Consider the following 122,432-nt stretch of genomic DNA (forward strand, 5'->3'; position numbering starts at 1 on the left):
AGACAAGTGGGGGAGGCCCCTGCCCCATACATGGGGGAGCACTCCAACCCCCCTGGCACCAGCTGCAGGAGGGAAGAACACTGGTGCTTTTTGGCCCCATGACCTTTGACCCCTGTCTCTGTAATGCTAAGCCCCACAACCTAGAATTCACTGCCCCACTCTGCCCCCCGGGCCTACCTGCCCTTATCTGCCCCACTGCAGGAGGGGCCCAGGGCCTAGGGGAACAACATCCCTCCCCCAATTCCTCTGGTCCAAAGTACTAACCCGCCACCTCACTCCTAGATGGTCGCCTGGGGGCCATAAGGACATTAACAAAACTCTACCCCATAGTGCCCCTCACTCCTGACCCACGGCCCCTGCTAGCCCAGCCCTGCCCCCCACCCCAGCCCTCCTGGTGCCCCTCACCCGGGCGCTGGGTTCTTTGTAGGCCAGGGCTGAAGGCGGCCAGGGACTGTATCAATTCAGCTTTCACAAACTTTCCGGGTTGTGACTCCGGGGGGCCCAGCTGGGGATAAGAGGAGTGCTGGGAGGGCTGCCAAGGGAGTTGTGTCCCCCCGCTGGGTCACCCCATCCCTGCTCCCCATAAATCTCCCCCCCACACCCCACTTAAAAATTCCACAGCTCATTAAAAACAATCACATTTTCCGGTTCCCAGCCACTGCCGAGGGCAAGTGATGCTCGCCCAGAGCTGGGAAAAGGGGGGCAGGAGGGGCAGGGCTGGGCTATCGGGAGTGAGGGGCACCGGCAGGGCTGGGGAGGTGGAGGGGGGTAGGGCTGGGCTAGCAGGGTCGGTAGTGAGGGGCACCAGCGGGGGGCCCCAGGGCTGGGCTGGCAGGGGGCTGCGGGTCGGGAGTGAGGGGCACCAGCAGGGCTGGGGGGGCAGAGGAAGACTCGGAAGGGGGTTGGGGGGTCTCTTATCTCTCCCCCGCAGCAGGCGGCTCCGGGGGCCGGAGGGAAGGAGGCGGGCGGAGGGGTGCGGGGGGGCAGGACTCAGCTCCGTCTCCGCATCCTTCGCTCGTGTCCAGGCCGCGGCTCCCGCTCCTCTCCCGTCCCCCCCGCCCCGCTTCCTGCCCTCGCTCCCCCCACCGACCCAGGGTCCCCCAGGCCCAGGTAAGTCCCTGGGGGGCGTCTGTGGGTGTTGGAGAGCGGGGACGGGGGTCCCCCCGAATCTCCTTCCCCACTTCCACATTCCCCTGGTGTCTCTTCAGCGCCGGGGGGGAACCTGCGGGAGGATTGGGGGGTCAGGGGAGCTCAGGGGCTCAGTGGGGGGATCTGGGCTGGGGGGAAAGTGGGGAGCGCGGGGAGGTAAATGCGGGAGATCGAAGTGGGGGGGCCCAGGGACTGGGGGGGAGTCAGGAGGTGGGGCCCAGTCTGGGGGGTCGGAGTCGGGGGGGGGGGGGTAGGCTGGGAGCTGTTTGTGTTTCTCCCTCCTTGTCTCTTCCTCCTTCCCTCTCTCCAACCCCCCCGATAGGGTGTCTGGGATGGGGGAACCCGGGGGGGCAACGGCTCCCCCCTTCTTTTGTCCGACGGGCGCGTCCGGAGACATTAAATATTGAGTGTGACAATCGCAATGGCGGGGGAGGGGACGCGGGGGGGGGCGCGGGGATCTTCTCCGTCTGTCTCCAGCGGCTCCGACCCTCATTAGCCATTTCGGTCACGCAGCTCCGCTGTAAATCTGCCTCCAGACCCACGGTGCCCCTCACTCCCGACCTGCAGCCCCTGCCCCCCGGCTCTGCCCCCCTGCCCCCCCAGATCTGCCGGTGCCCCTCACTCCCGACCTGCAGCCCCTGCCCCCCGGCTCTGCCCCCCTGCCCCCCCAGATCTGCCGGTGCCCCTCACTCCCGACCTGCAGCCCCTCCCCCCCGGCTCTGCCCCCCTGCCCCCCCAGATCTGCCGGTGCCCCTCACTCCCGACCTGCAGCCCCTCCCCCCCGGCTCTGCCCCCCCCCAGATCTGCCGGTGCCCCTCACTCCCGACCTGCAGCCCCTGCCCCACTCCGGCTCTACCAGTGCCCCTCACTCCCGACCTCCAGCCCCTGCCCCACTCTGGTTCTGCTGGTGCCCCTCTCTCCCGACCTGCAGCCCCTCCCCCCCGGCTCTGCCCCCCCCCCCCCGATCTGCCGGTGCCCCTCACTCCCGACTGCAGCCCCTGCCCCCCACCTAGATCTGCTGGTGCCCCTCACTCCCGACCTGCAGCCCCTGCCCCCCACCCAGATCTCCTGACCCACAGCCCCCAGCTCTGTTGAATTCTCTGCTGAGCCCTGGAAGCTCATCACACTGGACGCTGGTTTCTCTGCCCCCTTTGCTCACCCCTTGTGCCCCCCCACCTGCTCACGGTGGATTTTATGACATCTCAGTGCTTGGAGGGGGAGGGGCTCTAGGGTGTCTCCCTCCATAGCTGAGCCCCGTGTCCCTCCAGGTGCCCCCCGATGGGGTAGCTGGGCGGGGGCCCATGGGCAGTGCCCCCCTCAGGAGGCAGCGTGAGTGGGCAACATGCCCAGCATCCTGGGGCTCCTGCTGACCTGGCTGGGGGCTATGGCTGCGCCGGATGCCTGGGTCCCCCCTGGCCGGGCTCCCGGGGGGCCCCAACCCAGGGCTGGGAGCGCCCCCTGCTGAGATCTCGACGTAGCTGGGTCTGGAACCAATTCTTGGTCATCGAGGAGTATGCCGGCCCCGAGCCTGTCCTCATCGGCAGGGTGAGTGCCCGAACACCTGGGTCCTGTGGGTGGGGAGGGCCTGGAAATCTGGGTCCCGTGGGCATGGGGAGGGCCTGGACACCTGGGTATTCTGGAAGGGTCTAGGGGTTAGAGCGGGGGTGGAGCTGGAAGCCAGGATTCCTGGGTTCTCTGCCTGGATCTGGGAAGGGAGCGGGTCCTTCAGAGGGCTGCAAGCCCGGACGCCTGGGTCCATGCGCCCCTCTCCCCACAGCTGCACTCGGACGTGGACCGGGGCAAGGGGCGGATCAAGTATGTGCTCACGGGCGAAGGGGCCGGGACGGTGTTTGTGATCGACGAGCGGACGGGGAACGTGCTCGTGACCAAGACCCTGGACCGAGGAAAAGGCCCAATACACGCTCCTGGCCCAGGCCGTGGCCCAGGCCTCAAACCGGCCCCTGGAGCCGCCCTCCGAGTTCATCATCAAAGTGCAGGACATCAACGACCACCCGCCCGTCTGCCCGCGCGGCCCCTGCCATGCCACTGCGCCCGAGATGAGCAGCGTGGGTGAGTGCGCCCAGCCTGCCAGTGCCCCTCACTCCCGACCCGCAGCCCACCCCCCTCACTGCGCTCTCCCCCCAGGGACATCCGTGATCCAGGTGACGGCCCAGGACGCCCATGACCCGAGCTATGGGAATGGCTCCAAGCTGGTGCACATGGTGCTGGAGGGGCTGCCCTTCTTCTCCGTCGACCCCCAGACCGGTAGGGCAGACGCCGCCCGGAGAGGTGGGGGGAGACGGGGTGAAGCCTGCTGGGGGGCTGGGATGCAGGTGGGCCATGTAGGGTTGGTGTTGGTTGCGGGGGAGGAAGTGGGGAGGTGTGTGATGTGGGGCCCCAGTTTGTCCGTCTCCCATCCCGAGTGTCTGTGCCCTCCTGCCCCCTCCAACCCATCTGCCCCTGCTCATGGCTTCTGTGGCCTCCATCTGCGTGTCTTTGAGTGTCCTCCCTCAGAGCATACGTCCATCGCCCCATCCGTCCCTCCCTCTGTCCGTCCATCCCTCCCTCCGTCCACCCGTCCATCTGTCTGTCCACCCGTCCCTCCCTCCGTCCACCCATCCGTCTATCCGTCCACCCATCCATCGCCTCTTCCACTCATCCGTCCATCCATCCACCCGTCCCTCCGTCTATCCTTCCCTCCATCCACCCGTTCCTCCCTCCATCCGTCTGTCCGTCCACCCATCCACCCATCCGTCCACCCATCCATCGCCTCTTCCACTCATCCGTCCATCCGTCCACCCGTCCCTCCGTCTATCCTTCCCTCCATCCACCCGTTCCTCCCTCCATCCGTCTATCCGTCCACCCATCCATCGCCTCTTCCACTCATCCGTCCATCCGTCCACCCATCCGTCCACCCATCCGTCGCCTCGTCCACTCATCCGTCCATCTGTCCACCCGTCCCTCCCTCTTTCCGTCCGTCTGTCCGTCCACCCGTCCATCCCTCCATTCACTCGTCTGTCCACCCGTCCCTCCCTCTGTCCCTCCGTCCGTCTGTCCGTCCACCCATCCGTCCGTCCGTCTGTCCACCCGTCCCTCCATCTGTCCACCTGTCCCTCGGTCCGTCTATTCCATCCACCCATCCCTCCTCCATCCCTCTGTCCATCCACCTGTCTGCCCCTCCATCCGTCTGTCTGTCCATCCGTCCGTCTGTCTGTCCATCTCTACATCCGTCCACCCACCCACCCGTCCATTGCCCCCTTGGTCTCTGACTGCCCCCTCTCTCCCGTGGCAGGCGTGGTGCGCACCGCGATCCCCAACATGGACCGGGAGGCACAGGCCGAGCTGCTGGTGGTGATCCAGGCCAAGGACTTGGGGGGCCACGCCGGGGGGCTGTTGGGGAGTGTCACTGTCACCCTGAGCGACGTCAATGACCCAAGTTACCCCAGAGTGAGAGACCCACTGCCCCCCCCCCCCGGTCCTCTGCTGCCCCTGCCCCTCCTCCACCCCCCTTGACTCCCTCTCCTGCCCTGCTCATGTACTCAGCCCCCTGGCCCCCACCCCATGCCCCCTTTTCTCCCTCAGCCCCGGGACCCAGCCTCACATATCACCCCCCACCCTGTATCCCCAAGCTGCTGTGCTGCCCAACCCTCTCTATCCCCACCCCATTTCCCCAACCTCCCCACCCCGAAACCACAACTGCTGTGCCCATGCCCCTCCTTTGGCCTTTAACTCCCCCCCCATCGCCCCTCACTTCCCCTTCCCTCCCCCTTTCACCTTCCTTCTGTTTACTGGGGGGGCACTGGGTGTGTGTGGGCTCCCAGCAGAGGGGTGCTATGGGGTGCAGGGGGGTGCTGGGTATGGGGGGCTCCCAGCAGAGGGGTGCTATGGGGTGCAGGGGGTGCTGGCTATGGGGGGCTCCCAGCGGAGGGACGCTATGGGGTGCAGGGGGTGCTGGTTATGGGGGGCTCCCAGCGGAGGGGCGCTAGGGGGTGTGGGGGGTGCTGGGTATGGGGGGCTCCCAGCGGAGGGGGGCTATGGGGTGCAGGGGGGTGCTGGGTATGGGGGGCTCCCAGCGGAGGGGCGCTAGGGGGTGCAGGGGGTGCTGGCTATGGGGGGGCTCCCAGTGGGGGGCGCTGTGGGACACAAGGCTGGCTGGGGGGGCGTCTCCCTCTGGCTGACCCCCGGCCCCCCCGGCAGGTTCTTACCAGTTCTCGGTGCTGGAGACGCTGCTGCCTGGCTCCCCCGTGGGGCGGCTCCGGGCCCACCATCCGGACGAGGGGCAACGCGAGGCTGCTGGACGGGGATGGGCCCTTCGCCATCAGCACCGACCCGCTGGGCCCTGGACCCCCGGGCCGGCCTCCTCACCCTCAGCCAGGTGCCCCACCCGGACACCTGAGTCCCCGTGAGCCTCCCCTGCCCTTCCCTAGACCCTGGGGTCCCATCCAGCTACCCGCCCCCCCGCCCCAAGGTCCTGCCGTCCTACCCAGACCCATCCCGCCCGGACACCAGGGTCCCGCTGTGCCCTCCATGGCTACGTGTCTTGCTGCCCCCTTTCCCTACCCCCCTTCCTGGATGCCTGGGTCCCTTTGCCATTCAGCTTCCCAATGCCCTCTTTCCCAGGCTGGGATCCTCCCCTCAGGGCCAACTGCTAACCCTCCCGTTCCCCCCCCGAGCCCGGCTGCTGACGCCCCCTGTCACGGGGTGCCCGGGCGATGCCTGGGACTGCTCCCGACGAAGCCAGCCAGGACTCTGGGGGAGCCTCCTCTCGGGGCGCAGCCCGTCTGCAGGACACACAGCTCCCCCGGCTCCACCTTCCTGGGTCTGACCCCGGAGCATTCAGCCTCCCCTGCCCCTCGGGGCGCTTCCCACAGCCAGTCCGCCCAGGCGGGGTCCTGGGGGGCAGAGGGTCCTGCCCCCCGACTCTGCAGTCAGACGGGACTCTCAGCCAGCCGGTAACACAGAAGGTTTATTAGACGACGGGAACAGGAGCCAAAACAGAGCTTGTAGGTACAGGAAACAGGAGCCCGAAGTCAGGGCCATCTTGGTGCCAAGGAGGCCAGAGCCCCGTCTGGGCCCCGCTCCATTTCCCCAGCCAGCTCCAAACTCCATTTCTCCAGCCCCTCCTCTGGCCTTTGTCTCTTTCCCGGGCCAGGAGGCCACCTGATCTCTGTGTTCTCCAACCCCTTCAGTTGGCTCCTTGCAGGGGAGGCCCCAGGCCATCAGTGGCCAGGAGACGGGGTGTCGGCCATTCTCTGTGCAGACAGCATCACGCTGGCCCACTAGGGCTCTGCAGCAATCACACCCCCTTATCCCACCCCCGAGATACTTCAGAACTGCATAGGGGAAACTGAGGCACCTACACCGTATTCAGAGAGAACATTAAGAACAGTCCCACTTCGTCACACCCCCATCTCCCCCAGAGACCGACTGCTAACCCCCTCCTCTTCCCCCCACCCCAGCTTCCCCCAGCCGCTGGACTTCGAGCAGCGCCCAGCATACACCCTGGGGGTGGAGGCGGCCAACACGCAGGTTGACCCACTGTACATCCACCAGGGGCCCTTCAAGGACGTGGCCACCGTGCATGTGGCCATGGAGGACGCAGCCGAGCCCCCAGCCTTCGCCCGGCCCAGCTACCAGCTGGGTGTGCCCGAGGACAGCCCCCCCTGGCACCGTGGTGGGGAAGATCACAGCCTTCAACCTGGACATGCCCAGCAGCGCCATCTGGTACCAGCCACACCCTGCAGGGGGCACTGGGGGTGGTGGCCATGGGGGGAGCTCCCAGCAGGAGGCACCGTGGGGCACACGGAGGCAGTGGTTGTGGGGGGAGCTCCCAGCAGGGGGTGCCGCGGGGCACAGGGAGGCGCTGGCTGGGGGGGAGCTCCCAGCAGGAGGTGCTATGGGACTGGGGGAGGCACTGGCCGTGGGGGGAGTTCCCAGCAGGCGGCACCGTGGGGCACGGGGAGGTGCTGGCCGGGGGGAAGCTCCCAGCTGGGGATGCCGTGGGGCACGGGGAGGCGGTAGCCGTGGGGAGAGTGCCCAGCAGGGGGTGCCGTGGGGCACGGGGAGGTGCTAGCCGTGGGGAGAGTGCCCAGCAGGGGGCACCGTGGGGCACGGGGAGGTGCTGGCCGTGGGGGGAGTTCCCAGCAGGCGGCACCGTGGGGCACGGGGAGGTGCTGGCCGGGGGGAAGCTCCCAGCTGGGGATGCCGTGGGGCACGGGGAGGTGCTAGCCGTGGGGAGAGTGCCCAGCAGGGGGTGCCGTGGGGCACGGGGAGGTGCTGGGCGTTGGGAAAGCTCCCAGCAGGGGGCACCGTGGGGCACGGGGAGGCGCTAGCCGTGGGGAGAGTGCCCAGCAGGGGGTGCCGTGGGGCACGGGGAGGTGCTGGGCGTTGGGAAAGCTCCCAGCAGGGGGCACTGTGGGGCACGGGGAGGTGCTGGCCGGGGGGAAGCTCCCAGCTGGGGGCGCCGTGGGGCACGGGGAGGCGCTGCCTGTGGGGAGAGTGCCCAGCAGGGGGTGCCGTGGGGCATGGGGAGGTGGTAGCCGTGGGGAGAGTGCCCAGCAGGGGGTGCCGTGGGGCACGGGGAGGTGCTGGGCGTGGGGAGAGCTCCCAGCAGGGGGCACTGTGGGGCACGGGGAGGTGCTGGCCGTGGGAGAGCCCCCTGACCCGCCCCGATCTCTTGCTGCTCCCCCAGATACTCCATCCTGCCCCACTCAGACCCCGGGCGGTATTTCAGCATCAGCCCCCAGGACGGGACCCTCCGCACGGCCCTGCCCCTCGACAGGGAGACGCTGGCCTGGCACAACCTAACTCTGGTGGCCACTGAACTAGGTAAGGGGGGGCCCAGCCGGAGGCAGCTGCCCAGGGGGGCTGACACCACTGGGGGAGGGGGGGAGGGGGGGAGGTCTATGGGGGCCCAGTGGGGGGCAGCTGCCCTTGTAGGGGGTGCTGACAGTTCTGGTTTGCCTTAGTATGTATTCACCAGCCTTTTCTCCCCCTCTGTGTCTGCGTGTTGGTGGGATGGTGTTTGCATGTTGTTGGCGTGTTCTTTGTGTGTCGGTGGCCTGTGGGCTCCGTACTCGCCCTGGTGTTTGGCCTGTGGCAGTGTGTGGGCTGTGTGTGCGTCGTGTATCGGGCATGGCTGCCCCGTGGGCTGCGTGTTGGTTGCGTGTGGCCCCGGCTCTGGGCGTGGTTTGCGTGTGGGCTATGTGTTGGCTGGCTGGTGGCTGGCCCTGGATTGCATGTGGGCTTTGCGTGGTGGCGGCATATTGCTGATGCTCTGGGACTCGTGCACGGCTTGTGCATCGTTACCTGTTGGCCGCGTGTGGACTGACACGGGCTTTGCACATGGGCTGCATGTTCTGTGTTGGTGGCATGTGTGCTGGTGTTGCTGTGGATCATGGCACGATACCCGGCGCGTGGCGGGCGTGTCTACGTGTGGCGGGCGTGTCTACGTGTGGCGGGCGTGTCTCTGTGCGTGGCGGGCGTGTCTCTGTGCGTGGCGGGCGTGTCCACATGTGGTGGGCGTGTCCACGCGTGGCGGGCGTGTCTCTGCGCATGGTGGGCGTGTCCACGTGTGGCGGGCGTGTCCCCCCGCGTGCCCGTGCTGGCCGCGTGCCCGTGCTGGCCGCGTGCCCCTCCCCGTCTCTTGCTCCAGACAGCCCGGCGCGGGCTGCGCCCATCCCTCTGGCTGTGCACGCCCTGGACGTGAACGACAACGTGCCCCAGCTGGCACCAGGGAGCGAGCCCTTCATCTGTCACGGCACAGCGCCAGGCCAGGTGAGCGCCTGGATGCCTGGGTCCCTCCCTGCCGGGGCCGATGGGGGTGCAGTGGGGGTGGGGGCTGGGAGCCAGGACGCCTGGGTTCACGCTCTTCTCCTCCCACAGCTGATCCAGACCATCTGGGCGCGGGACCGGGACGACGGTGGGGCGGGAGTCGGGTGACAATTCGCTCCCCCCCGGGGCTGGGGCCCCCCAACATCACTGTGTGGGACAATGAGGGTGAGAGTGGCCCCCCTGCCCCCCCACTTCCCCTCCTCCCCCAGCCCCCCATGCTGTCCCCCTCCCCCTCCCCACCCCTCTGCCAGCCCCGCCTCATTCCTGCGCTCCTCACCTCTGCTAGCTGCCCCCCCTCTTTCCCCCCATGCTGTCCTCTGTCCCCGGCCTTCCCAAGGTCCCCCCACTTCCCCACTCCTCCCCTGGCCCCCCACGCTGTCCCCCTCCCCCTTCCCCTCTGCTCACCACCCCTCCCCCAGCCTCGCCACTTCCCCACCCCTCCCCCAACCCCCTCACTTACTCTCTGCGTCTCCCCCCACATGGTTCAGCCGCTCTCCTGCTCCAGGCCCTGTGGCTGCCCCCCCCCAGGTGGGCCCCCCCCTGCTGGTGCCCCTGGAGCTGGTGGATGGGGGACGTCCCCCCGATGGGCACCCCCACCCTGACGCTGAGCATCTGCCAGTCCCCCCCGCAGGCAGCCTGCGCTCCTGCCAGCCCCCCCTCGCTGCCCGTGCCCCCCCCACTGCCCGAGCCCCCCCGGGCTCAGCGCTGCTGCCCTGCTGGCCATCCTGGGCTGCGGCACCAGCCTGCTCGGTGAGGGGGGTGTGGGGTCTGGGGGGGCGGGATGGGGGAGGGGCTCTGGGGGCCCGGCACTGACCCCCCTCCCCTCAGCGCTGGCGGGGCTCCTGGCCCGGGGGGCCCCAAGGCAGGCATGGATGGAGGAGGGGAACCGGGGGGACGGGCCAGGTGGCACCCAGATGGGGGGTATGGGAGGGCTGGGGGCAGGATAGGGGAGGGATGGCTGAGGTAGGAGGGCCTCTGGGGGCCCGGCACTGACCCCCCCTCCACCCAGCGCTGGCAGGGCTCCTGGCCTGGGGGCGCCCCAAGGTGGGGGCGGGATGGGGCAGGAGCTCTGGGGGGCAGGAGGGAGAAAGGGGCTCCGGGGGCCCAGCACTGACCCCCCCCCTCCCCCCAGCGCTGGCAGGGCTCCTGGCCCGGGGGCGCCCCAAGGGGGGGGGGCGCGGGCAGCGCCGGCGGAGGAGGGCGAGGTGCGCGAAAACATCAGCAGCTACGGGGGGCGAGGCCGACACCCAGGCCTTCGACATGGCTGCCCTGCAGCGTCCACCCGCCCCGGACTCCTCCCTGGCCCCCCCGCCCGCCTTGCCGCCCGCCTGGGACGGGCCGACGCCGACCCCCGGGCCCCCCCCACGACTCGCTGCAGGTCTACGGCTACGACGGGGGGGACACGTCCTGCGGCAGCCTCAGCCCCCTGGGCTCCTCCTGGGGGGCAGCGCGGGGGAGGGGGGTGACCCTGGTGAGTGGGGGCCCCTCTTTTGCACTGTGGCCGAGCTCTATGGGGGCCAAGAGGGGCCCGCCTGAGGCCACGCCCACCTCCCAGCCACTCCTGAGAGGCCACGCCCCTCCCTCTTGGTCATGCCAGCATGGCCACGCCCACCTCCATCCATGCCCTGGGCATGCCACTTGGGCATGCCACTTGACCACGCCCACTTCCTGACCACACCTGCAAGGCCACGCCCCCTCCCTGTAGGTCATACCAGCAAGGCCATGCCCACCTCCTGGCCACACTAGTGAGGCCACGCCCACTGCCAGGCCATGGCCACGGCCACGGCCACTCCTGCAGGCCCACAACACTCTCCTAGCCACGCCCCCAAGCAGGCCACTCCCACTTCCAGCCACACCCCCTTCTCAGCCCCCAAAGCATGACCAGGGCCATGGGGGCGTGGCTACATCTGGCCATGGCACCCACCCCTCCCTTGCTCCACCCTGCCCCCTCTCAGTGCTTCGGCCCCACGGCCTCCCCCGCCCCAGCTCGGCCTCTGTCCTGTGTTCGCCCCCATGGCCACTCGCCCACTGTGACTGACTGTGACCCCCCGCCCCCGATTAATGCCATATCCAGCCCCCCCATCAGGCTGAGACCCCCACCGTCGCATCCTGCCGCCGCCCCCAGCCAGGAGAGCCCCAAGAAATCCCAGGGGATGAGGGTGTGGGCTGGACCCCACAGATCTAGGAACCTCCCTGCCCCCCCAAGCCACCAGACCCCTTGACCCCCCTTGGATTCTGCACTGGGACTTTTAATCCCACTGGATACTGCGGGGGGGAGGGTGCCATTGTGTAGGGTGGGAGGGACGTACGATTGTGTTCGAGAAGAGGGGGAAGTGTCCATGTTATAATTTCGTAATAAACACTTTATTTTTTAAACTACAAACCTCTGCCTCATTGCGGGGTCCAAATGCCTGGGGTCCCTCCCGGCTCTGGGAGGGGAGTGGGGTCTGGTGGTTCGAGCTGGGGGAGGGGTTGGGAGGCAGGACTCCTGGGTTCCCTCCCGGCTCTGGGAGGGGAGTGGGGTCTGGTGGTTCGAGCTGGGAGAAGGGGAAGGGAGAAGGGAGCTGGGGGAAGGGTTGGGAGGCAGGACTCCTGGGTTCAGGGCGGATGCTATAATGACTGATCTGCCCAAGTGTCTTTGTCTCCAATTTAATTTCTATGTAAATGAGAAGGGGAGAGGGGCCAGCAGGACCCCCCCCAACAGTAGCAAAGAAGGGTGGGGGCACTGCTCCGCTGGCCCTTCCCCCTCCCTCGCTCTGCTGGAGCATGAAGGACCTGCTAATGGGGCCCCCCGTGAACACTGGGGTCCCCCCAGACAGATGGGGAGGGGGTTCAGCAGGGGCTGGTGGGACAGAGCAGAGCAATGGGGGAAAGAGGGGAGCAAGAGATGGTGGGTCAATGTGAGAGCAAGAGGGAGAGAGTGGGGCAGGGACAGAGGGAGTGGGGCTGGACGGAAGGAGGGGGCAGGGACAGAGGGACGGAAGGAGTGGGGCTGGACGGAAGGAGTGGGGCAGGGACAGAGGAAGTGGGGCAGGGACAGAGGGACGGAGGGAGCGGGGCTGGACGGAAGGAGTGGGGCAGGGAGCGAGGGACGGAGGGAGCAGGGCTGGACGGAAGGAATGGGGCAGGGACGGAGGAAGTGGGACAGGGACAGAGGGACGGAAGGAGTGGGGCAGGGAGCGAGGGACGGAGGGAGCAGGGCTGGACGGAAGGAGTGGGGCAGGGAGTGAGGGACGGAGGGACAAAGACGGGGCGGGCAGCTGGCCGCTTGGCAGGGCCGTGGGGCAGTGCAGTCGGAGGGGGAGCGAAGCAGCCGAGCGGAAGGAGGAGTCGGGGGGAGCCCAGACCCTGCCGCCCCCGGACCCCAGTTCAGATCAGGGAGTGACATGCCCAGGGCGTGGCTGGAATAACACCCCCCAGCAGCTGGGCGCGTGGGGCTCCCAGTTACTCCAGTCCCAGCCTCGCCTGCAGGGGGCGCTGTGGGGCGGGGGATGGAGGGCTGGTGCCAGATGGGGAGATAAACATGGAAACCTCCCCCCCCCCCCATACGTCTCGGGCCCCAGATACCGCGCTGCCCGGCCACAGCCGCGTTTATTGCTCATCTGCTGCTTTATTCCAGTTCCGGCCAGAGCCGCCTGCGCCCAGGGCCCCGCTGCTTGGGCGGTCCCAGGGGGTCCAGCGGCGCCCGGGGCCTGCTGCTTCGCGGGAGGCCAGGCTGGGTTACGCCGGGCCGGCGCGGGGCTGCTGGAGCGGGGTGGGTCCAAGCCGGGTGTAGTCACGGTGCCCGGCTGTTTTGCGCTGCTCTAAGCCACGTCGTGCTGCTGAGCGCTGGGCCGCGCCGATTCATAATGCTCCAAGTCCGTTTATCCTGGTATAGACGGGCTAATGATGCTCCAGGCTGGTTCCTGCTGGTTTATACTGGTCCACACTGGTCTGTTCTGCTCCCTCCTCCTCCTCGGTGGGCCCCGGTGCCCGGGCCAGGCCCCCCAGCTCCCCCACGTCGCCGCGGGACACCCAGACCCAGCCGCTCTGGCGCACGTGGAAGACGTCGACGCAGCCCCCGGAGTAGGCGTCGCGGCGGGCGGCGTGGGCCACGGCGCGGCGGGCGAGGGCGTAGGCGGCGGCGGGCGGCATGTCAGGGCGGTAGGCCCCGTCCAGCAGCCCGTAGGCGTAGGGCGAGCCGGAGCCCACGGCCACCAGGTCCAGGGGCAGGCGGGTGCCGTCGCTGTGGACGTACCAGAGGCCGGGGCCGGCGCGGTCCCAGCCGCAAAGCGCCACGGCCACGCCCAGCCCGCGCCCCCGCCACGCCCGCAGCCCGCCCGCCAGCAGCGCCGCCGCCTCGGCCACGCCCGGCTCCCGCCCGTCCTCCTGGCGCCGCAGGGCCAGCTGGCAGCGCAGGGCCCGCAGCCACGTGGTGCAGTCGGCCGAGGTCCCCGAGGTGGTGGCCAGCAGCCGGGCGTGGACGGGCAGCACCTTGCGGGAGGCCGGGCAGGCCACGTAGGTGCCGCAGGACGAGCGGGTGTCAGCTGCTGCCACCACGCCCTGGGCCAGCCGGAAGGCCAGCGTGGTGGTGCCGTGGGGCAGGGGGCAGGGGATGTCAGCAGGCACCGGGCAGGGGGGTGGCAGGGGCCACGGGGGCGGCGGGGGGCGGGGCCGGCAGCACAGTAAGTCCTGCAGAGCCATGGGGCAGCCAGGAGAGTGGGGCGGGGAGGGAGGGTACCAGCAAATATAGGGGGGCGGGGGAGGGGAATGTCGCTGGGGGGAGGGGAGACAGTGTCATTGGGGCAGGAGAGAGTCGGGGGGGGAGCAGCGCTGGGCGGGCGGGAGGGAGCCCCCCGGTCGGTCTCTGATTCCCCCCCACCCAGACGCTGCCTTGTCAGCTCCTGTCACGCTCCATTGCTCAGCCCGGCGTCCCCCCCACCCCCACGCCGAGTCCCCTGCCCAGAGCTGGGGGCAGAGAGAGACGCACAGGGGATGTGTCAGGTAACAGCACCGGACCCCTTGCCCCACACCTACCAGGGCTGGGGGGGCCGCGGGCGAAATGGGGGTCTCCATGCTCAGGAGTGGAGTGGCAGCACACACACCCGAGGTGGGGAGGGGGTTGCACACGCACAAGGGGCTTTGCACTCGCACAAGGACTTTTGCACGGTCTCAGCGGGGCTTTGCATGCCCAAGGCGTTTGGAGGGTTGGGGGGAATTGGCACACCTGCCGTCTGCTTTCCACGTGCCCGGGTACTTGGCACACCCAAAGGCATACGGCCAGGTGCAAGGGGTTCTGTACAAATGGGGTGGGGATGCACTCAGAGGAATTGTACATGGGGCATGGCAGAGCACTTTGCACACTCAGAGGGGATTGTGCACATGCATGTGGGGGCTGGTGTGTTTTGATCCATACAAGGGGTAGCTTGCACACAGAGACGGGAGCCTGAGAGGGGGGCTGCACCTGCATAGGGAGCCACTGGCTGCCGTGCAAAGGGGGCTGGCCCAGCCCCAGGCATTTTGCACACTTGAGTTGGGGTTGTACACACACATGTTGACGGGCAAGGAGCCACCCTTACACACCAGGCATTTTCGTGCACATCAGGGGCAGCTGACTCCAGCACAGGGCTTTGTTTCACCCCCACCTCTCCAAGAAGGTTTGAGGGAGTTGCATGCTCTGGGGGGGAAGGGGGGAGTTGCACACAGAGACAGTAGCTTGCACATTCATGGGGCAATTTATAGGCTCCCAAGGGAATCTGCATATTGCAAAGGGATTTTCACGCCCAGCAAGAGATTTGCATGCACACAAAGGGGTTTGCATAAATGCAAAGGGGGAGTTGTGCACTGGCAAAGAGGGGTTGCACAGTCAAGGGGGTGTTGCACACTCACAAAGGGGGTTGCACACACCCAGGAGCTTACCAATTTGCAAAAAGGGCTTGCACACTCAAGGGGGCTTGCACATTCATGTGGCAGGTTGCACACTCCCAAATGGTTTCCACACTCCCAAAGCGGGATTTGCATGCTCCCGGGAGTTGCATGCTCACATGATGGGATGCACAAACATGCAGCAAAGAAGGGTTGCGCAGTCGAAAGGGTGTTGCGCACTCACAATGGGGGTTGCACACTCCCAGGTGGTTTGCACATTCACAAAGGGGCTTTGCACACTGGCCCCCAGAGGCTGCCAACTGACGAGTGAGTGTGCAGGGGGGGCTGCACTAGGGTTCTCAAGTGTCCAGTTTTGGACAGGAATACCTGCTGACCGGGCCATTAAGAGTCTGGTCAGTGTCATGGCAGGGCTAAGGCAGGCTCCCTGCCTGCCCTGGCCCCGTGTGGCTCCTGGAAGCAGCAGCATGTCCCCCCTCCAGCTCCAAGGGGTAGTGAGGGGGCTCCGCGCACTGCCCCCAGCCAGAGCCCTAACCCCCCACGCCAACCCTGATCCCCCTCCATCCCAGCCCCACCCCGGTGCCCGCCCCCCCAGCCAGAGCCCTCACTCCCCCAGCCCCAACCCTGATCCCCCTCCATCCCAGCCCCACCCCGGTGCCCGCCCCCCCGGCCAGAGCCCTCACTCCCCCAGCCCCAACCCTGATCCCCCTCCATCCCAGCCCCACCCCGGTGCCCGCCCCCCCAGCCAGAGCCCTCACTCCCCCAGCCCCAACCCTGATCCCCCTCCATCCCAGCCCCACCCCGGTGCCCGCCCCCCCGGCCAGAGCCCTCACTCCCCCAGCCCCAACCCTGATCCCCCTCCATCCCAGCCCCACCCCGGTGCTCGCCCCCCCGGCCAGAGCCCTCACTCCCCCAGCCCCAACCCTGATCCCCCTCCATCCCAGCCAGAGTCCTGCCCCGCCCCAACCCCACCCCAGTGAAAATGAGTGAGGGGGCGGGGCCTCGGGGAGGGGCGGGGCCAGGGTGTTCGGCTGGATGGGAGTAGAAAGGTGGCAGCCCGAGGTTGCACGGCCCTTGCACACGGACTGCAGGTGTGACCTGCCGCAGGGGGATTTGCACGCGCTGGGGGGCGGGGCCCTTTCCAGGGCCAGTCATGCCCCTAATAAAGATGGCCGCCGCTCACCATGTGTTAGACGGGAGCGAAGTGAGGCTGCTCATAACCAAGATGGCCGCTGCGGGATCTGTCACGTGATCTTCACTGACCTCGGAAAGATGGCGGACCGCCGCTTTCAGCAGGTAGTGAAGCCGCCTTGCCTGTTTCCAAGATGGCCGCCACGCACAGCTTTACGCGAGCCCATCACCCCAACCCAAGGTGGCCTCCGAATCCTGTGAGTGACCTAGGTAGTCTAGCCAGCTCGCCTTCAAGGCGCATGCGCTGCCCTCACCGAAGATGGCGCCCACGCACCATACATCTGATAGGAGGTGAAGTCAGAGAGCCCTTCCGTCCAACATGGCGGTCACAGTGCCGCCGAGTCACGCTGTGCCCTCACCCAAGATGGCGGCCGGCCTTACATATGGGACAGGGCGAGGCCACGCCCCCATCCTGCCCTCATCTAAGATGGCGCTGGCCAGCCTGCTGCCGCCGGAGCTGCCCGTCAACCGGGCCGGCTTCTTCGGGCTGGCGGGGCGCTGCGAGCTCCAGGCCCCCGGGCCCCGCCCGGCCCCAGGCCCGCCCGGCTTGGCCCCGCCCGCCTGGGGGCTCCCGGCCGCGGGGGACGCCAGGATCGAGCTGCTGCACGGGACCACCACGCTGGCCTTCAAGGTGGGCGGGGCCGGAGAGGGAGCCCAGGGGCGGGGCTAGGCTGGGAGACCCCCCCCGGGGGGGCGGGGCTAGGCTGGGAGACCCCCCCCCCAAGGGAGGAGGGGGCGGGGCACAGACTCTGCTATGTGTGTGGGGCGGGAATTAGGGGGGTGCCCCCTGTGACATGCTGCAGGGAAGGGGATTGAGGGCTGCGCCAGAGTCCATATGGGGGGCACAGTGGGGTCAGGGTCAGCCCCTCTGCCCCGGAGTGGGTTGGGCAGTGATCTGGGGTGGAGCGAGGGTGTAGGAATGGGGCTGCCATCCTCGGAGTGGGGGTGCCTTGCCCCAGCGGGGCCATACCCGGGCTTGTGCCCCTGACCCGCCCACCCCCTCCAGTGGCAGGAAAGTGGCGGTGGGGGGCACTGTGCTCCAGGGGGGCGTACCCCAGCTCGGTGCCCCTGACCCCTCCTCCCCCAGTTCCAGGAGGGCGTGGGGGGGGGCACTGTGCCCTGGGGGGGCGTACCCCAGCTCGGTGCCCCTGACCCCTCCTCCCCCAGTTCCAGGAGGGCGTGGGGGGGGCACTGTGCCCTGGGGGGGCGTACCCCAGCTTGGTGCCCTTGACCCCTCCTCCCCCAGTTCCAGGAGGGTGTGGGGGGGGCACTGTGCCCTGGGGGGGCGTACCCCAGCTTGGTGCCCCTGACCCCTCCTCCCCCAGTTCCAGGAGGGCGTGGTGGGGGGCACTGTGCTCCAGGGGGGCGTACCCCAGCTCGGTGCCCCTGACCCCTCCTCCCCCAGTTCCAGGAGGGCGTGGGGGGGGGGCACTGTGCCCTGGGGGGGCGTACCCCAGCTCGGTGCCCCTGACCCCTCCTCCCCCAGTTCCAGGAGGGTGTGGGGGGGGGGCACTGTGCTCCAGGGGGGCGTACCCCAGCTCGGTGCCCCTGACCCCTCCTCCCCCAGTTCCAGGAGGGTGTGGGGGGGCACTGTGCCGTGGGGGGGCGTACCCCAGCTCGGTGCCCCTGACCCCTCCTCCCCCAGTTCCAGGAGGGTGTGGTGGTGGGGGGCACTGTGCCCTGGGGGGGCGTACCCCAGCTCGGTGCCCCTGACCCCTCCTCCCCCAGTTCCAGGAGGGTGTGGTGGTGGGGGGCACTGTGCCGTGGGGGGGCGTACCCCAGCTTGGTGCCCCCTGATCCTCCCTCCCCCAGTTCCAGGAGGGCATGGTGGGGGGGCACTGTGCCCTGGGGGGGCGTACCCCAGCTCAGTGCCCCCTGATCCTCCCTCCCCCAGTTCCAGGAGGGCATGGTGGGGGGGCACTGTGCCCTGGGGGGGCGTACCCCAGCTCGGTGCCCCCTGATCCTCCCTCCCCCAGTTCCAGGAGGGCGTGGTGGTGGCGGTGGACTCGCGGGCCACAGCCGGCTCCTACGTGGCCTCGCAGACGGTGAAGAAGGTGATCGAGATCAACCCCTACCTGCTGGGCACCATGGCGGGCGGCGCCGCCGACTGCAGCTTCTGGGAGCGGCTGCTGGCCCGGCAGTGCCGCATCTACCAGCTGCGCAACAAGGAGCGCATCTCCGTGGCTGCCGCCTCCAAGCTGCTGGCCAACATGGTGTATCAGTACAAGGGGCTGGGCCTCCGCTTGGGGACCATGATCTGCGGCTGGGACAAGCGGGGCCCAGGTGAGGGCACCCCTGCCCCAGAGCACCCAGCCCCCTCCTGGGAATCTTCCTGCCCCCCGGGGCCCCAGAGTACCCAGCCCCCTCCCAGGGTCTCCCCTCCCTCCCCAGCTCCTCCCCCCTCCATTCATTTGTCCCTACCTTCCCCCTTGGGATGATCCCCTTATCTACACCTTCCAGGGGACCCTCATTGCCCCATCCCCTCCCCTTTGGCTTCACTTTGGGGAGAGGAGTTACATGTGCAGTGCCCCCTGTCTCTGGGAAGAGGGGGGACCCCGTAGCTGGGGAGGGGGAGCCCCCTGTCCCTGGGAAGAGGGGGGACCGCATCTCCGGGGGGAGCCTGCAGTAACCCCCCTCTTCCCTCAGGCCTGTACTATGTGGACAGTGAGGGGAACCGCCTCTCAGGCACCGCTTTCTCCGTGGGCTCGGGCTCGGTGTACGCCTACGGGGTGCTAGACCGCGGCTACGCGCCCGACATGTCAGCCGAGGAGGCCTACGACCTGGCCCGCCGTGCCATCTACCAGGCCACCTACCGCGATGCCTACTCCGGGGGCGAGGTCAACCTGTACCATGTCCGGCAGGACGGCTGGGTCCGCGTCTCCACCGACGACGTGGCCCAGCTTCACGCTCAGTACTGCGGGGACCCGCAGGGGGACGGGGCACCCTGAGTGTGGGCTGGGGCCGCGCCGGGGGGGGGGGGGCACGGATTGGCCATGGGGATTCCCTGAAGGTTACAAAGGAAGGGGCTTGGCTGGGGTAACTGCACATCGCAGGGGACATGGCCTATAGCTGGGGGTGGAGCTAGGGCCATGGGGTGGCTGCAGGGGCCCATGGTGCGAGGACCCTGCTGGCTCCCTATAAAGCTTGTTTCTGCCCCACTGCTGGAGAGTGTCGTCATTTGGGGGGGTAGGGGGTGGGCCTAGTCCTAAGCTGGGCTGCTAGTGAGCCCAGCCTGGCCCGCCTGCGCCACCCACTCCCTGGGCTCAACCTGCCCCGGATCAGGGGGAGCCTGGCTCGGGGAATCCGGTGGGGGGTGGGGAGGCAGGCTGGGGGCTGGACGCAGTGCTCTGACCCTGAGTTCTCTGGCCTCCCAGGAAGGCTGGGGGAGGCACAGGGGACATCGCCGATGGGGGCAGTCAGGATCGGCAGGGCCAGTGCCTGGCTGCTCCCGGCTTTACAGCCTGAGGGGCTACCCCTACCAGCTGTAAATCCCCAGGGACAGGGCCCGGGCAACCTCGCCTGACCCTTGCGCATTGCTGGCTTCCAGGGAGTATTGTGGCACTGCCCAGCGGGCCCCAGTTCATTAATTCCTCGAACAAAGGCTCAGAGCCAGCTGGGGGCGAGCGAGGAGGCTCTGCCAGTGCGGCCTTTCCTTGCGGTAGAAGCTGGCTGCCTGGCAGATCCCCAGAGGGGAACTCACCAGGGCATCGGCCGCCTGTCAGGTGCGGTTTGTCATTCGCCTGCCAGGGGCCGGCCAGTGGTGCTTGACCCCGCAAATGGGGGAGTGGGAAATGAGGACGAGCTGGGCGTGAGCCAGTGCTACAGCTGTGAGTAGAGCTGTGTGGGTACAGCCGGGAGCGACTGTCCCAGCCAGTGCTGCGGGGGTGAGTACAGCCCTATGGATACAGCCGGGAGCGACTGTCCCAGCCAGTGCAGCGGGGGTGAGTACAGCCGGCAGTGAGTGTCCCAGCCAGTGCTGCGGGGGTGAATACAGCCCTATAGGTACAGCCGGGAGCGACTGTCCCAGCCAGTGCTGCGGGGGTGAGTACAGCCCTATGGATACAGCCGGGAGCGACTGTCCCAGCCAGCGCTGCGGTGGGGAGTGCAGCCGGGAGCCCCTGTCCCAGCCAGCACAGACAAGACGTGGGGCTGGAAGGTGAAGCTGGCCAATGAGGGTGTCAGTGGCGACAGGTGGATTTGCTCTGTGCAGCCCACCCCAGAGCCGGCCCGGGGTCGGTGCCATCCGGCCGGATCATGTTCCATGGGCTTCGGAACCGGCCCTGTGCCCTGCCTTCGCCTGCGATGCCGAGGTGGCTGCATGTCAACAACCCACCAGGGAGCAGCAAGGAGACGGGCATAGAACCCAGGAGTCCGGCTCCCAGCCCCACTGACCAATGGACCCTACTTCCTTCCCAGAGCCAGGGAGAGAACCCAGGAGTCAGTCCTAGCACCCAGCCCCTGCCCACTCTAACCACTAGACCCCACTCCCCTCCTGGAGCTAGGGAGAAAACCCAGGAGTCCTGGGCTCCCCCCAAGTGGCCCATGCTCCTCAATCCTGCCTCACACACCCCATCTCACCCCCACTTCTCTTTGCTGGGTCACTCTGTGGGAGGTGACCCAGGGTTAACCTTGCCCGCACCCCATCTCTGCTTGACCCCACTGCCCCTTCCCCTGTATCCCCACCGTAGGGTGAGGAGTGGGAAAGGGGGGATGGAGGTGGGGGGAGAGTAAGAGAGACAAGGGTGCTCCGGAGCTGGGGCACGAAGAGAGGGAGGGTGGAGCACCGGGGGAGAGGGGGACAGGGAGCCAACCCAGGAGGGGAGAAAGGACAGAGAGAGGGTGGCTGGGGGGGGACTGGGAAGGTGGGAGCATGTTGGGGTGTCCCTGGCAGGGCCCCACTGAGGCATGCAGGAGAGGGAGATGTGTGCAGCTGGGGGTGTGCAAGCTGTGGGCCCACATGTGCAGCTGCGGAAGGGGGAGGGTGGGAGCCACCAGGGGAGCAGTGCATGCTGGGGGTGGGCATATGCAGCTGGGGGGGGGGGAAGCGGTTGGGGGATGGGAACAGCTGGGGTGCCCCTGGCAGGGACCCACCAAGGAATGCATGTGGGGGGGGAGGCAGGCGTGCGAGCAGCTGGGGGTGTGCGCGCTGTGGGTGGGTGTTTGTAGCTGGTGGGGTGGGAGCAGCCGGGGGGAGGGTTGAGGGGGTGGGAGCAGCTGGGGGGAGCAGTGTGTGCTGAGGGCGGGTGTGTGCAGCTGGGGGGGTGGGAGCAGTGGGGGGGGTTGAGGGGTGGGAACAGCCGGGGGAGCGGTGTGTGCTGAGGGCGGGTGTGTGCACCTGGGGGGGTGGGAGCAGCGGGGGGGTGTTAAGGGGTGGGAACAGCCGGGGGAGCGGTGTGTGCTGAGGGCGGGCGTGTGCAGTTGGGGGGTGGGAGCAGCGGGGGGCTGTTAAGGGGTGGGAACAGCCGGGGGAGCGGTGTGTGCTGAGGGCGGGTGTGTGCACCTGGGGGGGTGGGAGCAGCGGGGGGGTGTTAAGGGGTGGGAACAGCCGGGGGAGCGGTGTGTGCTGAGGGCGGGCGTGTGCAGTTGGGGGGTGGGAGCAGCGGGGGGCTGTTAAGGGGTGGGAACAGCCGGGGGAGCGGTGTGTGCTGAGGGCGGGCGTGTGCAGTTGGGGGGTGGGAGCAGCGGGGGGGGGTTGAGGGGTGGGAACAGCTGGGGGAGCGGTGTGTGCTGAGGGCGGGCGTGTGCAGTTGGGGGGTGGGAGCAGCGGGGGGGGGTTGAGGGGTGGGAACAGCCGGGGGAGCGGTGTGTGCTGAGGGCGGGCGTGTGCAGTTGGGGGGTGGGAGCAGCGGGGGGGGGTTGAGGGGTGGGAACAGCCGGGGGAGCGGTGTGTGCTGAGGGCGGGCGTGTGCAGTTGGGGGGTGGGAGCAGCGGGGGGGGTTGAGGGGTGGGAACAGCCGGGGGAGCGGTGTGTGCTGAGGGCGGGCGTGTGCAGTTGGGGGGTGGGAACAGCCGGGGGAGCGGTGTGTGCTGAGGGCGGGCGTGTGCAGCTGGGGGGGTGGGAGCAGCGGGGGGGTGTTAAGGGGTGGGAACAGCCGGGGGAGCGGTGTGTGCTGAGGGCGGGCGTGTGCAGTTGGGGGGTGGGAACAGCCGGGGGAGCGGTGTGTGCTGAGGGTGGGTGTGTGCAGATGGGGGGGGGGAAGCTGGGCGGGCGTGTGCAGCTGGGGGGGGTGGGGAGCAGCGGGGGGGGGGGGGTTTGAGGGGTGGGAACAGCCGGGGGAGCGGTGTGTGCTGAGGGCGGGCGTGTGCAGATGGGGGGGGAAGCTGGGCGGCGTGTGCAGTGCCCCAGCCAATCAGAGCGGGTGGGGGGGGCGGCATGTGGCCCACGTCCCCCTGGTGCACACACACGAATACAAAGAGCCGCCCGCGACCTTCCTGTATCCTTTACCCGCGGCGCTGGGGGGCCAGGCCGGGCCCCCCACCCCACCCCCCTGCGCTGCCTGGCCTGGGCACACGTGCAAAGAGGCGGCCTGGGGCAGGGCCGTGTGCAATCCAGAGGGGGCGGCTGGGGGGGGCTGGGGGGGGGGATAGGTACATGGGATGTGGCTGGCGGGGGGAGGGGTGGCTGGTTGGGAGGGAGTGGGGAATAGATAGATGCAAGGGGGGCTTGAGGGTGAGGGGGAAATAGATGCAGGGGGGCTGGGACGGGGGAGGGGCAGCTGGATGGGGGAGGGGAATACATGCGGGGGGGCTGGAGGGGGAGGAGAATAGATGCAGGGGGGATGGATGGGGAGGGGGGATGATGGGGGGGGCTGGACAGGGAGGGGCTGGAAAGGGGAGGGGGATAGATGTGGGGGTGGGCAGGGAAGGCCTGGAGGGGGGTAGATAGATATCTGTGGGGAGCAGGATTCGGTTGCACAGCTCTTGCGGGTGGGAGGACAGATGTACACGCACCCAGGGGAGAAGGCCAGGGGAGAAGGCCGGTGTGGGGAAGGAAGGGGAGGGGAGGGGTGGAGAAGGCCCGGCGTGGGGAGGGACGGATGGGGAGGGGGAGCGGTGGAGAAGTCCGGTGTGGGGAGGGGATGGCCGGGGGGGGGGGGGGAAGGGGCCGTGTGCATAGGAATGGGTGCAGGGAGTGCTCCCAGCCTCAGCGTGGGGGTGGGGTGCACAGGGCTGGCTTTCAACACCCCCACTATTAAAAATGTTCTAGCACCACTGGCCAGGCATGGGGAGGATGGATGGGAGGAGGACCACGCATGGGCGGCCATGACAGAGGGTGGCGTGACCTGACAGGAGGTGGGGGGCGTGGTTGGCATGACCCAGGCTGGGGCGGCCATGACAGAGGTTGGCGTGACCTGACAGGAGGTGGGGGGTGGTTGGCATGACCCAGGCTGGGGCGGCCATGACAGAGGTTGGCGTGACCTGACAGGAGGTGGGAGGCGTGGTTGGCATGACCCAGGCTGGGGCGGCCATGACAGAGGTTGGCGTGACCTGACAGGAGGTGGGGGGTGGTTGGCATGACCCAGGCTGGGGCGGCCATGACAGAGGTTGGCGTGACCTGACAGGAGGTGGGGGGTGGTTGGCATGACCCAGGCTGGGGGCGGCCATGACAGAGGGTGGCGCGACCTGACAGGAGGTGGGGGGTGGTGGTTGCATGACCCAGGCTGGGGCGGCCATGACAGAGGGTGGCGCGACCTGACAGGAGGTGGGGGGGTGGTTGGCATGACCCAGGCTGGGGCGGCCATGACAGAGGGTGGCGCGACCTGACAGGAGGTGGGGGCGTGGTTGGCATGACCCAGGCTGGGGGCGGCCATGACAGACGGTGGCGCGACCTGACAGGAGGTGGGGGGGTGGTTGGCATGACCCCAGGCTGGGGCGGCCATGACAGAGGGTGGCGTGACCTGACAGGAGGTGGGGGCGTGGTTGGCATGACCCAGGCTGGGGCGGCCATGACAGAGGGGTGGCGTGACCTGACAGGAGGTGGGGGGTGGTTGGCATGACCCACGCCTGGGGCGGGCCATGACAGAGGTTGGGGTGACCTGACAGGAGGTGGGGGCGTGGTTGGTGTGACCAGGTCTGGAGATCATCTGTTGAGGGGGCAGCCCCGAAATCCTAGATGGCTACGGGGTGGCCATGAAAAGGGCCCAACATCAAAGTCCCCCTTGAGGGACCCCTTCTCCCATCTTTGCTCTGAGAACCCCCCTCCCGTCTGCCCTGGCCTAGAGACAGCCGGCTCACAGCCAATCGGCTACTTCGGGCTTCTCCCGCGCTAGCCAATGAGAGCGTTGTGGCGAGGGGACGCGGCGCTTTGTACACGGCCCCGGCGCTCGCTCCCTCCTCCCATCGCCCCCGCCCCGCCCCCCGCGCTGCACACAGGGAGTGGAACGTTGCGGCAGGCCAAGATTCTAAACCGCTGGGCCCCAAGTAAACAACCAACGGCCCGGGGAGGGAGGGGCGTCATTAGCATTTATGGAAATGAGGGTCCCAGAGGACTCCTCGCCCCCACAGGACGCCAACCCCCCCAGGCCCTGCATCACGCCAGCCCCCCCCCAGACCTACGTCACGCCAACCCCCCCCCCCCCCCGGCCTGCATGAAGCCAACCGGGCCCCATGTCATCCCAACCCCCCCAGGCCCTGCATCACGCCAACCCCCCCGCAGACCTACATCACGCCACCCACCCTCGGCCCTCCATCACGCCAACCCCCCCCCCCCCCCGGGCCCTCCATCACGCCAACCCCCCCCCCCCCCCGGCCTGCATGAAGCCAACCGGGCCCCATGTCATCCCAACCCCCCCAGGCCCTGCATCACGCCAACCCCCCCGCAGACCTACATCACGCCACCCCACCCTCGGCCCTCCATCACGCCAACCACCCCCCTGGGGGCCCTCCATCACGCCAACCCCCCCCCCCGGGCCCTCCATCACGCCAACCCCCCCGGGGCCCTCCATCACGCCAACCCCCCCGGGGCCCTCCATCACACCCCCCCCCCCCGGGCCCTCCATCACGCCAACCACCCCCCCGGGCCCTCCATCACGCCAACCACCCCCCCGGGGCCCTCCATCACGCCAACCCACCCTCGGCCCTCCATCACGCCAACCACCCCCCCCGGGGCCCTCCATCACGCCAACCCCCCCCCCGGGCCCTGCATCACGCCAACCACCCCCCCCGGGGCCCTCCATCACGCCAACCCCCCCCCGAGGCACTCCATCACGCCAACCCCCCCGCAGACCTACATCACGCCAACCCCCCCGCAGACCTACATCACGCCAACCCACCCTCGGCCCTCCATCACGCCAACCCACCCCCCCCCGGGCCCTCCATCACACCAACCCCCCCCCGGCCTGCATGAAGCCAACCGGGGCCCCATGTCATGCCAACCCCCCCAGGCCCTGCATCACGCCAACCCCCCCCCAGACCTACATCACGGCAACCCACCCTCGGCCCTCCATCACGCCAACCACCCCCCCCCCCGGGGCCCTCCATCACGCCAACCCCCCCGGGGGCCCTCCATCACGCCAACCCCCCCCGCAGACCTACATCACGCCAACCCCACCCTCGGCCCTCCATCACGCCAACCCCCCCCCCCCCGGGCCTTCCATCACGCCAACCCCCCCGCAGACCTACATCACGCCAACCCACCCTCGGCCCTCCATCACGCCAACCACCCCCCCCGGGCCTTCCATCACGCCAACCCCCCCCCGGCCTGCATGAAGCCAACCGGGCCCCATGTCATGCCAACCCCACCCTCGGCCCTCCATCACGCAAGCCCCGCCCCGGCCTGCAGGAAGCCAACTGGGCCCCATGTCATGCCAACCCACCCCAGCCCACCACACCACATCCAACCACCGCCCCCAGCCCTCTATCATGCCAACCACCCCCCAGACCTACGTCACGCCAAACACTCCCGGCCAGCATGAAGCCAACCCACCCCTGACCACGTGTCACACCAACCCCCCCCCAGCCCTCTGTCATGCCAACCCTCCGCCCCAGCCCTGCCTCACTGTCAGCCTCCCCAGCCCACATCATGCCACCCACCCGCCCCAGCCCCGTGGCCAGTGGCAATGGAGCAATCTGTACAGTGGGAGGCTGAGAGCCATTGACCCAACCTGCAACCCTAGATATAATGGAAACCACTTCAAGCCTGGCCTCGTTCCAGTCCCCCAGCCTGTCTCACATCAGCTTCAAGGGTCACCCACTTCTGGGTCAGGCCAACTCCCTTCCCCCATCCCGGGTCAGGCGCCAACCCCCTTCCCCATCCCGGGTCAGGCGCCAACCCCCTTCCCCCATCCCGGGTCAGGCGCCAACCCCCTTCCCCCATCCCGGGTCAGGCGCCAACCCCCCTTCCCCCATCCCGGGTCAGGCGCCAACTCCCTTCCCCCCATCCCGGGTCAGGCGCCAACCCCCTTCCCTCATCCCGGGTCAGGCGGCCAACCCCCCTTCCCCCATCCCGGGTCAGGCGCCAACTCCCTTCCCCCATCCCGGGTCAGGCGCCAACTCCCTTCCCCCATCCCGGGTCAACGCGCTATCTCAGAGTCTTCCCTCATCCCGGGGTCAGGCGCCAACCCCCTTTCCCCATCCCGGGTCAGGCGCCAACCCCCTTCCCCCCCATCCCGGGTCAGGCGCCAACCCCCTTCCCCATCCCGGGTCAGGCGCCAACGCCCCTTCCCCCATCCCGGGTCAGGCGCCAACCCCCTTCCCCCATCCGGGTCAGGCGCCAACCCCCTTCCCTCATCCCGGGTCAGGCGCCAACCCCCTTCCCTCATCCCGGGTCAGGCGCCAACCCCCTTCCCTCATCCGGGTCAGGCGCCAACCCCCTTCCCCCATCCCGGGTCAGGCGCCAACCCCCTTCCCCCATCCCGGGTCAGGCGCCAACTCCCTGGCCCTCATGGCCACTGATGTCTAGGCTACGGCACCCACCTGCCTCACAGCCGTCAAGCTCCCCTTGCAGCCAAGGCCCCCACCTGGTCACACCAACTCCCCCCCCCGGCACCCATCCCCCTGGGTCATGCCCCACACCCCCCCTCACAGCCACTCACCCCCTTGGGTCATGCCACCCCCCCCTCACAGCCACTCATTCCCCCAGGGGCCACACCATCCCTCCCTCACAGCCACCCTCCCCCGGGATCAAGCCAACCCTGCCCTCACAGCCACCCCCCCTGTCATGCAACCCCCCCCTCGCAGCCACTAACCCCCCGACAGCTGTCCTCCCATCATGCTAACCCCACCCTTACAGCCACCCCCCTTGGGTCACCCCCCCACAGCCACTCACCCCTTGGGTCATGTCACCCCCACCACAGCCACCCACCCCTGGGTCATGCCAACCCCTTCCCACAGTCGCCCGCCCCCCCGAGGTTATATTTTCCTTGACTTTCCCTCCCCTCAGCTCCCGTAGTGCTCAGCCCCGCCCAGGGGAGCCATGGGCTCTGGGAGCCGCCCCCGGGTGCGCCCATGCCCTGGATGCCCGCACTGGGGGTGCTGAGCGAGAAGCTCCCACAAACCCTTGGGCTCGCCATGTCCTTCAGCGCCACCATCCTCTTCTCACCCCCCGGTGCCCAGGAGGCCACGGCCTGCTGCTGTGCCCTGCAAGCGGGAGCCGGGGGCAGAGGGGGGTGGTGGTACACCCCCCAGCCCCCTGTGCCCCCATCAGTGTCTCGGGCCATCGGGCTGGCAGTGCAGAGCTCCGAGCAGCTGCTGCACGTCATTTAACCAGCGCCTGGACAAGGCCGTGGGGGCTGGCCGAGGCCGCCCTGGCCCTGGCAAAGGCCAACAACCAGGCCCTGCGGCGGCTGGAGGAGGAGGTGGGGGGGGCTGCGGAGGGGGGCGCCCCCGACCGTCAAGGCCAGCCCCTGCCCGACGGTGGCCGAGGAGCCCGAGGAGCCCGAGGAGGAGGCTGAAGGCTTGGGGAGCAGCGTCCAAGGGGTGATCGAGGAGCTGAGGCAGCTAGGAGCAGCGACAGAACCTCCCGGACGCCTGGGTTTCTCACCTGTGCAGCCTGGAGACTCGGGACTGGGTGGGGTGTGTGAGCCACAGACCCCACTGCGCCCTGCCATGGTGGTAGCTTAGCCCCCCCTGGCCGGGAACAGCTGGCTCCTGTCCAAGAGCTGCTTGGCAGTGATGCATTGTGGGAGTCATGCCAACCCCCACTTGGTGCCCAGGGCACAGGCTTGAAGGGGCAATGCCAGTGCTGCGGATTGGGAGTGAGGGGCACCGTGGGGCTGTAGGGAGGGCACAGGGGGCTGTGAGCCAGGAGTGAGGGGCACCGCGGGGCTGAAGGAGTGTCCTAGGGGGCTGCGGGTCGGGAGTGAGGGGCACCACGGGGCTGTGGGGAGAGCCCAGGGGGGCTGCGGGTCGGGGGAGTGAGGGGCACCGTGGGGCTGTGGGGAGAGCCCAGGGGGCTGCGGGTCGGGAGTGAGGGGCACCGCGGGGCTGTGGGGAGATCCCAGGCGGTTGCGGGTCAGGAGTGAGGGGCACCGTCGGGCTGTGGGGAGAGCCCCAGGGGGCTGCGGGTCGGGAGTGAGGGGCACCGCGGGGCTGTGGGGAGAGCCCAGGGGGGCTGCGGGTCGGGAGTGAGGGGCACCGCGGGGCTGTGGGGAGAGCCAGGGGGCTGCGGGTCGGGAGTGAGGGGCACCGCGGGGGCCTGTGGGGAGAGCCCAGGGGGCTGCGGGTCGGGAGTGAGGGGCACCGCGGGGCTGTGGGAGAGCCCAGGGGGCTGCGGGTCGGGAGTGAGGGGCACCATCAGGGCTGATGCATTTCTCCCCCAGGTGCTGGAGGAGCAGCCCCCCCTGGAGGACCCTCTTCAGCGAGTGGTGGGTCCCGGCTTTCCCCACCACCCCCCCTCCCCTTCCCCCCAGCCCGTGGGGGAACCCTCACCCTCGGGTTCCGAGGAGCCACCCCCCTGCACGGCCCTAGAGAATGGCAGCCCAGGGGAGCCCCGGTTCTCCCTGGGGTTCACCAGCGGCCCCTGCCGCAGCCGGGGCAGTGGGCCCAAGAACTCCCGGCGCAAGAGGGACCTGGTGCTGTCGGTGAGTGGAGGCTAGCCGGGCTGGCGGAGGGGGGCGGCTGGGGACCCCTCACGGCCAGTGACTCACTGTCTGCCCCACAGAAACTCGTCCATAACGTCCACAACAACATCACCAACCAGAGGAGATTCAATGGCTCTGAAAGGTGAGTCCCTCCCCGCAATGAACCCAGGAGTCCTGGCATGCCCCTTCGCTCCGCTATAACCACTAGGCCCACCCACCTCCTAGAGCCAGGGAGAGAACCCAGGAGTCCTGGATTGCTCTCCACTCTGCTCTATCCACTAGGCCCCCTCCACTCCCAGAGCTGGATAGAACCCAGGAGTCCTGGCTCCCAGCCCCACACTCTAACCTCTAGACCTGTCTGGCAGTGGGATGGGGGGCTTTGGCATGACTCTCGCCCTCCCTTCTGCCACCTTGGCAGCATCAAGTCTTCCTGGAACATTGGGGTGGTGAAATTCCTGTTGGAGAAACTGAGGCACGAACTGGTGACGAGTCAGCATAACTACACTGACAAGGAGCTAAAGGGTGAGTGCGTGTTTACACCTTGCCCCCCCGTGCCCCTAAACATGCTTCCTGCCCGACCCCTGACCCCTCTCTGTGCCCCTTGGCGCTTCCTGCCCGACCCCTGGCCCCTCTCTGTGCCCCTAGGCGCTTCCTGACCGACCCTTGGCCCCTCTCTGTGCCCCTTGGCGCTTCCCTGCCCAACCCCTGACCCCTCTCTGTGCCCCTAGGCGCTTCCTGCCCAACCCCTGACCCCTCTCTGTGCCCCTTCGCGCTTCCTGCCCGACCCCTGACCCCTCTCTGTGCCCCTAGGCGCTTCCTGCCCAACCCCTGACCCCTCTCTGTGCCCCTTCGCGCTTCCTGCCCAACCCTGGCCCCTCTCTGTGCCCCTTGGCGCTTCCTGCCCAACCCCTGAACCCTTGGTGCCCTTGGCGCTTCCTGCCCAACCCCTGACCCCTCTCTGTGCCCCTTGGCGCTTCCTGCCCGACCCCTGGCCCCTCTCTGTGCCCTTGGCGCTTCCTGCCCAACCCCTGACCCCTCTCTGTGCCCCTAGGCGCTTCCTGCCCAACCCCTGACCCCTCTCTGTGCCCCTTGGCGCTTCCTGCCCAACCCCTGACCCCTCGGTGCCCTTGGCGCTTCCTGCCCAACCCCTGACCCCTCTCTGTGCCCCTTGGCGCTTCCTGCCCAACCCCTGACCCCTCTCTGTGCCCCTTCGCGCTTCCTGCCCAACCCCTGGCCCCTCTCTGTGCCCCCTTGGCGCTTCCTGCCCAACCCCTGACCCCTCGGTGCCCTTGGCGCTTCCTGCCCAACCCCTGACCCCTCTCTGTGCCCCTTGGCGCTACCTGCCCGACCCCTGGCCCCTCTCTGTGCCCCTAGGCGCTTCCTGACCGACCCTTGGCCCCTCTCTGTGCCCCTTGGCGCTTCCTGCCCAACCCTGACCCCTCTCTGTGCCCCTAGGCGCTCTCCTGACCGACCCTTGGCCCCTCTCTGTGCCCCTTGGCGCTTCCTGCCCAACCCCTGACCCCTCTCTGTGCCCCTAGGCGCTTCCTGCCCAACCCCTGACCCCTCTCTGTGCCCCTTCGCGCTTCCTGCCCAACCCCTGGCCCCTCTCTGTGCCCTTGGCGCTTCCTGCCCAACCCCTGACCCCTCTCGGTGCCCTTGGCGCTTCCTGCCCAACCCCTGACCCCTCTCTGTGCCCCTTGGCGCTTCCTGCCCGACCCCTGGCCCCTCTCTGTGCCCCTTGGGGCTTCCTGCCCGACCCCTGGCCCCCTCTCTGTGCCCCTAGGCGCTTCTGCCCGACCCCTGGCCCCTCTCTGTGCCCCTAGGCGCTTCCTGACCGACCCCTGGCCCCTCTCTGTGTCCCTTGGCGCTTCCTGCCCGACCCCTGACCCCTTTCTGTGCCCCTAGGCGCTTCCTGCCCGACCCCTGGCCCCTCTCTGTGCCCCTAGGCGCTTCCTGCCCAACCCCTCTCTGTGCCCCTTTGCGCTTCCTGCCCGACCCCTGGCTCCTCGGTGCCCTTGGCGCTTCCTGCCCGACCCCTTGCCCCTCTCTGTGCCCCTAGGCGCTTCCTGCCCAACCCCTGGCCCCTCTCTGTGCCCCTAGGCGCTTTCTGCCCAACCCCTGGCCCCTCTCTGTGCCCCTAGGCGCTTCCTGACCGACCCCTGACCCCTTTCTGTGCCCCTAGGCGCTTCCTGCCCGACCCCTGACCCCTTTCTGTGCCCCTAGGCGCTTCCTGCCCGACCCCTGGCCCCTCTCTGTGCCCCTAGGTGCTTCCTGCCCAACCCCTCTCTGTGCCCCTTCGCGCTTCCTGCCCGACCCCTGGCCCCTCTCTGTGCCCCTAGGCGCTTCCTGCCCGACCCCTGGCCCCTCTCTGTGCCCCTTGGTGCTTCCTGCCCGACCCCTGGCCCCTCTCTGTGCCCCTAGGCGCTTCCTGCCCGACCTCTCTGGCCCCTCTCTGTGCCCCTAGGCGCTTCCTGACCGACCCCTGGCCCCTCTCTGTGTCCCTTGGCGCTTCCTGCCCCGACCCCTGACCCCTTTCTGTGCCCCTAGGCGCTTCCTGCCCGACCCCTGGCCCCTCTCTGTGCCCCTAGGCGCTTCCTGCCCAACCCCTCTCTGTGCCCCTTCGCGCTTCCTGCCCGACCCCTGGCCCCTTTCTGTGCCCCTAGGCGCTTCCTGCCCGACCCCTGGCCCCTCTCTGTGCCCCTAGGCGCTTCCTGCCCAACCCCTGGCCCCTCGGCGCTTCCTGCCCGACCCCTGACCCCTTTCTGTGCCCCTAGGCGCTTCCTGCCCGACCCCTGACCCCTTTCTGTGCCCCTAGGCGCTTCCTGCCCGACCCCTGGCCCCTCTCTGTGCCCCTAGGCGCTTCCTGCCCGACCCCTGACCCCCTTTCTGTGCCCCTAGGCGCTTCCTGACCGACCCCTGGCCCCTCTCTGTGCCCCTTGGCGCTTCCTGCCCGACCCCTGGCCCCTCTCTGTGCCCCTAGGCGCTTCCTGACCCGACCCCTGGCCCCTCTCTGTGCCCCTAGGCGCTTCCTGCCCGACCCCTGACCCCTCTCTGTGCCCCTAGGCGCTTCCTGCCCGACCCCTGGCCCCTCTCTGTGCCCCTAGGCGCTTCCTGCCCGACCCCTGGCCCCTCTCTAAGCCCCTAGGCGCTTCCTGCCCGACCCCTGGCCCCTCTCTGGTGCCCCTAGGCGCTTCCTGCCCGACCCCTGGCCCCTCTCTGTGCCCCTAGGCGCTTCCTGCCCGACCCCTGGCCCCTCTCTAAGCCCCTAGGCGCTTCCTGCCCGACCCCTGGCCCCTCGGTGCCCTTGGCGCTTCCTGCCCGACCCCTGGCCCCTCTCTGTGCCCCTCGGCGCTTCCTGCCCGACCCCTGACCCCTTTCTGTGCCCCTAGGCGCTTCCTGCCCGACCCCTGGCCCCTCTCGGTGCCCCTAGGCGCTTCCTGCCCGACCCCTGGCCCCTCTCAGGTGCCCCTAGGCGCTTCCTGGCCCGACCCCTGGCCCCTCTCTGTGCCCCCTAGGCGCTTCCTGCCCGACCCCTGGCCCCTCTCTGTGCCCCTTGGCGCTTCCTGACCGACCCCTGGCCCCTCTCTGTGCCCATTGGCGCTTCCTGCCCGACCCCTGGCCCCTCTCTGTGCCCCTTGGCGCTTCCTGCCCGACCCCTGGCCCCGTCTCTGTGCCCCTTTGCGCTTCCTGCCCGACCCCTGGCCCCTCTCTGTGCCCCTAGGCGCTTCCTGCCCGACCCCTGGCCCCTCGGTGCCCTTGGCGCTTCCTGCCCGACCCCTGGCCCCTCGGTGCCCTTGGCTGCTGCCGACTGAGCCCTTGTCATGCCCAGGTGCCTGCGTGGCGTACTTCCTGACCAAGCGCCGCGAGTATCGCAACTCCCTAAACCCCTTCAAGGGGCTGAAGGAAAAGGAGGAAAAGAAACTGCGGAGCGGCGCTACCGGGTGAGGGGCCTGGCATGGTGGGGTATCGGATGGGGCAGGGGGGTGGGGCCATGGGGGGCGCAGGGCAAGTGCGGGGGCTACGGGGGGCGCAGGGCAGGGGGCCTGGGCCATGGGGGGGCGCAGGGCAGGTATGGGGGCTGTAGGAAGCCTAGGGCAGGGGGGTGGGGCCATGGAGGGCGCAGGGTAGGCGGGGGGGGCCGTAGGGAGCGTAGGGCAGGGGGGTGGGGCCATGGGGGGGCGCAGGGCCATGAGAGGTGCATGGCAGGAGGGGTGGGTGTTGTGCACAGCAAGGGGCCGGGCCCTGCGGGAAGCACAGCAGGCGGATCGGGGTTATGCTGGTGCCAGGCAGGGGATTGTGAATAGCAGGAGGTGGGGCCATGTGCGGGGTGTGATTGGGCAGCGGCATGGCTGTGGCAGGGGTGGGGCCGGGACCCCTCGCGGCACGGCGGGGCTGACCCCCGGCTCGCCCCCCAGCTCTTTGCCAACCGGGCGGGGCGTGGCGCGGCTGCTGGGCCCTGAGGAGCAGCGGCTGTGGCGGGGCGTGACGGAGGAGCTCATGTCAGACGAGGAGGACAGCCCGAGTGAACCGGGGGTGTGGGTGGCCCGGCCCCCCCGCTTCCGTGCCACCCCCCTCACCCAGCTCTGCTACCGCCTGGGACATCAACGCCAAGCACGGCGCCAAGGCCAACCGGGTCTATGGGCCGCCCTCTGAGCGCCTGCCCTCGGCTGAGGCCCAGCTCCTGCCCCCCCACCTCTACGACCCCCACTTCCAGGACCGCGAAGAGGGGGAGGGCTCCGGCCTTGCCCCTTTCCCCCCACCCCACAAGGCCTTCTGCCCTGACCTCCGCCCCTTCCTTGAGATCAAGGTGGAGAAGGACGAGTGAGCCAGGACAGGCGCCCCACACCCAAGATGGCCGCCACGGGGGGCCGGCGACCCTCCCGACGTGGGCTCAATGTGGAGCATGTTGAGGGACCATAGATGGCTGCTGGAGGACTCTGGGGGAATGGGGACAGGAAATGGCGCATCAAGGTAGAGAGAGATGAGCGAGCCAAGATGGCTGCTACGCATCCAAGATGGCTGCCCCACATTCAGCATGGTTGCCTCCCAACAAGATACCACCGGTGGGCTGTGAGGGGGGAGGAGCTGCAACGTCCCCCCACCTCAGTGCTGTCAAGGACCCCATGGGAGGATAAGCGAGCCAAAATGGCCACTGCTGACTGGGGGGGCACAGGTTTGGAGTGCTCCTCCCCACCCATCCCCTTCACTAACCTCAAGGTGGAGACGGATGAGAACTTGGGGGACAAAAAGGGGGAGCCAAGATGGCCGCCCTGCACACAAGATGGCCACTATGGGGAAAGGGAACAGGCCCTCCCCAGCCCCACTGGGCCTGATCTCATGGTGGAGGAGGACAAAAGGACTGGGGGGGCCCAGAAATGGGGATTTCCCCCCAGGTACTTGGCGGGCAGGAGGCTGAGGGGGCACAGTGACAAGGGGGGAGTCCCTGAAACATGAGGCCTTTTCACTCTCACACTCTGTGTCAGTGTCTCCTTTCGCTGCTTCTCTATGCCAGGATGCCTGGGTTCTCTGCCGCTGGGGGTGGGTGGTTGGGGTGGGGGTGAGGATGCCTGGGTTTTCTCCTGACAGGTTTTGGGGTTCAGGAGGGTGTTCGGGGGGGTGTCTGAGGTCAGGCCCAGCTTGGGCACCTCCAGGCTGGGCCCTTAACCTGGCAGACACTGGGCTTGTCCGTTCTGTGCCCCCTCCCTGCTCTCAGAATACCCCACCTGGGCAAAATTACCATATGCATATCAGACATTTGAATATATTACTGGTCCCAAAACAAGGCCTCCCTCTGCCCCCCATCCCCCACCATTGCAGGGATATGCCCTCACTCTGGGCTCTGGAAGGGGCAGAGCCCATGGCTGGCTGGGGGAAGGGCAGGGTGAGGGTAAGGCGGCAGCCCTGTCAGGTCCCTCAGTAGGGGTCAGAGTGAACAACTCCGGAGGGCGGAAGGGGCGGAGAGCACCACGCGCTGTGGGGCGGGAGGGGCCAGAGCTAGCCCCGCCCCGCCCCGCCCTCGACGCTACCCGCCCTCCCGCAGGCCCCGCCCCCCGGCGCTCCCATTGGCTGCCGGCCCCGCCCTCCCGCAGCTCGCCGCGCGCCAGGCCGTGGAACCCGCCCCCCGGCAGAGCGAGGACGGGAGGAAAAGGCGGGAAACGAGGCTGCACCGCGACGTACCCGCGCCCCCTCTTGAAGGGTGAGCGCGGTCCCCCCGAGCCTGTTCTCACCGCGGTCCGACCCCCGCCAGCGCAGGAGGGACGCTGTCGGGGAGCCGGAAGGGGCTGGGGGGGGTGATGCCCGGGGGGGGGGGCGAGCCCGGAAGGGGCTGGGAGGGGGGGCGATGCCCGGGGGGGGCGAGCCCGGAAGGGGCTGGGAGGGGGGGCGATGCCCGGGGGGGGGGGGGCGAGCCCGGAAGGGGCTGGGAGGGGGGGGCGATGCCCGGGAGGGGGGGCGAGCCCGGAAGGGGCTGGGGGAGGGGCGATGCCCGGGGGGGGGGGCGAGCCCGGAAGGGGCTGGGGGAGGGGCGATGCCCGGGGGGGGGGGGGGGCGAGCCCGGAAGGGGCTGGGAGGGGGGGCGATGCCCCGGGGGGGGGGCGAGCCCGGAAGGGGCTGGGGGAGGGGCGATGCCCGGGGGGGGGGGGGCGAGCCCGGAAGGGGCTGGGGGAGGGGCGATGCCCGGGGGGGGGGGCGAGCCACGCGCTATCTCAGAGTCGGGGGGGGGCGAGCCCGGAAGGGGGCTGGGGCGAGGGGCGATGCCCCGGGGGGGGGCGAGCCCGGAAGGGGCTGGGGGAGGGGGCGATGCCCGGGGGGAGGGGCGAGCCCGGAAGGGGGCTGGGGGAGGGGGCGATGCCCGGGGGGGGGGCGAGCCCGGAAGGGGCTGGGGGGAGGGCGATGCCCGGGGGGGGGCGGCGAGCCGGAAGGGGCTGGGGGAGGGGCGATGCCCGGGGGGGGCGGCGAGCCGGAAGGGGCTGGGGGAGGGGCGATGCCGGGGGGGGGGGGGGCGGCGAGCCCGGAAGGGGCTGGGGGAGGGGCGATGAGCCCGGAAGGGGCTGGGGGGAGGGGCGATGCCGGGGGGGGGGGGGCGGCGAGCCCGGAAGGGGCCTGGGGGAGGGGCGATGCCCGGGGGGAGGAGCGCTGGCCCGGGCGCTCTTTGAAGGGGGTGTCCGTGGCAGGCCCCCCCCACCATGGTGGCAGGCCTTCGGGGGTCCTACCCTACTGCAGTGGGAGCTGGGCATGGGCTGCCCCCTTCCCCTGGGGGCCCAGCTCGGCATAGGCTGGGGTGCCCCCTGGCTGACTGGTAGGTCTGGGGGCACCCAAGAGGGGGGCCGGGATGAGGCCCCACCGAGCCCACCGCCCTCCCTCCTTGCAGCGGGTGATGGCTGCGCCGACCAGGGTGTGCCGAGGACGTGGGTGCTGAGCTGCTGGGCCCACGTAAGTGCGAGGGGCGGGCCAGGCTGGGTGGGGGGTGCCCCTTGCTCCCCCCTCACTGTGTCTCCCCACAGCTGGCGGTGCCTGCCTGCCCCCATTGCCAGCTAACGGAGGAGGATGCGAGTGCCCACCCTGGCTTGACCAATCTGCTGCTCGGCCTGACCCACTATCTGGACCTCAGCGGGCTCAGCGCCCCCCTGGCCCGCCAGCTGGAGCAGGTATGTGTGGGGACGCCCCGAGGGAGGGTGGCTGCCCCGCTGCACCCCGCTCACCCTCTTCTCACCCCCTGCAGGCGGGGAAGGAGCTGCAGCTGCGTCGGGCAGCTTGGCTGCGCTGGGAGGCCCTGCACCGGCTCCTGCAGGAGGCACTGATGGAGCAGGGAGCTGGCATGGAGGACGCCAGCCCTGCCCTGCCGGACAGGAAGGTGCACTGGGGGAGAACTGGGGGGCTCGGAGACAATAGAGCAGGGATTGGGGGCTGGGCTGGGATTCAGGCTCAGGAAGAGTGGGGCTATGGGGTAGGGGGGCATGGGAGACGGGTTTGGGGGCTCAAGAATGGGGGACATGGTGGAGGGATTGGGGAGAGGGCGATGGGCTTCGGGGCTTGGGATGGGGGAGGGATTGAGGAGGGGACTTGGGGGCTCGGGATGGGGGAGGGATTGGGGAGAGGGGGAAGGGGTTTGGGGTCTCGGAATGGGGGAGGCTTGGGAGTTCAGGGGATGGGGAGGGATTGGGGAGAGGGGGAGGAGTTTGGGGGCTCAGGGGAAGGGAGGGACGAGGGGGAGAGGCTTGGGGACTCAGGGGATGGGGAGGGATTGGAGGGGGAGGGGTTTGGGGGCTCAGGGGTGTAGGGAAGGCAAAGGGGATAGGGAAGTCCCTGGGTATGAGGGGGTGGGGAAGAGCTGGGGGTCACGGGGTGGGGGAGGGGTTAGCTGGGGGTGGGGTTAGCTGGGGGTGGGCAGTGTTTGGGGAACGGGGGGCGGTGTCCCCACACTCCCTGACCCGTTTCCTTCCCCCCAGATCCTGGAGACGCTGGAGCAGCGGCTGCTGCTGGGGGAGCTGAGTCGCATCCTGGAGCCAGGCCCTTTGCTGCATGGCTCCCGGCCCCCCCTGCTGGGCCTGGGGGCCCCTGACCTGCTGGCGCTGCTGCCCCCGAGCCAGGTAACCCAGCCCTTCTGGACAGGGAGGGGAGGGACCCTGGCGCCCGGGAGCTGAGCCCTCTCTCTGTCTGCCCTCCGCGGTGCAGGACCTGGCACGGCTGCAGCAGCACCTCCCCCAGGAGATTGAGGAGCGGCTGCGGCGCAAGGGGCTAGCCCTGCTGGGCTACCACCGGCCCGAGAGTGGTGAGTGGGCGTGGGGCATGGGCGGGCCCAGGGTCAGGAGGAGGGAGCCACTCTGACCCCTGTTCCCGCAGACCGCGCGGGGGAGACGGCGCGCTGCGCCATGCTCTGCACCCTGGCCGAGGGGCTGGCCGCGGAACAGCGGCGCCGGCAGGCAGCCCGGAGCCGGCGCCGGGACCTCATGGGGCTGTTGGAGAGGCAGAGAGCCGCCTACCCGCAGGTATGGGCCGAGGTGGGGCGGGCCGGGTGGGGCGGGGGCCGCCCCTCTGAGCCGCTCAGCCCCTCTCTCCCCCCAGGTTCTCCTGCACTGCCTGGGCCTGCTGCAGCGCCTGGCCCAGGAGCACCGGCTCGGCACCCAGGCTGCGCTGGACCGCCTCAACACCCACTACCTGGAGGTGAAGTGCAGCGCCATGTTCCTCAAGATCCGGTGAGTGCGGCCGGGCACAGGTCACCCTCCGGGCGGGCTGGCGTCTGAGCTCATCGGCAGCTGGGAGGTTTGGGGCTCGGCGGGGACACGGGAGCCGGGGCCGGCTCGCTGGCTGTGGCTCGGCGGTGACTTGCCCAGCCCCAGTGGCCCCGAGGACGAAGTTGGGGGAGGGGGGAGTTGTGGGGTGCCCGGCTCAGGGCTCTCTGCCGTGCGCTGTCTCCGCAGGCTGGAGGAGCTGAGCGTGCTGGTGGACACCTACTCGCCGGAGAAGGTGGAGGTGCATCGGGCCATCAGGTACGGTGGGGTTCCGGTGGGGCAGCGGGTGGGGGGCCCCGGCTAGCACTCACCCCTCCCCTCTCCCCAGGGCCAGCCTGCAGGGCGCCGTGCAGCAGCAGGAGCAGGAGCTGGCCACGGCTCGGAAGATCCTGGCCGCCTACGAGAGCCTGGGGCCCGAGTTCGAGGGGCTGGTGCAGGAGTACGCCCAGCTGTGCGGGAGCATCGAGAACAAGCGCTGGGCCCTGCAGGAATTCAACAAGGGCTGCCACTGACGGGGGGCTCGGGCCCCACTTTCCGGGGCTCAAATAAACATGGCAATGGATCCCCTGGCTCGGTGCGCTTGGCATCCTTCCTGCGTCACGGCCCCCCCACCCGCTGTGCCTGCTAGATCCTGCTCCCCGCCCCGAGCCAACGTAGAACCCAGGAGTCCTGCCCCCACTGTCTGCTAGACCCCGCACCCCTCCCTGAGCCAGCGTGGAACCCAGGAGTCCAGGTTCCCTGGCCCCTCTGCCTGCTAGACACTGAGCCAGCGTAGAACCTAGGAGTCCAGGTTCCCTGGCCCCTCTGCCTGCTAGACACTGAGCCAGCGTAGAACCCAGGAGTCCTGCCCCCAGCTCTGACTGAGGGACCCCGCGACCCTCCCCAAGCCAGTGTGGAACCCAGGTGTCCTGGCCCCCCTGCTCTTAGCCAGTGGCTCCCAGCACCCATCACTGTAGCACACTATCCCCTGTGATGCCCGTTTGTCCTGGCAGTGCCAGGCCCGGGCTGCAGTTCAGTGCCTGGTGAAGCTCTAGCAAAGGGCCCCACGGGCTGGGAGAAGGGAAATCTGCCCCCTGGATCCATGGGAGGGGCAGGGAGCCTGGGCCACGGTCCCTCCCCAAGGGCTCCTAGCTCAGTGAGTGGGGGCGGGGGAAGGTCTCTCCTGGCCCAGTGGGTGGGGAGAAGCTAGGCCTAAAGGGGGAGAATGGGGGGTTTGGAGGGGAGAGGGGTCCCAGGGCTGGCAGGGGTCCCCCAGCTAGTTCAGTGCAGAGCCGCCAGCGAGGGAGGGACTCCGGGGGTCTCGGAGCTCGGCTGGCACCACAAAAGGCGAGGAAATTCAGCGGCGAGAAGTGCCCAGTGACGCACCCTGGGACCCCAATCCCTGCTCCGCCCCTGCGAGAGATCTCGGAGCCGCGTGCAGCTCGTTCCTGGCAAACAGCCGCTCGCTGCGCAGCCGCCCTCGGAAAAGCTCCCGGCGCCTTAGGAGAGAGAACGAGACAGGAAACCCCAGTGCCCACCCCTGGCATCCCAGTGCCCACCCCTGGCATCCCGCACGCACAGATTCAGGGCACTGGGAGAAAGGCCAGAACCAGGCTGTGGGGGCTGGAGTGGGCTCCGTGCGAGGAGAGATGGGAAAGCCGGGGCCTGCTCCGTGGGGAGAAGGGGCGACCGCGGGCCCACGGCAGAGGGCCGGGGCGGAGACTGTGACGAGGGCCTTGTTATTTGCTCCTTCACATAACACAAGAATTAGGGGTCACCCAATGAAAGGAAGAGGCGGCAGCTTTAAAACAAACCTAGGGAAGTATTTCTTCCCATGGTGCCAAGTTAACCTGTGGAACTCACTGCCAGGGGATGGGCTGAGGCCAGAAGTAGAAGGGGTTTGACACACAGTGAGTCACGTTCCTGGAGGCCGGGTCCAGCGACAGCCATTAGCCAAGCTGGTCAGGGATGCAGCCCCCTACGCCAGCTGGCCCCAAAGCTTGGGGTGGATCACTGGATAATTGCCCTGGTCTGTTGGCAGCCAGGAGCCAGGGCTGCCTGGGGGTGACCCGTTACAGCGTTCTTATAGCCCTACTCCCCACCTAGGGCTGGGCACAGAACCCAGGAGTCCTGGCACCTCACCCCACCCCCCTGTGAGGTGGGCACAGAACCCAGGCGTCCGGGCTCCCCCCGACTCTAACCCCCTCCCCCCTGCTGTGGGGTGGGCACAGAACCCAGGCGTCCGGGCTCCCCGCCCCTGCTCTAACCCCCCTCGCCCCACCATGAGGTGGGCACAGAACCCAGGCGTCCGGGCTCCCCCCGACTCTAACCCCCTCCCCCCGCTGTGGGGTGGGCACAGAACCCAGGCGTCCGGGCTCCCGGCCCTAAATGAAAAGCCTGAGTGGAACGAGCTGGGCGGGGCCCGCGGCTGGTGACGAGGGGGCCCGCCCGGGGACAAAACAGAGCCGAGCCAGCCAGGAGTCGAACCTAGAATCTTCTGATCCGTAGTCAGACGCGTTATCCATTGCGCTACTGGCCCCGCCAGGCTGAGCGCGCGGAGCCGCTCCTATAGCGCCGAGCCAGGGCTGCTGGGAGACGTAGTCCGCCGGTTGGGGACGGGGGAGAGCGACGCGCACGCACACCTGGTGCCTGCTGGGAAATCCGTCTTCCGCCATGGAGAGTGAGGCATGGTGGGAAATGTAGGCCACAAGCGAGAGACAGGCACTATCCTGTCCGCCGAAAAGGCGCCGAGCATGACGGGAAAGTGAGTGCAGGGCTCCCATGGGCGCAATGCACGGTGGGTAATAGAACCGTAGCACCCCATGAACCCCACGGCCGCAATGCATTGTGGGCAATGTGGTCTTGGCGGAGAGGCTGTTCGGTCCTGGCGCTGGACATGCAGGGAAATGTAGTCCTTGCCTCGCGAAGCGCATGAAGGGAAATGTCAGGTTTCAGAGGAACAGCCGTGTTAGTCTGTATTCGCAGAAAGAACAGGAGGACTTGTGGCACCTTAGAGACTCACCAATTTATTTGAGCATGAGCTTTCAAGAGCTACAGCTCACTTCATCGGTAGCTCACGGAAGCTCTTGCTCAAATAAATTGGTGAGTCTCTAAGGTGCCACAAGTCCTCCTGTTCTTTTTATGAAGGGAAATGGAACCGTCCTCGTGCCACCGACTCGATTGGTTCTCGCCGGCTTGGCCCGCCCCTCCGCTCCCCAATTGGCCGCCTGGACCGGAAGCGCGCTGTGGTTGGCCGGCAGGGCGCGACGCGGCTCTGTGATTGGCCGGCCGGGCTGGGGGCGCGTCTGGCAGCGATGGCGGCGGCGACGGCGGCGGCTCCGGCTCCGGGTCCGTGCGGGGCGGGGGGACCCCGCGTGTCCAGCGGCCGGGACCTGAGCTGCGTCCCGGAGGTGGCGGAGACGCTGGGGGCCGTGGCTCGGCAGGGGTGAGACCACGTGACCCGCCCCACGTGGCCACCGCCCCGCCCCCTCCAAGCCCCGCTCATGTGGCGGCGAATTGCCCGGCCTCCCCCCCCCCCCCGCAGCCTGGGGACCCCCCGCGCTGGCCTCCCCTCCCCCCCTGCCCCTGGAACCCCTCCCCCATCCCGGGCCGGCCTCCCCTCCCCCCCCTGCCCCTGGAGCCCCTCCCCCATCCCGGGCCGGCCTCCCCTCCCCCCCTGCCCCTGGAACCCCTCCCCCATCCCGGGCCGGCCTCCCCTCCCCCCCTGCCCCTGGAGCCCCTCCCCCATCCCGGGCCGGCCTCCCCTCCCGCCCTGCCCCTGGAGCCCCTCCCCCATCCCGGGCCGGCCTCCCCTCCCGCCCTGCCCCTGGAGCCCCTCCCCCATCCCGGGCCGGCCTCCCCTCCCGCCCTGCCCCTGGAGCCCCTCCCCCATCCCGGGCCGGCCTCCCCTCCCCCCTGCCACTGGAGCCCCTCCTCCATCCCGGGCCGGCCTCCCCTCCCCCCTGCCACTGGAGCCCCTCCCCCATCCCGGGCCGGCCTCCCCTCCCCCCTTGCCACTGGAACCCCTCCCCCATCCCGGGCTGGCCTCCCCCCCCGGAACCCCTCCCCCATCTCGGGCCAGCTTGGGGCTTGGCGGGATCGCACCCAGGGGGATCTGGGGCTCTGCTGGACTGGGGAACTCCCCGCCACTGGATGAAGCTCCCAGGCCCTTGTCCTCCAGCCCAGCCCTCCGTCTCTCCGCAGGTTCGATTTCCTGTGCATGCCGGTCTTCCACCCACGCTACCGCCGGGAGTTCAGCCATCAGCCGGCCAGTGGCCGCCCTGGCCCCCACACCCGCTCCGACCTGCTGCTCTCGGGGAGAGGTGAGCCCCCCTGCCCCCCTGCCCCCCACTGGACTTCCCAGTGCCATCTGCCCCCACTCCGAGCTGGCTGTGCCTCCTAATACTCCCAGGACAGCACCCCCTGCTGAGATCCCACTGCAGTCCTGGCCTTGGAGCCCCCCCTGCGTTGTCTGTGCCCCCCGCTGGGCTGCTGGGCATTATCTGGGCCCCCCAGCCTAGGGAGAGTGACCCCGCATTAGGCTGCCTGGTGGCATGTCTATTCCCCTGCACCCTAGAATCCTAGAATATCAGGGTTGGAAGGGCCCTCAGGAGATCATCTAGTCCAACCCCCTGCTCAAAGCAGGACCAATCCCCAATTTTTGCCCCAGATCCCTAAATGGCCCCCTCAAGGATTGAGCTCACAACCCTGGGTTTAGCAGGCCAATGGTCAAACCACTGAGCTATCCCTCCCCTTGCTGGGGTGCCCCCTGCGCTGTGGATCTCACCCACTCTCACCCCCCCAGACTGGAACACGCTGATTGTGGGGAAGCTGTCTCCCTGGATCCGCCCGGACGCAAAGGTGGAGGCAGTCCGCAGGAACTCAGAGGCGGTGAGTGGGGGGCTGGGAGCCCAGGGAAGGGGGGGGAGATTATAACAGCCCTGGGGGTTAGGGGAGAGGTGATAGTGGGGTGGGGAGGAGCTGTCACGGTGGGGGGAGGGTGGGATAGACCGTGGGGGGAGGGGTTACTCTGGGGGAGTGAGTGGGGGTACACAGTCTCCTCTCTCCCCAGGCAATGCTGCAGGAGCTGAACTTTGGGGCGTACCTGGGGCTCCCTGCATTCCTGCTGCCCCTGACGCAGGGCGAGAACCCCAACCTGGCCCGGGTGCTGAGCACCCACATCCACACCGGGCACCACAGCACCATGGTGAGTGCAGGGCTGGGCGGAGGGGGGAAGGGGGTGTGGCTGTGACTAACCCTTCATTTCACCCCCCACCCCACCCCAGTTCTGGATGCGGGTCCCCCTGCTGGCCCCTGAGGATCTGCGGGACGACCTGATCGAGAATGAGCCGGTGCCGGTGCCCGAGGACGGCTCGGGGGATGAGAAGACATGGATATGGTGAGGGGGCAGGGGACCTGGGGGGAAGCACGCAGCCCCAGAGCCTGCTTTTAACTGAGGCAAGCACACGTGATGTGGGGAGGCGTCCTGTTGGGGCTGAGGTTAGGGATCTGGGGGAGAGGGGGGCAATGCATAGAGGGGAACTGGGGGGGGCACCGAGGGAGGGCAGGATCTTGTTCCCTATTCACTGTCCCCCATTTCTCTGCAGGTGGCACGATTTCCGGACCCTCTGTGACTACAACAAGCGCATTGCAGTGGGTGAGTGTGGGGTGGGGGCACTGCTGCGGGGAAGCTCGCAGCACTGGGGCAGGGGATGGCAGGTTTCTTGACCCCTGTTTTCTGCCCCCTCCAGCCTTGGAGGTGGGGCCAGACCTGCCCTCCAATCACGTCATCGACCGCTGGCTGGGGGAGCCAATCAAAGCGGCCATCCTGCCCACTAGCATCTTCCTGACCAATAAGAAGGGTTTTCCCGTCCTCTCCAAGATGCACCAGCGCCTGGTCTTCCGCCTGCTGAAGGTGAGCCCTGCCCAGGCTCCGCCCACCCAGATCTCCTGGCCCCACCCTCTGAAGCCATGCCCACCCAGAGCCCTGCCCTCCTTGATCCTGTCTCTGTCACTGAGCCACGCCCCCACCTTCCCAAGATGCACCATCTCCTGCTACACACTAAGCTCTCCAGGCCCCCTCCTAGCTGGGGACACTGCTGTGGGGAAGCTCCCAGCACTGGGATGGAGGAAGGGTGTGACCCTCATTTTCCATCCCCACTTCACTGTGGAGGTTCTATGCTCTGGGGGGAGTATCCCAGGGGCTTGTCTCCCCATGCTGGGGGTCAGGGCGGGTCAGGCTGTGGGGGGCATTGTCGCTGTCTAACCCCGCCCCCACCCCCCAGCTGGAGGTGCAGTTCATCGTGTGGGGCGCTCACCACCACCCCGAGAAGGAGTTCTGCTCTTACCTGCAGTACCTGGAGTACCTGAGCCAGAACCGGCCCCCACCCTCCGCCTATGAGCTCTTCGCCAAGGGGTATGAGGACTATCTGCAGTCCCCCCTGCAGGTGAGCGACCATGGCTGTCATCGGTGTGGCTCAGGGTGAACGCCGTCATAGCACTGGGGCTAAGACCCATGGCTCACAAAATAGCTTCTTCAATGTTCACGGCTAACATTGCCAACTGACATTGTTAGGGCCCAGGGTTAACACGGCAATATTGTTACAGCTTGGACCAGCATCCTGTCCCACCATCATTAGGGTTCAGAGTTAACAGGGATTGGTCCAGCATCATATTCCCCCATCATTAAGGTCCAGGGTTAGGGCAAGTTGGGTTAGCATCATATCCACCATCCTAGGCTGCAGGGTTAACAGGGCTTGGCCAGTATTCTATCTCATCGTCATTACGGTTCAGGATGAATGCTGCCTCGTGCTGGGGTTGGGACTCATAGGTATCAGAGTGGCATAACTTGGATCCAGGGCCAACATTCTTGTGTCATCATTAGGGTTCAGAGTTAACATCAGAACTTGCCAGGATTTCAGGACAGCATTGCACCACAATGTCATTAGGGCTCAGGGTGAACTCTGCTAGAGCACTGTCATTGGGCCTTGTGGCTGCTGACTCACCTTCATTCATGCAGTATCACCTAGTGTCATTGTGACGCCTGTGGGCTATTGGGTGCCCATTGTTAGGGTTCTGAGGGGATGCCCCGTGACTATGCAATGTTGATGCATCTGTCATCTGCATTCAGAGTGAACATCTCATGTCAGAGTTCATCATTAGGGCCCAGAGTGAACACTTCTCTTGGTGGGCTTGGCGTGCATCATTAGGGTTCAGAGTGAATGTCACTGGCTCTGCAGTGCAATGGGGGGGTTCTTCCTACTCCCTGCCCTCCTCACGCTGCTCTCCCCTCCTCCCGCAGCCCCTGATGGACAACCTGGAGTCCCAGACCTATGAGGTCTTTGAGAAGGACCCCATCAAATACTCCCAGTACCAACAGGTGTGGGGGAGCTGGGCCATGAACAGGGGGAGGGGCTTTGGTGGGCAGGACCTAGCTAAGGGGGTGGGGCCAGAGGGAAGGAGGAGTGGCTGTGGGAAGGGGTGGGGCCTGTGGCGAGGGGTAATGGGAGCAAGGCCTAGTGGGTGAGGGTTCAGGGAGGGTGGGGCAATGCGGGCAGGGTGTATTTGGGGGTGGGGCCTGGGGGGAGGAGTGTGGTGTGGGGGCAGGATCTGAGGGGGGCAGTTGCAGGGGGGGCTGCAGGGCTCCCCAGAGACTACCCCCTCTCCTCTACCCCCCAGGCGATCTATAGGTGCCTGCTGGACCGGGTGCCTGAAGAGGAGAAGGAGACGAATGTGCAGTGAGTGATGCCCCGCCCCTCCATGGCAACGCCCCACCCCTCAGTTATACCCCTCCCACCTGGTGCTGCCCCAGCCCCATGGGACATGGCTCGCCTGGCAACCTGACCTGGTGATGCTCCTGAAGTCACTCGGATCCTTCCCCCCCGATGGGGAGATCCATCCCCCTGGCACCCCCTGTGTGCTGCCCTCTGACCTCCCTCTGTGCCCCTCAGGGTAGTGATGGTGCTGGGGGCCGGCCGGGGCCCCCTGGTCAATGCCACGCTGCGGGCGTCCCGCCAGGCCGGCCGGCGGGTGAAGATCTATGCCGTGGAGAAGAACCCCAACGCTGTGGTGACGTGAGTGCCCCCATGCTGGCCCTGCCCCATATTCAACCCCCCTCCCCCTCCCAAGTTAGAGCCTGCTGAGACTAGGCCCATTGTCTGTGTGTTTATCCATCCCTCACCCCCTGAGACCTGGTGTAGGAGAAGGGAGGAGATCCAGGGGCTGGCAGTTCCTTGGGTTAACCCTCACTCCCTGCAGACTGGACAGCTGGCAGTAGGAGTGGGGGGGATACAGTGACAGGCAGTTCCCCAGGTTAACCCCGTGACTCTGACAGGCTGGAGAGCTGGCAGTATGAAGGGGCGCAATCGCAGTAGGAGGAGGGGATCCAGTGGTGGGCAGTTCCCTGGGTTAGCCCCACACCAACCCGAAGGCTGGTGCACTGGCAGCAGGATGGGGGGATATAGCGGTGGGCAGTTCCCTGGTTTAATCTGGAGTGCTCGTGGTAGGAGCGGGGTGCCAGTGGCGGACAGTTCCCTGGATTAACTCTGCACTCCCCGCAGCCTGGAGAGCTGGCAGTACGAGGAGTGGGGCTCGCAGGTGACCGTGGTATCGTCTGACATGCGGGACTGGACGGCCCCTGAGCAGGCCGATCTCCTGGTGTCGGAGCTGCTGGGCTCCTTTGCTGACAACGAGCTGTCCCCCGAGTGCCTGGACGGGGCGCAGCACTGCCTGCGGGGTGAGCGGGCTCCGGGGGTGGGGGGAGCTGTGGGTCGGGCAGGGGGAGCAGTGGGAGGTGTTGGTGGGGCATGCGGGGGGGAGTTGTGGAGGGTTGCTGGGCAGGGAGGCAGGTTTGGTGTGGGGCGCTTGTTGCCCCAATGTCTGACACCCTCCTCTCCCCCCCGCCCCATTCTCCAGCGGGCGGCGTGAGCATCCCCAGCACTTACACGTCCTTCCTGGCACCCATCTCCTCCTCCAAGCTGTACAACGAGGTGCGTGCCTGTCGGGAGAAGGACCGGCACCCCGAGGTGAGCCCCCCAACCATGCCCCCCACATGCCTCCCGACCACAGCCCCCTCCAGTCCTCCTGTCCCCCGCCAGTCTGAACCCCCCCCCGCCCCTCCCAGCTCGGTCAGGGGTTGCCCAGGTGCTGTCTGGCAGGGGCTGGGGGTCATGCTCTGACCAGGTCTCTCTCTCTCTCCCCCCCACACTCCCCCAGGCGCAGTTTGAGATGCCCTATGTCGTGCGGCTCCACAACTTCCACCAACTGGCACCACCCCAGCCCTGCTTCACCTTCCACCACCCGCACCCAGGTAGGGCGCTGGGGCGGGGCCTGAGCTGACCACACCCCTGTGGGGTGGGGAGGGGCGGGGCCTGAGCTGACCACACCCTTCTAGGAGAAAGTTCTCCCCTAACCTCCCCCCTTTGGCAGACCCAGACCGGGACAAGAGCCAGTACCGGCAGCTGGAGTTCGCGGTGGAGGTGAACACTGTGCTGCACGGCTTCGCCGGCTACTTCGAGACCACGCTCTACGGCGACGTCACACTCAGTGAGTGCGGGGCCGGGGGCTGCTGGAGCATGGGGGGGGTGGGGCACTGCTGGGCCAGAAGGGGGGGCAGGGTGCAGCTGGGGGCTTGTGGGGGGCAGGGCCAGGGCACTGGGATGGGGTCAGGGTGCAGTGGGGGGATGTCAGGGGGAGTGGGGAAGCCTGGTTGAGGAGGGTGGGGCTGGAGATTTTCCTGGTTGGGCAGATCCAGAGGGGCAAGGCTCCCCAGGTGGGGGGGAGGGGGGCAGGTCTGGGGGGGAGGCTCCCTAGGTATTGGGGGGGAGGGGGGAAGGTTGCCCAGGCTGGTGGGGGGGGCAGATGAGGGGGGAGGCTGCCGAGGCTCAGGGGGGCAGGTCTGGGGGGGAGGCTCCCCCGGTGGGGGGGCTCCGTGGGGGGGAGGGGCAGAGGGTGCCGGGGGGGGTCCTGGCCCCCGTCTCACGCCCCCTCCCCCCAGGTATCCGGCCCGAGACGCACTCCCCCGGCATGTTCTCCTGGTTCCCCATCTTCTTCCCCATCAAGGTGAGCGGCCCCGCCCCAGCGGGCTCCCCGGCGGGGGGGCAGTGTCCTCACGGGGGAGGGGGAAGCCGTAGGGCGTGTCCCCGGGGAGGGGGCGGGGCTTGGCCAGGGGGCGGGGCTTGGCGCGGCCTGACGCTCCCTCTCTTCCCCACAGCAGCCGCTGGCGGTGCGCGCGGGCGAGCGCGTGCGCGTGGCCTTCTGGCGCTGCGCGGCCCCGCGCAAGGTGTGGTACGAGTGGGCGGTGACGGCGCCCGGCTGCTCCGCCCTGCACAACCCCAGCGGCCGCTCCTCCACCATCGGCCTCTGAACGGGCGCCACGTCACTGAGACCCCGCCCCCTCCGTCTCGGCCTGTGAGTGGCCCGGACGTCACCGGGGGCGGGGCCTGGACCGAGACCCCGCCCCACGCGGCCCTCCCTCCCCTCTCTGTCCACGGTCCGTGCGTTTCAATAAAGCTTTCTGTCTGGGCCCTTGTGTGTGTCTGTCTACGGCGGGAGAGGGGCGCCCTCCCGTTGTCATGGCAACCCGCCCCCTGAGCGCAGCCGTGCGAGGCGGGATAGGTTACTGACGCTGCTGTACCGCCCCTCTTCGTTCTGGGCCAATCAGCGTGGCTGTTGTGAGCCAAGCCACATCCGCTGACTCATCTTCAACCACTCAGGGTGGTCGCTGTCCGCCAAGTCCCGCCTCACCTGCCAATCACCCTGCGGCCGCGGGGAAAGCGGCGCGCCCCCCGGCTCCGGGCCAAACAGCGAGGCCACGGCGAGAAAAGGCCCGACCCCTGCTCTCTCTCGCTCAATCATCGCTGGAGCCGACGCAAAAACACCCCGTCCCCTCCAAACTCTGCGCCAATCAGCGCCGCCCTCTCTGGGAACTGACCAATCAGCAACGGCGCTGTTCCAACCCGCGTCCCCTTGCCGACCCCGGCCAATCAGCGCCGTTCCGCTCATCCAATCAGGGTCGCGCTGCCGCCCCGTTCGCGCCTGCGTGCGAAGCTCCTGGGGGAGGGGAAGGTTCTGGAGGCAGCCGCGGCCTCCGCCATCTTAGCGCCGCGTCCGGCCGCGGAGAAACCCGGAGCCCAAGGAACCGGCGCCACCCCGGAGGAGGGTGAGAGTGGGGGCAGGGTGACGTCATGGCACGGGGGGCACCCCACGGGGGGTGAAGGTGATAACGTCAGTGTCCCGTGAGGGGGGTGGGCACTAGCGCGGGGTTCTAGAATGCTGGGCGGAGGGATTCGTGGGAGGCTTAGAACGCGAAGGACGGTGCTGGGCGGGGCTTGCAAGGGGCTTTAGAACGCTGGGGGCTTAGGGGCGGGGCTAAGAGTTTGGGCGGGGCTTGGAAGAGGGCTTAGAACGCGGGGGGCTTGGGGGCGGGGCTACGGGGCGGGGTGGGGCTTGCAAGGGGCATAGAACGCGGGGGGCGGGGCTTGCTGCAGGGATAGAACAGTCGGGAGGGGTGGCATCAAAGTCTAGAATGTGGAGGCGGGGCCTAGAAGGGGGGTTCTAGAGTGGAGGGGTTCTAGAGCAGAGGTTCCTCCAACCGGGTTGGGACTTGGGGTCTTGCTAGGCCCTTGGCCAGACGAAGGGGGTGCCCTGCGCGCATCAGCATCCCGGGTCCTGGGTCTGTAGAACCGGTCTGGAATTGGGAAGGGTCGAGAGCAGGCCTGGCTCCCTGGGGATCTAGAGCAGACTCTGGCCCAGGATTTAGAGCCGTGACGCTCTCGGGGTGGCATGCTGGAGATGGGGTGCTCTAGAACAGGCCTGGCTGTGTCTCCCAAGGTGTTCCTCAGACCTAGGGGTGGTGTCTCCTCTGAATGTTTGGAATTGGGTGGGGGGGTAGAGCAGGGTGGATGCCAGGAAGGAGGTGACTTGTGGGTGGCTCTTTCTCCTCCGCTGGTTTTGGAGCCCCCAGCCTGGGACTGAGCCTGCTCTGGAATAGGGACTTTTCTGGAGCCAGGCTCAATACATGGCGGGGGAGGGGTATCTTGCAAAGTGCTCCAGACTGGTAGTGGGGCAGCAAAGGGACATGGGTCCGGAACATCTGGGACCCCTAGCCTGACATCGGGTAGGGGGGTTTGGAGCGTGCAGGCTAGAACGATTGGGGGTCCCCCCCATGCTCACCACACCCCGTCTCTCCGCAGGACTCGTCTGAGAGCCGCTCAAGCCCGGAGTCTGCCCTGCCCTTCGGGGGTGGGGCACCCCCGGCACGCTCCATGGAGCCGGGGGTCTCAAATCCGCTGCAGGAGCCCGTGAGTACCCCGCTCCCCTCGGCTGTGGCTCCCTGGATGGGGCCCCGAGGGGTCGGCCTGGGGCTAATCCCCCCTCTCCTCTCCCGCAGAGCTCGGCCGACGCCATGACGCCCGACGACTTCGACATTGTCATCGAAGCCATGCTGGAGGCGCCTTACAAGAAGGAGGAGGTGAGGGGCGGGGGGCCCTTGTGAGGGGCGTGCCTCAGTTTCCCCAGCGTCTCTGGAGCAGTGGAGGCTGGAGGGGGGTCCTTGGTGGCTGGTGGGGAGAGCGGAGCGGGGGTGCTGGTGCGGGCTGCCCCTTCTCCCACTGAGGCGTGGCTTTGTTTCCTCCAGGCCCAGGCAGGACCCTCGAAGGCGCCAGCTGAAGCCCCTGCAGCTCAGGTAACGTATGGGGGGGCCTGTGAGGGGATGGGGGGCTGCATCCTGTATTCACCTCTCTGTGCTCCTCCCACAGCCCCCGGAGGAGCAGAGCAAGGAGGTGAAGAAGGAGAGTGCCAGCAGCAGGTGAGAGGGGTGGGGGGCTGCCCCACGCTAACGGTGTCTCCCCCCCAGCAGTGGGCAGGCTGTGGGGGGCTGCCCCACGCTAACGGTGTCCCCTCCCGACACTGGGGGGAGCAGGGGGCTGTCCTATGCTAATTTTGTTTCTCCACCCCCCAAGTAGCAGCAGGAAAAAGAGGAGTCGGAGCCGTGAGCACAGACACAGGTAGGGGCGGGGGGGCTTGTGTGTTTGCCTGGGGGTACGGGGTGGCTGGGAGTGTCTGTGAGGGGAGCTGTGATTGGCCAGGGGCGCACAGGGTGTGTGAGGGGAGCTGTGATTGGCTGAGAGTGGCCCAGGGATGCTGTGATTGGCCAGGGGGCTTTGATTGGTTGGGTGAGGCCAAGGGAGTGTGTGATTGGCCGGCGGGGTCTCTGACACTCTGTCTTTCTAGCCGGGACCAGGAGCGGCGGCGGCGCAGTAGCCGGAGCCGGGAGCGCCGGAGCCGCCACAGGAGCCGGAGCCGGGAGCGCCGGCGGGGGAGCCGTTCCCGGAGCCGGGAGCGCCGGCGCGAGGAGAGAGCGCGGTACCGCAGCCCCCCACTCCCCGGGTGAGTCAGGCCCTGCCCCTGGGTGAGTGGCACCCCACTCCCAGCCAGACCCTGCCCCTGGGAGAGTGAGACTCCACCCCTGGGAGAGTGAGACTCCACCCCCAGGTGAACGAGACCCCCCCCTCCTTGGCCAACCCCTGCGCCCTGGTGAGGAAGGCCCTGGCCAGACCTACCCCCGGGCGAGGGAATCCGCTCCCCAGCCAGGCCCTGCCCTCACAACACTCCCTGCCCATCCCTACTTGGAGGGACCCCACCCCCTTCCCTCCCCTTCCCATTGCAGCCCCCTGGGGAACCCAGCCCCTGCCTTCCCTCCACTCGCTTGGCCCTGACCTGGTGTCTGCCCCCAGGCGCCGGTTTGGACACAGTAAGAGCCCCCTGTACCGGGAGAAAAGCCCCGTGCGGTGAGTGACGCCTATACCAGGAGCGGGGGGAGGCCGGGCATAGATCTGGGCCCCATGCCGGGAGCAGAGATGGGGGCTTTGGGAGTGGTGTTGGCAGGGGTCTGGCTGGGGATCTGGTTGGTTGGGCAGAGGAGAGTTGGGGGGATCTGTCCAGGGGTTGGATCATCTGGGGAGAGTGGAGCTGATGGATCTGGGTGGGAGGATCTGGCGCAAATGGGCCTGGCGGGAGAGGAGCTGGGGGGTCTGGTTGGGGGAGCGCAGTGGGGGAAGAGTCGAGGGCCTCGGCCCAGCACCCCTAACATCCTGTCCGGCAGGGAGGCACTGGGCAGCCTGAGCCCCGAGGAGCGGGACGCTCGCACCGTGTTTTGCATGCAGCTGGCCGCCCGTATCCGCCCCCGCGACCTCGAGGACTTCTTCTCCGCTGTTGGCAAGGTACTGCCCCGGCCCTGCCCCGGCCCCACCCCCAGAAGGTCGAGGGTTGCCAACCCTCCAGGATTGGCCAAGCGTCTTGGGAATTAAACAGTAATCTTGAATTAGGGGTGTCTGTGATGAAATCTCTGGGAATACATCCAACCAGAATTGGTGGCCCGAAGGAGGTCTGTCTTGCCAGAGTAGGGTGACCAGACAGCAGCTGTGAAGAACCAGGATGGGGGTGGGGGTAATAGGCACCTATATAAGAAAAAGTCCCAAAAAACAGGACTGTCCCTTTGCAAAGGGGACATCTGGACACCCTAGGCCAGGGTAACCTGGCTTTTCCACCTGCTCATTCCCAAAGCCTCACCCACGGTGCATAGGCCCCGCTCCCCTGCCATCTCCAACCCCACTCCCCATGCTGGGCCCCGCTTCTCCTCTCCGTGGCCCTTCCCCCCCCTGTGCCTGGCCCTGCCCTTCCTGCCATCTCTAACCCCGTCCTGTTCTGGGCCCTGCCCCTTGGCCGTCTCCCCCCAGGTGCGGGACGTGCGGATCATCTCGGACCGGAACTCGCGGCGCTCCAAGGGCATTGCCTACGTGGAGTTCTGTGAGATCCAGTCGGTGCCGCTGGCCATCGGGCTGACGGGGCAGCGCCTGCTGGGCGTTCCCATCATCGTCCAGGCCTCCCAGGTGGGGGACAAGGGGATGATAGAGGGGAGCTGTGGGGCAGTGTCGGGGTGGAGGGTGTCCAGGGGGGCTGCTGGGGGCAAGGGGGTCAGGGGACTAAGGGCTGTCCTGGGGGGTGGGGGGATGATGGCAGGGCGCAGGGGTCTCGGGGGACTGTAGGGTGTCCAGGAGGCAGGGGGATGACAGGAGCAAGGGGACGACCAGGGATGATGGGGGGCGGGACCATCCAGGGCAGGGCTGGGGGATGTCTCAGGGGCGGGGGACAGCCGAGGAGGGCCTGGGGGGTCCTGGCTGAGGAGGGGGGCGCCTGGGAGCGGAAGCCAGCTGGGTGGTGTGGGGGCGGGGGGGGGCGGCTGGGCCATGTCTGGGGACGGGGAGGGGACTGGGCAGCGGCGGGGGCATCAGGACCCCGGCTCACCCCACGCCTCGCCCCGCAGGCGGAGAAGAACCGGCTGGCGGCCATGGCCAGCGCCCTGCAGAAGGGCAGCGGGGGGCCCATGCGGCTCTATGTGGGCTCCCTGCACTGCAACATCACCAAGGAGATGCTGCGCGGGATCTTCGAGCCCTTCGGCAAGGTGGGGGGCGCGGCCGAGGATTCCCCCTGTGGGAAGGGGCTGGGGGTTTCCCGGAGCTGTGGGCGGGGCCTGGGGTTGTGGGAGGGGCCCTGTCTGACTCCACTCCAGCTCTGTATCGTTTGCCGCGCCCCCATGCAGATTGACAGCATCGTGCTGATGAGGGACCCAGACACCGGCCAGTCCAAGGGCTACGGATTCCTGACGGTGAGTGGGACCCCACCCCCCAGCCAGCCCCCCTCAGCTCCAACACACATCCCAGCCCTGGCTCTCCTGAACCCCCATTTTTCCATTCTGATGGCTCCTCCCCAGTACGCCCTCAATAGACCCCCTGCCAGGCTGGCCCTGCCCCACCCGTGATGGGCCGGCCTTGGCTCCCCTATCCCCCAGCCAGGCCATCCCTGCCCCTGCCCCACCAGCCGTAACCCTCTGCCCTGCAGTCAGGCCAGCTTCACCACCACCCCTTGGCCTTGACCTTCCCCCAGCCGTGCTGTGCTCCCCCCTGACCTGGCCCCCCCCTGCAGTTCGCGGAGGCAGAATGTGCCCGCCGGGCGCTGGAGCAGCTGAACGGGTTCGAGCTGGCCGGGCGCCCCATGCGCCTGGGGCACGTCACCGAGCGGCTGGACGGCACCACGGACATCTCCTTCCCCGAGGGCCCCGAGGAGACCGAGCCTGGCTCCGGTGGAGGGCTGCAGCTGCTGGCCAAGCTGGCTGAAGGTGGGGGCCTGCAGCTGGGGGAGTTTCCTAGCCTGGGGGGGGCTGTGGCGGGGGGGGGTGGGGGGCGGTTCCTGGCCTGGGAGGGCTGTGATTGGGCAGGGGGGAGACGGTGGCTGGGGGGGAGCGGTTCCTGGCCATGCTGACGAGTGGGGATTCCTGGCCAAAGAGGGAGAGTGGCCCTGTGTGGCCTGAATCCAGCTGTGACCCAGGCTGGTGGGGGAGGGCTGGGGGGGCGCATTTGCACCCCTAATGACCCCCCATTTGCTCCCTAGGCTCCGGGATCCAACTGCCGGCTGCAGCTGCGGCTCAGGCCGCCCTTCAACTGAACGGCGCCATCCCACTGAGCGCCCTGAACCCTGCCGCCCTGACAGGTAACTCGGTGCTTGGGGGGCTCTGGGAGGGGTGGCGTGTCCCCCATGTCCCCATGGACAGGGACTGGGCCCCCTCAGCGGCCCCAGGCAGCACCAGCTCCTTGCTGGCCTGTCACTCCCCACCCGCCGCCGAGGGGGGCCTGGCCTGGCCCAGCCCCCCAGGATTCGGGCTGCTGTCGGTTCTGTGTCTCCCCTGCACCCTCCCAGACCCCCTCGGCTTGGCACCAGACACCTGGCGTCCCCTCCAGGCTGCCTTGCGGGGAATGGGGCTCCATGTGGGTCCCTCTGACCGTCTCTCCTCCACCCCCTAGCTCTGAGCCCGGCTCTGAACCTGGCCTCGCAGACACTGGCATCCCAGTGCCTCCAGCTCTCGGGGCTCTTCTCCTCCCCGGGCATGTGAGTCTGGGGGCGGGGCTGGCTGGGCAGGGGCGGGGCCTGGGGTGGGGGGCTGGCAGGTTGACAGTGGGGTGGGGTGGGGCTGGCTGGGGAGGAGTGGGGCGGAGAGGGGCTGCTTGAGGTGAGGCTGGGCTGGCAGAGGTGGGGCTCAGGAATGTGGGGTGGAGCTTGGTCCTTTCCCCTCTAACACTCCCCCTCTTCGGTCTGCAGGTAGCGCCCCCCCCCCCCACGGACCCTGGGGCTGGAGTGGGGGCTGGGCTGCCAGGGCCTCCCGCGGAGTCAGAGCTCCAGGGGCAGAAATGGGGCTGGGGGGGGCACGAGCAACAAACCTCCCCACCGCCCCACGGACTTTGCCCTGACCTCGCAGGAGCCCGTCTCGGGGAGTGGGGGCTCAATGGGGGCACCTGGCTCTGCCCCCTGGCCCTACCCAGCCCCTCCCCCCTGCCAACAAGTGGGTTTTTTTCTTCTTTTTCTTTTATTTTCTTTATGGAAACAAATTAAAAACAATTACCACCAAAAAATGCATCAAAAGTTTGTGAGGGGGGGAGGGGCAGGGGCTGCGGGTCGGGAGTGAGGGGCGCCGGCAGGGCAGGGGGGGCTGCGGGTCAGGAGTGAGGGGCGGGGCTGGGGAGGCTGATGTCGCCTGTCACTCCTGACCCACAGCCCCTGGCTGGCCCAGTCCTGCCCCCCCACCCGGGGCACGGGCAGCTCCAGATTTAGCTCTGGCTGTTTCTGGGCTGTGCCCCCACAGGCAGGTGCGCGGGGGGCAGAGGGCCAGGCTATAAATAGAAGGTCCCCCCAGCACCCTTGACTGGGAGAGGCCAGATGACCCCCTGCAGCCACTGCTTGGTTGCTTTGGTAACATTACCCATCTCCATGGCAACCTCCAGGCTGCACCACCATGCAGTTTCCATGGCAACGGGATTCAGTTTCTATGGCAACAGGATGCAGTTACTTCTCTTTGTTGCTGACTCTCTCCCCCGTCCTAGTGGCGGGGGGCGGGGCTGAGCTTTGTGCCCCCCAGGTGATGGGAGGGGGGAAGAGCTGGGATGGTGCTGGGGGTGAGGGGGGGGTTGTGGGACTGGGGGGGGGTGGTAGGGGCCGGGGCTGAGAACTGGGGGGGGGAGGGCTGGGAGAGATTGGGGGGGGGAATTGGGCAGCAGCCCATGGCAGCCAGGGGATAGGGGTTGGGGGGCTCCTGGGACAAGGCTCCCCCACCATTCAGCCCATTTGCCCCCAGAGCTAATGCAAGGAGCATGACCAGGGCTCAGGAGGACCCTTGACTCCCCCCAACCCCTGTCCCTTCCCCTCCCCCAGGCCCTCTGGCTCCCCTAATAACGATGCAGCTCTCAGCTGTGGTAGAAAAGGGCTTTAATTGAGAGCAGGAGGCCATGCCCCCAAAATGGCCTCCTTTCCCCAGAGGTGGGGCGGGGGGGTCCCTGGGAGATTAAAGCAGAGACCCAGAGGGGAGAATCCACCTGTGCCTTTAAGAGTCTCTCTCTCTCAAAGGGGCAGGCTGTCTGGTGGGTGCTTTTTTGGCTGTTCTTAAAGGGGAGGTGTACATGGCCAAATCACAATGTCTGGGCAGTGGGATCCCTTAAGTTGGTGCCTTCAAGAGTCTCTTAAAGGGGAGGTTCCCAAAGTAGTCCTCTCCTTGTGTTTGAGTGAAAGGTCCCCCACTCTGTGTCTTTAAGAGCTTCTTAAAGATGCATATCGAAGACCAGCAGGGCAAATATTCATTCTTCCAGGAACAAAGCTAGGCACAGAAAATGTGACCTGAGGCGTGCCTTTAGCATGCTCTTAAAGGGGAGGTGCCCCCGTATGGCAAGCCAATAGGAAGTTTTCCATCTCTGGCCTCGGCAGCCAGCTCCCACAGAGGCGCCTTTAACAAGAGCGTCATAAAGGTGAGGGGTACAAATCTGGAGGACTGGAAGGTCAGTACCTTTAAGAGCTCGTGCAAGGAAAAGTGCACAAATCTGGAGGATAGTAAAGAAATAAAGCTTCCAGGACAAGGCGCTGAAGTAGCTGATTAATTCATTCCCCACTTGGTGACTTTAAGAGTCTCTTAAAGGTGACTTGCACAGGTGTGGAGGGTAAATACTGAGTTCAGGACAAAGCCGTCTGGTGTCTCAGTATAACATTCTCAGGTCGGTGTATTCAACAGTGAGCCACTTTAAAGGGGAGGCTCAGGAATGTGGAGGACAAATAATAAGCCTTGATCAAAGTCCATGCCTTAAAATCCTCTTAAAGGTGCAGTGCACAATTGCAGAGGTCAAATATTAAATCCCGTTTAAAGCCATCCACCAGCACCTGTTCAAAGAGTTCCAAGGTGGCATCTTTAAGCCCCTCTTAAAGGTGAAGGGCAGAAGTGTGGTGGACAAATAAAACAGCTTTTTGCTGGGAGGGGCCTTTTAATACCCCATTCATTAATGGTGAGATGTGCAAACATGGAGGGCAAATAGCAAATTCCACTTGGAGGTGGTACCTTAAAAACTCTTGCTGAGATTTAAGAGCCTCTTAAAGGTGAAAGAGACAAATAAAAAACCAGTGCAAAGGCGGCCAGGCCTCTCCAACGACATGGGGCTTCAAGGCAACATGCACAACTGCGGCAAACAAAATCTTGGTGTGTCCCATTGCCACCGCTCCTTCAACACCTTCTTAAAGGGAAAAGTGCGTGGCTATGGCAAACAAAAAAAACCTCCAGCACACAATGTCCCCGATTGTCCAACTAAACATGGTGCCTTTAATGTCCCCTTAAAGGTGATGTGTGCAACTACGGAGGACAAAAATTAAGTCTCACCCAGCTGGCAAACCAGAGGCTGGGGAGGTACGAAGCCAGGGGGATTGTGGGAGTCTCCGCCTGGGAGCGGCTCTTAAAGGGCTGGTTCACAGCACGGAGAGGTCGTTGCAGGACTTGGAGCGTTGCTTGAAGAACCGGCCATTGCGCGGGACCAGGCTGGAGAGGAAGCGCTTGGCTTTCTTGGTGAGGCTCTCGCGGCGCCCGCCTGGGCCCCCGGCTGGCCGGCGGTGGCGCAGGCGGATCTGGCGCACGGCCCCCTCGAATAGCTCCCGCGTGTTGTGGTGCAGCACAGCCGACGTCTCGATGTGTTTGCAGCTCAGCATCACAGCCAGACTGCGGCCCTCTGGGGGGCGGGGCCAAGTGGTCACATTAGTGACCTGTGCCCAGCTGCCCCCCTCCCCACCCTGGGGCTGAGCAGGGGTCAGTGGGGGTTGGGGGGGGTCCCTAGGGATTGAGGGGCAGGGGGCTCAGGTTGTTTGGGGGGTGCATAGGAGGTTTTGGGGATCAGGTAGCCAGGGGGCAGGCTGGGGGCTCAGGAGATAGTCAGTCAGGCTGGGAATAGGTGTGATGGCAGTTTGGAGGGGTCTGGGGGGGGGATCAGGGTAGTTTAGGGGCTGGGGAGGGTCATGCAGGTGTGTGGGTGGTTTGGGGGGGCTCCAGGGGCTGGGGGGCTCAGGCAGGTGGTTGGGGCCCCCCTGGGGATAAGCTCCAGGTGCTTTAGAGGGGGCCCTGGGGGCTGGGGCTCAGGGTGATTTAGGGGCCCCCCTGGGGGGTCAGGGCAGGTTTTAGGGCACTTTAGGGGACCCAGTGGGGGATGGGTGATCAGGGCAGTTTGGGCATCCTCTGGGGTCACTCACCCTCCAGCGAGACCTCTCGGGAGCGCGCCAGGTCGCTCTTGTTGCCCACCAGGATGACGGGCGGGTCGGGGTGGGGGCTCCCCTCCCGCAGGCGCAGGAGGGTCTGGGGGACGCGGCTGAAGCTGCGCCGGTCGGTCACCGAGAAGACAAGCAGGAAGGCGTCGCCTGTCTGCAGACACGACTCCTGCAGCCAGCTGCCCGCCTCGCCCTGGGGGGAGAGGTGCCCCCAGGACCCCCCGTCAGCACCTGAAGAGCCGCATAGATCTGCATGCTTTAAGTGAGGCCCCGCCTTCCCCCAGCCAGAACATTATTGGCTAGTTCATGTCATGCACCCTCCAGCCTCGTGCATTAATTCGCATACATCTGCATAAAATTTACATGCTACCCCAATTCCCTCCAATGATCTGCGTGTATTGGCCTGCATAGGCCCACGACCAACCCGGTCAAGCTTGCGTTAATTTACATATATTTGCATGCCTTCCACACCCCCCAATTGTCTGCATCATTTGCATAAATCTACATGCAGAGCCCCTCACTCCAACTCCATGCATCACGTGCACAGCTCTGCATATAATTAGCAAATTAGGCACTGGATCTGAGGCCCCGCCCCCGGTCGTGCTGGGCCCCCCAGGTCCCACCTGGTCCCAGATGTCGTAGACGATCAAGGTGGTGTGCTCCTCGTCCACCGACAGGCGGCGCTCGTACGTGTCCGCTAGGGGGGGAACCACAATTGGGGGGGGCGCCAGTTTCCCAGAGCCACGGTGGGCCTGGGGGGTGTGGGCCCCCCCTTACAGCCAGGGTCCCCCACCCCCGTGAGACAGGACAGCGCCCCTGGGGCAAGGGCCCCAACAAAGCCAGGGGACCCTAGTTCCCGCCTCTGCCCCCACCCACTCCTGCGGCACTCACCGGGGTGCTCGTCCTCACGGGGGACTCCGTCCGGCAGCCCCCCGAAGATGCCGGCCAGAGCCGTCTTCCCCACGCCGCTCTCGCCAGCCAGCACCACGCGGTAGGGCCCCCCCGGAAACCCCCCCGGCGACTCGGGGGGCGAGTCCGGCTCCTCTACCGCTGCCTCCCGCCGCAGCTGGTGCTTGGAGGGCAGGGGCAGGCTGCCCCGGCGGGGCCCCCGGAGCCCCCCCAGCGGGGGCAGCGCCATGGGGGGGCTGGGGCACAGCTGGGGGGGCACAGGCGAGAGGGGAGATTAAATAAGTACAATAACCCCCCTCTCTCAGCACCTCCCCTCCCCCCAGTACCCCATCCCCCCTCCCCAGCACCCCCAGTCCCCCATCAACGCCCCCAGCACCCCCTAAACCCCAACCCCCTCCCCCCAGCACTCCCAGGGCCCCTCGACTCCTCCAGCACCCCTAATCTCCCCTCGACTCCCCTCCCCCGAGCCCATCTCTCGATCCATCCCCCCGCCCCCCACCTGCTGCCCGGTCCGGTCCGGTCCGGTCCGGTCCGGGGGTCCCGGGGCTGGTTCCTGCCGCTGCCTCCGTCTCCCGCGCTCGCGTCTCTCCGGAGCCGGCCGGGAAGCGGCTCCCTTTAAATGCCCCCCCCGCCCAGCGGCGGGACGCCCCGCCCCCGTGAGGTCACGCGTGAGGGGGGCAGGGGACCCCCCTCAGCGACAGCCCTGGAGCTCTTGGGGGCCGCCGGACTCGGGGGCAGAGAGCTGGGAGGGGGTCGGTGGCCGGCTGATGCGGGAGGGCGGGACCGATGTTGGGGGGGTCATGGGAACTTGCTGGAGGGGGTATGCGGGGTGGGGGAGCCAAGGGGACTGGGGGGTCCGATGGGGCGGGGGGGTCCCTTGCTGGCGGTGGGGGTATGGAGGGTGGGGGGACCGATGGGGCTGGGAGTTCCCTGGCTGGAGGGGGGGGTTATGGAGGGGGGGGGGGGGTTCCCTGGCTGACGCGGGGGGGCATGGGGACTGGCTGGTGTGATTAGGTCCTGGGAAGGAAGAACTAGCCCCGTTGGTGGATTTCCTGGGACCCCCCCGCGCCAGTCTGCAGCCCCCCCTGCACCTCCCCTCCCCCCCGTACCCCAATCCCCCCCTCCACAGCCCGCGGGGGCGCTCAGGAACCAGCCCCCCTGGGAGACTCGCTCCCCGCCCGCCCGCGCAGGCGGTAATTGCAGCTCCCCGGCATTTTCCCGCTCGTGACTAATTGAATAATTTCCACCTTAGCAGCTAATGAGAGTGAGCCGCTAATGAGAGAGAGAGAGCATCCAACGTCTCCCCCTCCCCCTCCTCACCCGCTCCATCCACCCCCCCCCCATCCCCACTCACCCCTCCATCCATCCCCCCCACCCCTCTCTCAACCCACACCCACCCCTCTATCTATCTATCTATCTGGGGGCGGATGGGGCTAGATAGATGGGGGGGTAGGGGGATGGATGGGGGGGATGGGGCTAGATAGATGGGGGGTAGGGGGATGGATGGATGGATGGGGGGTAGGGGAATGGATGGGGGGATGGGGAGAGACAGATGGGGGGTAGGGGGATGGATGGATGGATGGGGGGGATGGGGAGAGACAGATGGGGGGGTAGGGGGATGGATGGATGGGGGGGATGGGGAGAGACAGATGCATGTAGAAGTAGGAGCTGAACCCAGGGCCCCCCAGAGCTGAAGTGGCCCCTCGCTCTACGGGGGGGGCTCTCCTAGGTAGCAGCAGCAGAAGGCCCTTCGCTGTCACTCCGGACAGTGCGGCTCCTGGCCTGCTCTTGCTCATTAAATGCCAGTTATTCTGCTCCTAGGGGAGGAAAAACCCTCACCAGCTTTTCTTCTTCAGGGTGTTTTTCCTTGAATTCTTAGCAATAATTTGAACGGACAATAATAGGCCAAATTCTAACAAGAAATCGGCTTGGCCTGGAGCCTCCAGGCCAAATATACCAAAATAATCAGGAACCTGCACCTGCCGTCAAACCCCCGGCCTGGCAACCCCCCGGGTCCCTCACACCCAGAGAAATCGCTGCAGGAGAGATGGCTCCAATTTTCCACCTGGCCATTACCTTTAAGGACTTTGTATTTTTTGACTGCCACACAAGTATTTTGCGTGTGAATTCTCATCTTATTTTTTACATAGGCAGATGCTCAAATTTATTGTCTCTCTTTTTACAAAACGATGGACAAACGAGCTGGTTACAATTTTGCATTTTGGCCCTTACCTTTAATATTTGATTTGTTGACTGCCTCCTCAATTCTAATTTTGCAGCTATGTAGATTTTTAATCTTATTTTTCCAGTTATTTCTCATTTTTAAATAAAACAAGTTCTTCAGAAAAACCTGGTTAAATTCCCCCACCCCAGCCATTACCTTTAACAGTATTTTATTTTTTGTCTGCCACACAAATTTTTGCACTGCCTCTCCTAGGCTGCATACACTGATGCACCCATTTATTCTGGGTTTTTTCTCTTTTTAAAAGTTCTCTACCAGAGCTGGTTACATTTTTCAGTCTCACCGTTGTATTTCGCAAGTAAGCTGTATGGTGAATCACGGCGGATTTTTATTTAATTTATGGGTACAGATAAACCCACTTGTTTCTTGCGTTTATTTTATTTGTTAATGGCCAGGCAAATACTTTACACTGACATCCCCCACCTCGATGTCCTGGGGCACAGATTTGTAACTTGATTTTCTCCCTAGTTCCTCTCTTTCAAATATAATTGCACAAAACAAACAAGCGAACACGCAAACCAAATAAAATGTCACTGCCAAAAGTTGGTGTATTTTTTTCTGATCCAAACTTTGCCTTTAAGAAGCTTATTTGAAACAACAACAACAAAAACCCAGCAACACAAAGCAGCTGGGTTGAGAATCAAGTCCAGCTTTTGTAGCCATGGAACTTGTGAAAATTCAGCTTCCGATTTTGAATTTAAAAAAGTAACTACAAAAAAAACACACCTCTCTCGCGGTAGCTGGTTAAATGCTTTTGCCATTGCCTTGAAAAATCAGTTTACAATACAAATATTTGGTGCCAAGACTCACAAGTGAATTTCCCACATCCATAGACACACACATTTCTTTTCATCTTATTCCTCACCTTCTTCACAAAAACGACACATATATATATTAAAAATCTATCAAAAATGACCGACAATCTTTCAGATTTAGTCATTGCCTTTAGGTGTGTGTATATATATATATATATATATATATAAACTGCCACATATATCTTTTGTCATCCAGAATCACTGTTCAATTTGTCAGCTGAATAGAAATGCACATTGTCTCTTCTAAGTCATATTTAAAAAACTAATGACGTCAAACAATCTTTTGAGGAGGTAAAATTGTCATTACCTTTAAGAGTTTTCTTTTTTGACAGCCATGTAAATATTTTGCGTAGAGAATCCCAGCTACATAAACTCACATATTCATTTTCTGCCCATTTCTCATTTTTTTGTTTCAATCAGAACAACATTTTAGCAAACGGGGAGTAAAATGTTGCGGATTTTGCCCTTTGCCCATTGCCTTTAAAAGACCTTTTTTTTAACCTGCACACACACAAGGTGTGCTGACCATAAAGGTTAATTTATCAGGCACTGCAAAAAGAAATGTTCAAAGGTTCATTTTTCTAACCCAGGTAGGAAAAAATGATTGATTACAGAAAATTTCAACTCATAGAAGAGGAAAATAACTGCCAGCTGAGCCATTGCCTTTAAGAGTATTTTTTGACTGCCTTTTCTTTCCTCCACTAATAGGGTTCCAGCACCTTTAAGACGTTCTGTAGAACAGCCATACAAAGACTTTGAAAGGGCACACCCCCTTCAAGAGCCTTTTGTGACTGCCAGACAAATATTTTTCCTTCTGCTCAGATGCAGCCAGATGTGGCCTCTGGGGGTGGGCGCGATTGGTTCAACCCTGACGGCTGCCCTGCTCTCCAATTAGCCACCAGGTTCTTAAAGGCAATGTCTGACAAAGCTCTTCCCTTGAAGAGCTTTTTTGACGGGCAGGCAAATATTCTTTCGCTGCTCAGTCAACATTAAGTCCTTAAAGGCAATGTGCAATGGCACCATCCTTTGTGGGCCAGTTTTTGACTGCCTCACAAATATTGCCACCCCAGTTGAACCCTGCTGGTGGCAGGGGTGGCTTAACCGCTCTCCCCGTTGGCCGCTGGGTTCTTCAGGGCGATGCGGCCCGGCGGGAGGCACTCAGGTGAGGAGGGGATCATCGTCCTCGGCAGGGGGGCGGGACTCAGCCAGGGGCAGTAGCAGCACGTCGTCCTCCCCCACGGGGGAGGGTGGGAAGCTCGGAGGCTCCCCATGGCCCTCGGAGGAGGGGAAGAGGCACCCACGGAGGGCCCCCATCACCCCTCTGGGCAGCCGCTGGGGGCCTGCAGGGGGTGGGGCCATGAGAGGCTCTGGCCCAGGGGGCGGGACTTTCTGTGGCAGGGGCGGGGCCTCATCGGGCCCGCCTGCCGCCCCCCCTTCCTCCTGGCTGGCGGTGTCCGGCGGGGGCTGGGCAGAGGGGGCAGCAGGGGGGCGGGCGGCAGGGGCGGAGCGGGGCAGCAGCCCCCAGCGGCGTAGGCGGCGCAGCAGACGGCGCAGGGGGCGGGGGGGCCGGCGGGCCCGGCGCCCCCCCACCGGCTCATGCTGGAGCAGATGGAGGAGAGAGCGTAGATTCCCCAGCAGCGACGCCTGCAACGAGACGGGGGTGGAGGGGGGTCAGCACCAGGGGGAGGGAGTCCCCCATGCTTGGGGGTCCAGGAGTGGGGCTCAGGGGGTGTCATCTGCCCCAGGGTCTCTGTGGGGAAGCCGGGGGGGCTGTGGGAGGGGGTGTGGAGACCTAGGAGGTGGTCACCACCCTGGGGCGCTCAGTGGAGGGCACAGTGTGGGCTGTGTCGCTCGGCGGGGGCCAGGGTGCGGGGCTGGAGCGGGGGCCTCTCTCTGTGGAGACAGGGTTGTGGTGGGTGCCGGGAGGGGCTCAGTGGGGTGCAGGGTGGATGCATCTCACCTGCCCGGGGCTGTCGGTGGGGAAGTCTTCGAGAGGTGGGACCAGCCCCTGTGCGATGAGCTGCCCATAGGACGGCGGCGCCTCCTGCCGGACCAGCTGGGCGTCGCTGCGGGACAGGGGGGCGAAGAGGCTGCAGGGGTGGGGGAGAGCGTGAGATGGTGACCCCGGGGCTTTCCCCCCCACTGCCCCCCTTCCTCACAACTCCCCCCAGCCCTGGGTTCATCTGCCTCTGATCCCACCCCTCCATAGCCCTGCCCCCATCCACACGAGAGCTCCACCCCATCCCATAGCCCCGCCCATCCCATGGCCCCGCCCCCACCTGTACTCCTGGCTGCGCACGGCGTACAGCCGGCAGGTGCAGCCCAGCGCGATGACCAGCAGGAGGCCGCAGACCAGGCTGCCGATGGCCGCGGCAGCCACCACCTTGCGGGGCAGGGCGTAGGGGCAGGCGGCCTCGTCGGAGGCGTCGGTGCAGTCGGGCTGCCCGTCGCAGCGCCAGGCCTCGTAGACGCAGCGCCCGTCTCCGCAGCGGAAGTTGCCGGGCTGGCAGTGCCAGCAGCCCCGCTCGTCCGCCCCGTCTGGGCACAGCGTCTGGTAGTTGCAGCGGTCGGCGGGCGCGTAGCAGGGGCCCCCAGCACCAGCCCGGCAGGGGTAGCTCCCCTCTGGGCAGCCTGGGCAGCGCTCCTCATCTGCCCCATCTGGGCAGTGCCAGATGCCATCGCAGCGCTCCGCCTCACCGTAGCACCGGGCCTCATCCCCCTGGCCGCAGGGCCGCTGCCAGGGCACGCAGAACCCACGCACGTGGTAGGTGGCGTTGAAGCCGTGGTCCCCCAGGCCCTGCCAGGCCACCCATGCCCGGCTGGAGGGCGACTCCACCACTACTGGTTGCCCGTTGCTGGCCGCATCCACGCGCCGCAGAAGCCGCGGCTCAGCCGGCAGGTCTGGGTGGCCCTCGTAGACCTCCAGGGAGTCGTTCGGAGCCAGGTCCAGTGTGGTGAAGAGCACAGTGAGGGGGCGGCTATCGTGGGGGTCCAGGGCCCAGCGGCACCGGATGAGGGCACCAGCGGGGCCCCCAGGCCAGGCAGGTGGGGAGAAGACCCCATAGAAATCATTCAGGGTCAGGTTACAAGATGGGGGTGAGGCAGAGAGGAGGGGACCTGCTGGGATGAGAGAGAGAGAGTGAAACAGGGACAGGGATGGACAGACTGCACGGGGATGGATGGGACAGTTGCATCGGGATGGGTGTATGGTTGGATAGACGGAAGGATGGGTACATGTGGGGATGGATGGTTGGGTCATGAGGGGATGGATGGTTGGATCGGTTTGTGTGGGGATGGATGGATAGACGGATGGTTCGGGGTGGGTGAGGACGGACGGATGGGTCAGGTTAGGTTGTGTGGGGATGATGGATGGTTGGGTCTGGGCGGGTGTGGTGAAATGGTTGGTTCGGGCCAGTGGAGATGGATGGATGGTCGGGTCTGGGCAGGTGGGGTTGGATGGTTGGTTGGGTCGTGTGGGGATGGATCAATGGTTGGGTTGGGTCGTGTGGGGATGGATGGATGGTCAGGTTGTGGGGGACGGATGCATGCTTGCATTGGGTTGCATGGATGGCTGGGTCGTGTGGGGATGGATGGATGGGGATGGATGGTGAGGTCGGGTGGGAATGGATGGCTGGTCGGGGCTGGTGGGGATGGGGTTGGATGGTTGGTCGGGGCTGGTGGGGATGGGGTTGGATGGTTGGTCGGGGCCAGTGGGGATGGATGGATGGTTGGGTCGGGTCGGCTAGGGATAAGTGGAAAGCGGGACATTGGGGTGGAGAGACAGACTGACGAGTTGCCCACCCCTCCCAGGTGCACCCCCTGCCCCATTCCCCAGCTGCGCCCCCACCTCTCTCGTAGCGGAGCTGGAAGCCCTCAGCCACCGTCCAGCTCCGCCAGTAGCTGAGGGTGACGTTGGTGCCCCTGTACTCCAGGGGGGCGGGGAGCCGGGAGCCGCAGAGGGCCTGGTGGGGGTAGGAGTGAGCCCAGACGTAGAGCTTGGCCTCCCCGCACGCCAGCTGGAACCGCTCGAACCTGCGGAGAGGAGGCGGGTGAGGGGTACGGGGCTTCTCCCCTCCAGGGGGCGCCAGCTCCAGGGTAGGGGGTGGGGTATGGGGCCTCTCCCCTCTGGGGCGCTGACTCCCATCTGGCCCCAGGGCCAGGGCGGGGAGGGAGGTTAATTGGGATAATTACTGGTTTTGCTCTTCTCTGGGGCAGAACAGGATGGCCGGTGGGGGGAGCGAGGAGAGGGCTGAGGGAGTGGGGGAGGAGGTGGGTGGCCGGGGGAGGACTGAGGGAGTGGGGCAGGGGGCTGAGGGGTCTCTCACCTGATGGTCACCACATCCTCCGGGCCCGCCAGGATGACCCAGGTGCACTTGCTGGGCAGGAGGCGGCCGTGCCGGGGGGGGAAGCTGCGGATCAGCCCCTGGCGCTCCCCCCGCACCTCCAGGGGTGCATGACAGGTGGCTAGGAAGGAACGGGGGGGTGCAGAGGTCAGCGATGGACCCCCCCGTGCCCCCTCCCCTACACCCAGCCCCCCCAATCACAGTGCTACCCCACCCAGTGACCCCAAATCCCCACCCTTCCCCCTCCCCTTCTCCCTCCAGCCCCTGCACCCCAATCCCTACCCTTCCCCCTCCCCCCACCAGCCCCCCAACTGCTGTCCTTCCCCCACCCAAGCCCTGCACCCCAATCCCACTCTCTGTACCCCAGAGAACCCTCCTCTCACACTCTGCCCCCCCCCACTCACCCGAGTCTTTCTCTGTGTAGGAAGCAGCTTCTAGGGGGGAAAATAAACTGGGATAAGAAGAAAAAGTGGGGGACCCAGAGCTGGGGGGCGTGCAGGGGGCTGCAGGCTGGGAGTGCGGGGCACCGGGAGGGCTGGGGGGGCAGGGTTGTAGGTCGGGAGTGCGGGGCACTGGGAGGGCTGGGGGGGAGGGGCTGCAGGTCGGGAGTGAGGGGCACCGGCAGGCCCGGGGGGGCCAGGGCTGGGGGGGGCAGGGGCTGCAGGTCGGGAGTGCGGGGCACCGGCATCTCTTACCCCAGACGAGTCCCAGCAGCAGGATGCAGGCGGTCCCCAGTGGTGACATTTTCAGGGTGGGGGGGTCCCGGTTTTCTCCTTTTGCCCCCCAGAGGATCCGGGGGTGGGGAAGGGTCGGTGGGCGGATTCCCCTCTCCCCTAACACCCGCACATCTCCCGCGCTCCCCGACTTCCCCCCACCCGGCTCTGGAGGGCCCCTACCCCGCGACTTCCGTTCGGGGAGCGGGGACAGGGATTCGTGGGGGGGCCTTCACCCCCTCTCACAGTCGGGCTGGTTCCTTCCCTGCTTCCGGTTCCCCCCGTCCCGTCCCGAGCCTAGAACCCCCCCGTCCGGTCCGGTCCGGTCCGGTCCCGAGCCTAGAACCCCCCGCCCGTCGCGCGTCTCCTTCGCTGGGAACTTTGTTTCCGTCCTTCGCTTCCTGCCTTGCAACTTTCCGGGTCACGTGACCTCCTGCTTCCCCCACCCCTTCGGGCGACTCCCCTTAACCCTCCCCTCGCCCAGGGACCCCTCATTCCGGGGGGGGGCTAGGAGTGTGTACCGCAGTTGGGGTTGGGGGGGCGTGGCGCCTATAGGTCTGGGAAGAGGCTGCCTCCCTTCCCCCATTGCCAGTGATGCTCCTGGCCCTTTAACTCGCCCCCCCCGCACGCTCCTCCCCCTCGTGGGGCTGGGTATTGGGGTTCAAAGGTCTCAGTGCCCACCCCCCGCTCTGGCAGGGCGCTGCTGCGCCTTTAAGACCCTGGGGGGGGGGTCTCAGAATTGCGGGGCTCCCCGTGTGCACAATTTCCTGTTTACACGGACTCTCAACTCCTCGCTCGGCGCCCCCTAGTGGCCACTGAACAATGGCTGGAAACGTTCATAACTAACATTGCGGGGGGCGGGAATTGCGGTACCGGCCCTTTAGGAGCCCTGGTTTGGGAGGGGTCCCAGAATTGCGGTACCGGCCCTTTAAGGGTCCTGGTTTTTTTGAGGGGGGGTCCCAGAATTGCGGTACCGGCCCCTTAAGAGTCCTGTTTTTTTTGAGGGGGGGTCCCAGAATTGCCCTTTAAGAACCTACTTCCCTCCCATCTCCATCCTACAGCCTCTGGCGCCACCTCGTGGGAGGAGGGGGAGGTGCGGAGATGGGGTTCCCCCCTCCCTCCACGCCCCCCCATTTCCCACCCCCACTGGCTCTTATTCAACACCCCCACACACTGTCTGTCCTGTCCTGCTGCTAAATAAAACAGCCAAGGTCCTTGACTTGGGGGGGGGGGGGCCGCTGGGAGCCAGCCAGGACTGGGAGGGGAGTGTGGGGTAGTGGTTGGGGGTGAGGGGGGCTGGGAGCCAGGACTCCTGGGTTCGCTGTCTGACCCCAGCTGGGGTCGAGGTCTCGCTTAGCGAAATCAGAGGAGGCTGAATCAGCAGCCACAGGATCAAAGAGCCAGAGGAACAAACCTATGGTGGGAAATGTGCTGATGAGAGAGACCCACATCCTGCCCCACAGCCCCCCCTCTCCTGCCCCAGCTCCCTCAGTCTGCCTGTCTTCAACCACCACCCACGTCTGCCTGTCTACTCCGTGAGCTCACCCCCCCGACACCCCTGCATCCACCCCCCCGACACCCCCTGATCTATCCCCCAGACACCGCTGCATCCAACCCCCCAGACACCTCCTGATCTATCCCCCCAGACACCCCCGGATCCACCCCCAGACACCCCTGCATCCACCCACCCGACACCCCCTGATCTATCCTCCAGACACCCCCGGATCCACCCCCAGACACCCCGGATCTATCCCCCTAGAAATCCCCTGATCTATCCCTCAGACATCCCTGGATCCACCCCCCAGAGACCCCCAGATCCATTCCCCCAGACCCCCCGAACTATCCCCCCCAGACACCCCGGATCTATCCCCCTAGACATCCCCGGATCTACACACCCAGATACCCCTGGATCCACCACTCCCACCCCGACATCCCCTGATCTATCTCCCCAGACGTCCCCGGATCCACCCCCAGACACCCCGGATCTATCCCCCTAGACATCCCCTGATCTATCCCCCCATACACGGATATCCCCCCATACTCGGATCTATCCACCGAGACACCCCTGGATCCAACCCCTCAGACGCCCCCAGATCCATCTACCCAGTCATTCCGGATCCACCCCTAGATCCATCCCCCAGACGTCCCCCATCTATCCCCCCAGACACCCAGATCCACCCACCCAGACATCCCAGATCCATCCCCAGGTCTATCCCCCCAGCCCCCCATCTATTCCCCCAGACACCCTCGCATCCACCCCCACACACCCCGGATCTATCCACCAGATCTATCCACCCAGAGTCCCCTGATCTGTCCCCCCAGACACCCAGATCCACTCCCAGATCCATCCACCCAGACATCCCAGATCCACCCCCCAGATACCCCCTGATCTATTACACCAGACACCCCCGGATTCACCCCCAGATTCACCCCCAGATCCATCCCCCAGGCCCCCCATCTATCCCCCCAACACCCAGATCCACCCCCAGATCCATCCGCCCAGACATCCGAGATCCAACCCCAGACACCCCCAGATCTATCCCACCAGACGCTCCATCTATTCCCCCAGACACCCTCGGATCCACCCCCACACACTCCGGATCTATCCACCAGATCTATCCCCCCAGACACCCAGATCCACCCCCAGATCCATCCACCCAGACATCCCAGATCCACCCCCCAGATACCCCCTGATCTATCCCACCAGACACCCCCGGATTCACCCCCCAGATCCATCCCCCGACTGGATCTATCCCCCAGACACCCCCTGATCTCTCTCCCCAGACACCCCCCGATGTACCCCTCCAGACACCCCCCGATCCACCTCCCCAGCCAGCCCGGCTCGAGCTCTCCCGCCGCTCTCCTCTAGGTGGCTCCATGCACCACCGGTTCGCTCCCCACTCCCCCCTCGGCCGGTCCCTTCCCAGCCCCCCGCCCCGCGCCCTCTAATTGGAGCCAGGCGCTGCCCACGTCCCCAGTCCGGCGGGGAGGCGGCGAGGCGAGGGACCGGGACAGTCGCCGCGGAGGGAGGGACGGGAAGATGAGCCCCTCGCCGAGCCTGGTGCCCTCCCTGCTCTCTGCCAGCCTGGCGCTGAGCTCCCTGCTGCAGGGCGCCGCAGGGGCCCCCAGCTTCAGCCCGGAGGTGAGTCCCGGGCGCCGGGCATCGCGCCGCGGGCCAAGCCGCTGGCGCCGGGCTCCCGCCCGCCCTTGGCCGCAGAGCTGCCCGGGCCGTCCCGCTCGCCTCCCCTCCCGCCCGGGTGCGCCGAGGGCCCGGCGCTGGGGACCGTCCCGATGCTGGGGGCCGGTCTCCCGTCCGCCCGCAAAACCGAGGGCCCCGCTTTTCACACGCGCCGCCTGGTCCCCGGCGCCCTCCGCAGCCTCGCCCGCGCCTCTCGTCTTCCTCTGGTGCCCCCCCGCCCTGCCCCCTCTTTCCTAGCCGGGGCCCCCACCTCCCCCTGCGGCGCTGGGCCGGGCGCCCCTTCCCGCCCCTCGTTTTCTCCCTCGGTTCGGCTCCGCACGCCCCCCTTTGCACCCCTCTGCCGCTTCCCCGCCCTCGCTGCCGCCCCGCTTCGTGCCGGGCTTCCCCGCCGCGCGGCGCGTCCCTCCCCCACGGCAAACTTCGGCTGCCAAAAACTTCCACATTCCTTCGCCGGGCTCCAGCCCTCGCCCCTCGGCCCTTCGCTGCGCCCTGCGCGGCCCGGTTCCTTCGCCCCCTCCTCGCGCTTTGCGCCTGGAGCGAGCCGGGCGCTTTATCTCCAAGCCTGGCTGTTGGTTTCCATTCCTCCGCTTGCCAGGTTGTCCCATTCCCTCCTTTCTTTTGTTCCTCCCCTCCGCTTCCATTCGTTTATTTACACTCTTCTCCTATCCTTTCTCCCCTCCCCGTCCCAGGGACGCCACTTCTGTAAGGGGTGACCCCCAACCAATCTCCTTTCATGCCTCTGTTTCCCCCTTCCTTCCTTCCTACTTCTCCATCTGGGGGTTTCTCCTTCTCTCCTTCCTGAACTCCTTGATCTGGGCTTTTCCGCCATCCTTTCTTCTCCCTCCAGGGCCAGCCCTGAAATGTAACTCCAGGAACCACTTCCCGCTCACTCATCTGTTCACCAGACTTTTTCATTCCCTTGCTTCCATTCCTTTCTTTGGGGATTTTCTCCTTCTACCCATTCCTTCTCTTCTTCCCCTTGTACTTATTTATTGAGCCATTTTCTCATTCTCTCATTTCACTAACGGTATTTCTCTGGCCCTCCTCTCCCACAGCTCCCTTCCCCTACCTGGGTCCCCTCACCTCCCCCTTCTCTCCTCCACTCCCTCCGTGTTTTCAGTCCTCCATTCTCGCTGGGCTGCGTGAGTCACATCTGGACCCACTCCGAAATATCTGGATGTCACCCAAGAAACTGGCATGTTCCTCTTTTGGCTGCCAGTTTCTTTCTTTCTTTCTTTCTTTCTTTCTTTCTTTCTTTCTTTCTTTCTTTCTTTCTTTCTTTCTTTCTTTCTTTCTTTCTTTCTTTCTTTCTTTCTTTCTTTCTTTCTTTCTTTCTTTCTTTCACCATGCACCTTATCTCTATCTATCTATCCCCATCCATCCCCTCTGTCATCTAATCTACATACACCCCATCTATCTATCTATCTACTCTCTCTCTCTCGTTCTCAGTCCGGAGGCTGTTCCAGTTACACAATCGTTCCTTGAAGGACCTCACCAAAGCCCTGGCCTCCCACCCCATTTCTGTGGCCAACACTTTCTTGGCTTCCACCAAACTCTCTGCCGGTTCTGCCCTCTCGCTCCTCCAAGCCAAGTCCGTCTCCTTCCTTCTCTTCCATGCTCCAGGAGGTGGGGGTGGGGGGAAGCTGGCTGGGATCCCCCGGAGGGTGGGGGGGAACTCGCCACCAAATCCCCAGCCACAAAGGCCTGCTTGTGTGGTGAAGGGAGAGGGAGTGGGGGAAGGGGGGACCGGGCCAGCGTGCCGCCTTTCCTGCCCCCGGCGTGGGAGAGAGACTGAAGACGTGAGCAAGGAGCCCGCGGGATAGGGGCCAAGGGCCGCGCACGCCTGCGGGCTCTGGAGAGCTCGGCCTAGGGGCCAAGGGCTGCGCACGCCTTTTCCCTTCCACCTTTTGGTGGGAAGAACGAACGAACCAGGCCCGGAAGAAACGAGTGCAGGGCCCCCAAATGGAAACGAGCTGAACCGAGACAAGGGCAGGGGAACTGGGTGACTGGAGCGCTGGAGGGTTGGCTGGGAAGAAGGAATGAACCAGGCCAGGGACAACCGCGTGTCGAGCTGGTGGGATCTGCCCGCCGGCGAGTGGGCGACACTTGTTTGTGTCTCGCTTGGAAGAGAAAATTTAGCCCCTGGGGGTGGGGGAGCGGAAGCAGGGGAGGTGGAGGGGCTGTATTTAGAGCTGGGGCGGGGGAGGGAAGAAAGGAAGCTGGAGGATAAATCAACTGGAGGCTTTGGGAGGTGAACAGGGTGGGGCAGGGGGGCGGCTTGGGTGAGGAATTGATCCAATAGGCACAATCCAGAGCACACTGGGCTAAGGGTCCCCCGACTTCCTGCCTCTGATGAACAGCCCTTATTCAGTGACACCCCCCCGCCTCGCCAGCACTTTGGCGCCCCTCCCTCCCGACCCACAGCCCCTGCTGGCCCAGTCCTGTCCCTGCCCAGCCCTGCCGGTGCCCCTCCCTCCCTCCCGACCCACAGCCCCTGCTGGCCCAGTCCTGTCCCTGCCCAGCCCTGCCGGTGCCCCTCCCTCCCGACCCACAGCCCCTGCTGGCCCAGTCCTGTCCCTGCCCAGCCCTGCCGGTGCCCCTCCCTCCCGACCCACAGCCCCTGCTGGCCCAGTCCTGTCCCTGCCCAGCCCTGCCGGTGCCCCTCCCTCCCGACCCACAGCCCCTGCTGGCCCAGTCCTGTCCCTGCCCAGCCCTGCCGGTGCCCCTCCCTCCCGACCCACAGCCCCTGCTGGCCCAGTCCTGTCCCTGCCCAGCCCTGCCGGTGCCCCTCCCTCCCGACCCACAGCCCCTGCTGGCCCAGTCCTGTCCCTGCCCAGCCCTGCCGGTGCCCCTCCCTCCCGACCCACAGCCCCTGCTGGCCCAGTCCTGTCCCTGCCCAGCCCTGCCGGTGCCCCTCCCTCCCGACCCACAGCCCCTGCTGGCCCAGTCCTGTCCCTGCCCAGCCCTGCCGGTGCCCCTCCCTCCCGACCCACAGCCCCTGCTGGCCCAGTCCTGTCCCTGCCCAGCCCTGCCGGTGCCCCTCCCTCCCGACCCACAGCCCCTGCTGGCCCAGTCCTGTCCCTGCCCAGCCCTGCCGGTGCCCCTCCCTCCCGACCCACAGCCCCTGCTGGCCCAGTCCTGTCCCTGCCCAGCCCTGCCGGTGCCCCTCACTCTGGACCCGCAGCCCCTGCTGGCCCAGTCCTGTCCCTGCCCAGCCCTGCCGGTGCCCCTCCCTCCCGACCCACAGCCCCTGCTGGCCCAGTCCTGTCCCTGCCCAGCCCTGCCGGTGCCCCTCCCTCCCGACCCACAGCCCCTGCTGGCCCAGCCTTGAGTCGCGAGTACATGATGCCAGGGGTTGGGGGATGGGTGGGTGAGCTCTTGCATGGATTCAGGGCTGTGGGTGTGGTGGGTTATAGGGGGACAATGTCTGGGATGGGGTGGGTGTGTGGGGCATGGGGTTTAGGCATCACTATATGGGTGAGGTGGGGGTGAGGGGACGGAGTGATCAGTGAAGGGTATGTGTGGGGGTTGGTGTGGAGCAGATGGGGTCAGTGTGGGGGCTGGGGGCATGAGGGATAAGGAGGGCAGGTGGGGGTGTTTATGGAGGATGGAGGGCAGGTGTGTGTGAGCTGGGCATTGGGGGGCTGCTCAGGGGGAGGGAGGATGGGTGGTCGGTGTTGTGGGGGTCTGTGGGCCCCCTTGACTCTCTCATTCCCCAGGCCTGGCTGCAGCAGTACGGGTACCTCCCCCCCGGCGACTTGCGGACCCACACCCAGCGCTCGCCCCAGTCGCTCTCGGCTGCCATCAGCGCCATGCAGAGCTTCTACGGCCTGCAGGTCACTGGGACTGCAGACGCCGACACCATGAGGTGAGTCTCCCCACTGCCAAGCCCCAGGAGAGTCACCCCCATTGAGCCTACTGGGCTTTGAGTTCTAGCCCCACTAGGGGTCAGTGGGGGTTGGGTGCCAAGGGACGTTGGGTTCTAGCCCCACTAGGGGTCAGTGGGGGTTGGGTGCCAAGGGACGTTGGGTTCTAGCCCCACTAGGGGTCAATGGGGGTTGGGGGCCAAGGGACGTTGGGTTCTAGCCCCACTAGGGGTCAGTGGGGGTTGGGTGCCAATGGACATTGGGTTCTAGCCCCACTAGGGGTCAATGGGGGTTGGGGGCCAAGGGATGTTGGGTTCTAGCCCCACTAGGGGTCAGTGGGGGTTGGGGGCCAAGGGATGTTGGGTTCTAGCCCCACTAGGGGTCAGTGGGGGTTGGGTGCCAAGGGACGTTGGGTTCTAGCCCCACTAGGGGTCAGTGGGGGTTGGGTGCCAAGGGACGTTGGGTTCTAGCCCCACTAGGGGTCAGTGGGGGTTGGGGGCCAATGGACATTGGGTTCTAGACCCACTAGGAGTCAGTGGGGGTTGGCTGCCAAGGGACATTGGGTTCTAGCCCCACTAGGGGTCAGTGGGGGTTGGGTGCCAATGGACATTGGGTTCTAGCCCCACTAGGGGTCAATGGGGGTTGGCTGCCAATGGACATTGGGTTCTAGCCCCACTAGGGGTCAATGGGGGTTGGGGGCCAAGGGACGTTGGGTTCTAGCCCCACTAGGGGTCAATGGGGGTTGGGGGCCAAGGGACGTTGGGTTCTAGCCCCACTAGGGGTCAGTGGGGGTTGGGTGCCAATGGACGTTGAGTTCTAGCCCCACTAGGGGTCAGTGGGGGTTGGGGGCCAAGGGACATTGGGTTCTAGCCCCACTAGGGGTCAGTGGGGGTTGGGTGCCAAGGGACATTGGGTTCTAGCCCCACTAGGGGTCAGTGGGGGTTGGGTGCCAAGGGACGTTGGGTTCTAGCCCCACTAGGGGTCAATGGGGGTTGGCTGCCAAGGGACGTTGGGTTCTAGCCCCACTAGGGGTCAATGGGGGTTGGGGGCCAAGGGACGTTGGGTTCTAGCCCCACTAGGGGTCAATGGGGGTTGGGTGCCAATGGACGTTGAGTTCTAGCCCCACTAGGGGTCAATGGGGGTTGGGTGCCAAGGGACATTGGGTTCTAGCCCCACTAGGGGTCAGTGGGGGTTGGGTGCCAAGGGATGTTGGGTTCTAGCCCCACTAGGGGTCAGTGGGGGTTGGGTGCCAAGGGATGTTGGGTTCTAGCCCCACTAGGGGTCAATGGGGGTTGGGTGCCAAGGGACGTTGAGTTCTAGCCCCACTAGGGGTCAATGGGGGTTGGGTGCCAAGGGACATTGGGTTCTAGCCTCACTAGGGGTCAGTGGGGGTTGGGTGCCAAGGGATGTTGGGTTCTAGCCCCACTAGGTGTCAGTGGGGGTTGGGTGCCAAGGGACATTGGGTTCTAGCCCCACTAGGGGTCAGTGGGGGTTGGGCACCAATGGATGTTGGGTTTTAGCCCCTTAGCGGTCAATCGGGGTTGCCTCTTTGGAAATTCCCGCCACTGAGAATCATGGGATTTTCCCAAACTGGTGCCCCCCATCCGAGCCCCAGGGCGCGTATGAAGCCAGGAACTGTGGCAGGATTTGGGAAGGGAGGAAATGGCCCGGGAGTTGGACCTTTGCTCCGTTCTGGGAGCTGGGAGTAACAGCAGGGCGACAAACCTGTGACGTCACAGGGGGAAGGGGCAGGACGCCTGGGTTCTATTCCCAACCCTACTCGTGACCTGGAATCTGCGGAGCACCAGGAGGGCCCTGAGCTCGGGCAATGGTCCCTTTGAAAGGAAATGGGCAGGGCGAGCCCGGCCACACAATGCTGAGAAGACGGGATCTCAAGCCTCATGCACACGAAAACCTGCCCCAAGTGCTGGGAGACTCTGCCCCCAGGGGCGAGGTCGAGTGGAGTCGCCTCTCCCCCTTGGCTTACCCTTGCTCTCCGCTCCCTCAGGGCCATGCAGCGGCCCCGCTGCGGTGTCCCGGACAAGTTCGGGGCCGAGATCAAGGCCAACGTTCGGCGCAGACGCTATGCCATCCAGGGCCTGAAATGGGAGCACAACGAGATTACGTTCTGGTGAGAGGCCGCGGGGGGTGGGGGGTGGGGGCTGGGGGCGTAAGGGGTTGGAGGTGGGTGTGAAGGGGCAGGGAGTTGGGGGGCCATGGGGCTGAGGGGCCCATGGGGAAATGGGTGGGCTCTGGGGCTGCGGCAGGCAGGTTGGAGAAAAAGGGGCGATTTTGGGGGAGGTCTGTGAGGTAGTGATGGGGGGGCCATGGGGCAGTGAGGGAGCTGTGGGGCAGTGACAGGGGGCTGTAGGGAACCATGGGTCTGTGGGGCAGCGACAGGGCTGTGGGGGGCAGTGGGGTGGCTGGGGGGCAGTGAGAGGAGGTTGCAGGGAAGACAGTTGGGTGGCCGAAGGGCAGTGATGGGGGGCTGTGGGTGTGGGACAGTCGGGTGGCCATGAGACCATGCCGGGGGGGGGGCACTGTGGAGCAGTGAAGGGGGCCAGGCGGCAGTTGGGGGCATGGGACAGTGACGGGGGGGGGGGCGTACAGTGACCATGGGGCAGCAATGTGAGGGAGCCAGGCAGGTCTGACCCAGGCTCTCTCCCCCCACCCCCTGCCAGCATCCAGAATTACACGCCCAAGGTGGGTGAGGCGGCCACGTTCGAAGCCATCCGTCGGGCCTTTGGAGTGTGGGGGGCGGCCACGCCGCTGCGCTTCCGCGAGGTGCCCTACTCCCACGTGCGCCAGGGCCGGGCGCCACAGGCCGACATCATGATCTTCTTCGCCGAGGGCTTCCACGGTGACAGCACCCCCTTTGACGGGGAGGGGGGCTTCCTGGCCCACGCCTACTTCCCCGGCCCCCACATCGGCGGTGACACCCACTTCGACTTGGCCGAGCCCTGGACCATCCGCAATGATGACCTCAATGGCAAGTGGGGGGCTGGGAGCGGGTGGAGGGCTCGGGGGAAGGGAGACAGACTGGGTGTTGGGGGAGCGGCGGGAGAAGTCGTGGGGGGCTGGGAAGTGGGTGGAGGGCTCGGGGGAAGGGAGAGGGCATAGGGGGTTCAGGGTAGGCAGGGGGACAGACTGGGTGTTGGGGGAGCGGCGGGAGAGGTCGTGGGGGGCTGGGAAGTGGGTGGAGGGCTCAGGGGGAAAGGAGAGGGCATAGGGGGTTCAGGGTAGGCAGGGGGACAGACTGGGTGTCAGGAGAGCAGCGGGAGAGGTCGTGGGGGGCTGGGAGCGGGTGGAGGGCTTGGGGGGAAGGGAGAGGGCATGGGGGTTCGGGGTAGGCAGGGGGACAGACAGGGTGTCGGGGGAACGGTGGGAGAGGTTATGGGGGCTGGGAGCGCGGCAAGAAGGGGGTGGGGGAGTCAACAGGACTTTCTCTTCCAGGGACGGAGGGAGGCGAGGGAGGGGAGCAGAGCAGGGAAGGAGACGCTGGGAAAGTCCCCTCCCCCAGCTCATTGACTATGGGCTGACTATGGCGTCACTTCCCCTTTCCACATCGGTGGCAACCCCCCCAAATCCTCCCCTCTGGGGCCGCATGGGAACCGCTCCTGAGCCAGGCAGTCCTCGCGGGGCGGGATCATAGTCGGCACCTCCCAGAGGGGAAAGACCCCATGTCCCATTCCCTGCCCCCTGAGCCAGACAGTCCCCTGCTTTGGGGCTGGATTGGGCCAGTGCCCCATTCCCTACCTCCAGCCAGTCCCCCGCATGTCCCATTTCCAAGGGGTTTGTGGGAATTGAACATGCGGGACAGGGGCGATGATTTCACCTGTGCAGACGTGGTGGCGTCCCCATTCCCAGTTGGCCGTGGTGACATCCCTGCTACCGGGCGGACATGGTGTGTCCCCGGTCCTGGTGACATCCCGTTCTGGGGTGAATGTGGTGACGTCCCCGTTCCCAGGTGGATACGGTGAAGTCCCCGTTCCTGGGCGGCCGTGGTGACGTCCCCATCAGGCCGTGCCACATGCTGACGCTCCTGCTCCCCCAGGGAACGACATCTTCCTGGTGGCCGTGCACGAGCTGGGCCATGCGCTGGGGCTGGAGCATTCGAACGACCCCTCAGCCATCATGGCGCCCTTCTACCAGTGGATGGACACCGAGAACTTCGTGCTGCCGGACGATGACCTGCGCGGCATCCAGCAGCTCTACGGTGCGACCGTCCCCTGCCCTGAAACTGTAAACCCTGCCCATTGGCGAGGCACGCAGGAGCGTGTGACCACCCAACTTCTAACCCACCAACAGGGCACCTGCGGCTTCACAGTGCAGGGGGCCCTGCCCTTCTCTGGGGGTGTGACCCGCATCCTCACCCCTGACCTTAACCTTTAACTCCTTTGGGTGTGACACTGCCTCGCCCTTCATGCTGACATCCCAACCCCGGCCAGCAGCCCATAACTTCACCCCCTGAACCTCACCCTGAAAGACAGGGCACCCACAGCCCCCAGCACTGGGTGCATGGGGCACAACACCTACCCCCACCCAGACTCCCTCATAGTCCCTGACCCCTCCCCTCACAGGTTGCCCCCATCCACGGGAACCCCAATCTACTCCGCTCTCCATTAACCCTTTGTGTCCCTTTGCCCAGGGAGCAAGTCGGGGGTCCCCACCAAGGCCCCCCCGGTGCCCCGCACCACGGCGAGGCCCCATGTGCCTGACGAGCCCAACAACCCCCCCTATGGTCCCAACATCTGCGACGGCAACTTTGACACCATTGCTGTCCTGCGTGGGGAGATGTTCGTCTTCAAGGTGTGTGTGGGTTCTGTGGGTCAGGAGTGAGGGGCACCAGCAGAGCTGGGAGGTGGCAGGGTCGGGCTGGCAGGGGTCTGTGGGTTGGGAGTGAGGGGCCCTGGCAGAGATGGGGAGGGCCAGGGCTGGGCTAGCAGGGGCTGCGGGTCGGGAGTTAGGGGCACCAGCAGAACTGTGAATTTCTCTGGTCCCAGGAGCGCTGGTTCTGGCGGGTCCGGAATAACCGGGTCATGGATGGGTATCCACTCCCCATTGGCCAGTTCTGGGTCGGTCTCCCGGCATCAATCAGCACGGCCTATGAGAGGAAAGACGGGAAATTTGTCTTCTTCAAAGGTACCAGAATGCGGGGCCTTCTCCTGGGGGGAGGCAAGCTGGGGGTGGGGGTGGGGGATGGGGCCTTTCCCCCCAGGGCTGACCCTGCCCTCACGGTCTGCAGGTGACAAGCACTGGGTGTTTGATGAAGCCATGCTGCAGCCTGGGTACCCCAAACCTCTCCGGGAGCTGGGCCGGGGGCTCCCCACTGATCGCATCGATGCTGCCCTCTTCTGGATGCCCAGCGGGAAAACCTACTTCTTCCGGGGCAACAAGTCAGTGCGAGTCGTCCCCCATGCAACCCCTTCACTGGGACTCCTTGGGGTCCACCTGCACTGTCAAAGCGTGCCCCGCTGAGACCCCCATCTCTGTGCCCTGGGGTCCCCCTGTGCTGTCAGTGCCCCCCAGAGCATCCCCCACTGGGAACCCCACTCCCCAATCCAGGGTCCCCCTGGGCTGTCAGTGCCCCCCCAGAGAGCCACCCTCTGGGACCCCCCACTCCTCACCCCGGGGTCCCCCGTGCTGTCAGCACCCCCCAGAGATTCCCTCCACTGGGACCCTGACCAATGGTCCCTCCAATTTTTGACGGGCTGTGTGCGCAAAAAATTTCTTCTGTGCAAATTGTGCGCGCGGTGTGTCACCGTGTGTGCGGGGTTTTGGATCTGTGTGCGCGTGCCCAGCTCAGAGGGAACAGTGACCTCCACCCTGGCATCCCCCTGTGCCGTCAGAGCCTCCCAGAGATCCCCCCGCTGGGACCCCCCACTCCCCATCCTGGGGTCCCCCTGTGCCGTCAGAGCCTCCCAGAGATCCCCCCGCTGGGACCCCCCACTCCCCATCCTGGGGTCCCCCTGTGCCGTCAGAGCCTCCCAGAGATCCCCCCGCTGGGACCCCCCACTCCCCATCCTGGGGTCCCCCTGTGCCGTCAGAGCCTCCCAGAGATCCCCCCGCTGGGACCCCCCACTCCCCATCCTGGGGTCCCCCTGTGCTGTCAGAGCCTCCCAGAGATCCCCCCGCTGGGACCCCCCCACTCCCCATCCTGGGGTCCCCCTGTGCTGTTAGCGCCCCTCCAGAGAGCCCCCCGCTGGGATCCCTCCCTTCATTGTCCCCTCCCCCGCAGATATTACCGTTTCAATGAGGAGAGCCGCTCAGTGGATGCCGAGTACCCCAAGAATGTCGCCGTCTGGGAGGGGATTCCTGAGTCACCCCGTGGGGCCTTCATGGGCAGTGATGAAGGTATGGCGGGGACGTGGGGGACAAAGTGGGGAGAGCGCTTCGGCCGAGCCCCACCTGGCTGGGAATTCTGTGGGGAGGCATGGGGAGAGCCCGGGGTGATGCGGGGAGGCGAGTGGTGGGACTTTTGGGCCGTGGGGTCCCCACCCAGGCTCTGACCTCGCCAGGAGGGTCGATAGGGCTCGGGGCAGCGGTGGGGGAGGGACTTTGAGGGACACGGCTGATTAGCCTCTGCTTTATTCCCCTCTTCCCGCCACTCCTCACCCATCCCATCCCATCCCATCCCGGTCCCCCCGTCCATCTCCTCCCCTGTCTGGTCCTGTGTCCATCTCCTCCTTGCTTGACTCTGTGTCTGTATGTCTTCTGACGCATCTGGCTGCGTATCCATCTGTCCGTCTCCTCCCTGTCTGGCCTGTGTCCGTCCGCCCCTCTCTTCCCTGTCCATCTCTCTCTCTCTGTCCTCTTCTCCCTGTGTCCGCATGTCCGTCTCCTCCCGCCTGTCTATCCCCGTTCTGACCGTCTCCTCCCGTCCGCGTGTCTCTTCGCCCCGCTCCCCCCCCGGCTACGCAGCCTTCACCTATTTCTACAAGGGCGGCCGCTACTGGAAGTTCAACAACCAGCAGCTGCGGGTGGAACCGGGCTACCCCAAGTCGGCGCTGCGGGACTGGCTAGGCTGCAGGGGCGGCCGGCGCGAGGACGAAGAACGGGAGGAGACCGAGGTCATTGTCATCGAGGTGGACGAGGCGGGAGGCGGGGCGGTGGACCTGGCTGCCGTGGTGCTCCCCGTCATGTTGCTGCTCTGCGCCCTGGCGCTGGGTGCCGCCGTCCTGGTCTTCAAACGCCGCGGGACCCCCAAGCGGCTGCTGCACTGCCAGCGCTCCCTGCTGGACAAGGTGTGAGGGGTGGGGCTCCCCAGCCCTGCCCACCTCCCTGGCCCCACCCCCTGCTGGACAAGGTGGGGGGCGGGGTTCCCCTGGCTCCTCCCCAGCTCCGCCCCCCTGCTGCACAGCCAGCGCTCCCTGCTGGACAAGGTGTGAGAGGCGGGGCTTCTCTCTGGCTCCTCCCCTTAAGCTCCTCCCCTTCCCTGCTGGACAAGATGTGAAGGGTGGGGGCTTCCCCTTGGCACCTCCTCCTTTCTGACATTCCTTTCTCCCCCACCCCCGAAGCGTGCTGAGCGCGCTCAGTAGCCTGCGGGGTGACCCCTGACCCCCTCCTCTTGTGTAACCATGTGTCCTTTGACCTCCTGGGAAAGGTCAAAGTTCAGGTCCTTCAGCTTCCCCTATGACCTCTCAACTTTCACCTCACCAGAGGGGAACCCAATGGGAGACAGCAGTGTGATTGCCTCCCCAAAGGTCATGCTGGCTCCTCCCCCAAGTCTTGGGCTCATGACCTAGCCAATCAGCTTGGCTCTATTTCCCCTGTTTGTTGGGTTGGGTTGGGCTGAATCTCCCATTGGTCTGTGTACAAAGTTGGGGGCAGGGCCATCTGTGGAATGGAGGACCTTGGTTGGCCCTCAGGTACTTTAGACAGGGCCTTGGGAACCTAAGGGTGGAGCCACAGAGGGGGAGGGGCCATAAGCACCATGGGGGTGGAGCTAGTAAAAGAGGGATGGCATTTGGCTGAAGGGGGCGGGGCTTTAGCATTAAATGGCCGGGTCTATGCAGATAAGGGGGCTTTGCATTCCAGTGGGCTGGGCTACACAGATGAGGGGGCTTTGCATTCTAGTGGGTGGGTCTATGCAAACAAGGGGACTTTACATTACAGTGGGCGGGGCTATGCAGATGACGGTTGCCATGCAGTACAATGGGCAGAGCTAGGTCAAACCAAGGTCAAACCCAGGGTGTTCTAATGGGCATGGCTAGAGGAGCAGGGGATGATGGGAAAACAGGCAGGGTGCTCATGGGGCAGCATGATGTATTTGGGGGCAGAGCCAAAGGAAGGGGGTGGGGCCTTATTTTGCCCCCACTTTCCTACAGGGCCACAAACAGGGCGGCAGGGAATCTTGCACCCCCCCCCATCCTGACTAATAGGGGACCACAGCCCAGTAGGGGTCACCGAGGTGTCAGAGACCATCCCATAGGATCTGCCGGAAAGAGTCCCTGTGGGGGGTAGGGACCATGGCTGGATCCAGTTTGGGATGAATGGGGCAGATGGGGGGCTGGTTAGGGGGTGCACTGTGGGCCCGGTTTGGGGGTATATGGGCTGGTTCAGTGGAGTAAGGGTCAGGTTTAGGGGTCCCCTCCTCTTTCCTCTGCAGTGTTGGGGAGGGGTCTCATTGGGGGATTTTTGTTTGGGTTTTTTTAAATGTATAATTTTTGTAATAAAAAACTTAATTATTGTATAGAACAAAAGGCAATTAACTAAAATCAGTGTGTAAGCGGGGGAGGGGGTGGTGGTACAGGGGGATGCCCCACAATTCCCGCTGGCCGGGACAAGGGGCCTGCTTTGCCCCGCACCCGCTTCGCAGGGATTTTCACCCGGGTGTTTTGAAACCGTCGGATTAAAGTGCTTTCTGGGGGGAGGGTTGTTTTTTGTCTCTCTGGGTATTTTTCAATGTATTATTGTTATTAATTAATATTATTTTGCTATTGAGTCAGCGCGTTTCTGGGGACATCGTCTCAGTTGAATTGTTGGGCTTTTTATTAACGTGGCCGTGGGTTTTAGCAGGTATCGCTCGGGGAACGTACGTGCCGTGAAAACGCCCAGAGATTTCGGCTGCAGATATCACTCTTTGTAATAAACCCCCCTTTCTGAGGATTTATTATGATTTTGCTCTTAATATTCACCACCGATTGCTGGGGAAAGTGTATAAATCATGCGGGTAATTTCTGTTGGGCCGGCCAGCACAGTGGTTACTCTTCCATGACAGTAAGAACCCAGGGCAACTTGAATGAAATCCCAGGAATTGGGGTTGTTTGAACTTTCGGGGTGTGTGGGGGGGTATTAGCAATTTTCCCTATTTTTAAACCTCTAGCGTCTGGGGAAATTGAATAAAACTGGCAGCTGGTTTGCAGAGGCTTTTATTAGCAATTATTGGGCCATTAATAATTAACGGCTGTTATTAAAAGCCCCAGGACATTTTAACTATCTTCAGCAGGGAACTGGAATTAACAACTCATTAACCCCCAACTGCTGCATCCAAAATGCTGGTGTGACTGTTAAAAATGTCCCAGGAAATTACTGGCATTTGTGTTGGCTCTTAAGAATCAATATCCGTCCTATCGCGCCAGCGGCGGGGCCTTTCCTGGCTATTATTTCCAGATGGTCGGTTTGATGAAACCCAAGAGCGGGCACATTTAAGAAACAATCCGCGTTTGAATGGCTAAATAAATGGGGATTTTCAGATCCGCCCTCACTCCTCAAGAGACACCCCCATTTTCTAGGGACAATTCAGGCCTTTCTGCTCCTCTCTTGGGTGTCCTGCAGTTTCTTTGAGATATTTGTTATTAGTTGCAAAATCCTAATAACAAAGAAGTCATTTCCCAGGGGGATGGGGACTAAAAACGTGGTAGGAAAACGCCCAGTTCTGTTCTTGATCTGAGGAAAATCAATCTGAATAAATTGTAAGTCAAATTATCCAGAAATTCACCTGGTTTTGGTGTGATCTCGCCATCTCCAGGGTGGAAACAACAAAAGTGCAGGGATTTGATGGTTCAATTGTCCAGAGATTTCAGAATTATTCTGTCCCGCCTGGCAATGAAAACCCTGTGGGAGTTTCATACACAGCCGGATTTCTACACAATGTTGTGGTTTCATGTTATGATCTTCCTTGACTTACATCAGCGTTTTCCTGGGTACTGAATTACGACATTGCAGTTTTTCTTCCTCTTTCGCTGTTAGAAATAAACAAACCCCAGTTTTGGGAAGAATTGGATACACTGGGGGATTCTCAGTGCGTCCTTCCAGAATCTCTCTCCTTGTAACACAAACCTGGCTCCGGGGCCACTGGAAACATTTCCAGGGTCTTGTGTTTTCAAGTTGTTTGTTTCATTTGAAGGGATTTTTTTGGTTCATGTTGGCAAGCAGCTTTGGAGGAGAAAATTAGCCAAAAAATGGGGATTTGGGGACATTTGTCAGGGGATGTTTTTTTTTTTTTTTTAAGAAAAATCAAAATGAATAAAAAGTGATTTTTTTTTTTTGCAAATGAATTGAGTGCGTTTTCTAAAGGGTGAAGATAGAGGGGCAGTGGTAGGGCTGGGGGGATCCCAGGGCCGGGCTAGCAGGGGCTGTGGGTCGGGAGTGAGGGGCACCGGCAGGGCTGGGCGAGCAGGGGGCTGCAGGTCAGGATTGAGGGACACTGGCAGGGCTGGGCTAGCAGGGGGCTGCAGGTCGGAGGAGTGAGAGGCACCAGCAGAGCTGTGGGGGGCTGAGTCACCAAACCCACGGCTTGTGGCCCAGACACCGTGACGTGGGTCTAACCGCGATTTCCCCTATTGCAATCTCCTGCCGGATCCAAAAAGCCAGAAATCCCCGTCCCGCATCATCCCGCCGGCGCAGTACACAACAAACGGGGGTGGGGGCCGGCGGGGGCTCCAGGGCTGGAAACGGGGGGGGCCCAGCAAGGGGCACTGTCTTCCCTCCCCCCAGCCCTGGCTGCCATCCCCCAGTCCCGTGTGCCGGGCGCGGCGCCCACACGATGAAGTCAGACCAGCTGCTGTCGTGGCTGCACATCTGGAAGCAATTACAGCTGTTGGGGGAGGGGAGGGGGGAGTGCCTGGATTGCAAAACAGCCAAGTCTTCAAGGGGGGGGAGGGGAAATCCACCCCCCCACCCCGCACACACCAGCCACGAAACTCCAGCTGGCCCAAGTCACAGCCTCATGACTCGCCTGTGATGAAACACTCGGGAGACAGAGAAATGGGGAAAAACAACACACAACAACCAACAGCAGGGACTGCGGGTCGGGAGTGAGGGGCACCAGCAGAGCCGGCAGGGGGCAGGGCTGGGGGGGCACAGGCTGCGGGTCGGGAGTGAGGGGCACCAGCAGAGCCGGCAGGGGGCAGGGCTGGGGGGGCAGAGGCTGCGGGTCGGGAGTGAGGGGCACCAGCAGAGCCGGCAGGGGACAGGGCTGGGGGGGCAGAGGCTGCGGGTCGGGAGTGAGGGGCACCAGCAGGGCTGTGGGGGGAAGGGCCGGGCTAGAAGGGGACTGCGGGTCGGGAGTGAGGGGCACCGGCAGAGCCGGCAGGGGGCAGGGCTGGGGGGGCAGAGGCTGCGGGTCGGGAGTGAGGGGCACCAGCAGAGCCGGCAGGGGGCAGGGCTGGGGGGGCAGAGGCTGCGGGTCGGGAGTGAGGGGCACCAGCAGGGCTGTGGGGGGAAGGGCCGGGCTAGAAGGGGACTGCGGGTCGGGAGTGAGGGGCACCGGCAGAGCCGGCAGGGGCAGGGCTGGGGGGGCAGAGGCTGCGGGTCGGGAGTGAGGGGCACCAGCAGAGCCGGCAGGGGGCAGGGCTGGGGGGGCAGAGGCTGCGGGTCGGGAGTGAGGGGCACCAGCAGAGCCGGCAGGGGGCAGGGCTGGGGGGGCAGAGGCTGCGGGTCGGGAGTGAGGGGCACCAGCAGAGCCGGCAGGGGACAGGGCTGGGGGGCAGAGGCTGCGGGTCGGGAGTGAGGGGCACCAGCAGGGCTGTGGGGGAAGGGCCGGGCTAGAAGGGGACTGCGGGTCGGGAGTGAGGGGCACCGGCAGAGCCGGCAGGGGGCAGGGCTGGGGGGGCAGAGGCTGCGGGTCGGGAGTGAGGGGCACCAGCAGAGCCGGCAGGGGGCAGGGCTGGGGGGGCAGAGGCTGCGGGTCGGGAGTGAGGGGCACCAGCAGGGCTGTGGGGGAAGGGCCGGGCTAGAAGGGGACTGCGGGTCGGGAGTGAGGGGCACCGGCAGAGCCGGCAGGGGGCAGGGCTGGGGGGGCAGAGGCTGCGGGTCGGGAGTGAGGGGCACCAGCAGAGCCGGCAGGGGGCAGGGCTGGGGGGCAGAGGCTGCGGGTCGGGAGTGAGGGGCACCAGCAGAGCCGGCAGGGGGCAGGGCTGGGGGGGCAGAGGCTGCGGGTCGGGAGTGAGGGGCACCAGCAGAGCCGGCAGGGGGCAGGGCTGGGGGGCAGAGGCTGCGGGTCGGGAGTGAGGGGCACCGGCAGGGCTGTGGGGGGAAGGGCCGGGCTAGAAGGGGACTGCGGGTCGGGAGTGAGGGGCACCGGCAGAGCCGGCAGGGGCAGGGCTGGGAGGGCAGAGGCTGCGGGTCGGGAGTGAGGGGCACCAGCAGAGCCGGCAGGGGGCAGGGCTGGGAGGGCAGAGGCTGCGGGTCGGGAGTGAGGGGCACCAGCAGAGCCGGCAGGGGGCAGGCTGGGGGGGCAGAGGCTGCGGGTCGGGAGTGAGGGGCACCAGCAGAGCCGGCAGGGGGCAGGGCTGGGGGGGCAGAGGCTGCGGGTCGGGAGTGAGGGGCACCAGCAGAGCCGGCAGGGGCAGGGCTGGGGGGGCAGAGGCTGCGGGTCGGGAGTGAGGGGCACCAGCAGAGCCGGCAGGGGGCAGGGCTGGGGGGGCAGAGGCTGCGGGTCGGGAGTGAGGGGCACCAGCAGAGCCGGCAGGGGGCAGGGCTGGGGGGGCAGAGGCTGCGGGTTGGGAGTGAGGGGCACCAGCAGAGCCGGCAGGGGGCAGGGCTGGGAGGGCAGAGGCTGCGGGTCGGGAGTGATGAGTTCACCCAGGTTCCCAGCCCCACTCCCCCCGGTCTAACCAGCAGAGAACCAGGCGTCCTGGCCGGGCGTGGAAAGCAGTCCCAGAGACAGTCGCTGGGGGCGCAGGGATTTATTGGGGGGGGCTGCCCCGACGCAGGGCGGCCCCCTTGGGCTGCAGCTGGTTCTGTCTCTTGCTTTGCTTGGCCTCCTGCTGCTGGACCTGCCAGCGCTGCAGGCCTCGCTCCATCTCCTGGTCCAGCATGGCCACGCGCCGCTGGGGAGAGAGAGATGGGTGAGGGGGGCCCAGAGAACCCAGGAGTCCTGGCTCCCAGCCCGAGAGCAACGCCAGGGGATCCCAGCCCCACTGGGCTAGTCACCAGCTCCCACTCCCCTCCCAGAGCTGGGGAGAGAACCCAGGAGTCCGGGCTCCCAGCCCCCCTGCTCCAATCACCAGCCCCCACTCCCCTCCCAGAGCCAGAGAGAGAACCCAGGAGTCCGGGCGCCCAGCCCCTGGACCCCCCCAGCCTCCCACTCACCGCAAAGGCCTCGTCTTCCTGCCGCCGGCGGGTCTGGCCCTTCCACAGGGGGGCGGGGCGCCCGTCTGGGGAGATCCGAGAAGTCAGTGAACCCCATTGCCCCATCATGGAACCCAGGAGTCCGAGCTCCCGTCCCAGCCCCCACTCCTCCCAGCCCGTGGAGAGAACCCAGGCGTCCAGGGAGGCACGGTGGTAACAGAGGAAGATTCTCACCTACAAAGGACCAGTCAGGTAGATCCCGGAGGGGCCCGTAGCCGGCCGAGCTGGGGGCGAGTCCCTGCCTGGGGTGAAGGGAAAGGGGGTCACAATGAGCCCACAGTCCCCTGCCCCCTGCCGGTGCCCCCTGCTCCCGACCCGCAGCCCCCCGCCCCCTGCCGGTGCCCCCCGCTCCCGAACCGCAGCCCCCTGCCCCCGACCCGCAGCCCCCTTCCGGTGCCCCCCGCTCCCGACCCGCAGCCCCCCGCCCCCTCCCGGTGCCCCCCGCTCCCGACCCGCAGCCCCCTCCCGGTGCCCCCCGCTCCCGACCCGCAGCCCCCTGCCCCCGACCCGCAGCCCCCTCCCGGTGCCCCCCGCCCCCTCCCGGTGTCCCCCGCTCCCGACCCGCAGCCCCCCGCCCCCTCCCGGTGTCCCCCGCTCCCGACCCGCAGCCCCTTGCCCCCGACCCGCAGCCCCCTCCCGGTGCCCCCCGCTCCCGACCCACAGCCCCCTGCCCCCGACCCGCAGCCCCCTCCCGGTGCCCCCCGCTCCCGACCCACAGCCCCCTTCCGGTGTCCCCCGCTCCCGACCCGCAGCCCCCTCCCGACCCGCAGCCCCCTCCCGGTGCCCCCCGCTCCCGACCCGCAGCCCCCTGCCCCCGACCCGCAGCCCCCTCCCGGTGCCCCCCGCTCCCGACCCGCAGCCCCCTCCCGGTGCCCCCCGCCCCCGACCCGCAGCCCCCCGCCCCCTCCCGGTGCCCCCCCGCTCCCGACCCACAGCCCCCTCCCGGTGCCCCCCCGCCCCCGACCCGCAGCCCCCTGCCGGTGCCCCCCGCTCCCGACCCGCAGCCCCACTCACTGGGCTCTCCATTTCCCCACGGCCGGGCGGGCGGCGCCGCAGTGAATGTGCCGGGGGGCTGCGGCCAGGCGAGGCGCTGCGGGGGGGGGAAAGAGGGGTGTCAGTGAGATATGGGGGCTCCCCAATTGCCAGCCTGGGAATCCCCTCCCCCCACATCGCCCGCGCCCCGTTGATCTGACCCCGCCCCCACGCTAGATCTCTCCACATTCCCGTACCCAGCCTCCGGCCCAGGAGCGCTGCCATTTTCGGAAATGGGACAGGAAGTAGCGCTGGGACCATGTGGGAGGAATTTATAAAGTCCGTACGGCAGGGAGGATACAGGCGCCGCCATGTTAGAAATGGGAGCGCCCAAGGGGCGGCGCCATGTTCAGAATGGGAACCGTGGCATCCGCCATATTGGTGAAGTGGTCCGCCATTTTTGGCGTGGGAGCCGCCATGTTGGTTTGAAGGGAGATAGGCGCCGCCATGGTGGACACACAGGCTATGGGAACGGTATGGAAAGGGGTTTGCGGACCATTTTGGCACAAACTCGCAGGAGGGCGCCATCTTCCGGCCAGATATTGTGTATTAGCCACATTGAACGTGGAATTAATGGGGGTCGCCATCTTGAATATCCAAAGGCTGTGAGCCGCCATGTTGGTGAGGAAAATACAGGCAGCGCCATCTTGGTTAGGGAACTACATGACGTCGCTATATTTGGGAAGGAATTTAAAGGGGACAGCATCTTTGATGGAATTGTATAATTAGTTTGCTTTAACGGGCGCAGCCATCTTGATTTAGACAGTGGGCCTCCATTTTTTTTAAGGACAGTGATAGGCGCAGCCATTTTTGGGGAAGGGATTCATAGGGGCCGCCATATTGGTGAAGGATATTGTAGGGGCTGCCATGTTCGGACCGGAAATGATCGTAGCCGTCACCGTGGAAAGGCATTTTTGACCGTCGCCATCTTGATAAAGGAAATTAATGGGCGCCGCCCTCTTGTACCGTATGTGGGGAAGGCATCCACTGGGCGCGGCCATATTGGCTCGTTCCTGGCCTTGCAGTTTTCGCCGTCTTGAAAGTTTTCAGAGGAACAGCCGTGTTAGTCTGTATTCGCAAAAAGAAAAGGAGGACTTGTGGCACCTTAGAGACTAACCAATTTATTTGAGCATGAGCTTTCGTGAGCTACAGCTCACTTCATCAGATGTTTACCGTGGAAACTGCAGCAGACTTTATATACACACAGAAATCATGAAACAATACCTCCCCCCACCCCACTGTCCTGCTGGTAATAGCTTATCTAAAGTGATCAACAGGTGGGCCATTTCCAGCACAAATCCAGGTTTTCTCACCCTCCACCCCCCCACACAAATTCACTCTCCTGCTGGTGCTAGCCCATCCAAAGTGACAGCTCTTTACATAATCAAGTCGGGCTATTTCCTGCATAGATCAAGGTTTTCTCACATCCCCCCCACCCCCATACACACACAAACTCACTCTCCTGCTGGTAATAGCTCATCTAAACTGACCATTCTCCAGGTTTAAATCCAAGTTAAACCAGAACATCTGGGGGGGGGGGGTAGGAAAAAACAAGAGGAAACAGGCTACCTTGCATAATGACTTAGCCACTCCCAGTCTCTATTTAAGCCTAAATTAATAGTATCCAATTTGCAAATGAATTCCAATTCAGCAGTTTCTCGCTGGAGTCTGGATTTGAAGGTTTTTTGTTTTAAGATAGCGACCTTCATGTCTGTGATTGCGTGACCAGAGAGATTGAAGTGTTCTCCGACTGGTTTATGAATGTTATAATTCTTGACATCTGATTTGTGTCCATTTATTCTTTTACGTAGAGACTGTCCAGTTTGACCAATGTACATGGCAGAGGGGCATTGCTGGCACATGATGGCATAGATCACATTGGTGGATGTGCAGGTGAACGAGCCTCTGATAGTGTGGCTGATGTTATTAGGCCCTGTGATGGTGTCCCCTGAATAGATATGTGGGCACAATTGGCAACGGGCTTTGTTGCAAGGATAAGTTCCTGGGTTAGTGTTCTGTTGTGTGGTATGTGGTTGTTGGTGAGTATTTGCTTCAGGTTGCGGGGCTGTCTGTAGGCAAGGACTGGCCTGTCTCCCAAGACTTGTGAGAGTGTTGGGTCATCCTTTAGGATAGGTTGTAGATCCTTAATAATGCGTTGGAGGGGTTTTAGTTGGGGGCTGAAGGTGACGGCTAGTGGCGTTCTGTTATTTTCTTTGTTAGGCCTGTCCTGTAGTAGGTAACTTCTGGGAACTCTTCTGGCTCTATCAATCTGTTTCTTTACTTCTGCAGGTGGGTATTGTAGTTGTAAGAAAGCTTGACAGAGATCTTGTAGGTGTTTGTCTCTGTCTGAGGGGTTGGAGCAAATGCGGTTGTATCGCAGAGCTTGGCTGTAGACGATGGATCGTGTGGTGTGGTCAGGGTGAAAGCTGGAGGCATGCAGGTAGGAATAGCGGTCAGTAGGTTTACGGTATAGGGTGGTGTTTATGTGGCCATTGTTTATTAGCACTGTAGTGTCCAGGAAGTGGATCTCTTGTGTGGACTGGACCAGGCTGAGGTTGGTGGTGGGATGGAAATTGTTGAAATCATGGTGGAATTCCTCAAGGGCTTCTTTTCCATGGGTCCAGATGATGAAGATGTCATCAATATAGCGCAAGTAGAGTAGGGGCTTTAGGGGACGAGAGCTGAGGAAGCGTTGTTCTAATCAGCCATAAAAATGTTGGCATACTGTGGGGCCATGCGGGTACCCATAGCAGTGCCGCTGATCTGAAGGTATACATTGTCCCCAAATGTGAAATAGTTATGGGTAAGCACAAAGTCACAAAGTTCAGCCACCAGGTTAGCCGTGACATTATCGGGGATAGTGTTCTTGACGGCTTGTAGTCCATCTTTGTGTGGAATGTTGGTGTAGAGGGCTTCTACATCCATAGTAGCCAGGATGGTGTTATCAGGAAGATCACCGATGGATTGAAGTTTCCTCAGGAAGTCAGTGGTGTCTCGAAGGTAGCTGGGAGTGCTGGTAGCGTAGGGCCTGAGGAGGGAGTCTACATAGCCAGACAATCTGCTGTCAGGGTGCCAATGCCTGAGATGATGGGGCGCCCAGGATTTCCAGGTTTATGGATCTTGGGTAGTAGATAGAATATCCCAGGTCGGGGTTCCAGGGGTGTGTCTGTGCGGATTTGATCTTGTGCTTTTTCAGGAAGTTTCTTGAGCAAATGCTGTAGTTGCTTTTGGTAACTCTCAGTGGGATCATAGGGTAATGGCTTGTAGAAACTCGTGTTGGAGAGCTGCCGAGCAGCCTCTTGTTCATATTCCGACCTATTCATGATGACAACAGCACCTCCTTTGTCAGCCTTTTTGATTATGATGTCAGAGTTGTTTCTGAGGCTGTGGATGGCATTGCGTTCCGCATGGCTGAGGTTATGGGGCAAGTGATGCTGCTTTTCCAGAATTTCAGCCCGTGCACGTCGGCGGAAGCACTCTATGTAGAAGTCCAGTCTGCTGTTTCGACCTTCAGGAGGAGTCCATCTAGAATCCCTCTTTCTGTAGTGTTGGCAGGGAGACCTCTGTGGATTAGTATGTTGTTCAGAGGTATTTTGGAAATATTCCTTGAGACGGAGACGTCGAAAATAGGATTCTAGGTCACCACAGAACTGTATCATGTTCGTGGGGGTGGAGGGGCAGAAGGAGAGTCCCCGAGATAGAACAGCTGCTTCTGCTGGGCTGAGAGTATAGTTGGATAGGTTAACAATATTGCTAGGTGGGGTGAGGGAACCATTGCTGTGGCCCCTTGTAGCATGTAGTAGTTTAGAAAGTTTAGTGTCTTTTTTCTTTTGTAGAGAAGCAAAGTGTGCGTTGTAAATGGCTTGTCTAGTTTTAGACGCGCTATCTCAGAGTGAAGTTTGTGTGGAAGGTTGGTTCTTTATGAGAGTATCCATTTTTGAGAGCTCATTCTTAATCTTTCCCTGTTTGCTGTAGAGGTATCCACGGGAAAGTGTATCCACGGGAAGCCAGAAGAGTCAATTCGCGGACTCTCCTTCCCGTCCCCCCGAGATGAAGTGAGTTCTGCCCAGTCTCAGCCTGGGCTCAGAGCCCGGACGCCGGGGTTCCTGCTGGGTGGATCCAGTGCGTTGGGCCACGGCAGACTGTGACTAGGGTGGACACGAACTGTGGGCCTCATGAACATGCAGCAGTTTCCAGCAGGCAGGATTTCAGTTAACCTGTGGAACTCACTGCCAGGGGATGGGCTGAGGTCAGAAGTAGAAGGGGGTTTGACACACAAGGAGCCACGTTCCTGGAAGCCAGGTCCAGCGACGGCCATTGGCCAAGCTAGTCAGGGACGCAGCCCCCTGCGCCAGATGGCCCCAGAGCTCGGGGTGAATCCCTGGATAATTGCCCTGGTCTGTTGGCAGCCTGGAGCCGGGGCTGGCTGGGCCGTTGCTCTGACCCTGCCTGGCCATTCTTTGGTTCTCTGTCCAGTATCCCTGAATGCCTGGGTCCCTTTTCTGCCCCCTTCCCATTCCCTGTGAGTGGGGGAGGGGGCAGGGCAAAGTCAGGGTCAGAGGTCACATAATTAATAGTTTGACTCATTGGTTATTAACTTTTGGCTAATTATTAATGAGGACGCCAATGAGCCTCACAGGCCTGGACTCCTGGGTTTGATCCCCAGCTATGGGTGCAAATGTCCCCATTGCGTGTAGATACTGTCAGGGGGGAAGCTTGCAGCATGGGGGCACTGTTGGAGGAGGAATCTCGCAGCATGGGGGCACTGTTAGGGGAAGCTTGCAGCATAGGGGGGCACTCTTGAAGGAAGCTTGCAGCATAGGGGGGCACTGTTGGAGGAGGCAGCTCACAGCGTGTGGGGTCACTGTCAGGGAAATTCACAGCTTGGGGGGCAATGTCAAGGAAGCTCGCAGTGAGGGGGAAGCTCGCAGCATGGGTGGGGGGAAGCTCACAGTGGTGGGGCACTGTTGGAGGAGGAAGCTTGCAGCATGGGGGCTCGCAGTGGGCGCAGCTTGCAGTATGGGGGCATTGTCAGGGAAGCTCGCAGCAGGTGCGGGGGAAGCTCGCAGCACTTATCTCCCCTGTCACGCTGCTGGCTCCCCTCCAGGGACCTTGGACCCGGCCCAGGGCCCAGCCCCCCCTTGTCAAGTTAAAGTCTCTGCCCCTCCCGGCTCTTCCTCTTTCTGCGAGGGGACGGAGGGGAACGTGCCAGGAGCGGTGAGTGTCTGTGCAGAGCCCTGGGGCCTCGCCTCCCGCCCCCGCAGAGCTGGGAGAGAACCCAGGAGTCCTGGCTTCTAGCCCCACTGCTCTACCCACTAGCCCCCACTCCGCTCACAGAGCTGGGGAAGAGAACCCAGGAGTCCGGGCTCCCAGCCCCCTGCTCTAACGCACTAGCCCCCCCGTTTCCCCTCTCCCCTATCTCCCTGCTGGGGGGCTGTCTGATGAGATTGGCGCCCCCTAGAGGGCAAAGGCCCCATGTCCCATCCTGCGCCCCCCCACCCTAACCCCTTCTCTCCCCTCTGCAGCCATGGCGCCCACCCCGCACTACGCCCCGGCCCCGCCGCAGGAGCCCGCCAGCCCCCCGGAGCCCCCCGTCAAGCTGCAGCGGGAGATCTCGCTGCTGAGCGGCATCTGCCTCATCGTGGGCAACATGATCGGGTCGGGCATCTTCGTCTCGCCCAAGGGGGTGCTCCTGCACAGCGCCTCCTATGGGCTGGCGCTGGCCGTGTGGGCCGTGGGCGGCCTCTTCTCCGTCTTCGGGGCGCTGTGCTACGCCGAGCTGGGCACCACCGTCACCAAGTCGGGGGCCAGCTATGCCTACATCCTGGAGGCCTTCGGGGGGGCTGGCGGCCTTCGTCCGCCTCTGGGCCTCCCTCCTCATCATCGAGCCCACCAGCCAGGCCGTCATCGCCCTCACCTTCGCCAGCTACATGGTGCAGCCCGTCTTCCCCAGCTGCCCGGGGCCCTACGCCGCCCACCGCCTGCTGGCCGCCGTCTGCATCTGTGAGCGGGGGCTGGGGGCCGCAGGGAGGGGCACCGGCAGGGCTGGGGGGGGACAGGGCTGGGCATGGGGGGGCTGTGGGGCGGGAGTGAGGGGCAGCGGCAGGGCTGGGGGGGCAGGGGGCTGTGGGTCAGGAGTGAGGGGCAGCGACAGGGCTCGGGGGGTAGGGGGCTGCGGGGTGGGAGTGAGGGGCAGCGGCAGGGCTCGGGGGGCAGGGCGCTGCGGGGCAGGGGGTGAGGGGCAGCGGCAGGGCTCGGGGGGTAGGGGGCTGCGGGGTGGGAGTGAGGGGCAGCGGCAGGGCTGGGGGGGCAGGGCGCTGTGGGTCAGGAGTGAGGGGCAGTGGCAGGGCTCGGGGGGCAGGGGGCTGCGGGGCAGGAGTGAGGGGCAGTGGCAGGGCTCGGGGGGTAGGGGGCTGCGGGGTGGGAGTGAGGGGCAGCGGCAGGGCTCGGGGGGTAGGGGGCTGCGGGGTGGGAGTGAGGGGCAGCGGCAGGGCTGGGAGGGCAGGGGGCTGCGGGGCAGGAGTGAGGGGCAGCGGCAGGGCTGGGGGCTGCGGGGCAGGAGTGAGGGGCAGCGGCAGGGCTGGGGGGGCAGGGGGCTGCGGGGCAGGAGTGAGGGGCAGCGGCAGGGCTCGGGGGGTAGGGGGCTGCGGGGTGGGAGTGAGGGGCAGCGGCAGGGCTCGGGGGGTAGGGGGCTGCGGGGTGGGAGTGAGGGGCAGCGGCAGGGCTCGGGGGGCAGGGCGCTGCGGGGCAGGGGGTGAGGGGCAGCGGCAGGGCTCGGGGGGTAGGGGGTTGCGGGGTGGGAGTGAGGGGCAGCGGCAGGGCTGGGGGGGCAGGGGGCTGTGGGTCAGGAGTGAGGGGCAGTGGCAGGGCTCGGGGGGCAGGGCGCTGTGGGTCAGGAGTGAGGGGCAGTGGCAGGGCTGGGAGGGCAGGGGGCTGTGGGGCAGGAGTGAGGGGCAGCGGCGGGGCAGGGGGCTGCGGGGCAGCAGTGAGGGGCAGTGGCAGGGCTCGGGGGGGCAGGGGGCTGCGGGGCAGGAGTGAGGGGCAGCGGCAGGGCTGGGGGGGCAGGGGGCTGTGGGTCAGGAGTGAGGGGCAGTGGCAGGGCTCGGGGGGCAGGGCGCTGTGGGTCAGGAGTGAGGGGCAGTGGCAGGGCTCGGGGGGCAGGGGGCTGCGGGGCAGGAGTGAGGGGCAGTGGCAGGGCTCGGGGGGCAGGGGGCTGCGGGGCAGGGGGTGAGGGGCAGCGGCAGGGCTCTGGGGGCTGCGGGTCGGGAGTGAGGGGCAGCGGCAGGGCTGGGAGGGCAGGGGGCTGCGGGGCAGGAGTGAGGGGCAGCGGCAGGGCTGGGGGCTGCGGGGCAGGAGTGAGGGGCAGCGGCGGGGCTGGGGGGGCAGGGGGCTGTGGGTCAGGAGTGAGGGGCAGCGGCAGGGCTCGGGGGGTAGGGGGCTGCGGGGTGGGAGTGAGGGGCAGCGGCAGGGCTCGGGGGGTAGGGGGCTGCGGGGTGGGAGTGAGGGGCAGCGGCAGGGCTCGGGGGGCAGGGCGCTGCGGGGCAGGGGGTGAGGGGCAGCGGCAGGGCTCGGGGGGTAGGGGGCTGCGGGGTGGGAGTGAGGGGCAGCGGCAGGGCTGGGGGGGCAGGGTGCTGTGGGTCAGGAGTGAGGGGCAGTGGCAGGGCTCGGGGGGCAGGGCGCTGTGGGTCAGGAGAAAGGGGCAGTGGCAGGGCTCGGGGGGCAGGGGGCTGCGGGGCAGGAGTGAGGGGCAGTGGCAGGGCTCGGGGGGCAGGGGGCTGCGGGGCAGGGGGTGAGGGGCAGCGGCAGGGCTCTGGGGGCTGCGGGTCGGGAGTGAGGGGCAGCGGCAGGGCTGGGAGGGCAGGGGGCTGCGGGGCAGGAGTGAGGGGCAGCGGCAGGGCTGGGGGGGCAGGGGGCTGCGGGGCAGGAGTGAGGGGCAGCGGCAGGGCTGGGAGGGCAGGGGGCTGCGGGGCAGGAGTGAGGGGCAGCGGCAGGGCTGGGGGGGCAGGGGACTGCGGGGCAGGAGTGAGGGGCAGCGGCAGGGCTGGGGGGGCAGGGGGCTGCGGGGCAGGAGTGAGGGGCAGCGGCAGGGCTGGGAGGGCAGGGGGCTGCGGGGCAGGAGTGAGGGGCAGCGGCAGGGCTGGGGGGGCAGGGGGCTGCGGGGCAGGAGTGAGGGGCAGCGGCAGGGCTGGGGGGGCAGGGGACTGCGGGGCAGGAGTGTGGGGCATCATCTTCTCTCTCTCTCCTCCTCCGCTCTGGCTGTCACTCGCCCTTTGGCCCAGTCTCGCTCCTTGGACTCCTCCAACCCTGTAGGAAACCCCCACTGGCAGAGAAGGAACCCCGGCGTCCTGGCTCCCAGCCCGCACTCTGAGCCCGCGGCGGAGGGATGCTGGGCTTGGCGAGTGTGGGGCTCTGTCCGGCCGGCTGAGCCCACGGGGGGCAGGGGGTTGTGGGCTGGGCTCGGCTGATGGCCCCGCTGCTGAGTCGGGGATTCATTGCCGGATCCAGCTGCCGGAAAACGCCAAGTCAGGCCCCCACATTGCACCACCCCGTCACGCGGGCCTGCATGGGGGGCTGGGACGGCAGGGGCTGCGGGTCAGGAGTGAGGGGCATGGCGGGCGGGTGGGGGGCAGGGCCAGGCCGGGAGGGGGCTGTGGGGTGGGAGTGAGGGGCATGGCGGGCGGGTGGGGGGCAGGCCCAGGCCGGGAGGGGGCTGCGGGGTGGGAGTGAGGGGCATGGCAGGCGGGTGGGGGGCAGGGCCAGGGCGGGAGGGGGCCGTGGGGCAGGAGTGAGGGGCATGGAGGGCGGGTGGGGGGCAGGACCAGGCCCGTGGGGGGCCGTGGGTCAGGAGTGAGGGGAATGGGGGGTGGGTGGGGGGCAGGGCCAGGCCCGTAGGGACCCGTGGGGGGCCATGGGGTGGGGGTGGGGGGCAGGGCCGGCCCCGTGGGGGGCTGTGGGGCGGGAGTGGGGGGCGGGTGGGGGGCAGGGCCAGGCCCGTAGGGGGCCATGGGACGGGAGTGAGGGGCATGGGGGGCGGGTGGGGGCAGGGCTGGGCCCGTGGGGGGCCGTGGGGCGGGTGTGTCTGGGCCCAGCCGGAGAGGGGCAGGAATCTCTGGCCATGTCCCTGGCTGCCCCCGGTGCTCGGCCCAGCCCCCAGGGCCCAGCGCCAGGATGGCGGGGGGGGGGGCACTGGCCCCCCCCTCCCCCGGGCCGGGTCCAGCCGGGTTTATGAGTCTCCCAGTCACAACACGCCTGGGGAAAGATCAAGGCTGACGGGAAGTGGAGGAAAACAACAGGGAGGGGTGTGGGGCCCAGCGCCAGGGAGAGGACCCAGGAGTCCGGGCTCCTAGGGCCCCCTGCTCTGACCCACCAGCCCCTACTCCCCTCCCAGCGCCAGGGAGAGGACCCAGGAGTCCTGGCTCCCAGCCCCCATGCCCCGCTCTAACCACGAGCCGCCACTCCTCTCTGGGAGACAGGAAAGAACCCAGGCATCCGGGGCGTGCAGGGGGCTCTGGGGCGACTCAGGGGGTCTCACGCTCTCTTGTCCCCCCAGGTCTCCTGACGTTCGTTAATTGCGCCTACGTGAAATGGGGGACGCGGGTGCAGGACGTCTCTACCTACGCCAAGCTGCTGGCGCTGCTGGCCGTGATCGTCGCCGGCGTCGTGCGCCTGGCACAGGGTAGGGCAGCCGGTGCCCCCCGGCCCTGCCCCCGGGGCCCCTCAGCCCTGCCCCGGGGCCCCTCGCCGGCCCTGCCCCCGGAGCCCCTCAGCCCCTGCTGGCCCTGCCCCCGGGGCCCCTCAGCCCCGCCCCGGGGCCCCTCGCCGGCCCTGCCCCCGGGGGCCCTCAGCCCCTGCTGGCCCTGCCCCCGGGGCCCCTCAGCCCCGCCCCGGGGCCCCTCGCCGGCCCTGCCCCCGGGGGCCCTCACCCCCTGCTGGCCCTGCCCCCGGGGCCCCTCAGCCCCGCCCCGGGGCCCTCACCCCCTGCTGGCCCTGCCCCCAGGGGCCCTCACCCCCTGCTGGCCCTGCCCCCGGGGGCCCTCAGCCCCGGCCCACAGCCCCCGGCGCCCCTCACCCCCCGACCCACAGCATGTGCCCCCCACAGCCCTGCCCGTGCCCCCCAGCCGGCCGACTCCCTGCCTCCCCCTGCAGGACACTCCGAGCACTTCGCTGACCCCTTCGCGGGCTCCTCGCTGGCCGTGGGGGACCTGGCCCTGGCCCTCTACTCGGCCCTCTTCTCCTACTCGGGCTGGGACACCCTCAACTTCGTCACTGAGGAGATCAAGGACCCCGAGAGGTGGGTGCTGCTCCCTGGGGGCCGGGCCTGCCCCACAGATCTGGCCCGCTGAGCTTGGACCGGTCCCACCCCTGCAGCTTGCCCCATAGATCTGCCCCCGCTGAGCTGGTGCATGACCCATCCTCAGCCTGCCCCATAGATCCTCCCTGCCACTACTGAGCTGGGACTTGACCCGTCCCCCAGCCTGTGGGGCAGGGGGTGTGGCCTGGAGCCATGGGGCCCCCCCCCGTGACTGGGGAGCAGAGGGGGGCTGCTCCAGGAAGAAGGGTCTTGGCTTTCCCTTCGCTTTGTTGCCCCAGTTCATTTGCGGGGTGTTTAACTCCCCACCTGGCATGTTGGCCCCCAAGCTGCCTCGGGGATTGGACCGGGGGCTCCTCATTGGGACGCCCCAGGGTCAGTGAGTTGCAAGGACTGAGGGGGTTGGGAGGTGAGTGCAGGGGGCCCGTGGGGAGTCCATGGGGGGCTGGTTTGGGAGGTTGGAGGGGGGTCTATGCAGGAGTCGGGTTGGGAGGTGATGGGGAGGTGTGGGGGGGGCCGGGGTGGGAGGGGACTTGGGGGGCATGTTGGGAGGTGAGGAGGGGCTGTGGGGGCCGGGCTGGGAGGCGAGGGGGGGTTCATGGGGGGGCAGGGACGGGGAGGCGAGGGGGTACATGGGGGGGGCGGGAGGCGAGGGGGTTCGTGGGGGGCCAGGGAGGGAGGTGAGGGGTTCGGGGGGGCCAGGGCTGACCAGCTGCGAGGCTCCAGCTCTGACCTGGCTCCGGCCCCAGGAACCTGCCGCTGGCCATCGGGGTCTCCATGCCGGTGGTGACGGCCATTTACCTGCTGACCACGTGGCCTATTACACGGTGCTGGCGCCCGGCGAGCTGCTGGCCAGCGACGCCGTGGCTGTGGTGAGTAGCGGGGGGCGGGGGGCAGGGCGTGGGGGGACCCCCCGGCCGGGCTCTCACCCCCCGTCTCCCCACAGAGCTTCGCCGACCGTGTCTTCGGCATCTTCAACTGGGACCATCCCCCTGGCCGTGGCCCTGTCCTGCTTCGGGGGGACTGAACGCCTCCATCCTCGCCCGCCTCCAGGTGCCCCCCCGCCCCCCAGGTCCCCCCACCCCGCAGCCCCCAGTGCCCCCTGCCTCGGACCTGCAGCCCCCCCTGCCCCGCAACCCCCACCAGTCCCCGTCCCACGGCCCCCAGTGCCCCCTGCCTCCGACCTGCAGCCCCCCAGTGCCCCCACGCCCCACAGCTCCCCCACCCCGCAGCCCCCGTCCTGCAGCCCTCTGCCTCCAACCTGCAGCCCCCCAGTGCCCCCCGGCACCCCCTGCCCCCCACCCTGCAGCCCCTCTGTGCCCCCATCCCGCAGCCCCCAGTGCAGCCCCACAGTGCCCCCCACCCCTGACCCGCAGCCCCTGGCATCCCCCTCCCATGACCCCCAGACCCTGAGTGCCCCCCACCCCCACGACCCCCAGCCCCTCTGCACCCCACACCCCCTGACACTCTGCTCTGCCCCAGGCTGTTTTTCGTGGGCTCGCGGGAGGGGCACCTGCCCGACGCCCTCTGCATGATCCACGTGGAGCGATTCACCCCCGTGCCGGCCCTGCTCTTCAACGTGAGCCCCACGCGCCGGGGGGGCGCGGGATGGACCATCCCCCGTGGGGGGGTATGGGATGGACCACGGCTGGGGCCACGGGCCAGACCATTCCCCATGGGGGGGTATGGGATGGACCACGGCTGGGGCCTCGGGATGGACCATTCCCCATGGGGGAGTATGGGATGGACCACGTCAGGAGCCATGGACGGACCATTCCCCACGGGGGGGCATGGATAGACCACAGCTGTGGCGACGGGCCAGACCATCCCCCAGGGTTTGCCATGGGACCGATCATACCCATGGGCCAGATCACGGCTAGGGGCAAGGGTGGGGGAAAGGGACAGACTACAGACCACGATGGGTTATGGGAGACACCACCCCACAAGGGCAGATTTCACACCCTGGAAGAGTCCAGTTTTCCTGGAGGCCCAGGGGTTGTGGAATGCAATGGGAAAATCCATTTGCCTGAGCTAGTGGGGGCAGGAGTCAGGTCAGTCCATTCCCTCCACCACCCACGCTTGAGGGCATCCCTTGGGACAGTCCATCCATGCCCCTGATGGGGGGGGCACTATCCCACGGATCAGTCCATTGCCCTGTCTCTAAGGGGGGGTGTGTTCCTGTGGGTCAGCCCATTACCCCCAATGGGGAGGGTTGTCCCAAAGGTCAGTCCATCGCCCTGTCTTGGGAGGGGTGTGTCCCCCTTGGGTCAGTCCATCTCCCTGAGGGGGGTCTCCCCCTCTCCCAGGGGGCCATGGCTCTGGTCTATCTCTGCGTGGAGGACATCTTCCAGCTCATCAACTACTACAGCTTCAGCTACTGGTTCTTCGTGGGCCTGTCCATCGCCGGGCAGCTCTACCTGCGCTGGAAGGAGCCCGACAGGCCCCGCCCACTCAAGGTAAGGCCCCACCCCCTCCCACAATCCTCTGGGGGCAGTGTCTCCCCCTCTGACTCCCTGCCCATCCCACAATGCCTTGGGGCAGCGTCTCCCCCATGGGCTCCCTTCTTGGCCCACAATGCCCCGGGGCGGCCGCTCTCCCCTCGCCCCCCGGCCCCGCCGTGCCCCGGGGCGGCCGCTCTCCCCTCGCCCCCCGGCCCCGCCGTGCCCCGGGGCGGCCGCTCTCCCCTCGCCCCCCGGCCCCGCCGTGCCCCGGGGCGGCCGCTCTCCCCTTGCCCCCCCGGCCCCGCCATGGCCGCTCTCCCCTCGCCCCCCGGCCCTGCCGTGCCCCGGGGCGGCCGCTCTCCCCTCGCCCCCCCGGTCCCGCCGCCGGGCACGGCTGCTCTCCCCTCGCCCCCCCGGCCCCGCCATGGCCGCTCTCTCCCTCGCCCCCCGGCCCTGCCGTGCCCCGGGGCGGCCGCTCTCCCCTCGCCCCCCCGGTCCCGCCGTGCCCCGGGGCGGCCGCTCACCCCCTGGCCCCCCAGTCCCGCCGTGCCCCGGGGCGGCCGCTCTCCCCTCGCCCCCCCGGTCCCGCCGTGCCCCGGGGCGGCCGCTCACCCCCTGGCCCCCCAGTCCCGCCGTGCCCCGGGGCGGCCGCTCTCCCCTCGCCCCCCCGGTCCCGCCGTGCCCCGGGGCGGCCGCTCACCCCCTGGCCCCCCAGTCCCGCCGTGCCCCGGGGCGGCCGCTCTCCCCTCGCCCCCCGCCGTGCCCCGGGGCGGCCGCTCTCCCCTCGCCCCCCGGCCCCGCCGTGCCCCGGGGCGGCCGCTCTCCCCTCGCCCCCCCGGTCCCGCCGTGCCCCGGGGCGGCCGCTCTCCCCTCGCCCCCCGGTCCCGCCGTGCCCCGGGCGGCCGCTCACCCCCTGGCTGTCTCCCCAGTTGAGCATCGTCTTCCCGCTGTTTTTCTGCCTGTGCACCGTGTTCCTGGTGGCCGTCCCGCTCTACACCGACCCCCTCAACTCGCTCATCGGCATCGGCATCGCGCTCTCAGGGCTGCCCGTCTACTTCCTGCTGGTGCGGAGCCCGGACACCCGCCGGCCCCGCTGGCTGCGGGCGGCCGTGGGTGAGTGAGACCCGCCGGTGCCCCCCACTCCCAACCCAGAACCCCCCGGCCCCCCCCGCGCCCGACCCGCAGCCCCCGGCCCCCCCCGCTCCCAACCCACAGCCCCCAGGCCCCCCCCGCTCCCGACCCGCAACCCCCCCGGCCCCCCACGCTCCCGACCCGCAGCCCCCCAGCCCCGCCGGCCCCCCCCGCTCCCGACCCGCAGCCCCCCAGCCCCGCCAGCACCCCCCGCAACCCTCTGGCCCCCCACGCTCCCGACCCGCAGCCCCCCGGCCCCCCTCGCTCCCGACCGCAGCCCCCCTGGCGCCCCCCGCGCCTGACCCGCAGCCCCTGCCAGCCCAGCCCGGTGCCCCTCACTCCTGACCTGCAGCCCCTGCTAGCCCAGCCTTGGACCCCCCCAGCCGTACTATGCCCCTCACTCCTGACCCACAGCCCCCACTAACTGTCCCGCTCTCTCTGCAGCCGGCGTCTCCCGCCACATCCAGCTGCTGTGCCGGGCCGTGGTGACGGAGCTGGACCCTGACGACAGTCGCCCCAAATCCCAGTGACGGAGCCAGTGGGGAAGGGGCACCTTCCCTCCCCCCCAGACCCACTCCTCTTTAATTTATTGGCCCCCTCGGCCCTGGTGTCGGGGCACCACCAGCCCCGCCCTTGCCCCGGAAGCAGCTGCTACCAATAAACCAGCATCACTCCAGTCACAGCCGGCTCCGGGTGTCATCTGTCCGCTCCCTGGCCTCCCCCAGAGAACCCCACCTCTCCCCCCGGAGATCCCCTTCCTCCTCCTCTGCCCCACCACTGGCTTCCCAGTTCCCCCCATGCACTGTGCTCCCTGCCTCTCTCCTGCCCCATAGCCCCTTCTGCCTCCTGTCCCCCAACCTGGGAACGAGCCCCTCAATCTCGCCCGCACGCTCCCCCCAACAAGACCTCAGTCTGCGCACTCCCCTGCCCCCCAGTAGTAGAGGGGTCTCCAACCCTACCCCCCACCTCCCAAGCAGATTCCAATGGCACCAGCGGGTGGGTGATGAGTCCTTTATTGGCTCAGACCCACCCCCTGAGCAGAGTCCGGATTGGGGAGAGGTGGGTGCCCACTGGTGGCGGTTCTGAGGTCCTGGGGGTCCAGCGATGTCTGTGGGGCAGGTCTCAGCCCAGCGTGTCCTGCCAGGGCCTCTTTGGGCGGGGGCTGGAGCTGGTGCTACTGGCCCCACCCTCCTTCTGCTGCAAGGGGTTGTGGGAGAAGGTCTGGCGCAGAGGTCCTAGGGGGAGAGATGGGGTGAGATGGGGTGGGGGGGACACCCCTCTGGGGCAGTGGCCCGAGCATGCAGGGGGGTCCCATAGTTGCAGGGGTTGGGGGGGGGGGGGCACGGACCTTTTGCGGCCAGGGCGAGGTGATTCTTGACCCGCCGCTCGCGCTCCTGCAGCTGCTGGGCCAGCTGGGCGTCCTTCCAGCCTGCGCGGGACGGGAGGGAGGGGTTAGCCCCCGCCTGTGCTGAGCCCTCCTCCCCCGCCCCCCCGGGTCACTCACCGGCCCGCAGGCTCTGGACAAAGCCCTGGCGCGCGGGCAGCAGGGCCGGGTCATGCTGGACGCGGTCGGGGATGCGGAGCCGGGCGCGGATGGCCGGGACCCGCAGGAGCCCGACCTGCGCCAGGGAGAACAGGTTGGATGTCAGCCAGTAGGTGAAGACGGCCTGGGGGAGACGGGGCAGTGTCAGGTGGGTGCCGGGGGGAGATCGGGGCCAGGCCCCCTCCCCCCTCCGTCCTTCTCCCCCCCACGAGGCTCTCACCGTGGGGAAGCTGATGGTCAGTGGCAGGATCACCAGCGGCATCACCCGGAAAACCGTCTTCATCACCTTCAGGTTGGGGTTGTCCACCCCGGACTCCGCCCCCAGCTGCCGGGGGGGGGGGGGGGGGAACACATAGGGGACAGGGTTAGAGACAGGCGCCACCCCCAGAGATGCCCCCACCAAATGAAAAGCAACCCAACTGAGGCTCGTTTCCTGTAGGCCCTCTAGTATTCTTGTAACACCCCAGGCCAGAGCAGCCAACTGGCTCGTTGTTTCCTGTAGGCCCTACACTATTACTGTCCTGCCCTGGCCAGCTGGGTACGGCCGCCAACTGGCCCGTTATTTATGATCCTTTCTAGCATATTACTGTAGGTCCTACGCGATCGTCATTCCTCTGCTGGCCAGCCAGGAGTGCGAGAGCAGAGCCCCGCCCTTCACCCCCCACTTCCCTTCCCAGTGCGTTTACAGGAGCCCCACCGCTCTTTCTTTATTGTAGGTCCTATATTATTTTCATCCCTCTCCCAGGCAGTGGGGGCGCTCCAGCGTAATGAGCACAGTCCTGCCCTTCGCCCGTTTACAGCCAGCTCCTGGCTCCCTTGTTTCGTGTAGGTCCTACACTACCGCACCCCCCCCCCCCCAGGCTCACCTCCAGGATAAGCCACATGGTGCCGGTGACGACGAGGGGCAGGACGTAGAGGGGGTCGGCTGCCGTCAGATCCATGAACCACGCCAGGCCGCCGCTCTGCATGCTGGGCACGGGCAGGGCGGCCATCTCCCGCAGTGCGATGAAAAAGGAGATAAAGACGGGGGCCTGGAGCAGGGGCAGAGACGAGGGTCAGAGCCATGGAGAGATGGGGGGCTGTGGGTTGGGAGTAAGGGGCACCGGCAGGGCCAGGCTAGCAGGGGCTGCAGGTCGTGAGTGAGGGGCACTGGCGGGGCTGGACTAGCAGGGGGCTGCGGGTCAGCAGTGAGGGGCAGGGCGGGGCCTTAGGCAGGGGGCGGAGCCTTACCTGGACGAGGGGCACCAGGAACCCCCGTAGGGGGTTGACGTCGTGGGCCTTCTGGTACAGATTCAGTTCCGAATACAACTTGGAGACTGGGGGGAGGAAGGGGGAGTTAGGGGCTCGGCTCTGATCTCTCAGCCCTCCACAAACCCCCTCCCCTAAAGCCCCCAAGCTCCTCCCCCTCCCAATGTCTGCACTATCTCGGAGGCCCTTAGGCTTGACCCCAGGCGTCACCTTCCTGGCTCCCAAGCCCCGCCCTTGGCTCTAGACTCCACCCTTCAACCCTCAGGCTCCTCCCCCTCTTGCTGACTCCACCCACTTCCTGCCAAATTTCTACCCCCATCCCTTGTCTCCATCCCCTTTATCTCCCCACCCACCCCAGGTCCCTCCCCCTCCCTTGGCTCCGCCCCCAGCCCTCACACTCAAACTGGTTGCCGGAGCGCTTGGCGTCCTGCATGCGCTGCGTGAGCCGGGTGATCTCAGGCAGGTGGTTGTTCAGCTTGGCGGCCTCTCGCTGCCCCTTCACGATGAGCGGGAAGACCAGGCAGCGTGCCGCCACCGTGCCTGGAGAAGAGAGCGTTACCCACAATGCACCCGGCAGCGCGCCCCCACGTGCCTGGAGAAGAGACCGTTACCCACAATGCACAGGGCAGCGTGCCGCCACCGTGCCTGGAGAAGAGAGCGTTACCCACAATGCACCGGGCAGCGCGCCCCCACGTGCCTGGAGAAGAGAGCGTTACCCACAATGCACCGGGCAGCGCGCCCCCACGTGCCTGGAGAAGAGAGCGTTACCCACAATGCACCGGGCAGCGCGCCCCCCACGTGCCTGGAGAAGAGAGCGTTACCCACAATGCACCGGGCAGCGTGCCCCCCACGTGCCTGGAGAAGAGAGCGTTACCCACAAGGCACCGGGCAGTGCGCCCCCACGTGCCTGGAGAAGAGAGCGTTACCCACAATGCACCGGGCAGCGCGCCCCCACGTGCCTGGAGAAGAGAGCGTTACCCACAATGCACCAGACAGCGCGCCCCCCACGTGCCTGGAGAAGAGAGCATTACCCACAATGCACCGGGCAGCGTGCCCCCCACGTGCCTGGAGAAGAGAGCATTACCCACAATGCACCGGGCAGCGCGCCCCCATGTGCCTGGAGAAGAGAGCGTTACCCAGAATGCACCGGGCAGCGCGCCCCCACATGCCTGGAGAAGAGAGCGTTACCCACAATGCACCGGGCAGCGCGCCGCCACCGTACCTGGAGAAGAGAGCGTTACCCACAAGGCACCGGGCAGCGCGCCCCCCACGTGCCTGGAGAAGAGAGCGTTACCCACAAGGCAATGGGCAGACCTCCCCCGGGCCTGGTGGGGGAGATAGGATTACCCACAATGCACTGCACAGGCTGCCCCCATACTTTGGGGGGGGAGTGTTACCCACAGTGCATTGTTGGTAGCTCTCTCCGGACCTGGGGGTGACGCCCAGCGCCCCGCTATCCCAGCATGCCCCTCACCGGCCACAATGGCGCCCCACCAGGGCAGCCCCAGGTCGGCGTGCAGGAACTCCAGCAGGTTCTGGATCAGCCCCACGGGCGTGTAGGAGCCGAGCCCCAGCTCTGCCAGCCCCAGCTCTGGCACCTCCGCCAGCTCCCCCCCGGGCACCGTGCCCCCCAGGGCTGGGGGCGGAGCAGCCGCGGGGGGCAGTACCTGGGGAGAGAAGACAATGAGACAGAGGCACCCCTCGCTCTCAACCCACAGCACCAGCCTGGCCCTGCCCCAAAAGTGCCCCTCACTCCCGACCCGCAGCCCCCTGCCAGCCCAGCCCTGCCCCCCCATCCACCGCTGCCCCTCACTCCCGACCCGCAGCCCCCTGCCAGCCCAGCCCTGCCCCCCCATCCACCGCTGCCCCTCACTCCCGACCCGCAGCCCCCTGCCAGCCCAGCCCTGCCCCCCCATCCACCGCTGCCCCTCACTCCCGACCCGCAGCCCCCTGCCAGCCCAGCCCTGCCCCCCCCACCGCTGCCCCTCACTCCCGACCCGCAGCCCCCTGCCAGCCCAGCCCTGCCCCCCCATCCACCGCTGCCCCTCACTCCCGACCCGCAGCCCCTCACCTGGGCCGCGCTGCTCTGGCACCGGGCCGGGGGCGGCCGCAGGGTGAGTCGGGGGCGCAGGGGAGCCCCACGCGGGGCGTTTCCATGGAGCCAGGCAGAGGGGGCCCCGCCCCTGTAGACCTAGGGGGAGAAAAGGGGGAAGGGATCGGTGACCTTTGACCTCGTCATGCCAAGCATCAGGGCTCCCCCTGGTCACCTGTGAACCCCGAGGGGAGGGTCACGACCCCTGCTCCCAGACCTTTGACCCCATGACCTTTGACCCCAGGCTGATCGCAAGTTAAGCCCCAAGGGGGCGTGTCTTTCCCTTTTCCGTGTCGTCACCAGCGGGGTCATGCCCGCGGACCCCTCGTGCTCCCCCACCTCAGAGGTCACGACCTTCGACCTCTAAAGCACCGAGATGACAGCGGCGGCGGGTCCCAAGCCCCAGACCACGTGACCCCCGGGGTCCCCCCGCCCCGCTTCCCTAAGGTCATGACCGCTGTGACGTCACAGGGTGCCCCCGGATCCCACCTGCGTGTGGAGCCCCCTGAGGAGCGGGACGAGCCCCGGGGGTCCCAGCCGGCGCCAGCCCCGCCTCGCAGCCGCACAAGCCGCCATGTTCCCGGGGAGGAGCCGCCCCCCGGCGCGCGCCCGCCTTCTGAGCCAGCGCAGTGGTGCATGCGACGCCGTGGCGAAGCGAGCGCAGCCATGTTGTTTATGGGCACGCATCACGTGTTGGTACAGCCAGGCGCCATCTTGAGTGCGGGCAGTATCCCCACCTCCGGATTATGGGCAGCGGCCATCTTCGATGGTGGCAACAACCCGGCAACGCGTACGCGTGGGCGTGGGCGCCGTCCTGGCTGGCGGCGTCCGTCCGCGGCGTGTGTCAGCCATATTGAATGAGGGCAGCGTCCCAGTACTCTGAAGAGGCAACCATGATGCGAAAGGGCTGGCGCGCGTGCGTGTTCGGAAGGCGGCCATGTTGGCTGAAGGCATGGTCACATGATTTGTTACCAAAGGCGGCCATATGGAGAAAGGGCAACGCCTCCATTGACCGGATGTCCGCCGGCAGCCATAGTGAATGTGGCAAAGCGTGGCTAAGGGCAGGGGTGGCGGCCATTTTGAGTGTGGTCTGCCCTGCGCAGATGTGCCTTTGGGTGCATGGCGGCAGCCATATTTAATTTTGGCAAAGGACTCTTGAGGCCATTTTAGGTGAGGGCAAGGGGGCCCCTCGCCGGCCACCGGCCTGAGGGCGCCCTGGAGGCAGCCATATTGGATGTGTCCCCAAAATGTGACCTCAGACTTATACCGGTCTTAAAGGGACCGGCCCCCTCCCCCTTCCCAGGGCCGGGGAGAGAACCCAGGAGTCCGGGCTCCCGCAATGCCCCCGCCACGCCCGCTGGCCAGCCGGACCCTCCCGGCGCCGGAGACTCCGGGACACACTCCGGACGCCGGGGACTGGCACAGCCCCACCCCAGGCGGGGGCACGTCCACCGCCCCGGCCGCGGGCCCCAGACCGGCGAGTCCCCAACAGAAACCTTCAGCAACCCGCTCCGGCCAGAGACGGCTGAACGGGAATTAATTTGCAAGCTGGATACAATTAACTTAGGCTTGAACAGAGACTGGGAGTGGATGGGTCATTACACAAAGTAAAACTATTTCCCCTGGTTTATTCCCCCCCCCGTTCCCCCTTCCTCAGCTGTTCTTGTCGCCTGCTGGAAATGGCCCGCCTTGATTATCACTACAACCCCCCCGGCTGGTAATAGCTCTCCTGGCCTGGTCACTCTGGGGTAACACCCGCTAGAATCACAGAATCCTAGAACCCGGGCTGGGAAGGGACCTCGGGAGGTTCTAGTCCAACCCCTGCTCAAAGCAGGACCATCCCCAACGAAATCATCCCAGCCAGGGCTCTGTCAAGCCGGGCCTTAAAAATATCCAAGGAAGGAGACTCCACCCCCTCCCTAGGGAACGCATTCCAGGGCTTCACCACCCTCCTCGTGAAAAAGTTTTTCCTAATATCCAACCTAAACCTCCCCCACTGCAACTTGAGACCATTCCTCCTCGTTCTGTCATCTGCTACCACTGAGAGCAGTCCAGAGCCATCCTCTATGGAACCCCCTCTCAGGTAGTTGAAAGCAGCTATCAAATCCCACCTCAGTGCTGCATCCAGTGGCTGGGGTATCTGAGAGGAAGCATGGGCTAGTGGTTAGGGGTTGGCACTAACCCAAGACAGGGCTCAATTCCCTGCTCCTGCCACAGATTCCCTATGCCTCAGCTAGATGGAGATAAGAACCCTGCAGGGGGGCATCAGGCCTGGGAGCTGCTCCAGCGCTGGGAGGCACCTCCGATATGTGGTCCCACCAGCGTCTCTCCTCACGTTTCCAGTCCTGCCAGTGTGTGAAGCCTCACCGGTCCTGTGAGCTTGGCAGAACAGGAACCCAGGACTTTCAGCCACCAATGAGATTTGCAGGCTAAGGCCTGGGCCCGAGTAGACCAGGGGAGACGTCTCCTAAAGGTCTAAAACCAAAAGAGGGAAGCAGCACGATTGTTTCATGTTCTGTGTGTATATAAATCTCCCCACTGTATTTTCCACTGTATGCATCCAATGAAGTGAGCTGTAGCTCAAGAAAGCTTATGCTCAAATAGTCTCTAAGGTGCCACAAGTCCCCCTGTTCTTTCTGCGGATACAGACTAACACAGCTGCTGCTCTGAGAGCTAATGACAGAGTCTCAGGTGAGTCTGGGACCCTTGGGAATAAAATGCTGCAGGGGCCGGAGCGGCCTCCGTCTGAGGGCAGAGGATACGGTGCCAGACTGCTCAGTGGGCAGAAGACACGGCAGAGGGCTGTAAACCTGAGGCAGAGACAGTGACTAGGGCCGTTCATATAACACAAGAACCAGGGGTCGCCCGATGAACTGAACAAATGTAGAGAAGTATTTCTTCCTCCGCCACATGGTTAACCTGTGGAACTCACTGCCAGGGGATCATGTGAGACCAAAAGGGTTTTGACACACAATGAGCCATGTTCCTGGGTCCAGCGATGGCTATTGGCCAAGTCGGGGATAGACCACAAGACTCCTGGCTCCCAGCTCCTCCTCTAACCAACAGCCCCCACTTCCCTCCCAGAGCCAGGGAGAGAACCCAGGCGTCCTGGCTCCCAGGCTCAGACTCCGCCCCCAAGGTGTTTTTGTGATTCACACCGATGGGCCAGGAGTGGATGGGGAAGTGAAAACAGCTAATTAAAGAGCCCCGGGGGACGCCGGGTGTATTGAAGAGGCCTGTGGTTTGAGTGGGTGCAATGGGAGAAATGGCCACTAGGCGGCAGCCTGTCCTGAACTGACTCTGCCTCCCCTTCCCAACCCAAGAACCCAGGAGTCCGGGCTCCTACCCCCCTGCCCCATACAGCCCACTCCCCTCCCCGAGCCAGGGAGAGAACCCAGGCATCCGGGCTCCTCCTACGTCTCTGAGCCACGGTTCATTCCCGGCAGACAGCCGCTCGCTGCCCAGCCGCCCTCGGAAAAGCTCCGGGCGCGTTAGGAGAGAGAACGAGACAGGAAACCCCATTGCTGACCCCTGGCATCCCAATGCCCACCCCTGGCATCCCGCACGCACAGATCCAGGGCACTGGGAGAAAGGCCAGAACCAGGCTGTGGGGGCTGGAGTGGGCTCCCTGTGAGCAGAGATGGCAAAGCCGGGGCCTGCTCAGAAGGGAGAAGGGGCGACCGCGGGCCCACGGCAGAGGGCTGGGCCGGAGACTGTGACTAGGGCTGACACAAACTGGGAGCTCATGAACATGCAGCAGGTTTCCAGCAGGCAGGATTTCAGTTAACCTGTGGAACTCACTGCCAGGGGATGGGCTGAGGCCAGAAGTAGAAGGGGGTTTGAAACAGAATGAGCCACATTCCTGGAGGTGTGGTCCAGCGATGGCTCTTGGCAAGCTGGTCAGGGACACAGCCCCCTGTGCTGGGTGTCCCCAAAGCTCTGACTGCCAGATGCTGGGCATGGCGAGGGGGGACGGATCACTTCAGGATTCCCTGTTCTGTTCATTCCCTCTGGGACACCTGGCATTGGTCACTGTTGGCAGACAGGATACTGGACTAGATGGACCTTGGGTCTGACCCAGTCTGGCCATTGTTATATTCTCTCCCCAAAGCCAGGGATAGAGCTCAGGGCTCCCGGCTCCCAGCCCCTCCTCTGACCACCAGACCCCACCTCACTCCCCTCCCAGAGCCAGGGAGAGAACCCAGGAGTCCGGGCTCCCAGGCTGAGACTCTGCCCTATGCCTGACAAAGAGACAACGGCTCAGCAGGGCCCCTGAGGGCTGGGGTTGAGTTAACAGGACTTTATTTTAGACTGGGGGCAGTGGTGAGATGCGGCCACAAGCGGGCAGCAGAGGCCGAAGATGGAGTCAGGTCCTGGCTCCATAACAGGACCTGGTCTCCCTTTTCCAACTGCAGATGGGCCCAGGAGTCCTGGCTCCCAGCCCCACTGCTCTAACCACTAAACCCCACCCTGCTCCCAGAGCTGAGTTGAGAACCCAGGAGTCCAGGATCCCATCCCTCCCCTGTGGTCACAGTGTTGACAATTTAGTCATTTTCCGAACCGCCACCCCCCATAAATTCGATCCCCCCCCCAACTTCAATTCCTGGGGAAAACACGAGATGGGGCAGAACCCAGGAGTCCCTGCGCCCGAGTTGTTTTTGTGGGTCGCCCCAATGAGCCTGCAGCGAATGGGGAAGTGAAAGGAGCTAATTACAGAGTCAGGTCACTCTGGGGCCTTTGGGGTTGCCGAAGAGGCCTGTGCTGAGCGTGGGTGCGATGGGTGAAATGGCCACTTGGTGGCAGCAGAGGCCCACAAATGAGGCAGCTCCTGGGTTCCTGACTGACTCTGTCTCCCCTTCCCAAAATCGGAACCCAGGCGTCCGGGCTCCTCCTACCTGCCCCAAAAGTCAGTGCTGATAAATGCAAAGTAACGTACAATGGGAAAAATACCCCCCCTCTAGAGACACAATGATGGGGGCTAAATTAGCTGCTGCCACGCGAGAGATCTCGGAGCCACGGTTCATTCCCGGCAGACAGCCGCTCGCTGCCCAGCCGCCCTCGGAAAAGCTCCGGGCGCGTTAGGAGAGACAACGAGACAGGAAACCCCATTGCTGACCCCTGGCATCCCAATGCCCACCCCTGGCATCCCGCACGCACAGATCCAGGGCACTGGGAGAAAGGCCAGAACCAGGCTGCGGGGTCTGGAGTGGGCTCCCTGTGAGCAGAGATGGCAAAGCCGGGGCCTGCTCGGCAGGGAGAAGGGGCGACCGTGGGCCCATGGCAGAGGGCCGGGGCGGAGACTGTGATGAGGGCCTTGTTATTCGCTCCTTCACATAACACAAGAATTAGGGGTCACCCGATGAAAGGAAGAGGCGGCAGCTTTAAAACAAACCTAGGGAAGTATTTCTTCCCATGGCGCCAAGTTAACCTGTGGAACTCACTGCCAGGGGATGGGCTGAGGCCAGAAGTAGAAGGGGTTTGACACACAGTGAGTCACGTTCCTGGAAGCTGGGTCCAGTGATGGCTATTGGCCAAGCTGGCCAGGGATGCAGCCCCCTGTGCCAGGTGGCTCCAGAGCTTGGGCTGCCAGGAGCTGGGACTGGGTGACAGGGGACGGGTCACTTGGTGATTCCCTGTTCTGTTCATCCCCTCTGGGGCACCTGGCACTGGCCACTGTCAGCAGACAGGACACTGGGCTAGATAGACCTGTGGTCTGACACAGAGGGCTGTCCCTAGCCATATGGGTGTCCTATGCAGCCCCCCGCAGGGGGAGGGGGCTGTGTGGGGCCCCAGAGTCTGGGAGGCAGGAGCTGTGGGGGGGCCACTTTGGGGGCCCCACAGGCCCAGGGGATTAGCAGGGGGCCGGGAGCAGCCCACTCTGCTTTCCTCACCCCGGCCCCAACCGTGTTGCCTGGGTGAGGGGGTTTGGGGGAGAGATACCTCCTCCTGCCACCCACTCACCGCTGGGAAGCTAGATGGCTAGATGGACGTTTGGTCTGACGAAGTATGGCCATTCTTATGCTCCCTTTCCAAAGCCAGGGAAAGACCACAGGACTCCTGGCTCCCAGCCCCTCCTCTAGCCACCAGACTCCACTCCCCTCCCAGAGCCAGTAAAAGAATCCAGGAGTCCTCGATCCTGCCCCACCCTCCAACCACTAGCCCCCCACTCCCCTCCCAGAGCCAGGGAAAGAACCCAGGAGTCCTGGCTCCTAGGCCCCCTCTGAACTCTCATCCCTCCCCTGTGGGCAACTGCTCAGTGTCACCCATTTAGTCATTTTCCCACCCCCACATACAACCCCCCATGGTCCAACTTCAGTTCCTGGGGAAAACACGAGACGGGGGCAGAACCCAGGAGGCCTGGCACAGACCCTGCCCCCGAGGTGTTTTTGTGATTCACACCGATGGGCCAGGCAGTGGATGGGGAAGTGAAAACAGCTAATTAAAGAGCCCCGGGGGACGCCGGGTGTATTGAAGAGGCCTGTGGTTTGAGTGGGTGCAATGGGAGAAATGGCCACATGGCGGCAGCCTGTCCTGAACTGACTCTGCCTCCCCTTCCCAACCCAAGAACCCAGGAGTCCGGGCTCCTACCCCCCTGCCCCATACAGCCCACTCCCCTCCCCGAGCCAGGGAGAGAACCCAGGCATCCGGGCTCCTCCTACGTCTCTGAGCCACGGTTCATTCCCGGCAGACAGCCGCTCGCTGCCCAGCCGCCCTCGGAAAAGCTCCGGGCGCGTTAGGAGAGAGAACGAGACAGGAAACCCCATTGCTGACCCCTGGCATCCCAATGCCCACCCCTGGCATCCCGCACGCACAGATCCAGGGCACTGGGAGAAAGGCCAGAACCAGGCTGTGGGGGCTGGAGTGGGCTCCCTGTGAGCAGAGATGGCAAAGCCGGGGCCTGCTCAGAAGGGAGAAGGGGCGACCGCGGGCCCACGGCAGAGGGCTGGGCCGGAGACTGTGACTAGGGCTGACACAAACTGGGAGCTCATGAACATGCAGCAGGTTTCCAGCAGGCAGGATTTCAGTTAACCTGTGGAACTCACTGCCAGGGGATGGGCTGAGGCCAGAAGTAGAAGGGGGTTTGAAACAGAATGAGCCACATTCCTGGAGGTGTGGTCCAGCGATGGCTCTTGGCAAGCTGGTCAGGGACACAGCCCCCTGTGCTGGGTGTCCCCAAAGCTCTGACTGCCAGATGCTGGGCATGGCGAGGGGGGACGGATCACTTCAGGATTCCCTGTTCTGTTCATTCCCTCTGGGACACCTGGCATTGGTCACTGTTGGCAGACAGGATACTGGACTAGATGGACCTTGGGTCTGACCCAGTCTGGCCATTGTTATATTCTCTCCCCAAAGCCAGGGATAGAGCTCAGGGCTCCCGGCTCCCAGCCCCTCCTCTGACCACCAGACCCCACCTCACTCCCCTCCCAGAGCCAGGGAGAGAACCCAGGAGTCCGGGCTCCCAGGCTGAGACTCTGCCCTATGCCTGACAAAGAGACAACGGCTCAGCAGGGCCCCTGAGGGCTGGGGTTGAGTTAACAGGACTTTATTTTAGACTGGGGGCAGTGGTGAGATGCGGCCACAAGCGGGCAGCAGAGGCCGAAGATGGAGTCAGGTCCTGGCTCCATAACAGGACCTGGTCTCCCTTTTCCAACTGCAGATGGGCCCAGGAGTCCTGGCTCCCAGCCCCCACTGCTCTAACCACTAAACCCCACCCCGCTCCCAGAGCTGAGTTGAGAACCCAGGAGTCCAGGATCCCATCCCTCCCCTGTGGTCACAGTGTTGACAATTTAGTCATTTTCCGAACCGCCACCCCCCATAAATTCGATCCCCCCCCCAACTTCAATTCCTGGGGAAAACACGAGATGGGGCAGAACCCAGGAGTCCCTGCGCCCGAGTTGTTTTTGTGGGTCGCCCCAATGAGCCTGCAGCGAATGGGGAAGTGAAAGGAGCTAATTACAGAGTCAGGTCACTCTGGGGCCTTTGGGGTTGCCGAAGAGGCCTGTGCTGAGCGTGGGTGCGATGGGTGAAATGGCCACTTGGTGGCAGCAGAGGCCCACAAATGAGGCAGCTCCTGGGTTCCTGACTGACTCTGTCTCCCCTTCCCAAAATCGGAACCCAGGCGTCCGGGCTCCTCCTACCTGCCCCAAAAGTCGGTGTTGATAAATGCAAAGTAACATACAATGGGAAAAATACCCCCCCTCTAGAGACACAATGATGGGGGCTAAATTAGCTGCTGCCACGCGAGAGATCTCGGAGCCACGGTTCATTCCCGGCAGACAGTCGCTCGCTGCCCAGCCGCCCTCGGAAAAGCTCCGGGCGCGTTAGGAGAGACAACGAGACAGGAAACCCAAGTGCCCATCCCTGCCATCCCAGTGCCCACCCCTGGCATCCCGCACGCACAGATCCAGGGCACTGGGAGAAAGGCCAGAACCAGGCTGCGGGGGCTGGAGTTGGCTCCGTGTGAGGAGAGATGGCAAAGCCGGGGCCTGCTCGGAAGGGAGAAGGGGCGACCGTGGGTCCATGGCAGAGGGCCGGGGCGGAGACTGTGATGATGGTCTTGTTATTTGCTCCTTCACATAACACAAGAATTAGGGGTCACCCGATGAAAGGAAGAGGCGGCAGCTTTAAAACAAACCTAGGGAAATATTTCTTCCCATGGCGCCAAGTTAACCTGTGGAACTCACTGCCAGGGGATGGGCTGAGGCCAGAAGTAGAAGGGGTTTGACACACAGTGAGTCACGTTCCTGGAAGCTGGGTCCAGTGATGGCTATTGGCCAAGCTGGCCAGGGATGCAGCCCCCTGTGCCAGGTGGCTCCAGAGCTTGGGCTGCCAGGAGCTGGGACTGGGTGACAGGGGACGGGTCACTTGGTGATTCCCTGTTCTGTTCATCCCCTCTGGGGCACCTGGCACTGGCCACTGTCAGCAGACAGGACACTGGGCTAGATAGACCTGTGGTCTGACACAGAGGGCTGTCCCTAGCCATATGGGTGTCCTATGCAGCCCCCCGCAGGGGGAGGGGGCTGTGTGGGGCCCCAGAGTCTGGGAGGCAGGAGCTGTGGGGGGGCCACTTTGGGGGCCCCACAGGCCCAGGGGATTAGCAGGGGGCCGGGAGCAGCCCACTCTGCTTTCCTCACCCCGGCCCCAACCGTGTTGCCTGGGTGAGGGGGTTTGGGGGAGAGATACCTCCTCCTGCCACCCACTCACCGCTGGGAAGCTAGATGGCTAGATGGACGTTTGGTCTGACGAAGTATGGCCATTCTTATGCTCCCTTTCCAAAGCCAGGGAAAGACCACAGGACTCCTGGCTCCCAGCCCCTCCTCTAGCCACCAGACTCCACTCCCCTCCCAGAGCCAGTAAAAGAATCCAGGAGTCCTCGATCCTGCCCCACCCTCCAACCACTAGCCCCCCACTCCCGTCCCAGAGCCAGGGAAAGAACCCAGGAGTCCTGGCTCCTAGGCCCCCTCTGAACTCTCATCCCTCCCCTGTGGGCAACTGCTCAGTGTCACCCATTTAGTCATTTTCCCACCCCCACATACAACCCCCCATGGTCCAACTTCAGTTCCTGGAGAAAACACGAGATGGGGGCAGAACCCAGGAGGCCTGGCGCAGACCCCGCCCCCGAGGTGTTTTTGTGATTCACACCGATGGGCCAGGCAGTGGATGGGGAAGTGAAAACAGCTAATTAAAGAGCCCCGGGGGACGCCGGGTGTATTGAAGAGGCCTGTGGTTTGAGTGGGTGCAATGGGAGAAATGGCCACATGGCGGCAGCCTGTCCTGAACTGACTCTGCCTCCCCTTCCCAACCCAAGAACCCAGGAGTCCGGGCTCCTACCCCCCTGCCCCATACAGCCCACTCCCCTCCCCGAGCCAGGGAGAGAACCCAGGCATCCGGGCTCCTCCTACGTCTCTGAGCCACGGTTCATTCCCGGCAGACAGCCGCTCGCTGCCCAGCTGCCCTCGGAAAAGCTCCGGGCGCGTTAGGAGAGAGAACGAGACAGGAAACCCCATTGCTGACCCCTGGCATCCCAATGCCCACCCCTGGCATCCCGCACGCACAGATCCAGGGCACTGGGAGAAAGGCCAGAACCAGGCTGTGGGGGCTGGAGTGGGCTCCCTGTGAGCAGAGATGGCAAAGCCGGGGCCTGCTCAGAAGGGAGAAGGGGCGACCGCGGGCCCACGGCAGAGGGCTGGGCCGGAGACTGTGACTAGGGCTGACACAAACTGGGAGCTCATGAACATGCAGCAGGTTTCCAGCAGGCAGGATTTCAGTTAACCTGTGGAACTCACTGCCAGGGGATGGGCTGAGGCCAGAAGTAGAAGGGGGTTTGAAACAGAATGAGCCACATTCCTGGAGGTGTGGTCCAGCGATGGCTCTTGGCAAGCTGGTCAGGGACACAGCCCCCTGTGCTGGGTGTCCCCAAAGCTCTGACTGCCAGATGCTGGGCATGGCGAGGGGGGACGGATCACTTCAGGATTCCCTGTTCTGTTCATTCCCTCTGGGACACCTGGCATTGGTCACTGTTGGCAGACAGGATACTGGACTAGATGGACCTTGGGTCTGACCCAGTCTGGCCATTGTTATATTCTCTCCCCAAAGCCAGGGATAGAGCTCAGGGCTCCCGGCTCCCAGCCCCTCCTCTGACCACCAGACCCCACCTCACTCCCCTCCCAGAGCCAGGGAGAGAACCCAGGAGTCCGGGCTCCCAGGCTGAGACTCTGCCCTATGCCTGACAAAGAGACAACGGCTCAGCAGGGCCCCTGAGGGCTGGGGTTGAGTTAACAGGACTTTATTTTAGACTGGGGGCAGTGGTGAGATGCGGCCACAAGCGGGCAGCAGAGGCCGAAGATGGAGTCAGGTCCTGGCTCCATAACAGGACCTGGTCTCCCTTTTCCAACTGCAGATGGGCCCAGGAGTCCTGGCTCCCAGCCCCCACTGCTCTAACCACTAAACCCCACCCCGCTCCCAGAGCTGAGTTGAGAACCCAGGAGTCCAGGATCCCATCCCTCCCCTGTGGTCACAGTGTTGACAATTTAGTCATTTTCCGAACCGCCACCCCCCATAAATTCGATCCCCCCCCCAACTTCAATTCCTGGGGAAAACACGAGATGGGGCAGAACCCAGGAGTCCCTGCGCCCGAGTTGTTTTTGTGGGTCGCCCCAATGAGCCTGCAGCGAATGGGGAAGTGAAAGGAGCTAATTACAGAGTCAGGTCACTCTGGGGCCTTTGGGGTTGCCGAAGAGGCCTGTGCTGAGCGTGGGTGCGATGGGTGAAATGGCCACTTGGTGGCAGCAGAGGCCCACAAATGAGGCAGCTCCTGGGTTCCTGACTGACTCTGTCTCCCCTTCCCAAAATCAGAACCCAGGCGTCCGGGCTCCTCCTACCTGCCCCAAAAGTCAGTGCTGATAAATGCAAAGTAACGTACAATGGGAAAAATACCCCCCCTCTAGAGACACAATGATGGGGGCTAAATTAGCTGCTGCCACGCGAGAGATCTCGGAGCCACGGTTCATTCCCGGCAGACAGCCGCTCGCTGCCCAGCCGCCCTCGGAAAAGCTCCCGGCGCGTTAGGAGAGAGAACGAGACAGGAAACCCCAGTGCCCACCCCTGGCATCCCAGTGCCCACCCCTGGCATCCCGCACGCACAGATCCAGGGCACTGGGAGAAAGGCCAGAACCAGGCTGCGGGGGCTGGAGTGGGCTCCGTGTGAGGAGAGATGGCAAAGCCGGGGCCTGCTCGGAAGGGAGAAGGGGCGACCGTGGGTCCATGGCAGAGGGCCGGGGCGGAGACTGTGATGATGGTCTTGTTATTTGCTCCTTCACATAACACAAGAATTAGGGGTCACCCGATGAAAGGAAGAGGCGGCAGCTTTAAAACAAACCTAGGGAAATATTTCTTCCCATGGCGCCAAGTTAACCTGTGGAACTCACTGCCAGGGGATGGGCTGAGGCCAGAAGTAGAAGGGGTTTGACACACAGTGAGTCACGTTCCTGGAAGCTGGGTCCAGTGATGGCTATTGGCCAAGCTGGCCAGGGATGCAGCCCCCTGTGCCAGGTGGCTTCAGAGCTCGGGCTGCCAGATGTTGGGACTGGGTGACAGGGGATGGGTCTCTTGGTGATTCCCTGTTCTGTTAATTCCCTCTGGGGCACCTGGCATTGGCCACTGTCGGAAGACAGGACACCGGGCTAGATGGACGTTTGGTCTGGCGAAGTATGGCCATTCTTATGCTCCCTTTCCAAAGCCAGGGAAAGACCACAGGACTCCTGGCTCCCAGCCCCTCCTGTAACCACCAGACTCCACTCCCTTCCCAGAGCCAGTAAAAGAATCCAGGAGTCCTCGATCCTGCCCCACCCTCCAACCACTAGCCCCCCACTCCCCTCCCAGAGCCAGGGAAAGAACCCAGGAGTCCTGGCTCCTAGGCCCCCTCTGAACTCTCATCCCTCCCCTGTGGGCAACTGCTCAGTATCACTCATTTAGTCATTTTCCCACCCCCACATACAACCCCCCGTGGTCCAACTTCAGTTCCTGGGGAAAACACGAGACGGGGGCAGAACCCAGGAGGCCTGGCGCAGACCCCGCCCCCGAGGTGTTTTTGTGATTCACACCGATGGATGGCAGTGGATGGGGAAGTGAAAGCAGGTCATTAAAGAGCCCCGGGGGACGCCGGGTGTATTGAAGAGGCCTGTGGTTTGAGTGGGTGCAATGGGAGAAATGGCCACATGGCGGCAGCCTGTCCTGAACTGACTCTGCCTCCCCTTCCCAACCCAAGAACCCAGGAGTCCGGGCTCCTACCCCCCTGCTCCATACACCCCACTCCCCTCCCCGAGCCAGGGAGGGAACCCAGGAGTCCTGGCTCCTACTCCCCTGCCCTATACAGCCCAGTCCCCTCCCAGAGCCAGGGAGGGGACCCAGGAGTCCTTGTGATGCCGTACAAAGCACACAAGATCTTTTACAGGGGAGAGGGCAAAGTGCCACATTTATTGCGAATACAGCAGCTGGCGTGTGCTTTTCAGTCACACACACACGCGCCTTGCACTCTCCCGCCAGTCGAGATTTCTAGCTACTAGTTCAGAGTTTGGATTAATTGAGGGGCCAGCCAGATTGGTTGCAGAGGGGAGCTGGGCTCTGTTGCTTGCGATCAGATGCTCCTGGAGTAGTGGCAAGACGAACCCAAAGTCCCATGGCCAAGCACCCTGTTCTTACAGTCTTTTCTTGTTGTTGAAGTTTATGGATTTTGCTGGGTTAGTCTGTGAACAGTTACTTTTTAATTGGTGTTTTTTTGATGTTAACATTTTAAAGCACCTTCCAAAGGGCCATTCTGTTCTTTTGATTTAATTAATTGTCTTGTTTTTAGGGGTGCCAGCCTTTACCTTAGGGTCGTCAATCTGTCTTCCCTCAGTCCTGCCTGCGCATTGGTGGTTCTTTGGCATTGATAAATCTGTTAAATTTTTTCATTCTTTTTTTTTTTGACCATCTGGCTCCGACAATGGCCTTCACACCTTATCTGTTCTGGATGCATGCACTCCTCATTCATGCAACCAGTCTTTTACAGAGACCTTCAAAGGTACATAAACAGCAGTGTTTTGTACTGAGCAAAAGACATTGTAAATTAAGCCTTGCTAAATCTTATAATTAAAACAGTTCACGCTGTGGCTTGGGCCTTCAGCATTCCTTTAAGTTAATTAACATAGACACAGTTCATGGCCCTGTCTTTTACTCATTAAACCTTAAAACAAAGAAATGACAAGAGGGAAGTTTATAATGCATATAGAAAACAAGACCCCATTTTTTATAATACAACTTATCCTAAACCCGGTGCTCCAGGGGGTCATTCCTTTTGGCTATTCAAAAAGGGTGGCTGGCAGGATAAAGTATGACCTTTAATGCAAATATAAAATCCTACCCCAACATCCTGGCTCCCAGGCTGAGACCCTGCCCTGCCCCTGACAAGCTTCTCCCCTTCTCTGCAGTGGGGTGGGCAGCGACGCACAAAGTAAATGACCCAATTAAAGGGACAACGGCTCAGCAGGGCCCCTGGGGCTGGGGTTGAGTTAACAGGACTTTATTTTAGACTGGGGGCACTGGTGAGAAATGGCCACAT

General features: G+C 65.3%; 13 protein-coding genes and 1 non-coding gene across 18 annotated transcripts; 8 read left to right on the top strand and 6 right to left on the bottom strand.

Annotated features, from left to right (window-relative positions):
- The first annotated feature begins 894 nt into the window (after nt 1–894).
- CDH24 (cadherin 24) lies at nt 895–11,350 on the top strand. Its single transcript, XM_078848196.1, is given in 21 exon segments — nt 895–1,110; nt 2,418–2,522; nt 2,525–2,694; nt 2,927–3,048; nt 3,050–3,219; nt 3,295–3,414; nt 4,442–4,582; nt 5,326–5,428; nt 5,430–5,478; nt 5,480–5,524; nt 6,619–6,807; nt 6,809–6,873; nt 7,841–7,977; nt 8,804–8,925; nt 9,034–9,073; nt 9,076–9,577; nt 10,115–10,210; nt 10,212–10,278; nt 10,281–10,335; nt 10,338–10,418; nt 10,421–11,350. Coding segments are annotated over 20 exon segments (2,403 nt in total). The 5' UTR covers nt 895–1,110; nt 2,418–2,491; the 3' UTR covers nt 10,519–11,350.
- PSMB11 (proteasome subunit beta 11) lies at nt 11,325–15,314 on the bottom strand. The gene has a single exon (XM_073326960.2). It carries the CDS (start codon nt 13,663–13,665, stop codon nt 12,865–12,867), a length of 801 nt encoding a protein of 266 aa, XP_073183061.1. The 5' UTR covers nt 13,666–15,314; the 3' UTR covers nt 11,325–12,864.
- A 1,115-nt stretch (nt 15,315–16,429) lies between these two features.
- On the top strand, nt 16,430–19,196 carry PSMB5 (proteasome 20S subunit beta 5). Its single transcript, XM_073326957.2, has 3 exons — nt 16,430–16,666; nt 18,012–18,318; nt 18,682–19,196. Exons 1-3 carry the CDS (start codon nt 16,463–16,465, stop codon nt 18,981–18,983), a joined length of 813 nt encoding a protein of 270 aa, XP_073183058.1. The 5' UTR covers nt 16,430–16,462; the 3' UTR covers nt 18,984–19,196.
- Nucleotides 19,197–26,671: 7,475 nt separating this feature from the next.
- Nucleotides 26,672–34,524, top strand: C13H14orf93 (chromosome 13 C14orf93 homolog). The gene is given in 13 exon segments (XM_078848265.1): nt 26,672–27,612; nt 27,614–27,652; nt 27,654–27,692; nt 27,694–27,735; nt 27,737–27,760; nt 27,762–27,833; nt 27,835–28,047; nt 28,794–29,054; nt 29,135–29,196; nt 29,473–29,576; nt 32,884–32,995; nt 33,470–33,650; nt 33,652–34,524. Coding segments are annotated over 13 exon segments (1,509 nt in total). The 5' UTR covers nt 26,672–27,480; the 3' UTR covers nt 33,880–34,524.
- Nucleotides 34,525–36,429: 1,905 nt separating this feature from the next.
- On the top strand, nt 36,430–38,853 carry HAUS4 (HAUS augmin like complex subunit 4). Its single transcript, XM_078848266.1, is given in 11 exon segments — nt 36,430–36,450; nt 36,452–36,485; nt 36,557–36,579; nt 36,581–36,700; nt 36,775–36,906; nt 37,502–37,642; nt 37,728–37,824; nt 37,896–38,110; nt 38,112–38,248; nt 38,474–38,542; nt 38,613–38,853. Coding segments are annotated over 11 exon segments (1,173 nt in total). The 3' UTR covers nt 38,797–38,853.
- Nucleotides 38,854–40,729: 1,876 nt separating this feature from the next.
- On the bottom strand, nt 40,730–40,802 carry TRNAR-ACG (transfer RNA arginine (anticodon ACG)). The gene has a single exon. It is a non-coding gene; the product is annotated as a tRNA-Arg (tRNA).
- Nucleotides 40,803–41,535: 733 nt separating this feature from the next.
- On the top strand, nt 41,536–48,868 carry PRMT5 (protein arginine methyltransferase 5). 2 transcript variants are annotated; one of them, XM_078848268.1, is made up of 17 exons: nt 41,537–41,708; nt 42,467–42,585; nt 43,068–43,153; nt 43,335–43,469; nt 43,549–43,661; nt 43,870–43,919; nt 44,014–44,177; nt 44,548–44,709; nt 45,564–45,641; nt 45,941–45,999; nt 46,213–46,335; nt 46,822–46,997; nt 47,177–47,286; nt 47,477–47,570; nt 47,690–47,806; nt 48,258–48,322; nt 48,474–48,785. In XM_078848268.1, exons 1-17 carry the CDS (start codon nt 41,578–41,580, stop codon nt 48,624–48,626), a joined length of 1,935 nt encoding a protein of 644 aa, XP_078704394.1. In that variant the 5' UTR covers nt 41,537–41,577; the 3' UTR covers nt 48,627–48,785. The 2 variants fall into 2 exon arrangements, with proteins under 2 accessions (XP_078704393.1, XP_078704394.1); XM_078848267.1 differs by lacking the exon at nt 48,258–48,322 and having other exon boundaries at nt 41,536–41,708; nt 48,474–48,868.
- Nucleotides 48,869–49,292: 424 nt separating this feature from the next.
- On the top strand, nt 49,293–55,725 carry RBM23 (RNA binding motif protein 23). 3 transcript variants are annotated; one of them, XM_078848271.1, is made up of 16 exons: nt 49,293–49,421; nt 50,455–50,562; nt 50,652–50,732; nt 50,898–50,945; nt 51,019–51,068; nt 51,223–51,267; nt 51,494–51,649; nt 51,997–52,050; nt 52,365–52,482; nt 52,999–53,151; nt 53,586–53,723; nt 53,862–53,927; nt 54,245–54,437; nt 54,710–54,808; nt 55,120–55,204; nt 55,415–55,725. In XM_078848271.1, the coding sequence occupies exons 2-16, from the start codon at nt 50,527–50,529 to the stop codon at nt 55,416–55,418; spliced, it is 1,326 nt and encodes a 441-aa protein (XP_078704397.1). In that variant the 5' UTR covers nt 49,293–49,421; nt 50,455–50,526; the 3' UTR covers nt 55,419–55,725. The 3 variants fall into 3 exon arrangements, with proteins under 3 accessions (XP_078704397.1, XP_078704399.1, XP_078704398.1); XM_078848273.1 differs by having other exon boundaries at nt 51,226–51,267; XM_078848272.1 differs by lacking the exon at nt 55,415–55,725 and having other exon boundaries at nt 55,120–55,208.
- Nucleotides 55,726–57,919: 2,194 nt separating this feature from the next.
- On the bottom strand, nt 57,920–62,294 carry REM2 (RRAD and GEM like GTPase 2). 2 transcript variants are annotated; one of them, XM_078848275.1, is made up of 5 exons: nt 61,625–62,294; nt 59,768–60,032; nt 59,500–59,573; nt 58,862–59,069; nt 57,920–58,347 (listed from the first exon to the last, which is right to left on the bottom strand). In XM_078848275.1, exons 2-5 carry the CDS (start codon nt 60,012–60,014, stop codon nt 58,091–58,093), a joined length of 786 nt encoding a protein of 261 aa, XP_078704401.1. In that variant the 5' UTR covers nt 60,015–60,032; nt 61,625–62,294; the 3' UTR covers nt 57,920–58,090. The 2 variants fall into 2 exon arrangements, with proteins under 2 accessions (XP_078704401.1, XP_078704400.1); XM_078848274.1 differs by lacking the exon at nt 61,625–62,294 and adding an exon at nt 60,285–60,310.
- Nucleotides 62,295–62,386: 92 nt separating this feature from the next.
- Nucleotides 62,387–69,011, bottom strand: LRP10 (LDL receptor related protein 10). The gene is made up of 7 exons (XM_078848269.1): nt 67,881–69,011; nt 67,590–67,619; nt 67,168–67,306; nt 66,690–66,874; nt 65,122–65,962; nt 64,803–64,932; nt 62,387–64,486 (listed from the first exon to the last, which is right to left on the bottom strand). Exons 1-7 carry the CDS (start codon nt 67,927–67,929, stop codon nt 64,001–64,003), a joined length of 1,860 nt encoding a protein of 619 aa, XP_078704395.1. The 5' UTR covers nt 67,930–69,011; the 3' UTR covers nt 62,387–64,000.
- Nucleotides 69,012–70,825: 1,814 nt separating this feature from the next.
- Nucleotides 70,826–85,452, top strand: MMP14 (matrix metallopeptidase 14). The gene is made up of 10 exons (XM_078848270.1): nt 70,826–71,040; nt 74,817–74,965; nt 76,972–77,094; nt 77,645–77,952; nt 79,018–79,179; nt 79,612–79,772; nt 79,967–80,105; nt 80,209–80,359; nt 81,202–81,317; nt 81,885–85,452. Exons 1-10 carry the CDS (start codon nt 70,939–70,941, stop codon nt 82,211–82,213), a joined length of 1,740 nt encoding a protein of 579 aa, XP_078704396.1. The 5' UTR covers nt 70,826–70,938; the 3' UTR covers nt 82,214–85,452.
- A 2,625-nt stretch (nt 85,453–88,077) lies between these two features.
- On the bottom strand, nt 88,078–89,872 carry MRPL52 (mitochondrial ribosomal protein L52). Its single transcript, XM_078848276.1, has 5 exons — nt 89,768–89,872; nt 89,553–89,628; nt 88,713–88,780; nt 88,500–88,564; nt 88,078–88,237 (listed from the first exon to the last, which is right to left on the bottom strand). The coding sequence occupies exons 1-5, from the start codon at nt 89,829–89,831 to the stop codon at nt 88,094–88,096; spliced, it is 417 nt and encodes a 138-aa protein (XP_078704402.1). The 5' UTR covers nt 89,832–89,872; the 3' UTR covers nt 88,078–88,093.
- Nucleotides 89,873–94,724: 4,852 nt separating this feature from the next.
- On the top strand, nt 94,725–104,131 carry SLC7A7 (solute carrier family 7 member 7). The gene is given in 13 exon segments (XM_078848277.1): nt 94,725–94,787; nt 95,096–95,406; nt 95,408–95,573; nt 99,121–99,246; nt 99,717–99,861; nt 100,629–100,687; nt 100,690–100,751; nt 100,826–100,861; nt 100,863–100,906; nt 101,338–101,458; nt 102,186–102,335; nt 103,250–103,433; nt 103,896–104,131. Coding segments are annotated over 12 exon segments (1,488 nt in total). The 5' UTR covers nt 94,725–94,787; nt 95,096–95,097; the 3' UTR covers nt 103,982–104,131.
- A 317-nt stretch (nt 104,132–104,448) lies between these two features.
- Nucleotides 104,449–108,985, bottom strand: OXA1L (OXA1L mitochondrial inner membrane insertase). The gene is made up of 10 exons (XM_078848278.1): nt 108,824–108,985; nt 108,314–108,433; nt 107,717–107,909; nt 106,639–106,782; nt 106,225–106,310; nt 105,861–106,025; nt 105,215–105,319; nt 104,956–105,118; nt 104,800–104,880; nt 104,449–104,686 (listed from the first exon to the last, which is right to left on the bottom strand). The coding sequence occupies exons 1-10, from the start codon at nt 108,908–108,910 to the stop codon at nt 104,574–104,576; spliced, it is 1,257 nt and encodes a 418-aa protein (XP_078704404.1). The 5' UTR covers nt 108,911–108,985; the 3' UTR covers nt 104,449–104,573.
- Between the last annotated feature and the right edge of the window lie 13,447 nt (nt 108,986–122,432).

The sequence above is a fragment of the Lepidochelys kempii genome, chromosome 13, assembly GCF_965140285.1.
Source record: "Lepidochelys kempii isolate rLepKem1 chromosome 13, rLepKem1.hap1, whole genome shotgun sequence".
In the NCBI taxonomy this organism is placed as follows: Eukaryota; Metazoa; Chordata; order Testudines; family Cheloniidae; genus Lepidochelys; species Lepidochelys kempii.

Coding starts and splice junctions, on each gene's coding strand:
- PSMB11 (XM_073326960.2), bottom strand. CDS start 13,665: ATGGCTCTGCAGGACTTACTGTGCTGCCGGCCCCGCCCCCCGCCGCCC.
- PSMB5 (XM_073326957.2), top strand. CDS start 16,463: ATGGCGCTGGCCAGCCTGCTGCCGCCGGAGCTGCCCGTCAACCGGGCC. Junction 16,667..18,011: donor CCACCACGCTGGCCTTCAAG/GTGGGCGGGGCC, acceptor TCCCTCCCCCAG/TTCCAGGAGGGCGTGGTGGT. Junction 18,319..18,681: donor CTGGGACAAGCGGGGCCCAG/GTGAGGGCACCC, acceptor CTCTTCCCTCAG/GCCTGTACTATGTGGACAGT.
- PRMT5 (XM_078848267.1), top strand. CDS start 41,578: ATGGCGGCGGCGACGGCGGCGGCTCCGGCTCCGGGTCCGTGCGGGGCG. Junction 41,709..42,466: donor GGGGCCGTGGCTCGGCAGGG/GTGAGACCACGT, acceptor GTCTCTCCGCAG/GTTCGATTTCCTGTGCATGC. Junction 44,178..44,547: donor TGGTCTTCCGCCTGCTGAAG/GTGAGCCCTGCC, acceptor CCCACCCCCCAG/CTGGAGGTGCAGTTCATCGT.
- RBM23 (XM_078848271.1), top strand. CDS start 50,527: ATGGAGCCGGGGGTCTCAAATCCGCTGCAGGAGCCC. Junction 52,051..52,364: donor CGGGAGAAAAGCCCCGTGCG/GTGAGTGACGCC, acceptor CCTGTCCGGCAG/GGAGGCACTGGGCAGCCTGA. Junction 54,438..54,709: donor GCTGGCCAAGCTGGCTGAAG/GTGGGGGCCTGC, acceptor TTTGCTCCCTAG/GCTCCGGGATCCAACTGCCG.
- REM2 (XM_078848275.1), bottom strand. CDS start 60,014: ATGGCGCTGCCCCCGCTGGGGGGGCTCCGGGGGCCCCGCCGGGGCAGC. Junction 59,070..59,499: donor TCTACGACATCTGGGACCAG/GTGGGACCTGGG, acceptor CTCTCCCCCCAG/GGCGAGGCGGGCAGCTGGCT. Junction 58,348..58,861: donor CCGAGAGGTCTCGCTGGAGG/GTGAGTGACCCC, acceptor CCCGCCCCCCAG/AGGGCCGCAGTCTGGCTGTG.
- LRP10 (XM_078848269.1), bottom strand. CDS start 67,929: ATGTCACCACTGGGGACCGCCTGCATCCTGCTGCTGGGACTCGTCTGG. Junction 66,875..67,167: donor GAGGATGTGGTGACCATCAG/GTGAGAGACCCC, acceptor TCCTCTCCGCAG/GTTCGAGCGGTTCCAGCTGG. Junction 64,933..65,121: donor GTGCGCAGCCAGGAGTACAG/GTGGGGGCGGGG, acceptor CCACCCCTGCAG/CCTCTTCGCCCCCCTGTCCC.
- MMP14 (XM_078848270.1), top strand. CDS start 70,939: ATGAGCCCCTCGCCGAGCCTGGTGCCCTCCCTGCTCTCTGCCAGCCTG. Junction 77,095..77,644: donor CACAACGAGATTACGTTCTG/GTGAGAGGCCGC, acceptor ACCCCCTGCCAG/CATCCAGAATTACACGCCCA. Junction 77,953..79,017: donor CCGCAATGATGACCTCAATG/GCAAGTGGGGGG, acceptor CTGCTCCCCCAG/GGAACGACATCTTCCTGGTG.
- MRPL52 (XM_078848276.1), bottom strand. CDS start 89,831: ATGGTCCCAGCGCTACTTCCTGTCCCATTTCCGAAAATGGCAGCGCTC. Junction 88,781..89,552: donor GTGGGGAAATGGAGAGCCCA/GTGAGTGGGGCT, acceptor CCTTCACCCCAG/GCAGGGACTCGCCCCCAGCT. Junction 88,565..88,712: donor ACCTGACTGGTCCTTTGTAG/GTGAGAATCTTC, acceptor GGATCTCCCCAG/ACGGGCGCCCCGCCCCCCTG.
- OXA1L (XM_078848278.1), bottom strand. CDS start 108,910: ATGGCGGCTTGTGCGGCTGCGAGGCGGGGCTGGCGCCGGCTGGGACCC. Junction 107,910..108,313: donor GCCAGAGCAGCGCGGCCCAG/GTGAGGGGCTGC, acceptor TTCTCTCCCCAG/GTACTGCCCCCCGCGGCTGC. Junction 106,026..106,224: donor TCCTGGTGCCCCTCGTCCAG/GTAAGGCTCCGC, acceptor CCCCTGCTCCAG/GCCCCCGTCTTTATCTCCTT.